The 144,179-nt window shown below is 42.6% G+C and overlaps 2 protein-coding genes across 2 annotated transcripts; one reads left to right on the plus strand and one right to left on the minus strand.

Moving 5' to 3' along the window:
• Nucleotides 1-40,564: 40,564 nt before the first annotated feature.
• On the plus strand, nt 40,565-105,619 carry RASA1 (RAS p21 protein activator 1). Its single transcript, XM_066618092.1, has 25 exons — nt 40,565-41,136; nt 54,718-54,870; nt 56,431-56,566; nt 58,297-58,367; nt 63,314-63,431; nt 64,767-64,798; nt 70,126-70,178; nt 70,895-71,045; nt 75,010-75,088; nt 76,002-76,122; nt 76,707-76,863; nt 79,681-79,768; nt 85,541-85,618; nt 87,019-87,176; nt 87,780-87,856; nt 91,801-91,973; nt 93,585-93,744; nt 93,944-94,086; nt 95,553-95,668; nt 98,792-98,878; nt 100,064-100,131; nt 100,735-100,823; nt 102,792-102,869; nt 104,309-104,443; nt 104,794-105,619. Exons 1-25 carry the CDS (start codon nt 40,775-40,777, stop codon nt 104,875-104,877), a joined length of 2,967 nt encoding a protein of 988 aa, XP_066474189.1. The 5' UTR covers nt 40,565-40,774; the 3' UTR covers nt 104,878-105,619.
• A 3,436-nt stretch (nt 105,620-109,055) lies between these two features.
• CCNH (cyclin H) lies at nt 109,056-121,736 on the minus strand. Its single transcript, XM_066618093.1, has 9 exons — nt 121,437-121,736; nt 119,619-119,741; nt 117,951-118,024; nt 117,491-117,701; nt 116,219-116,382; nt 115,607-115,677; nt 112,800-112,911; nt 111,938-111,998; nt 109,056-109,201 (listed from the first exon to the last, which is right to left on the minus strand). Exons 1-9 carry the CDS (start codon nt 121,551-121,553, stop codon nt 109,169-109,171), a joined length of 966 nt encoding a protein of 321 aa, XP_066474190.1. The 5' UTR covers nt 121,554-121,736; the 3' UTR covers nt 109,056-109,168.
• Between the last annotated feature and the right edge of the window lie 22,443 nt (nt 121,737-144,179).

The raw sequence follows: 144,179 nt of genomic DNA on the forward strand, positions 1-144,179 counted from the left end.
CTCAATCTTCAAGAACATCAATTCACGCAGCTAATTTCCTTGATAGAGAAGATCCCATTGTACTGAGGAACTCTATGTGTAGCTTGATGCACACTTCCACTGTTTCTTGGCATTCATCCTTTGATGCAGCACGTGGACACTAAGGCCACAATCCTAACCAACTTTCCAGCACTGACATAAGGACTATGCAACTCTGAGGTTAAGGAACAAACATTCACTAACTTTGAGGAGGCTTCCATGATTGCCCCCCAACTGCAGGATGTAGCACACGCCCCACTGGCACAGCTATGCCAGTGCTGGAAAGTGAGTTAGGATTGCACCCTAAAGGAGAGAAAGGAAAACAAGAATGAGGGATGAGGAAAAATATAGCAAAACTGAGTACATAGACATAAAAGTTCAGAAAAGTAGAAAACATATCTGAAAAACAAATGCGCAGGATCAACAGAGCTGGAGAAATGGTTAAAACAAATTTTTTCAAAAAGGTAAATTCAAAATCTAGGGAAAGTTGCAAAAAGCAAAAACTTGGGGTTTTACCACCACCACTACCAAAAATGAAGGCCAAACTACGTATAGTCATGCTAAATGCACCATTATGTTGTTACAGCTTAGGGTGTACTTGTGTGTAGGAGTCACATGTGTAGGAGTCACAATTCAGATTGACACTGCAGTACAGAAGTGAGGGATATTTTATTCTTTATTCTTCATGCTGCATTCTCAGTGAAAAACACCACTCTGAAGATGCAACTTAACCCTTAAAATGCCATGGTAGTTAAAAAAATTGTTATGCAGGATCGACAGAGACACTGAAACTAAAACGTAAGTTTAAGGCTTTATTTGTGAGGAATGGAAACTGAACCAAAATGATAACACCCTCGTTCGAAATTCCCTGATTGAGTGAGGACCTGAGGCAGGCACTAGGCAGGCAGGAGGCAGCAGGACTTGAGGCAAAGGCTGGCTGGTTGCTCCCTGGCTCTCAGTGGCTCTCTCAGGGGCTCCTTGCTGCAGCTCTCTCTCCTCATTCCTCCTTTGGCTTGGTCTCCATTCCTCCTTTGGCAAACTCTCAGGTTTCAGCTCCGCTCTGCAGCTCCTTCTCTCCCAGCTTGCCTGGCGATCTTTCTTCCTCTGCAGAGCTTGCTCTCCAAGGCTCCTCACAGCAGCTCTTCCTTGGAGGTCTATCAAGCTCTCCCTTGTGCAGCCCCTTTTATAGGCCTCTGTACTCAGCAGCCTCTATCTTCCCTCCACTGGTACTGCAGCCTCCTCCCCTGCAGCAGTTTTCCCTCAGGTCCTCCTCAGACTGAACCCAAGTTTTACACATAACAGGGAGAAAGAGAGCGAGAACCACTACTGCAGATTAATGGTGCAGGAAAAAAATATAACTTGCCACATCACACCTAAACCAACTCCTTTTGAGCTTTAGTCCTCTTCCGCAGAGATGTAACTAGGGTAGGGCCTGAGGGGCACCTGCTCCAGACACTACCCCAAAGGAGGGCTCATGACTGCCCCCAGGCTCCACCCTAGTTACAGAGGAGGTGCTGGCAGCTTTGTGCTGGAGGCTTTGTGCCTCCTTGAAGGGGAGCCACCATAGGAGAAAGAACAGGGAGTGCATAGCCACTGAAGCAAGTGCCCCCTTCTCTGGGGAGAACCTGGAAGTGACATCATGTGACATCATGACATCACGTGTCACTGTCCCGGGTGCCAGGACAGTGCATTATGCCTCTGCTCTTACCACACTAGGAAGGCAGCAGAAAAATTCTTCAGCTTCTACTCTTCCTGTGAACAAAACCACTCTTGTGACTTTACATGAAACTCCCAAGGGAAAAGGCCTGTACATTACTGAGTACTTTTGTTTTTACACTTAAATAATGTGCATCCTCAACAAGTGCTATTGATAACACCAAGTCATGCTTGGGAAACAGGACCACTCTAGGAATTATCCAGTACTATAAGCTGCATTGAGCATTTGGAAAGGTGAGGTATAAATGTTTTAAATACACTGTAGTGCCAAAAACACTACAAAAATATGTGGAGCTCTATGGAAATTGTAGTGTGAAAAAAGATAACTATGGGCGCAGTCCTAACCCACTTTCCAGCACTGACATAAGGGCAATGCAACTCCTAGGTAAGGAAACAAACATTCCCTTACCTTGAGGAGACCTCTGTCAGTGCCCCCCAACTGCAGGATGCAACACACATCCCATTGGCACAGCTATGCCAGTGCGTTAGGATTTGGGCCTAAGAATCCTGAGTAAGCTCTACCACCATTTAACAGAAAAATCAACATTTAAGTAAAAGGACTGGACCCTGCAATGGGGCAATCTTTGCACTGAAAATCCAGAATGACAAAAATTTGGCTTGGAACAAATACAAACCACAGTTGCATCTATGCAACACTCCAAAAATATAAAGGCTTTTCAAAGATGGTTCACCACTTCCCTTTTGCAAAGATGCAGATCTACTTTGCTTATGCGATAAAGAAGCCAAGTGTCTTCTGTTCAACAGAAAATACATGGAAGGTTCTAGCTTAGTTTGCCACAGACTGAAGAATGTAAGCATTTTCTTGCTAGACCAAATGAAAGAGACCAGTTCTCAGTCTCCGGCAGTGTATTCTGCAGATTAAACTATCCCATTCTGTTTAGCTCCAGCATCTGAAAAGCAAATGGTCTATTGCCCAGTACCTGGAAGTTCCTTTAAGCTATCACAGTTAATAACAATTGATAGAGCTAGCCTCCATGACTTTCAGCGCAATTCTCCACAGTGTGCAGGCTGGAGCAGCATGTGCTGCACCAGTGCTAGCCATAGAGAAAATGCCATAAAGCGCTTTGTGACTGCATCACAATTGTTGGCTGCTATGCATTCTAGTTGTTGGCTCAGCCTGCACCAGCTTGCATAAGCCAACAGAAGGAGCAGCATGCACTGTGGAAGGTGAATTCCATGCTGAACAGAATGGAGGTGGAACAGGGTGGCGGGAGGGGGAGGTCAGGGAGCGGGTTAACAGGGCAGTGGGAGGGCAGCGACTGGGGTTGGGGTGGGCAGATTGGGCCTAGGTGGTGGCAGGATCAGCAGCAGCCATGCATGCTGAATTCTATCCCCCTTTCTGGGCCTGATCCACCAGCATGGATCCACTCTAACTTGCACCAGCTATTTAGTTGACACAGGTCTGAGTAGAAGTTAATTGTGGCAGTGCAGCTTTTCTCATGGCAAAGGGACAAATGTCCCCTTACCTCGAGGAGATCTCCAGCCTTCCAACTTCCCCCATAGGAAGCAATGTGGCCCATGCTGACCCTGCAACATCAACGGGGGGGGGGGGAGAGATTGGATAGAACTGGTCTGCCCAACTAATCCTTTGACATACCCATGTAAAGTAGAAGTTATCACTTCATCTTGCAGTAATGAATTCCATAAGTGAAATGTGTGAAGAAGTGTCTGAAGTCTGAAGAAATCCTTCGTTTCATTTATTCTAACTTACAGTCAAGTGTCATTGGATAATTCCAGGTTCACAAAGTTTGGAAGAATTTCTCCATTCATTCTCTCCACATTTCTCACCTCCTTATTGCAGGAATGGGCAAAACCAGCATGGCTTGATTTGAATCGAGTCCCCATGACCTGATTTGAAAACGAGTTCTAATGGACTTTCTGAGTCAACCAGAGTGTTTTGGCTACTCTGAAAGACTTGAGTCACGAGTCTTTCCCTTTAAAAAACCAGACATGACTCAACAGAAAAAAACAGAGCTGCTACCAGTGTGTGTGTGTGTGTGTGTGTGTGTGTGAGAGAGAGAGAGAGAGAGAGAGAGAGAGAGAGAGAGAGAGTTCTCTTTAGCCACTCCCCTAATGTCCCCGGCCATCTTTAAACAAGGCAGGAGGGGGTGGGACAGACTGCATGAGAGTGGGGACAGAAGTGGCAAGAGGGAGGATGGTTATGCGCAACAGCTGGGAGGCTTACCAGTATGACCCAATCTTTTGCAGCTCTGCTCAGAAGTAGTTCCATTTGTGCAAATTGTTTAATGAGGTTTCCTCCTTCCAAGTAACAACAGAGCCCACAGGAGCCATGCAGTTGGAAAGTGTGATTGCTATGAACCGCCTCCCCCCCCCCCAGCTTCCCTGCCTCCTCCATCTCACTGGAATTCTGCAGCCAATTCTAAGGCAAGAACCCTCTTGGGCTCCTCCTTCTGTCCTACCTCATCCAAAGAAAAAAATCAGACCATCCAATGATCATCAGTTCTTTCAGAGACGGTAAAGAGAGCCAGTTCCCACCTTCCCCACCATCTCCTGCTCAATGCAAAAGCAAAACATTAACCGTTCCCTGCCTCCTGATTGGGACTTGCCTGCTGCTAGCCTGGTCTGATGCTCACTCAGCCCCACAAGGTCTTTCAGCCTGCAAAAAAGGTAAGCAAGTACACCCAGTCACAGACAGACTCAAGTCTGCATGCATGGGGATCAAGTGCTGAGTCAGTGGCCTCAGACTCAAGTTAGCACCCAAGTCATTGACGCAGGTGACTCAAGTCTTCATGAATCAGTGAAAAACACATGGCTTTGCAACTCGGACTCGAGTCACCTGACTTGAGTTCCCATCCCTGCCCGACTGGAGGATACAATGGCAGCATCAAAGAAAACGTGGCTCGGACAGATTGAGGAAGACCTTAGGAACGAGTGTTTGACCACTGACAAGGTGAAAAATATTGTCACAATCACAAAGAGAGGAAGTGTGTCATGAACGACACACAAATCCCAGTGGCACCTACAGCAGCATATTGGCTGAGGGACAGCCTGCTCTCCAAGCGCCAGCTAAGGACTAAAGAAGACATCTCTCATACTCACAACCCTCTACTATCCCCCCCATAAGCGTCGGTTTTCTAAACAAAAAAAGCCATAACCTCTTTTGCCTCCCTTTATTAGAAGGATGCTTCAACTCCATTTTAGTTGCCCCTCCAGCACCCTATAAAATCCCGGGTGAGAGGAAGCAATCAGAACAATATACGAGATTTAACATGTGGGTCCACCATCGAGTTCTACAATGATATGATGACTTGTCATGTTATTTTCAATCTCTTCCTAAGATTCCTGATGCTGTGTTTGTTGCAGCACTCTAGGATGACATTAGCAGTGAATGTTTTCCTCTGAGACCAAACCTCTTTCCAGAGCGGTTACATTCTAGTTAAACCCCATCATTTTAGATTTCTCTAAATGTGGTTCTCTTTGCACTTACTGCCATTTTATTGCCAAATCACCCAGGGGAGAGAAATCCCTTTAGAGCTTTTCACAAGTCTCCTATGTATGTTAGCATTCTGAATAATAAGACCATCTGCTTGAGAGTGATATTCCAGCATGAAATCATCAGATGCTTATGCATGTTTATTGGGAGAGGGGAGAAGGTCTTCATCTTTTGTTCAAGGTTATTTTTAGCTCCACACTTTTTCTTTTCCTTTACATTTATTTATGATAATAACTTTTCAATTTTCCCTTTGAGGAAGCATGCTGTCAAGGATTTTAAGCATACAAAAACTACAGGGGCTTCTCGAACATTTATTTTGCATTACAGGGCATAAAGTCCTGATTCAAGGGAATGTAAGGCTGAACCAACGGGACATCCTCATTGAATTTAAAGGAATTAAGTCCTAATCCAGATGGAATGGGGGCAGGGGAGGGCAGAACAAGGTACAGAAGGGGCAGAGGAAGATGAAATGGGGAGGTGACAGGGTGGTTGATGGGCTAATAGGGTCTGAGAAGGGCACGGGCCACCAAATACTCTTGTAATCAATAATCTCCAAAAGAGGAGGGGGGATGACAGTCAGATTGCAAAGCTGCTGCTGCTGCCACCTCCTCCTCCTCCAACACCCAGAAGTCACATGATGATGTCATGATGTCATCTCCACCCTGAGTGCTGCTCCTTCTAGTCATGCTGCTGCCCCCAGTAAAGGAACAAATGTTCCCATTTGCAACCTCTGCAACTTCTTTCCTCCCAGATGCCGTGGAAGCCAGTGGTGTAGTGAGGCCAGTACAGCCAGGGCAGCCTGCTCCAGGTGGGGTGATCTGGGGAGTGGCACCATCATTATCCAAGTCTTTGGGTCAGAGCAGTGAGCAGAAATTTGTGCTCTGATGGTCCCTGCCACCCGCCCTCACTTCCAATTGGCCCCAAATATGGCCATTTCTGAAGCAATTGGTGATAATGTGATGATTCAATGATGTCATCACCACTCTATCCTTCCTGTGCATAATTTTGTAAGTCTCAATCATGTCCCCCCTCAGGCACCTCTTTTCTAAGCTGAAGAGGCCCAGACACTGTAGGCTTTCCTCATAAGGAAAGTGCCCCTGTTGCAGTGACCCTTGGGGGAGCAACCAAGCCCCCAGGCTAGGTTGCTGAATAAGTGCAGGAAAGAATCAAGGAGCCAAGGAAGAGACGAGAGACAGACTTTTAGATTCAAAGCAGAGAGAGAGAAAAGCTGATTCTACTAGCCTCCTCCTGCGTTTTTATTGTACTTGCAACATTGACAGCTACATTCAGTTCTCAGATAAAGCCACATTAGAATCTCATACAGGGGTGAGAACAATGGGTGCTTCTTCACAGAGTGCTGTATCAGCTATTGTCACACTTCAGCCTGGAAACTAGCATTCCTTGTCGGTTTGCCAATAACAAGGGGGGTTTGCCCGCAATTGCCATACCAAGGCTTTCTGTGTGCTTCTGCTTAAGCACTTGAAAATACCACATTGTCCCCCTTTTTATTTTTATTTTTAATTTTGAGATAGCATTTGGCATTGTGGGGTCATTTGACACCATGCAAAATGGACATTGGGATTTCACCATGAATTACATTTACATTATAAGATCATGAGCTATGCAAACATTGGGAAAATTTAAAAACTTGGTTACATACTATGCACTCCCTTAAGGGGGGTGCTAAATGACTATCTTTTAACACAATTATAAAAAGCAAAAACAAACATAAGAACAACAACATTGAACTTTTTATTAGGGGTTCTTGGTTCACTGGATGTCTTCAGGAAACTTTAGTGCCACGCATCTTCACGCACTGTGCTGACACTTAAAACATTTCTGTGAAAATAAACAGAATAGCAGAATCTTGCTGCTAAGTTATTAATGAAGCTTGCCCTTTTACTCTGGGTCTGGCAATTATCTGTAAAAGCACATGGGGGTAAAAGCACATTATATTTAAGCATTGAGAGAGTGTTAGAGTTAGAAGTGAGAGTGAGTGAAGTTACATCAACATCTTAAGGGATTTATGTCTAAGCATTGAGTATGTGTGTGAGATTCAGAAGTGAGAAGAAGAGAAAAGCTTGTATGTGTGTTATTACAATGTGGGGTTCTCTCTTTGAAACACATACATTTTTTACTGGAAACAATTCTGTTTCATCTTACACATATAATTCACATACTCTCTGCAGTCAGCAAATGGCATTGCACTTTTAATCACAATGACTTCATTTTTCATAACCATTGTATGACTTACTCTGGCCTTTGAAATGCAACATAACTGTTGCTAAACTGCTATCTTTTGCACTCTCTGTGAGAATCTGAACTTTGAACTGGAAATAACCTTGTGTAAACCTTTCTGATATAATTAAACCACTACAACTAATTTAAAATATTACTATCTGCTAGTCACTTATATATGAAAACAAAAGGGCCTTAAGGGCTTGATTAGAACTATAGGATTCTGATGGAACAGGATAGAATCAGTCAAAGCTATGGGAACAGGGAGACTTTTTAAAAGCCTGAATAGCTTTGTTATTACCTTTACATAAACATCTTAATAAAAAGAGGTGTAGCTCTGACTAATGACAGAATAAGGTTTAGTTTGACTTTAAAGCTGTAATAACTGCTGCTGGTGGACAAAATGGCTGATGGTTGCCGTTCTGAAAGGTGTGTGGAATGAGAGACACTGAAAAGTTAGGGAACTACTACAAACTAAACTGAAAGGGAGGGGTGAGTTTAGCTTGTTAGTAGCAGTTTGAGGATCAGAACTGGAGCCAAGGTGTTTAAAGCTCTCTTGTACAATTTGCTCTTGTTATAAAGTGTGGTTTTTTTTTCTGACCTTCCCTTTGGTATGTAACTACCCCCCTGGTTGGAAACCCATCAGTGAACACTGTGATTGCTTTAGGGATGGGAGTTGGGCGTCTGACTGCTGCAAGGCTGCTGCAAGGAGACTAGCTTTGTGACTGTGGGTGCCTATATTCTGGCAAGTTCTAATTATGTCTGCCAGAGTTAAGTTCCGGACTGCTGATAAGGGTTGAAGTGCCTTTTTGCAGTCCTCATTGGCATTGTCTATAGCAAGTTTCATTAACAGCTCTTCTGCTGCTTCATTATTGTCCACTTGCTTGCCAATGGCTTCCTGGAGGCAGTTCACAAAATCCACGTAGGATTCTGCCGCCCCCTGCCTAATTGTTGCAAAAGACTTTCCAGGCAGCCCTGTTACAGGGACTTTATGTAAAGCCCGTAGTGCACAATTGGCTGTTTCACTTAAATACTGGTCCCCTAGTTGTACCTGCATGTCTGTAGTGCTGAATTGGCCTTCTCCTGCTAGCTGTTCCCAAATTACGTTGTTTTGTAGATTTTGTGCGCGCAGGCGTGCAGCGTGGATTTCACAAGTTTGGCGAAACTCATTAAGCCACACTGCATTTTGTGCAGGAGTTAAAACCATGCGCATGAGAGATTTCCAATCATAAGGAACTAGACGGTATGCATTGGCAATTCCTTCTAGCAACCCTCTGGAATAGGTGCTTGTGATGCCAAAATCCTTGAGTGCAACCCTTACCTCTTTCAGTGCTGAATAAGGAAGAGTTTGCCACACTCTAGTAACCTGTCCTTGTGCATCGTGACCCTGCACCACAGGACAGAGCAAGGATAGCTCGAGGGATTCTTCTGCTGTTAAATTCTCTGACTTCATGGCCTGGCGAGCCATGGCTTCCATGAAGGAGGGTTGTCTAATGTTTGGTGGTTCTTTTTGCTCTAACAGAGCTGGTGCAGAAGGGGGAGGAGGAAAAATACAAGGGCTTTTAGAAGGAGCATTGTTACTCTCCTGCCCTGGTGGCTCTGACTTTGGAGTGCAGCTTTTGACAGCATTTAAACAAAGATGCCATAAATGAAGAACTTGAATAGAAGCCCGGGGTGCTTTATGTAAAGTTTCTCCTATACGTTCCCAATCGTGTACCCTAAAAGTGCCTGCCTCCGGATACCATGGGCATTGTTCTCCAATTATGCACACTAAGTCTGTGACCTCCTGCGAGGAAACAGAATGCTGTGCTTTTCGGAGGAGGAACCGTAAGTCATTGCGATGATGCTCTTGCTCAGCCGAAAGGCTGGAACCCATACTCACCTGGGATCCCGAAGGATGATTGACGCGTCTGTAACCTGTGCAAGGCGAGGTGAGCGGGCTGTAGTCTGCGTGGCCCCTGTTTCAGGGTCAGATGAAGCAATGACTGGGAAGCAACCCGAAACAGGCTACTTGATATAGAAAAGAGCAAAGAAGCTTGTTTCCTATACTTAGCTGGCCCCACGTCTGGGCGCCTGGTATAGCTACAATAGCGTTGAGAAGCAACTTGACTTCAGAGACAGGATGCTTATAAGAACAGATGCAGTGAAAAGTCAGAGAGGCAGAATAAACCCGAATGTAGCAACGCAAGGCTGCCTGGGAGACACACAAGACTGTATCTTGTTGCCTGAGGGAGAGTGCTAAAGCAGAAGCACTCTGAGGGTTTGAAAACTGGAGCAACAGAAAGTCAAAGCAATGAATGGGAGGTAGCCAGAGGACAAGCAGCCTGTCTACTGTACCTGATTGTTGCAGAGGGTCCCTGTTCTAGGATTAGAGGTTCCTGTTCTGAGACTAGAAGTCCCTGTTCTAGGATTAGATGTCCCTGTTCGGGCGCCAGATGTTGCAGTGACCCTTGGGGGAGCAACCAAGCCCCCAGGCTAGGTTGCTGAATAAGTGCAGGAAAGAATCAAGGAGCCAAGGAAGAGACGAGAGACAGACTTTTAGATTCAAAGCAGAGAGAGAGAAAAGCTGATTCTACTAGCCTCCTCCTGCGTTTTTATTGTACTTGCAACATTGACAGCTACATTCAGTTCTCAGATAAAGCCACATTAGAATCTCATACAGGGGTGAGAACAATGGGTGCTTCTTCACAGAGTGCTGTATCAGCTATTGTCACACTTCAGCCTGGAAACTAGCATTCCTTGTCGGTTTGCCAATAACAAGGGGGGTTTGCCCGCAATTGCCATACCAAGGCTTTCTGTGTGCTTCTGCTTAAGCACTTGAAAATACCACATGCCCCAGCCCAGTAATCATCTTAGGGCACAATCCTAACCCATTTTCCAGCTCTGACATAAGGACAATACAGCTGCAAGGTAAGAGAACAAACACGGCCTTACCTTGAGGAGGCTTCCATGATTGCCCCCCAACTGCAAGATGCAGTATATGCCCCACAGGCACAGCTATGCCAGTGCTGGAAAGTTGGTTAGGATTGTGTCTTAGTCATTCTCTTTTGCACCTTTTCCATTTCCACTATGTCCTTTTTGAGATGTGGTGACCAGGACACAATACTCCAGGTGAGGCCTTACCATCGATTTGTACAATGGCATTATAATATTAGCTGTTTTGTTCTCAGTACCTTTTCTAATGATTGGGTCGACACATTCATCGAGCTGTCCACCACCACCCCAGGATCTCTCTCCTGAACTGTCTCAGACAGCTCAGAACCCATTAGCCTATATGTGAAGTTTTGACTTTTTGCCCCAATGTGCGTGACTTTACACTTACTTACATTGAAACGCATCTGCCATTTTGCTGCCCATTCTGCCAGTCTGGACAGATCCTTCTGGAGCTCCTCACAATCACTTCTGGTCTTCACCACTCAGAAATGTTTGGTGTTGTCTGCAAACTTAGCCATCTCACTGCTCAACCCTGTCTCCAGGTCATTTATGAAGAGATTGAAGAGCACCGGTCCCAGGACAGATCCTTGGGGCACACCGCTTTTCACCTCTCTCCATTGTGAAAGTTGCCCATTGACACCCACTCTCTGTTTCCTGGTCTTCAATCAGTTCTCAATCCATGAGAGGACCTGCCCTCAATTCCCTGACTGTGGAGTCTTTTCAGTAGCCTTTGGTGAGGGACCGTGTCAAACGCCTTCTGAAAGTCCAGATATATAATGTCCATGGGTTCTCCTGCACCCACATGCCTGTTGGCCTTTTCAAATAATTCTTATATTCTTATGCACCACCAACCTACTTCTGGGTGCTCCAGTTCATGCCTGTGTGCCAGGTGCCATCGACCCCAGGCCTGCTGCTCCAGCAGCACTTGCAACTCAACATCTTGAGTGTGTGTGTGTGTGTGGGGGGGGGTGACATTGTGTAGAAGGGGTGACACCCACCCTGGGTGAACCCAGTGCACTGGCAATACCACTGGTACTAGCCATTTTAGTGTCACTGAATTGGTGGTGGTGGTAATAGGATTGGGTTGTTTGTCCCAGACAAGGAATCTTTCATCTCAAATTACACAGTCCGTGTAGGAGCATTCACACCATCTGGCCACACATATAGTGCAGGGCAATCTAAGGTCTAAGGTCAACCTGGCTGTCCTGGTGAACCTGGGCAAGAACAAAAGTTGGCAGTATCATTATAAGAAACTTCAGCTGAGATTGTTCAGATCAAAGGTATAACTGAGGATATCACAGTTCAGAACTGTGGGAAAAAACACAGAATGGGGAAAACAACTTTTAAACAAGGCAAGGAATTTTGCTCCAATCTGGAGCAATCTGGAGCAATCTGGAACCCCAGATTTATGTAGTGCTTATGTACATATAGGCAAGAAAAAGAGAGGTGGCCATTTCAGACATTATTCTTTGAAACTCTTAACCTTTCTGCACATCTTTAGATTGCCATTATTGTCTACTGCCTGCACTTCTCAGAAAATACAAAATATTTGCACCTTGAAGCTGAATGTTATCACTCAATCTAGCAGCAACGATCACATTATTTTCGCCACTTTAAGTCCTGGCAGAACCAAATAAGCTATTTTCTCTCTCTCTCCTGCTGTGAAGGCTGAAGCTACTAAAAGTTCCTAAACAGCCTCAGAGTTATCTGTACTATGGTTAGATTTGAAGTGTTCATTTCTCCTAAAGACAGCATTTTAACAGTGCGATAGGATGAGCTTCCTGCATGCAAAAACGCTTTAGAGACACACATTTCCTTTCAAATGATTGCAGTTTGTTGCAGGAAGCAGAAGTGAGGCTATGAATATTTAAATGCATGGGAGAATATTCTGAAACTTGAAAACTGAATGTTTCTACATCCACTTGCTGGCTCACTTTGGTGCTTCAAAGCAAATAATTGAAGAATGTTGATTTGCCTCATTAACCTTCATGGGAGCTAAGCAGCCTTACTGACATGGTTGCAGCCAAAGTCTTAAATGGTAGCAAAACCACTTTTTGGAATGCCTGAATCTGCATTTTAATTGTTCATTTATTAAAGCATAAACCACAGGATGTTGCATAAACCACAAAAGAGCTGCATCCCCCTGTATAGAATGAACCATCCTTGATATTTTTTAAAAGTAAAAGTAGAACATATGCTAGAGGTGAGGAACTGCCTAAAGTCTCCAGATCACTGGGTTCCCAAACAGATTGCTTTGCTTGTTAACCAGAGTTAACTCAGCTTATTTTTTAAATAAGAATATTTTTATAGATGTGAGGCCTCCCTGTGGGGGGAGGGAAGGGCCCACCCAGCCTTTCCAAGGGGGACACCCTGGTGGAGGCCTCAGACAAGTTCACCAGAAGAAAGGGGGCTTGTGTCATGCAGCTTCCCCTCTTTGGGTTGGCAGCATTTGCCAGAGTCAGGCGCAGGGGCTGCTATCAGCAGACCCTCCTGCCTGCTCTTCTAACTCCCAACTGCCTTGTCATCCCTGGCCTCCAGGTTTATGTAGGGCAGACCCCTCCCCTTTGGGCCCCCCCTTCCCTCACAGGGATGGTACAAAAAGGGCGAGTCTCTGGGACTGCCCTCTCCTGGGATTACCACAACTCCTCCCCTTCCTCTCTCTGTTTCCGTCCCACCTCCTCTCACCTGGAGCTGCCAGGATTGTTCCTGAGATGTCTGGGGAGGCTCACTGCCTCTGCTCTGGTCTCTACCTTTGGGGGGTGGGCTGGCCCTGCCCACCTGGGTCCTGTAGCTCTGCAGTTGGGAGGTCCAGCTGTGGACTCCTGATGTCATAGCCAGGTGCCCTGCCTGGCAAGGCAGGTCCCGGCTGGTGAGGGAGGGGCAGCTGCCCAGCAGCCAAATGGCCTGTGTCCTGTCTCCCCCCTTCCTCCTCCAAGGCGGAGAGAGAAGCAGGGGGGGGTTCAGCACGCAGTGTTCCTCTGCTGCGCTTTGCCGCCCACAGGAGTGCCCAGGCAGCGTATGGGGAGGTGGCCCCATGTTCCACCAGCTTCCTCCCTGATCCTCTGGCCGAGAAGTCTTCACCCTGGGTAAGTTGGGGACTTGTGGGAGGAGGGGAACCCTGACAATAAGATTTTTAAAATTTTGTAAGATTTTTGTAAGAATTAATAAGAGGGCAGCAAGCTTGAATGGAGTGGTCAGCTTGATGGGTCAACTGAAGGTGTTACCTAATAGATGCATGTCTCTTTGTCAACGACTGTGAAGGCACACAACTTGCCACGTCTTAGAGGACTGGTTCTAGCTCAGTTAATGATGTACGAGAGCCATCTGGTTCTCCCTGAAAATTAATTGCATTTTGTGTGTGTGTGTGTTTATGTTTGTGTGTGCACATGTGTGCTCTAGTCAAATGCTTGAGGGTTTTCATCCTTCCCTACCAGTTCTCCCCCACCTTCCTCCCTTCAGAAAGATACACTTTGGACAATGGCAAGTGGGTAACAAGTGACAGAGGGCTCAGTGAAATGAGACAGACCTCACTGGGCATCTTTTGGAGTGTAAATGAGGCTCAGAGAGCATGTTCAGCTAGAAATCATCATGGGTCTTGAAGTCTCATAATCCCTTGCTGGAACTGGCACGCTGTATCATTTGCAGTCAAATTGTGATGCTGCAGGGCTGCTTGAGTGTCAGTGGAAACAAGGAAGCTGGGAAACAAAGTGGAAATCAAGAAGACCGCTTTGGAAATCTTACCCTAGTTTATGCAAAATCACTTACTATTATTACTAATGGGTTGGATTGGTGGGAATGAACAAGTTCTTGATTTTCAACAAGGGGGCAGACCTCAAAATTGCTTCTTGTCTGAGGAAGTTATACCATTTGGGAAGATTTTTAAGCACAACAGACCACTCCAAATCAATGCACCTTTCCAGTATCTTACATAAATCACCATCCTTTTTTTTTTTTGGCACATTTCCATTCCAATTAAGTCTACAAGTGGTGATTTAAGGCCAAAATGCTCCTACTTCTAGTCCTTGAGAGGTGGAGTTATTGTAAATCAATGTCAGTGTACTCCACTGTCCACGTCTCTTCTTAATGCTTCACTGAACAATATTAAAAAATAAAAAAAATAAGAATCAAGAGCTGTTGGAGAGCTGACAGGAATTATGCACAGCATTGTTGTTGTTCAGTGAATTCTAACCAGGCCTGTATTCCTGCATCTTAGGATGTAGAAATTCTCATCTCATGTCTACAGTGCAGAAAAGTCTTTCCACTGATGCAATAATTACAGAGCACAACATTTAAAATCTCCTTATTGTGGGGCTATCCTATAAAAGTCAGCAAGGAAGGAGACTTCAAGGAAGGGTATTTCAAGGCACTAGGGCCACAACAGAAAGCATCTTTCTTCTCATGGAGACCAACCTGGCATTCAAATGAGTAGGAATTCAAAGGAAGGCCTCCCTTGCAGATCTTACCTGCTGAGTGATGGTATGTATGTTTGGGGGTGGGGGTGGGGATGTCTCATTTATTTTGCATATCTTTACTGGCAGGAAGAGACCTTCTCTGAGATAATCAAGAACCATGCAATACCTTTTAAAAAAAAAGAAAAAAAAAAAGGTCAAAACTAGCACTTGGAACTGATTCCAAAAAAGAACTGGCAGCCAGTGCAGATATTTCAAAACAGGTGATATATAAGTACAAGAAGAAAACCAGAAAAATATATTGTGGTATTGAACAAATCCCCCAAATGAGTACATAAGAACAGCCCCACTGGATCAGGCCACAGGCCCATCTAGTCCAGCTTTCTGTATCTCACAGCAACCCACCAAATGCCCCAGAGAGCACACCTGATAACAAGAGACCTGCATCCTGGTGCCCTCCCTTACATCTGACATAGCCCATTTCTAAAATCAGGAGGTTGCACATACACATCATGGCTTGTAACCTGTAATGGATTTTTCCTCCATAAATTTGTCCAATTCCCTTTTAAAGACGCCTCTTTTCTAGGCTGAAGAGGCCCAAACGCCGTAGCCTTTCCTCATAAGAAAGGTGCCCCAGCCCAGTAATCATCTTAGTCACTCTCTTTTGCACCTTTTCCATTTCCACTATGCCTTTTTTGAGATGCGACAACCAGAATTGGATACAATACTCCAGGTGTGGTCTTACCATTGATATTGTACAAATGTGGTGTGGCCTTACAATTGATATTGTACAAATGATATTTGTACAATATCATTATAATATTAGCCTTTCTCAATACCTTTTCTAATGATCCCAAGCATAGAATTGGCCTTCTTCACTGCCACCGCACATTGGGTTCACACTTTATCGAGCTGTCTACCACCACCCCAAGATCTCTCTCCTGATCTGTCATAGACAGCTCAGAACCCATTAGCCTATATGTGACATTTTGATTTTTTGCCCCAATATGCATGACTTTACGCTTACATGATTTGTTTGCTTTTATTAACTGGATACCAAGGACAAAACTGCTGTGTTCCTTATTATTCTGTCTGTTTTTCCTTCATTTTCAGCCTATCTGACTTCCCAGACTACCAACCACCAATGCAGCACCACTACCAGAGCACACACTGCATTCCATAGGGGAGGGGCAGTCCTGGAAGGCTCTTACCCAGGGGTAAGCCTACACTGCCTCACTCAGTCTACCTGGACCTGCCCCAGTGATTTTGCTCTGCGTGGTTCTAGAGCATCTTTTGCAATGCTGTAAAGTGTGCTCTGCCAGCAGAATGCTAGTTCCAATGACAGCCTACCCCTTATAGGATTGGGCCATAAACTTAAGTATATGTTACTTAACAGAACACATGTATTGTAAACTTCTTGGGGCAGGGGCCTCTGTTTTTGTTGTTTCTCTGTAAAGTATCTATCAAGCGCATTGACGTATGTGTGAAAGGTGAAATGACAAACCAATCAAATGATGAACCAATACTGTAGATATCATCATATATGAGGGATGAAGAATAGAGGAATAGTTGAAAATATAATGCAGCATGTCAGTCGTGTGAAATAGAACGGCCATCACTTTTATTTTTAGAAGGAGAGAGAGGAAACTGAAGGAAATATGTTGTATTCCTGCAAGGGCGAGAGTCTCTCTCTCTCTCTCTCTCTCTCTCCCTCTGGCATACAGGCATTTCTGTTACTTTTTTAAAACCAAGGTCAGCCCGGTAAAGATTCAATTTGCTTCATATTTAATTTTGGATTTCCTCTAATCCACCCACCCAGTGCCACAGCAGTTCCTCTGTGAGTTACCCAGATATAATAATTAGTTAATTGTCCATAAAAGTGTCGCCTCACATCCCAAACTGTGGCCTTTTAATAACGAGGCCTTTTAATAATGTGGCCATTGTCTCACTACTAGAATATGAAGCTCCAAGATATGCAGGATCTCAAAAACATATTTTTAATACACTTTCGCCAGGCTCTCTCCATGTCTTTGGTTGCCATGTGGAGGCAGAGAAACTCCCAGTGTGATGATGCTGCATCACATGGCAGGTACTCCTGGGCTTTATGAAAAGGAGGGACAGAATTTGTCCCTCCAGAGGGAGGAACCAGGGTAGGAGGGGTGTGGAACCAGCAGGGCTCTGCTCCGCTGGATCCTGAACTCTGTGTCGAGCCAGAAGGCCCGACACTGTTTCTGAAGTCTGTGCCTGCAAAATAGCTGGTGCAGATTTGAGAAGCCAAACTGCAGGGCTTGGGGCTTTCCCTGGGGGAAAGGGACATAAGTCCCCTTCCCCCGAGGAGCTCTCTGGCGGCTGCTGTGGGGCTGCAGGATACAATGGTAGCCACTTTGGCACCGCTACACCCAGCGGCAGTGCTGCCTTTACAGTTGGGCTCTAAGAGTACAATCCTAACTGTGCAGCTGCTGTGCTGGCCAAAGTGTTCCAAGCATGCCATAAGGCATGTCACTGTTCAGTGGTGTCGCTAGGGGGGTGCATGGGGTGCGGGCCACACCGGGTGACTGGCATGGGGGTTGACGTGCATTGGGGGGTGACATGCTAAAATTGCGGTGATTAGGAGTAACCCCATCATATTTTGTACCCTTGGATGCAGGATTTCCAGCTGAATGCAATTCAAAAAACTAGAGTGAAATATCTCCTTTCTATCAAAAGTTATGGCCAAAAAACTGGAGAACAAAAAATGCATGGATCCCTATGGAAAGTGAAAGTGAGTCGTATCGCGCGTTTACTTGTGAGTAGGCGAACTTGCCTTAGTCCATCAGAAAGGGCAGGCTGAGTTTTCTCTGTAAACCGCTTTGTGAACTTTTAGTTGAAAAGCGGTATATAAATACTGTTAATAATAATAATAATAATAATAATAACAACACCAGAATGATCCTGATCCAATGAATGCAGCCCCCAAAAACACCTGAGAAGGAAGTCCCTCTCCCCAAGCAGACAAATGTATTGAGTCCTATGGAAAGCGAAACTAAGCCTCACGATTGCGTTTACTCACGAGTAAGCAAATGTGTCTTGGCTGGTGTGGAAGATCAGGTGAAGGAGAGTGCAAGGCTACCAGAATGGTCCTGATCCTATGCACCTGGAGCTAAACAAGTGCTTCAGAAGGCAGCCTCCCCCCCCCCCCACTAAAAAGGATCAAAACAGAGGCTTCAGCTGATAAGGTGAACCTTTATGACACTTGCAAAGTGAGGTGGATCCTGACAGTGATCTGGTTTAAACAGAAGTTCTTAAATTGAACTGGGCACTGGGTAGGGCTGAAAACCTTACTGGTTTTGGAGGGGGGGGTGTTATTGCAGGCAGACTACAGAGGAAATTCACTTGGTGGACAAGGGCTGGCTTCTGCTTATTTAATTATTTGTTTTACTTTAATTATTTATACTTATTTATTATAATTTGTGTGATGATGTCACTTCCACGATGACATCACTTCTGTGGGTATTGGACAGATTGTCATTCTAAAAAGTGGGTTCCAGTGCTAAAAGTTTGAGAAGTGCTGCAATAAGGTATTAGTAAGTTGACACCCGGGGGGTGTGTATGACACCACTAGTGACTAAAATCACAGTTTGGAGGAATAATACCATCATGTTATATATCAATCAATGCGTAATTTCATGCAGAATGTACTCTATCCTCGTTCTATCAAAAGGTACAGCCAAAAAACTAGTGAGGGTGGAGTCATGGTACATCACCACACACACCACCTCGGGTGTTGCCCCGCCCACTGCATGGGGGGTGACATGCTGGCATCCCGCACCGGGTGACGTGAACCCTAGTGACGCCACTGTCACTGTTACAGTATGTGCCCCATAAAGTAAGGCAATTTGGTAGCTGGATAAGGCAGGCCTACCAGACTGCTGTTGTGTGTAAGCAAAAGTAAGCATACCTGTCAGACAATGGGGCAAGGGCCAATCAGGGCAAAGTGCTGAGTCATTGCACAGAACAAGGAGAGATGGGAAAAGCTGATGCAATCCCCACCCAGGATGATGCAATGACATTCCTCAGTGATGAGGTCATGGTGTTTCCCATTGGCTGACAGGACTATAAATGTCCAACAAGCACATTCCACTGGTGTGGGTTGTAGGAGTGAGTTACTGCACAAATCTCTGCTGGACTGACACCTGATTTACTGACTACTTGGACAGTTTGCTGGACTGCCTCTGCTTGCTGATTTCTGGAACTGCCTTCTACTTGTAAATACTGCCTGTAAATAGACTTTGGTGCTGGGACTTCCCTGAGTCTTGCCTCCTTTTTTTGGCATTCTCCCCTGTGCTCTGAGCACCACACACTGCAGCTGCAGGTTTACACTTCTGCTATCTCTCTGTTTTGCCCATTATCTCTAACAGTGCCACATGAGTAAGCAGTGCTGGCAGAGTGGACTGCACCATCCTGCCAGCAATGCGTTTGGAGCTATCAGCACAAGCAGGTAAGGCACCAAGCAGTGCAAGAGCATGGGAGGGTGTGGGGAGACAGGGAGCAGGGAGGAAGTGTTTCTGGGTGGGGGGCATGGAATGGGAGCAGATCTGGCTCAAGAGGGCAGGATCAGCGAAAGCCTACTCTGCCAGATCCTAACCCGTTCCCCAGGCCTGACAGCACTACACAGGGTCACTTGGACTTTACCAGCTGGCAGAAGATCTGAGTAGCTCTATAGGGCTTGTTGGGGTGTTATTCAGGTAAGGGGAAAATATCTCCTTATGCTGAGGAGATCTCCAGCCAGCTCTCGGCTAGTGCTGGATACAATTCAGGCCAGGCAGCTTGGCTGCACCAGTACTAGTTAGGATTTGGCTGCCAAGCTGCAAATAAACATGCACAGTCCTTGTGCCATTTATACTTATTTGGGGAAATTTATATGCCATTTATACTTATTTGGGGGAAAAAATAATAATAAACCCATTTGTTTCAAAACTATTGCAATCCACCCTGAGAGTTTGGGATCAAAAGAGTTAGATCTTTAGATGAAGTTTCAAAGTAGAAATAAATGGCAGGAGATAAGAACACATTCAGAGGAAGAAATGTAAAGTAGATCTTTTGTTGTTACAGTCTTAATGGGGTTTGGTTATTGGAGGGGGTTGTCATGACAAACGCCTGCACTTTAAAATTTACCACTATCCCACTGCATGTACATTCACTATGAAATACTAACTTTATGAATGAATATTTGTCAGCGAGCAACACCAGTGCTGAGTGTACCATCTAGATGCAATGAGATGAACAGTACTGGTAATTAAAAATAACAGTAGTTCCAACGAATCTCTAAAAATCTCTAGCTCCAGATTCTTCAGCTGGGGGCACAACAGTCTGGATGTCATTTTCCATAATTCTTATGAGGATAAGGCTCTCCACCTCCCCATTCATCCCCTTTTAAGTTGCAATCACTGTTTTAAAACGCTTAAGGGGATAAACTTGAGGAGACCGGCATCATGTGTAGGAGGACTGGGTGAGCCCCACTTTTAAGCCACTGTTTAATTCATGACTTTGCTATTACTCTTGTCAACTTACATTTGCTCAGAACAACCTGTATCATTAATAATAGAAACATCTCTGCCCTTAATGTGCTTCATTTTTATGCAGCAGAGTTCTTGTGGTTTACATCCTCTGATGTCATTTACACTGTTTACATATCGCAGGCACAGAAGAAGAATGTCACAAATATAGAATGAGAGTCCATGAAAGACATACCTGACTTTTCGCTTTGTACCCTCCAAGCAATATTTGATTAGAGCGTCCTTCTCCACGGCCATAATCCTGGACACACATTCTTGGGAGAAAACCCCATTGAACCCAATGGAGCTTGCATCTTGGTAGGCATGCCTAGGACTGCACTGTGGCTACCTCTTCACTTCTCATAACTATCATTCTTATATGTATGGTTCACACTGTATGCTCCTCAAAACTGAGACTTTACAGAGGCCTGGAAAAAGACCATCACAGACTGAAAGTCTGGGAGTTTTTCATACCAATCATTTATTTACGAATATTTATATACTGCTTTTAAACAAAAACAAGTTTACAAAGCAGTTCACTTCGGAAAGTAAGTGAAAAGATGGTTCCCTGTCTCAATCCTGGCTTAAGATCTTTCATTGCACTTTCACAGTTCCATCATTTACTATTTATTCATTCATACTAAAAAAATGTCTAGCTTGTTGTTTCCCCTCCTATTAGTGAGGTGCTCAAGGTGGCTGACAACATTAAAAACAAATACCAGAAGCAAAAAAACAAAACACAAAGATAAAAATACACAGCAGCATAAAACAGCATATAAAAGTAGATAAAAGATATCCCTGGCAAAACAGAACTGCACCAGAAATCAAGGGGGAAAGAAGACCAACTGAAATTTTAAAAGTTTTCAGCCAGCACAAAAACTGCAGTAGTGCTGACTTCACCTACCGGGGGAGGGAGTTCCATAGTCTGGAGACCACCATTGAGAAGGCCCTTTTATGTATCACTACCAGCTGTATTTCAATTAGCAGAGGAACACACAAAAGGACTCTCTCTGATTATCTCAGGGAACTGACAGTATTGTGTGTGGAGGAGGTAATCCTTCGGATCATGCAATGATTCTTTCATTGCACTAGGCAAAAAACAGCACATTACAATTTTTAACTGACTCACAAAAACTTATTGTAAATGGTCATTAATATTCCCATTTTACAGATGAGGTAACTTCCTACTGTCATGCTCTGAGTCTATGACCTAACCTACAAGAATTGGAAACAAGGTATCCCAGGTCCAACTACAAGTGCTGGCCTAGGGGCAAAGCTCTGATCTGGGCACCTCATGGTGCTCTCCATCCCATCCCTCGGGCTGTGTTGCGGTTAGTCAGGTCAGGTGATTCTATTGCTGAGCTTGGGTCATTGGTCCACACAGTCATAACTAGGGCAGAGCCTGAGGGGCACCCGCTCCAGGCACTCTGCCAAGGGGGCACATGACTGCCCCAGACTCCTCCCTGGTTACGAAGGAGGAGGGCTGGGCACTTGATGCAGCTGCATTGCACACTCTTTTCCTTCATCTCTGGACGCTCCAGCAACAATGCAGTGACAACAAGTTCTGCCCTTTGATGAACGCCCAGAGGGAGTAGCACTCGTTGTGGCCAAACCACTGTCTGGGGAGAGCATGTATGTAACTGCCCAAGGCAGTCACTTCCAGGCTCTCTTTGGCCAGTGGGGCACTAATTGCGGCCACATTGTGTGCCCTTTTTCTTCTTCAGGGGAAGCTCCAAGCCTCCAGTGGAGGAGAAACTGGACATGCAGTTGGCCACAGCAAGCACCTCTCCTCCAGGGAGAGCCTGGAGGAGGGGCATGCATTGCAGCCACATCCCAGGCTCCATCCTAGGGAGATCCCAGAAGTGTCATCACGACATCATGCAACGTTGTGACATCACCATCCTGAGGGAAGTCCATTATGGCTCTGTTAGCCCATAACTGATCTGGTCAACTTCTGGAAACCACCTCTGCCATTTTCACTATTCTATCCAAGGTTCAAGAGTAAGGGCATGAGTGCACACAACAAGGCTTCCAAGCTTCTTTCTGAAGGTAGCTCTTGCTCAGTGCCTGACAAGCCATCCCCGAAGCTTGCCAGAGGAACTTGAAATGTGTAAGGAGTAGATGAATTCAGAAAACAAAAATAGGAATGCTTTAATGAGTACACACAGAAGTACAGTATATTTGAAGAGTGGCCATATTTCCTGATAAATGCATCTGATGTTCTGTTGCCTTTTGGAGCAATTGTACCAAAATGATTGCTCAAAACTCAAATAGCTTTATTAATTATTTGGACAATAAATACTAACCTTTGTAACTACTGTCTTTTTTCTTTCTAGTGCTGCTGCAAAATTAGGCCTTTCCTTGTCTAATTTTGCTTCTTTTAGCTACACGTTATTGGTGTAAGCATAAGGCATTATTTGAACAAATCGATACTCTTTTGGACTGCCACAATTGTATTAATTGCAGCTGCTGTACAGACCTGGATAGGTCCAAAAACACCATACAACAATGGTTCGCAATCTTTTTACTGTGGCAACTCACTTTGTTGACTATGTCAACTTAATCACACCCCAGAATGCTTTGCAGTTTCCAGATAGTGCTGGCGTATAACCCGTTTCATTGGCTGTGTCACGACTCAGAATGCCTTGCTGCTTCTGGGTAGCACCAGTGAGGGACCCACCAAAAATCAGGTTATCACTCACTGGTGGGTCATGACCCACAGTTTGAGAACTGCTGCCATACAGCATAAGTGGACAGCTGGCCAGATAGGGCCCAGTTACTCCATGATTGTAGTTCCACCAATACCAATTACCAATCTTTAAGCAAAGGATTCCAGTGGTCATCACCTTTTCAAAAGTGAGGACCCACTTCAAATCCCAATGCGTAACATGGGGCTCATCTTCACGAGTCTAGCACATGAGAGACGTGGCAAATGAGTGACCAAAATTTCTTTTCTTTTTCCTCCCAGTGGCACCCAACCAGCATGCTGTTCTGTTCTGTGCTGTTCTGCCCCTCTTTCTTTCCAGGCCAATTGGAAGGGCAGAGTGGCATGGCAACAGTATAAGCTCAATTTTGAAAAGTGGAAGGAGAGAAAGAGGAAGCGAAACAAGGTAAAGCAAAGATCAAGGGGAATACCACAGTAGGGAAGAGCCAGAGGATGGGTGGTAAATTGAGGGGGGCTGCTGAAAATTGAGCAGCTTGGCCAAAGCAATGCTCTACCGCCAAAGTCACTGGAGGCCTTACCCAGGAACCCTAGCCCTGGTTACTATTACCAGTCCTGGTAACAGCTATTCAAACTGTTTAGCCCCTAGGCCTCAAGACAAAATGGGAGCAGCACACTGCCACAACTCACCTGAGGTTGGTTTGCTACCCACTTCTGGGTCCCAACTCACCTGTTGAAGACCTCTTCCTTTGAGTTCCTTAAAGCACTGCTGACAGTAAGAAACAATCACAAAATGCACCTATTCAGTTAATGCTAAAGCTCTTTGAAAGAAACTATGGGGAGGGTGTAACTAGTGATGTGTTAATGGCTCTGGAGAAGGTTTAAATAGCTGTGCTTCAGGGGAGAAGTGAGACAAGTCACAGTGTTATTTTCCCCATATAATTACTGTGGCCTCAGGACTCCTACCAGTATTAATCTGGGTGGGATTTTTTGTTTGTTTCCTGAGAGCCAAAGTGCCTCAAGAATTTGCATCTGGGCCTGCAATCTAGGTCAGTGTTCCTGAACCCAGGTTACTGAAGGTCTCTCTGGTATAAAGTTCAGATTGACTATAATTGTGCTTATATTTGATAGAAAGCTTATGCACTAGGCATCTTGCGTTATGACTCATCAGCCAATTTATGCACTGATGTGGCCTCCATAGCAAAAACCAAAAGAACAGTTCTCATCCTTGGTGTTATACAGAACTTTTATTCCTTTCATGAGGGCTGTTGAAGGAGAATGTAACACCAGTGCACTCTGTGATGAGTAAATGAGTAAGAAGGAAAAGCCCAAACTGGAAATCAATGTCTTTCCACTATTCCCGGAATTCATATTTTTTATTGGCAAAAAAGCACTGAATATTTGAAATGAGTATGTAGTTAAATATTTAAAATATTGACTACTATCCCAGAGGACTCAAAAGTGCCAGCTCATTGAAAGCACTTACTCTAAACCAGACTGAAATAATGGATAGGAATCTGTAGTATGACAATAGGTTTTTATTGGCCTTTCTCCATTGTTTTGAAAAGAAATGAAAATGAACATAAATATTTGAACTGGGGATGAATGAGGAAGAATATAAAATTCCCTCACCGCACCACAGAAGCTGTAAGAGTTAATGGCTGATTTACAAGCCCATTGCTTTCCATTACGGAAGGAGTTTGGACAGTCACCCTATGGTAGATACCCATGTACAACCCCCTCTTGTGAATTTCAGTGGGCTTTTCTTATCTTCTTTGATTATCCATGAATGCTAAACCCATGGCTGGAGGATCTCAGAGGACCTGCCGGCTTCTGGTCACATCTGGGAGGTGTTCTGAGGCACAGGAGGCTGCACATGCAGAAGTCAGTGACCAAAATGTTTACTGGACTGGGGCACCTTCAATATGAGGAAAGGCTACAGCACTTGGGGCTCTTCAGTCTAGAACAGGGGTGTCCAAACTTTTTGGCAGGAGGGCCACATCATCTCCCTGACACTGTATTGGGGGCTGGTAAAAAAAATTAATTTACATTTCAAATGTGAATAAATTTACATAAATGAATATATTAGAGATTGAACTTTTATGAATGAATGAAGGTCTTGTGATAGCTCAAGGCTTATAAAAGGCCTTGCACAAAGCAAGTCTGGCCTTTCCTTCGCTGCCATTGCTCCATCACACATGTGAAACAGCAAGCAGTGGAGAGAGTCCTTATCCCACAGTTCATGAAAGAGGTCGAACAGTCACCCTCAAGCTGAGAGCAGTTGTGTCAGGCCAGTATGGGCTCCAGGAAGTCTCTGGAGGGACAGAGGCTCATTGGAGACTGGGGGCTCCCCATGGGCCAGACTAGGAGTCCCTGAGGGTCACAAGTGGCCCCCAGGCCAGGGTTCACGTACCCCTGGTTTAGAAAAAAAGATGCCCGAGGGGGGACATGATTGCGGTGCATAAAATTATGCAGGGGATGCATAGAAGGATATTATTTTCCCTCTCACACAACACCAGAACTAGAGGACATCCACTAAGCTTGAGTGTCGGGACTGTTAGAACAGCAAAAGAATTTTTTTTTTTTTACCCAGCGTGTAATTAGTCTGTGGAATACATATGATGATATGGTGATGGCAACTGGCCTAGATGTCTTTAAAGGGAGATTGACAGATTTCTAGAATAAAAGTCCATCACAGGTTACAAGCCATGATGGATATGTGCAACCTCCTGGTTTTAGAAGTAGGCTACCTCAGAATGCCAGGTGCAAGGAAGTGGCAATAGGATGCAGGTATCTTGTTCTCTTGTGTGTTCCCTGAGGCATCTGGTGGGCCACTGTGAGATGCAGAAAGTTGGACTAGATGGGTCTCTGGTCTGATCCAGCAGGGCTCTTCTTATGTTTTTATGTTACATAAGAACATAAGAACAGCCCCACTGGATCAGGCCATAGGCCCATCTAGTCCAGCTTCCTATATCTCACAGCGGCCCACCAAATGCCCCAGGGAGCACACCAGATAACAAGAGACCTCATCCTGGTGCCCTCCTCTACATCTGGCATTCTGACTTAACCCATTTCTAAAATCAGGAGGTTGCGCATACACATCATGGCTTGTACCCCATAATGGATTTTTCCTCCAGAAACTCGTCCAATCCCCTTTTAAAGGCGTCCAGGCCAATCGCCATCACCACATCCTGTGGCAAAGAGTTCCACAGACCGACCACACGCTGAGTAAAGAAATATTTTCTTTTGTCTGTTCTAACTCTCCCAACACTCAATTTTAGTGGATGTCCCCTGGTTCTGGTGTTATGTGAGAGTGTAAAGAGCATCTCCCTATCCACTCTGTCCATCCCCTGCATAATTTTGTATGTCTCAATCATGTCCCCCCTCAGGCGCCTCTTTTCTAGGCTGAAGAGGCCCAAACGCTGTAGCCTTTCCTCATAAGGAAGGTGCCCCAGCCCCGTAATCATCTTAGTCGCTCTCCTCTGCACCTTCTCCATTTCCACTATGTCTTTTTTGAGATGCGGCGACCAGAACTGGACACAATACTCCAGGTGTGGCCTTACCATAGATTTGTACAACGGCATTATAATACTAGCCGTTTTGTTCTCAATACCCTTCCTAATGATCCCAAGCATAGAATTGGCCTTCTTCACTGCCGCCGCACATTGGGTCGACACAATGTTAATACTTGTGATGTTGATAACACTTCTTAGGGCCCAATCCTATCCAGATTTCCAGCACCAATGCAGCTGTGCCAACAGGGTATGCACTGCGTCATGTGGTGAGGGCAGTCAGCGAGGCCTCCTCAAGGTAAGGGAATGTTTGTTTCCTTACCTCAGGGCTGCATTGGTGCTGGAAAGTTGGATAGGGTTGGGCTCTTAGACTAGAAATGAAAGTAGATTCAAAAATATCTTCAACAAGATTTAGCTCATAATCCTTTCTTATTTTAAGATGCCTATAACCTGCCCCAGCAGGCAAAGATGGTAAACAGTAGTTCATGTAGGTTATACAAAAAATGAGTCTAAACAGATTTTTGACTTTGGGCTCACTACAAGGCTTCTTTGGGAGTGTCAAAGCAAGATCGGTGCTTTGCGGTGCACCGCAAAGATGAGCGGTGCGTGGCCTGCACCGCTATAGGAATGTGGTTTGGCAATCCACTGCTTGGTGATAATGTCACTACTGGGCACTCTGAAGGGTTGTGGTGATAGGTTCTCAGCCTCTGTTGGACTGGGCTGGTCTGCAGGCAGAGCTTGGGGGAGAAGCGCAGGCATAAAGGGAGACTGCAGGAGCCAGAGGGGGGAAGTGTGAAGAAGGCAATGCTCTGAGCAGAAGAAGGAGCAATGAGTATGTGAAGGGAGTTGGAAAGGAAGGAGAGCAAGACTGAAAGAAAGGTGATGACAGGGGCAAAGCAGTAGAGGAGAGCGAGGGATGGTATGGAGAAAGGAATGTGAAGAGTGAGAGAGAGGCAGGAAGGAGAGTACAAGAAGTGGAGCAGGAACGAAGGAAGGTGGGAGGGGCAGAGTACAGAGCATGATGAAAGAAAAGCAGACTAATAGAGCAGAGGGTAGGGGAACAGAAAAGAGATCAACCCATGTGAGCAGTGGCAGCAGTGTATGACAAGATCCAATCCCACTTTCCTGCTCCAGGCCTGCCCCAGAGGTCTCCTTATGCCAGCAGAGCTGGCGTAAGTTCAAGGAGAACCACTGGGAGCCAAGTGGCCTATGGAGAAGTAAACAAAAGAGCTTTCTACTTACCTCTCCCAGGCTGTCTGGGTTACCACCACCACCACAGCATACAGTACATGCTGCATCGGCAATGCTGCATGCTCTGGGCTGGTGGGATAAGATTGGGCCGTTAGTTGATTAAGAAGGACAGGGTGTCAAAAATCTCCATATTTTCAGTTGCTTTATCTAGTGTATGTGATGGGGGGTAGGTATCAGATCTTCCTTTTTTTGAAAGAAAATAGGACACCACTCACTCACTCGCATGCATGCATGCATGCATGCATGAAACACAACCCCAGAAACACAAAACCACTTTTTGAATGGAATGTTTTTGACACATGTTGACAATTCTCAGGCTGAATCAATTTTACTATTCATTCCACCTTCCAGGAGAAACAAAAGATTGTGTGAATCTCTTGCGTGAATTTTATTGTGCCCTTCAAAAAAGATGTTAGAATATGAAATGTCTTCTCTTTTAACAGTATTAACAACAGTATTAACAACAGTATTTATATACTGCTTTTCAACTAAAAGTTCACAAAGTGGTTTACAGAGAAAAATCAAATAACTAAATGGCTCCCTGTCCCCAAAGGGCTCACAATCTAAAAAGATGCAAAAGAATACCAGCAGGCAGCCACTAGAACAGACACTGCTGGGGTGAGGTGGGCCAGTTACTCTCCCCCTGCTGAAAAAAGGAGCACCCACTTGAAAAAGTGCCTCTTACCCAATTAGTAGGGGTTATTTCATTTATGTGTTTTTCTCCCTTCATCCCATGAGTTGCAGTGAAATTTAAAACTGTGCAAGTGTCAAGAGCTATATGCCCATGCTCAAAACCCACATATGACACTGCCAATTGTCACCTCATTGCGTTAAAGGGACAGTGAGCGACACAGTCTGGGAATGAAATGCCCAAGGCTCCTTTCATTTTCATTTCCTTGAACAGAGAATTCATATGACTGATGCCATCCTCATGATTACTGTGCCTGGATGGTGGGGGTGGGGAGATTAGATGGCTATTTTATGAGAAGTGACATGATCTGTCAGCTAAAAACCCAGGATTGAATATAAAGATATCTCTAAGAATTTTTTCAATAATTAATATCTATCTCCTTACATATATGAAAAGGGAAGCATTTTTGCCCTGATCCAATGAACAGCGGCAAAGCACAAACTCCATATCCCACCTAAAACTGCCTTCACAGTATTTACCACCTAAATACTACCTTCAAATGTTAATACTCTTCACAGACATCTGTGAGGGTTTACCCTTCACAATATTTTTTCTGTGTCTGATGAAATAGGTTGGTTCATTTAAAACCTCATTGTTTTTGTCCAGTGGTTGCTTTACTCAAGTAGGACAAGCTTCCTCTCGAGGAAGGTTCTTCCTTTGGAAGAAGGAACTTTTGAATGCAATCCAATGCCAGGGAACATTCCAACCCTAGACAAATCAACTGAAGAATTGTCATGACTTCAATGGGATGTGGAGGGTATTCTTAGGTCCCAACCCAGGGATCTGTAATAGCACTCTACAGATAAAGGAATTTTCCACCTGTTCCTTCTAACAGAGCAGAATGAGTGAGATGGGGTTATGGATGCAGTAGCAGCCCACAGTCACAGTTGCATTTACAAATATCTGGACCTTGGAGACTTCCTACTCAGTTGTCAGCCACATGTGTGTGCAGTGGAAAAAGCATGTGGACAAACCTGTTTCCATTTGTGGGTGTCTCAAAAGGGTCAGATATTCACAGTGTTGGTGGAAGCATTCAAACAGAAACAAAACATCCTCTTTCTATTGTTTGCTTTTAAAAAATACAAAGCTGAGTTTATCTGGTGACCTCACACCCATGTGACTTTCTGAGTCAATCTTGTCTGGATGATTACCAAAACCAGTCGGATATTAAAACTAATTATTCTGGACATTAAAATTCAATTTATGTGTAAAACCCAGGTGAAAGACAATGTTGGAGGGCAAAACAGTTACAGTACCTAGCAGTAAACAATGGCTCACACTGCACTGCCTCACTGTGACTGGGTGGACTGGAATCGATTGGGAAAATGGTAATCTTTGCTGCCATCACCCAACACTAGGAAGCCAAGACAAAGTCTTAGGAAAGTCTCTCTCCCAGATTAACAGAAAGCCCCAAAATGCAGGAGGTCCACTTTAAAACTAGCCAGTAGTAGAATGTGATGATCTGTAATCATCAATGATCATAATGTGATGTGATGAAGAGATGTGGCCCAATGGAGTGATACCAGTTGGGAGAACAATAAAAACACAAAAAGGGTATTGAAACAATGGAGGGGGAAATGTGACAGAGGAAAAACAAGACAGTGAGCAACTAAGAAGAGGGAAAGAGCAGGAACAGTTGACAATGGCTGGCAAGGAGGTTAGAATACATGAAAATAAATGTAAATCCTGATGCAAAAATCTGGGTACTCTTACTATTCTAAGGGCCCAGTTTTATCCAACTTTCCAGCCACAATGCAGCTGTGCCAATGGAGCATGTGTTGCATCCTGCAGTGGGAGAGGGGGCAGTCACAGAGGCCTCCTAAAGGTAAGGAAACATTTGTTCCCTTATGTTGGGGCTGTATTGATACTGGAAAGTTGGTTAAGATTGAGCTCTAATTATTCTCATGGTTCCAGGATCCTGATCCTAACACACAGGCAGCACAATGAGCAGGGAGCATCAGATGCTTCCAATAACAAAGCAAGACATGGGGCAAGGGAGGCTTGCTTGTGCTTTATATGGCATGTGGGCATTAACTCTGCTTTACCTTTGATATTTTGGAGTCACCTGAGCTCTAGAATCTTGGAAATGCTGGGTACTTCATGGTTCTAATAAACTGGTTCAAAGACAAGTTCTTTGTTTACAAGTCAGTTGGGGAAGAAGATGTTCAACAAAAGCAAGAAAGAGACAATGGCTACTGCATCAGGATGACTCAGCCACCTTTCTAGGTTGCTGAGGCACCACAGAAGCCTCTTAAGGAGTGAAAAGGTCCAAAACAGATCCTTCTGTAAAGGGACAAGGGGCTGGACCATTTTGTCCCATAGAGCTCGCAGACGTCTGCAGTCTGCTGCACACCCCACAACTTACAATATAGTAAATGGAGACTATTGGACACCAAGAAATGGAGCGGAATTCTCTATTCCAGCTCAGCTTTATTGACACTGGATCTTGCTCAAGCTTCTGCTGCTGGCATTCGTCTTTCAACTATAAATGTAGTGAACAAAGATTATTCTGATACCACATTTGTAGTTTTAATAGGATGCATGAAATATTTAAGCAGCTGTGTTTCTAATTGCAAGAGAGTTTACCATTTGCAGGGGTATTTTCGTGAAACAGAATTCTGAAAATGAACAAAAGTGTCTAACAGGCACCAGAAAGCAAAATCTAAGTGTGTTTGGGAGTTGCAATTTAAATGTCAGATGTAATTAACATTATTTTTAAATGTGTGACAGTTGATGGTTATTAAAAGAATGTGCAGCCTGTCTGAGGTGCCAATAAATTAGGCACCATCTGAATATCTTCTGTGTCTAATCAACAGGAATGTTGGATGATACACATTCTTGGCAACAGTTTCACAACTCCAAATTCCTATGAGATCTTGCACAAGTGATAACGGCTGAAAAAAAGAAGACAAGACAAATGAAGTGGTAGATTCTGGAACTGTCTCAGTGGAACCCCTACAAGAGCAAAGATTTTTGAGCAGAGTCAATATTGATTCCTCAGAGACTCCAGGCCAGTCCTGAGAGTTGGCCACCCTACTTGACATGTGCAAAAACCTGATTTCCTGACTGATACAAAAAGTTGAATACATTTATGAAAAAGCTTTATGAAACTGCAGGATGCAGCACATATCATGTTGGCACCGCTATGCCAGTGCTGGAAAGTGGGTTAGGATCTGGGCCTCAGTTGTATAACTTGAAATCAGAAAGTTATCCTTCACTCGCCTACCCCTTGCCCCTCCCTGCAATCTTGCACAGGGACTCCCACCAAAACTATAGACAAGATGTTGCATGCTGCTCTCAATAACTTTTCCTTAGAATGACTAGGTGGGATTGTTTCACTTCCACTCAAGGAATGGCTAATCACCTAACTGGAATCAGGAAATGATTTGGAAGATATGGAATCTATTTTGGCTTTGGATGGATGAATTGTGACTACAGTTGCTGTCCAATTCCACATAAAGTGAAATCTGAGCCAGATTTAGAGATTATGTTCTTGAGGATTAAGGATGGCATAGGAAGGATGAATTCCTAATAAATTCTGACAAATTCTCCTCTGCATTATCACTGAATGCAGATTGAGAACCTGATCCAAACCTGGTCTGCTGTGCGCTGGTCTCCTGTGCACTGCCTGGGAAATGGCAGTCACAAAAAAGTCGTAAGACATTTTGTGGCAGCCAGAACAAGAGAGGCACCAGCGTGGAAGCCAGTGAAGGCAGCAGGCACAGGGCCTCCACGCCATCAGTGGTAAGTATGCCACTGAGCAGAGTGGGGCGTTCCAGGGCAGGGGACGATGGGGGATGACAGAGAGGGGGTGAAACAGGACAGGAGAGGAAGGGGAGGAGGGCTGTTTAGGCTTCAGAAAGTGTGAGGACAGCAAAGGAGGCCTCTGTTAGATTCTATCTCCCTGAAGGCCTGAAGCCCTACATGGGACTATTTGGTTCTGCGCTAGCAACTGAGCTAGTGCAGATCCGAGTAGACCCATTGTGGCTGCTGGGGTTCAACACGAGGTAAGGGAACAAATGTTCCCTTTCCTTGAGAAGACCTCTGGCTGCCTCCCTTATCTCACAGGATACAGCAGTGGCTGCTGTACTGCAGCACAGGCAACTCCATTAGGACTGGGCTTTCAGACATTCAAAACAAGGCCTCTCATTAAATAAGGGCAACTCTCTCTACTTTATGCAGCAATTGCTGGATGCATACCAGTAAACATCACTAGTTTTCTCCAGCAAATCATGGAAGATAGAAGGTGAGAGGTAGGGTATAGCAAGACCATGACAAGACACTCTTATGTGGCTACAAAAGGAAAAAGCACTGAAAACCAAGTTAGAGCCATCTTGAGTGGATGCGGGATGTGCAGGCATGTGGATGTGGGAGAACCCGTAGACATATATCTGGACTTTCAGAAGGCGTTTGACATGGTCCCTCACCAAAGGCTACTGAAAAAACTCCACAGTCATGGAATTAGAGGACAGGTCCTCTCATGGATTGAGATCCTGGGGCATTTGGTGGGCCGCTGTGAGATACAGGAAGCTGGACTAGATGGGCCTATGGCCTGATCCAGTGGGGCTGTTCTTATGTTCTTATGTTCTAACTGGTTGAAGACCAGGAAACAGAGTGGAAGGGGATTGGACAAGTTTCTGGAGGAAAAAACAATTACGGGTTACAAGCCATGGTGTGTATGTACAACCTCCTGATTTTAGAAATGGGCTATGTCAGATACCAGATGCAAGGGAGGACACCAGAATGAGTTATCTGGGGTGCTCCCTGGGGCATTTGGTGGGCCGCTGTGAGATACAGGAAGCTGGACTAGATGGGCTTACGGCCTGATCCAGTGGGGCTGTTCTTATGTTCTTGAGTAAGTCTGAGAAAAGTGATATAGAAATGATCATAATGAATAAATAATCTAAAATATTATTCTGCATTCAAATGTTGTCAGTTTTGGAACATTAAAAATGTGTTATGGTTCAAAATCCTCATTTACTTTATTTTAAATTTGCACTTCTGTCTAGAAACTATTGCGCTGAGCAAAACAGTATCAGGAGTCCAATGAAAAGAAAAAGCCATTTTGAATAATGACAAATGTTGCTTTTAGATACCCAAAATGCTCAGCCTATCTGTCAAATACAATTACAAATGCATGCATATAAATGTACATGATGATGGAAAGGAGGAGCTTTTTCCAAAAAGTATAATAAATGTCCCCACATGTCCCTTTATTTTCTGTTAATTGCTGTGATTTGACTCTCTCACAGATTTTTTCCCCCTTTAGGAAACATACACCATCTGCCTGGTTAGTCTGTTTTCTTGGTATCCTGCCCGTTTAAGCCTTCCCAGTTTCTGTCTATTTTAAGTAAAACACTCATTAAGGACAGTCACAGCTGCCACGCAGTGATATTTGAAAGGAAGCATTCTCCTTTTGCCTGTGTGCTGAGATAATAAGAATATCACCTTTGTGCCTGATAGATTCCGCAGAGAAGTGTAATTATCTACTGTCATCTATGTCATACTGCATCCTTCTGAAGGTAAGTCAACACCAGTACCTGAGAGATCTTTGCAAGCTGCAATGATGTGAAATGAAAAATGGTATGGCAGAATTATTCAAGATTGTACACTGTATGTTATTTGGTTAAAAGCAAGCAGATGAAGAAGTCCTCTTATTTCCCCCCCCCCCCAACTGGGATCCCCAAAGGTGCTCTGGGCACACTCAAATGAATTTCTGCATTTTTTTTAGAGCACCCACACCCCACTGACCATACCCCAAACTCCTTTTGAAATGGCTCTTTTTCAAAAGCAGGGGGCTTCTGTTAGAGAAACACAAGGCGACAGGAATTACATACGGTTTTTTGGATCCTGGCCAGTGTGTGATATTGTGCATCCAATGAAGCACACACTGTATTAGTACTCATGCTCAGGAAGTCGTCTGATAAGTTTCACTTTTTCAAACGATGGTATTACATACTACTCTCTCTTTTGCATGTTAGTTATACTTTTAGTAATACATTCTCTCTTGCTTCTTGCTAGGCTCTGCTTATAATGTCCACATTACAGATTTAGAAGGCCTTGACATATTGTCTTTTATAATAGCTTCTCATGAAGAATTCATTTCTTGCTATACTGTATTTTTACCCTACCTGAATAGACTATTCAGTCACTGTACGTTATATATTGGAAACCATGTGACAACAGTTAGTTTGGATCTCCAGAGAACTGTAAATGGACCATAACTTAGCTGGAACATAATTAATATCTCACAAGTGTTTGGTGCTTTAAAAATTTAATGGCACCATGGGGGCATGATTAAATGTAATGGTATGTGCATTAATATTTTACACAAAACTAAAGGAAGAAAAGAAAAATAAGCCTAAAGGCAAAGAATGCATCTTTGTAAATCAGAGTGATTATATTGTTAAAGATCAAGGCATGGCTTAACAGGCAACTCAAACATACTTTACACATTCCAAAGGCAAATCTTGGAGGAGACTGGCCAAACAAGCTTTTTGCAAAAGAAAAAAAAAATCTTTTCGGGAAAATGAGTTGGAGATGCAGCTTGAAAATTTTTAATTTATATTAAAACTGGCAGATTTCCAAAGGTTTCATAGGGTTATGGAGAAAGCCAACATGGATATTCAAGAGTGAGGCATATGGAGCATTAGATGGCAACATCATTGGCTATGCTGCTTTCTGTATGGCACTTTCTGAGAAGAGCTGGTGTTTCATCACTGAGTTGGGGGGGGGGGGACACCATGGTTGCAGACCAGGTATCTAAGAGCAACTTAAACAGATTTCCTCTCACTATGTCCCTCTATAGAATCCCTAACAGCCCAACTCCCACTGCATGCTGCATGATATTGGGGGAGACAAGGGACAACCAGAAGGCAAATGTAAGTTTCCTTTACCTCCAGGTATGCCTTCAGGCCTCCTATGGCACTCATCCGATCCACACCAACTATGGAGCTGAAGTATGTCCAAGGAGTGCCAGAGGCATTCAATGGAGGGGTTATGGGGATAGGTTTGGGTGTACTTGATTGCCACCAGATCCACCCCTTCCTTCCCCTGACATGCCCTGAGTTTCTCCCCTGAAAGACCCCATTACTCCCCCTACCCGACCATAGCCCACCCCTGCTGATAACTTACAGGCACTGGTGAGCCGTTCAGTCAAGTTTGGTGCATGCACGGTGCTGCTGGCCCTCTCTGCCAGGGGCTCCATCCATTTGCAAAAGGCTCATAGGACTGGACCGCCTGTTGTCTTTTAGACTCTATGGAGTCTGAAGGAAGAGGTGGACGGAAGAAGTGCTGCAGCTCTAGCAAAATGTCTTGACAGACGACAATGTAAGCAAAATACCTGAAAGTGCACACAAACATCTAAATTTTGCATTTGCTACAATTCTGAAAATGAAGGTTTGCTAAGCTAAGTGTGTGTGTATGTGTGAAAGAGAGAGGGGGGATTAAATATCCCCCCAAACCCCCATGGTTAGCTACCTTCTTCACCCTTGTATAGCGGAATTTCATGCTTCTCTGGGGGTTTATCATAGAGAGTTGCCCTTGTGGTCACCACACTGAACTCACAATTGTGGATCTGTAAAGCATATTCTACGTATACCAGTTCTCACTGACTATAGGCACCAGATAAATTTGCAGTTAGCTGTCCCATACATTTTATTCTGCTGAATCCTCCCTCCTGCAAAATCCACTATTGCCCTTGTCAGTTGAGAACTGCTTCATGAGCTAAGTGGGGCACCAACTAATCTAATTTGACATATGTCATAAAATGTAACACTCTTTAGGTCAGACAACAGCCATCACACCATTATAAAATTGTGTTATTGCATTCAAGTTCTTCAGTAAACCTGCATTTTCTTTTAGTGCCACTGCCTGCACATGTGAACATTGTCCCTTGCTTTCCTTTGTACTGATGCAACAGTCCTATACTCAGAATAAATTATTCAAAGTCACAATTTGCCCCTCAAAATTCTATTACAACATACAAAGTTGCAAAGACTTGCATATCAGTCAGTACAGCTACAAGCACTTGGCATGTTTGCCTGCAGCTCTGATGATACAGAATAGCATACACATGTCAATTTACAAATACACACAGCAAGACTTGGTTGTGTACAAGTCTAATCCCTACTCAACATTTTGTAAGTATACAACAATGGCTATTGGTCAGACAGGAGTCAGCAATTCCTGAAAATTCAGGTCTTGCTCACTTCAGGATTCTCTGCCAGCTGCTCTTGTCTTTGGAGAAAGTGAACTTGACCATGGTCATGCAGGTCAGCTGGACACTGTACATGCTCTGTGAGGGGCTGCCTTAGAGATTGCCTTTGGGAACCTTTAGAAGCTGCCTTGGGAACTTCAGCTAATACTATATGCTACTGTTAAAATGTAGATGGGAGCCAGTTTTTAGGAACATTATGCTCTGTTATACAAACCTCACTGGCTCATTTCTAAATACAAGAGCCCTAAACTGCTGGGGACCAGGAAATCCAAAGAACTTTCTGTTCCCAAATAGATCTGCTCATTAGGAGCACAATCCTATGCTTGTCTACTCAGAAGTAAGTCCCAAGGTCTTCGATGGGGCTTACTCCCAGGAAAGTGTGCATAGGATGGCAGCCTGAGCCAGAGAGAGCAATTTGTGCCTCTCATCACCTTCAGAGGTTAGGTTAATGGTGATGTGTGGGAGGGCAAGTCTTCATTATGGCCCAAGATGTGTCATTTCCTGTCTCCTGGCTCACAAGTCTACCTGCCTTCCAATATTTATTGAAGACTTTGTTATATTGATAAGACCATGATTAGTTTTGATTTTTTTGTCTGTGGATTGTTTTGCTTCATTTTTCTGCGGCCATGTATTTATTTTTTATTTATATCAGATTATAGTTTGACACATTTTTCTCATCTTTATATATTTAAGCCACCTTGAGATTTTTTTTAAATGCAAAGATGTGTTAGAAATTTCCTCAACAAATAAGTAACTTGTCTTCCTCAGTGACATAACATGAAAACTAAACACGAAATAAATCTGACTACAGCAAATCATCTCTTGGCACAGAGGGCAAGAGATAATGTACTAGATCAGCGTTTCTCAACATTTGTCCCCTGCCATACCACTTTGTATGGTCCACCTACTGAAAGTAACATTGGAAGAAACTGGTGATGATGTCATTGCCAGTTACTTCCAGGTTGGGAGGCCAAACACACTGCAGTAATCACTGACAAGAATTTCAGGGTATATGGGAGGGCTTTTTTGAGCACACAAAAAAGTGCACACTGGTGCATTGAATACTGAGCCAAGCCTCCTACAGCTGCTTGTTGTATTGCATTGCTGGTCTTGCTGCCAGGCTGCAGGGCTCTGGATCCTATGAGTACCTCTGGTTGAGAAACACTGTACTAGACTCTAGAACGCTTCAGAATTTGATTTCCTTTCACAAGTCTTCAGTTTTCTTAATTTATGGCCAGCTCATTGTTTTTAATCGTTAAAAAAGCATTATTTGATCACTTACCTAAAGCTTCATAAGCTGTAAGCTTCATGTCTCAATTTTCTGAGCTTTACACTATACATTTGAATGCATTTAGTTTGTACCCTGATTCCTCCTGATTACTGAGAACTGCTGTTTTCAGGATAATTCTGTGCTAGGTTCAGAAGTCCCACATACAGCACAATCCTAATGAAATTGTCCTGCACCAATGCAGTGGCGCTTAGGTTGCATCTTGTGGGGAAAACTGCTCTGTGACTGCCCCAAAACCACATGGCTGCATCAGCCCTGCAAAGTTGTATAGGATTGGGCCCTTAGGTAAGCCCCTTGGCTGGGCTTGAACCTGTCACCTGTGGTACCTAGGTTGTGCCCCTGTTCAGTGAGCTATTACCAACCTGCTGTACCTGTTTTCTGCAGAGTCTTCCTTTGTGACTTGTTCCAATTGGCAAAAGAGTTCCTTCGAGCTGTGGGACTCAAATGTTTGCCCTAGAACAGCATTTCTCAAATTGTGGGTTGGGACCCACTCAGTGGGTCACGAGCCACTTTCAGGTGGGTCCCTATTCATTTCAATATTTTGTTTTTAACACATTAGACTTGATGCTACCATGGTATGTGACTGCATTTGGGAAAATGATACAGACCTGTACTTTTAACAAGCTACTATGTATATGCTTTTAATAATGATAGTAAATGGGACTTAATCCTGGATAGGATTGCAGCCTAAGATTGTTAAAAATTTTCCTGCTTGATGTTGTCACTTCTGGTTATGACATCACTTCTGGTGGGTCCTGATAGATTCTCATTCTAAAAAGTGGGTCCCTGTGCTAAATGTTGTACAAATCAATGGTAAGGCCACACCTGGAGTATTGTGTCCAGTTCTGGTAGCCACATCTCAAAAAAGACATAGTGGAAATGGAAAAGGTACAAAAGAGAGCGACTAAGATGATTACGGGGCTGGGGCACCTTCCTTATGAGGAAAGGCTACAGCGTTTGGGCCTCTTCAGCCTAGAAAAGAGGCGCCTGAGGGGGGACATGATTGAGACATACAAAATTATGCAGGGGATGGACAGAGTGGATAGGGAGATGCTCTTTACACTCTCACATAACACCAGAACCAGGGGACATCCACTAAAATTGAGTGTTGGGAGAGTTAGGACAGACAAAAGAAAATATTTCTTTACTCAGCGTGTGGTTGGTCTGTGGAACTCTTTGCCACAGGATGTGGTGATGGCGATTGGCCTGGACGCCTTTAAAAGGGGATTGGACAAGTTTCTGGAGGAAAAGTCCATTACGGGGTACAAGCCATGATGTGTATGCGCAACCTCCTGATTTTAGAAATGGGTTATGTCAGAATGCCAGATGCAAGGGAGGGCACCAGGATGCAGGTCTCTTGTTATCTGGTGTGCTCCTTGGGGCATTTGGTGGGCCGCTGTGAGATACAGGAAGCTGGACTAGATGGGCCTATGGCCTGATCCAGTGGGGCTGTTCTTATGTTCTAATGTGTGGAACCACTGCCCTAGAGAGACTGGAGTGTTTTATTTCACACAGCTGTCAAAAAGGTATTTCTTCCAGTGTGTCTGTATGAGTGGCATAAAGGTACTTGAACCCTAGGTATTGGTATTCTTAACCTAGCAGTTTTCTGCCTTTGCTACCTATAGCACAGTATATCCAGTAGGGGATGGGGGAGGGCTGTGGCATCCTTGGGTCATGTGCCATGGCTGGCAGTGGTGACTGCCACAGTGGCATTCATTCCTAGGGGCTGTGGGGGGAGGGCTTTCTTTCTTAGCTACTCCTGTCTGGCTAACCAGAGCTAGGAACTACTCCAAATGCCACTCCCTGCACTTTTCAAAGAACCCCTTTGATGAGCAAATTTGGTTGCAATCCTATCCACAATTACCTGGAAGTAGGTCCCATTTAAGTTTTGGGACTTACGTCTGAGTAGATACACATAAGAGGGCACTGTAAAGCCTAAAACTTTTATTACAACATCCTGGTGGTCCTAAGCTTATTTTGCGGGAGGAGGAGGGAGTCACAATCCTATGCTTGTCTACTCAGCAGTAAGTCCCATTATAGTCAATGGCGCTTACTCCCATGTAAGTGTGGACAGGACTGTAGCCTGAGAGCCCAATCCTATCCATGTCTACTCAGAAGTCAGCCCCATTAGAGTCAGTGGAGCTTGCTCTCAAGAGCCCAATCCTAGGCATGTCTAGGCAGAAATGAGTGGGACCTATTCGCAGGAAAGTGGGGACAGGATGCAGCCTTTCAGCCCAATCCTATGCTGTCTGCTCAGAAGTCAGTCCCATTAGTGAATGGGAATTGCTCCCAGGAACGTCCGCGTAGGACTGCAGCCTGAGAGCCCAATCCTATGCCTGTCTACTCAGAAGTCAGTCCCATTAGAGTCAATGGGGCTTACGCCCAGGTAAGTGCAGACAGGATGGCAGCCCGAGAGCCCCATCTATGCCTGTCTACCCAGAAGTCAGTTCCATTAGAGTCAATGGGGCTTCCTCCCAGGGAAACGTGGACGGGACTGTAGCCCAGTCACCTCCCCTCTCGCAGGGGGGACGGAGCGCGCCAACTTGACACCGCCCTCGGTGGCGGTGGGAGGCGGGCAGGCGATTGCTGGACGGAGCGCATGCGCGCTTCCGGCAGGAGGCGGCGAGCGGCAGCCCAGGAGCCGGAGGCGCTGCCGCCCCTCAGAGCCGGCCTGAGCCCGGCAGCGGGACGAGCCTCGCCTCGCCTGGCGCCCATTGTTCCTCCCTGCCGGCGCTGAGCGAAGCCCTCCGTGCCTCGGCCGCCTCCTCCCGGCGGGCGGCCCCAGCAGGGGCGGGGAAGGGGCGGTGCAGCCAGCCAGCCGGGGCAGAATGATGGCGGCGGCCGAAGCTGGAGGCGAGGAGGGCGGCTCGGGAGCGGCCGGGGAGCCGGGGGGCCACTGCCCTCCCTGTGCCCGCAGCGGCGCCAAGCCCTGCGCCGCCGCGCTCCTGGGCAGCTCCGCGGCCGCCTCGCCCGCCGCCGGCTCCAGGCCCGTCCCCGCGGAAACCTCCAAGGCCCCGGAGGACGGCGGCGCCCCCTCCTCGGCCGGGGGCTTCCCCCCGCTGCCGCCGCCCCCGCAGCCTCCGCTCCCCGCCGGGGGGCTCAGCACGGTGGACGAGGGCGACTCGCTCGACGGGCCCGAGTACGAGGAGGAGGAGGTGGCCATCCCGCTGAACGCGCCCCCCACCAACCAGTGAGTACCGCCGGGGGGCTCCCCCCGCGCCCTGCCCGCTAGACGGCGACTCCCGAAACTTTCCTGGCGCCCCTCGCTCCCCTGGAAGCGGCAGCCTCGGCTCCTTCGCCCGCAGACCTTCCCACACTCACCTGGGAGTAAGGCCCAGGGACTGTAATGGACTTGCTTCTGAGGAGGCGGGCATAGGTTTGGGCTCTGAGGCTGCAATCCTCTCCACACTTACCTGGGAGTAAGGCCCATTGGCTGTAATGGAACTTCTGAGCAGACATGCATAGGATTGGGCTGCTCTTGTGTTCAATGGGGGTTGTTCCAAGAAAAGTGTGTGCAGAATTGTAGCCTCAGAGCTACAATCCTATGGCTGTCCACACCGAAGTCCCATTAGAGTCAGTGGAGTCAGCTTACTCCCATTAGAGTCAGCTTACTCACCGGATTGCAACCTCAGTCAGCTGCCTGCTTGTCTGGAGAACCTGTATTGAAAGTTTCCTTTAAAAAAGAAAAGAGCTAAACATTAAAAAAGAAATATGCTTCTTCCCAAATCTGGAGGCATTTCATTCATATCCACTGAAAGCCTTCCCAAGTGGGTGTTTCCCCAAAGCTTGGCTATTCCCCACACTTTGTAATTACCACTTTCTTAAATTAAGTAGTCTTGTTTTTTCCAGATTCAGGACTGTTCTACCAGATTCCCAATCCAAGTCTCACTTAGGGAATTTATGCCCACTGTAAGCTAATTAGCTCCCCTTTTGTCCCCCCCAACAATGGCCCCAGTTCTCTACAGCAGCACTGCTAGACTCCACCACCAGGGTAGCTTGCCTGTTTAAACTACAGGGACCCAGTTCCTAAGGCAGCAGTCCTTCCAGGTATAGCAGCACTCCTCAGCTCTCCACAGCCTGTTCAAGTAGTCCATTAGTCAGTGAGCCAGATAATCACTTTGCCAGAAGGTCAGTCCACAAGGCAGAGCCGTAAGTCAACATTCCAGTAGGTCCCTTAGCCACAAAGTCAGTCAGAGTATCCAGGCCAAAGTCAATAAGCCGAGTCACAGTCCAATGTCAGATTCCAGGGAAGTCAGTGTATCCAAGTCAATAAGCCTCCTCTCCAACCTGCCCTCCTTCTACAACCCACTTCCTGCCTCAGGTGCTCCTTATATCCCTAGGGACCTCATTGCCTCTAGTGGCTGCAGCTGTGCAGCACACCCTTTCCTGAAAGGCCAGGCCTTAACTCTTAGGGGCCACTGCAGACACCCACATGCTACCTCCTCGCCAGATCTTCTGCGGTTCCAACACAAGGACCCACTTTTCTTTTTTTAATAATAATTTTCAAACACAAAAAAATCAACAGATGCAAACTCTAAAAGTTAAAAATAAAAATGTAAATAGAAACAGGTATTGAAAGTTGTGTGGCAAGTGCAGAGTTCTAAATCTGTTTCTTTGTTCTATGGAATTGTATCACATAGTAGGTATCATATCTTAAGTAATCTGTTAGTAATCGTAAAATACATTTTTAAGGACAGAAAGAAAAGAAAAGGTTATGTGTGTATCAGTTATCTACAAATTGAATTCATAATTCATGTGACCCATTTTCCCCTTTGCGCGGGAAGTTCATGAATGGTTTCCAGTTGTCCATAAAAGTCTTTACTGACTTCTCTTTAAGGAAAATCGTAAGTTTATCCATTTCAGCAAAGTCCAATATCTTTACCCACCAATCTTCATCTGAAGGTGTCTCTGAAATCTTCTAGTACAGTGTTTCTCAAACTGTGGGTTGGGACCCACTAGGTGGGTCGTGATCCAATTTCAGGTGGGTCCCCATTCATTTCTGTTTTTTATTTTTAATATGTTAGACTTGATGCTACCATGGTATGTGACTGCATTTGGGGAAATATTACAGACCTGTACTTTTAACAAGCTACTAGGTATATTCTTTTAACAATGACAGTAAATGGGCTTACTCCTGGTAAGTGTGGGTAGGATTGCAGCCTAGGATTGTTAAAAATGTTGCTGCTTGATGATGTCACTTCTGGTCATGACATCACTTCTGGTGGGTCCTGACAGATTCTCATTCTAAAAAGTGGGTCCCGGTGCTAAATGTGCGAGAACCACTGTTCTAGTACTTAGCATACAATGTTCTTGGGGTTTCATCTTTCATCCCAAACTGTGTTACAGGTCCCACTTCCATTTTGTGTTGAATCATAAATGCCACCTTTCCTAATCTTTTTTTAAATACTGCTTTGAAAAATATAGGAACCTTGTCCTCCTTGGCATCTGATATCATGCTCAGAGAAATTTTGCAGGTTCAGCTTATCATGCAAAGCATGAAAAAGCTGCAGCTGCCAAAATGTCGTCATCTGCACCAACTGTTAGAGATAAAGCAACTCTGTCTTACATTGTATCTGATCTCTCTCTCTCTCTTTATTCAAATTGTTTTTTGTTTTTTTTTTCAAAAAAGAAAGTAATAGTAGAGGCACTGGTGTGACCCACAGTAAGTCTGGTTGAAATCTGCTTATCTTCTTGAACTACAAGTTGAAGGCCATTGTGGTAGCCTTTCCTAATGTATTACTCTCAAATCAAAGGTCTAATCTTTTACAAATAAATATTCATGTTTTATTCTTTTTCTCTCAAAAGTTGGGAATTGCAGTGACACACCTCAAGAGATTCCAAAGATAGTCACTCAAAATAAATTGACTTGAATCAGCTACCTTTGGATCCTTCAGAAGTATTCACTTCTGCCCAAATGGTCTAAAATCATGCCAGTATGTACCTATAGTTGAAGTGGGAATTTTTTTAATGTAGGTTTATCATATTTCTATCTCACCTTTCCCCCCCCCCCCCGGGGTATTACTGTACATGTGTATGTGAGAATAAGTTCCATTCAATATAGGAGGACTTAATTCTGAATAAATATGCAGAAGATCAGGCTGCACATATGATATCAAGGCATGTAAGTTTCTTTGTACAGTAGTATATAGTGCAATAGATCCAGGTTGAAGAACATAATACCTTTAACTTTTCTTGATGCTGGCGTAATCGTTTTCTCCAGAAATGTGTATGTGTAAAAAAAATGTAACGTTGGTGTGCAAAAATCATACAGATTTTTTAGGAAGTAGCCATTAGCTAGAGCAAATACAAATCTGTTCATGCATCTTTCCGGCAAAAGCCATGGTGTGTTTTCTTTTTTTTTTTTTGTATATCCTATTTTATACTGCTTCATGTTGTATCCAAAATGACTTTGGATACAAACGTTGGAGATTAGTGCAGGTCTATATAGCTGATTGTATTATGTATAGAAAGTCAATTACTGTAAACCTGCTAATTGCATTTTTTAAAAGTTCTCTTTTTATATGTTCTTTGTTATGAAGGATGGACAAAAGCTATTTTGATTAGTAAAAGTCACTTCTATTGGCATTCTGCTATGATCTGCTTGTGTTAGTCTTGGCATACTATATGTGAGGCCAGTGGATTGGGTGTGTACATCCCACTATGTTCTTGTAAGTTGTTCATGTGTGCTTTTGGTATAAGCCAGTGTTTTTCAACCTGTGGGTCGGAACCCCAAAAGGATCACAAAGCCTTATTTGGGGGGTTGCAGCAACCTTTCAGAGTCTGTGCAGGAAAGGCCTTACATCCAATCCAATAATGGTGCTGCCTTATCAAAATTGAATTCTTTCTATAATTCTACACAGCCTTTTCTCACTGTCTTGCCCCATAGCTCATAAGGCTGCTATCTCACAGGGTTATTGCAAAGACCCAAGAGATAGGACGAAATGGGGCAGGTGGGGTAGGAGATGGGTGAATCAGATCCCAGGAGGGGTCAGGATTGGTGGTGGGTCCCAAATCTCATACTTTATATATTTACTGGGATTGTAGCTCAAAAAAGGTTGAAGATCCCTGGGATAGCTATTCAGATTTAAATGCCTAAAAAACTTTGTAGGTGTGGTGGTAGAACTGGACACAGTCAACCTCAAGGCCACTGTTACTGTACCCTGAGTTATATGGGCTAAGAACAATCTCCACTTTTATTAAAAGAAGGTTCATCCGTATTGTCGTCTATATTTTCAGTATCGGATGTCCTTTAAACCTTCACAGAGGAACAGTGAACATGATTATAAGCAACCCTAAGTTTGAAAGATTTATTAGAATGGCTGCTGAAAATGTTCATGGATGACTTTTGTTGTAGTATTGTAGTATGAACTGTGGAATTCATTGCAAGTAACTTTTGGTAGAGAACAGTATATACCTACTATCATTTCTGTCTAATTTGCTTACTAAGTTCTAACAAGGTAGCTAAGATTTCTCTGGAAATAAGGTACAGGCTTCTACCGTGCTAGGGTTTAAGAATCTCTTTCTAGTAAATGCATACATTCGTTTCTTGTTTTAATGAATGAGTGGTATGTTACATTTATACAGGTATAAATACAGGCCCCTGTATTCGTGGGGGTTCTATCTTGAAACCTCCCCCCCCCCCCGCAATTAAGAGAAACTGTGGAAAAGGGTGAACGCCTCCCCCCACCCTCCGGAGCTGAGGGAAGCTCTGCTCTCTTTGCCTCTCTGACCCCAGCAGAGATAATGGATGGACATCTGTGGCCTCTGCCAGGCTCATACTGAGCCGGACAGTGAAAATAGTCACTTCTGGTTTCTCTGTGAAACTGGATAAGGCTGTGGAGGACCTTGAAGTAATAGATAAGGAATTGGTGGTGAATGCAACAGAAGCTAGGAATATGCTGTGTGTATATGCACCAAGTTTTTATAAAAATGTCAGTATAAGGTTGCAATTTTCAACCTTTTTCATCTCATGGCACACTGATATGGTGCTGAAATTGTCAAGGTACACAATCAGTTTTTTCACCTTTGACAAGGCACACCATGCTGCTGATAGGGGGCTCAAATCCCCCAATTGCCCTACTAATAAATGATCATCCCCAAACTTCCGTGGCACACCTGCAGGCCATCCACAGCACACTAGTGTGCCACGGCATAGTGGTTGAAACTCACTGGTATAAGGTCTACTGTGTACTGGAAGAATGCTTGTTGTCTCAGTCACAAGTACTGTGCCTCTTTCAACCTCAATAGTTTTTAATTTTATCTTAGTTATGTAGAAAAAAGTAGTACCTATACAGTAGTTAGATGCAAAATATGGAGACAGAAAATCAATAGTAAGGTTTGTTTTTCTGTTGAATGCTGACTGCTGCCAGTACAGATAAAATGTACACTGCTGACTAAGTATAAAGTTAGGTTAACAAATTTCATTTATTCTTTACTGGAGTGTCAAACTTGTTTCATACATTGGGCTGAACAGTATTAATGCACCTGCTAAGGGCCAGAAGTGTCATTAAGCAGGTGATGACCAAAAATAAGCATTTGTTCTCATTTAGGAACTCGATTGCAAATAATAGAAGAGAAAATATGCAAATTTTGATCATATTTTCAAGATATGGGAGAGTGCAATTATCTTGTGGGTTGCCATTTCAGCAGCACTTCTTCTGCCGAGATGTCATTTCGCAGCTCCACACCTGAGAGCTACTCTGGAAAGTGCCGCCTTAGTAGAAGTGGTACTTCTGCAAGGGCGGTCTGCTTGATAATTGGGCTCTGCCAGTGCCTCAGTAGCATCTCCCTTCTAGCCCCATTGGTCTATCCCTTACCTCGCCTTCTGTGGGCCTCCTTTCCAGTGCCTTGGCCTGCCGCTGAAAGTGCGGCCTGTATGGTGATTGTGCCCTTGCAGCATCACCCTTTCAGCAGCACCATTTCTACCCACATGTCACTTTGCAGTTCAGCAGCTGATGGTGGTGCTGGGAGAGCCTTATTCCCATATTAATTCATGCCTCCCACTTGGAGCTGTTCTTTGGAACTTTCTGTTCCAGTTATCTTGAAACACTGAATTGCACTAACAGGCTATAGTCCTAGGTACACTTTTATGTGGAAATAAGCGTCACTGATTGTGTTGGGACCACTGAGTTAAGTAGAGAATTGGGAGTGTGGTGGCCAGCTCAATGTGCAGTCTTAGGTTGCAGTGTTAGATTAGTTCAAGGCAGGGGTCTCCAAATTCCAACCTGGGGGCCAGATCTGACCCACAACAAGCCTCTATCTGACCCGTGACAAGCCTCTGGGCCTCTGCAAGCCTCTGGCCTGTTCAACTGAATGTGACCAGAGCTGTGCTCCAATTGCATCTGGAGGGTGTTCTGAGGGCCGGGGAGGCCATGTGCCTCCCCTTAGAATGCCTTCTGAAGGCTTAAAAACACTACTTCCTGGTTTTCCTGAAAAACCAGAAGTGACTTTTTGGGCTGTCTGAAGACCTTGGACTTTCTGAGGCTTTCTAATGCATTTGTTTAAATTTTATATTTAAAATTTATTTATTTTTCTGGCCCTTGGCCCTCTGGCTTAAAAGTTTAAGGAGTTGCTGGTTTTTTTTGTGATACCAAGAAACATAGGAAGATTTGAGGACTCAACAAGGAAAAACCCAACTGGCCTGTTGTAACTTAGATGTTTGGTATTCTGATTTTCTAGCTGCTGTGGAATAAGCCACTTTTATGACAGTGTACATTGCTTCTTACCTCTGCTGCTTGCCAGTAAGATCGTCATAGTTATGGAGTACCTGCCCTTGGGCAAAATGAGACAGTTGCTTGGGGTAACTCCTGAAATATTCCTGAACAAAAACTTTATACCTGGGAGTCAAATTAATAGTGGTTCTCTGTCTTTCTGGACTGTGTAAGAGATAGTAATGCAATATACGTAATATTCTTAAATGAAACACATGAGATTGCATCCAGCGAAGTCTGTGTGAAGGTTCTTACAAGGAAACTTGTTTTCTTTCTCTGCAGTAATTTTTCATGCAAGGTGTCTCCACTCAGTTCCTGTTAATCCCCCCCCCCCCCACACACACCATTCTACCTGTTTGAGGATCTTCTCATTCTTGGGAGAGGCTTTTGGGATGTACAGGCAGCTGCTGTGCTGACGAGGGAGGATAATGTCCCCTGCAGGAATATTAGCACACTCGGGCTTTTTAGAATTCAACCCACAGTTTCAATTATTTTCGAAGTAGTTATTGTTTGGGGCATTTCATATAAATTTCTTTCTCTGAGTTTTGTATGTAAAATCAATATGCTTGGGTCAGATGTTAGGATGAACCATAAATTTGTCTATCAGGTGTGAGCTGCCCTGCACTTGCACGTTCTTCCTTCTTTTCATGTCTGCTGTCTGTTTGGCTGGTTGCAAATCATAGTTAGCTGTCTTTGGATGTAACAAACTATGGCTTGTGACAAGCCAGGAAGCTGGGTAGTTTGGCTGTTGCAGAGCCTGTGTGCTCCTGTTTCTTCCATGATTTTCTGGAAGTATTTCTAGTCTGGTATTTCTTCCGAGAGTGGTGGAATCGATATGCATGAAGGGAAGAAGGATGTAAGCTGAGGCTTGAACCCAACATTCAAGCATTTTGTGATTTAGGTCCAAATTGGGCACATCTCTAATGGATTTATAAATTGATGCCATTGGGAGTGAAACTGTGGTAAATGGTTGATTATTCTGGTGAAACTTGCAGGTTGCATCTGGCCTATGGCCTACCAGGTAACCATCCATACCTTGGAGAGAAGGTTATTTTACGTAAAGAATCAACATACTTTGTCCTTATACTCAGTATCTGTTAACCCCAGTGTGCATTACTTTACACTTACTTACATAGAAATGCATCTACCATTTTTGCTACCCATTCTCCCAATTTAGAGAGATACTTTTGGAGCTCTTCGCAATCCTTCCTGGTCTTCACCACTCAGAAAAGTTTAGTGTTGTCCGCAAACCTTTTCACTTCACTTTGTCTCCAGGTCATTTATGGACAGGTTGAAAAGCTTTGGTCCCATGACCAGTTCTTGGGGCACACCGCTTTTCACCACTCTCCATTGTGAGAATTACCCATTGACACCCACCCTCTGCTTCCTGGACCTCAACCAGTTCCTAATACAGGAGAGGACCTGCCCTCTAATTCCCTGACTGTGGAGTTTTCTCAGCAGCCTTTGATGAGGGACTGTGTCAAACGCCTTCTCAAAGTCCAGATATATAATATACACAGGTTCTCCCACATCTACATGCCTGTTGACCTTTTCAAAAATTCTAAAAGGTTTATGAGGCAAGACTTGTATACACAAGTACTCAAGACTTGTCCCCAAATCAGGGAAAAAGTTAGTAATGTGTAGGAGTCCCCCTGCACAAAGAATGCCACTTGTCATAACTATTCATTTACAGTTATAAACAGAAGTTAAGTTACTTGCCACTTCTTCCTGAAGCATACAAAGTGTAAATGCAACCTATGTGCCAGACTTTCATTTTCCTGTTTTCTTTAAGAAAGAAAACAGAAAACCTCATATCCCCCCCCAGCTCTTCCTTGCAGTAGCTCCAGCTAATGTAGAATGGGTTTAATGTTTTTCTATGGAAGCTCCAATAAGTTACTCACAAATAAACAATCATCACTAGTAATTCATTATGTTAGGCTCTATATCGGCTCCTCAAATATAATAGGCAGAGCGGAATGTCTAGAGTATCTCATCTATGATGAGGGGAGTATAATATAGCACAGACAATTAAGATAGGTAGGACAGCTTTTCTCTGTGGGTCGCAAGCTAATTTCAGGTGGGCCATGTAGCTCCTAGTTCAGACACCATTAAAAACACAGCTGAAAATACAGGATATGGAGCTGTAGGCAGGGTGGGCTCCCAGTGGGAAAGAGGTATGGTGCTTTGCCCTGAACAGATGGGAAGATGGTGGGAGGGCTGCATGATGTAGTAAGGCCACACCTGGAGTATTGTGTCCCGTCCTGGTCTCCACATCTCAAAAAGGATATAGTGGAAATGGAAAAGGTGCAGAAGAGAGCAGCCAAAATGTTTACTGGGTTGGGGCACCACCCTTATGAGGAAAGGCTATAGCGTTTGGGGCTCTTCAGTCTAGAAAAGAGTTGCCTGAGGGGGAACATGATTGAGACATACAAAATTATGCAGGGGATGGATTTAGAGAGACGCTCTTTTCCCGCTCACATAACACCAGAACTAGGGGACATCCACTAAAATTGAGTGTTGGGAGAGTTAGGACAGTCAAAATAAAATATTTCTTTATCCAGTGTTTAATTTGTGGAATTCCTTGCCACAGGAAATAGTGATGGCATATTGCCTAGATGCCTTTAAGAGCATATTGGACAAATTTCTGGAGAAAAGGTTCATCGTATGTTACAAGTCGTCATAGGTCTGTGCAAGCTCCTGGTTTTAGAGGTAGACTACCTCAGATTGCCAGATGCAGGGCAGGCACCAGGATGCAGGTTGTGTTTTGTTGTCTTATGTGCTCCCTAAAGCATTTGGTGGGGCACTGTGAGATACAGGAAACTGGACTAGATGGGCCTTTGGCCTGATCCAGCAGGGCTTTTCTTTATGTTCTTATGATCCAAGTCTGTGTTCTGCTTTGACTTCTGAGCTGGATTGTTTGAATTCTGAGCTATGCAAAATAATACCATGAATGCACTGTGCAATGGGACCTTTGGCTGATCACGACTTAGGTTTGAAGCTAAATTGTTGACATCATTTCCAGCCGTGATATCATTTCCAGGTTAATGACATCACTTCCAGTGGGTCCCAGCAGATTGTCATTCTAAAAAGTGGATACCAGTGCTAAAATGTTTGAGAACCACTGAGGTGGACTTTTTAAATCTCTGTGAAATTGCCATGCCCTTGCCTAGTATCATAGGCTAACATTTGCAGAGGGCCACTGGAAAAGGCTATTTTCATTTAGAAGATCGGTATACTACTTTTCAACATAGTTCTCAAAGTGGCTTATGCAGAAAAGAATTGAGAAAATTCTGCAAAGGATGTGCTGAAATGGAGATTGTTGCTACCCCCCTGTTGAATAGTAGAGCTGTCATCTTCATGGTTAGCAGGCATTCACATCTACATTTGCAAACATGGAATTATGTGATGTCGTGGGGAAAGGATTTCTATTGAACATGTACAGGGAAATGCTTGCTGGAACACTGCTTGCGTTGTTTTAGGTGGCCAGTGTTTCGGAAAGCATCAGAAGAAATGGTTTGGTAGTGAGGGAAAACATATCACATAGTTTCTGCATTAATAGCAAGCTTGCTATTTAAGTGATGGTAAAGCTTTTGACTGGGCAGTGAGTTTTCAGTGAGAATGTTTGCTTGTGGTGATACAGCAGGAGTTGCAGAGATGATGATGATGATGATGATGATGATTATTATTATTATTATTATTATTATTATTATTATTATTAACAGTATTTATATACCGCTTTTCAACAAAATGTTCACAAAGCAGTTTACAGAGAAAAATCAAATAACTAATGGCTCCCTGTCCCAAAAGGGCTCACAATCTAAAATGATGCAAAAGAACACCAGCAGGCAGCCACTAGAAAAGACGCTACTGGGGTGAGGAGGGCCAGTTACTCTCCCCCTGCTAAATAAAAGAGGAGCACCCACTTGAAAAAGTGCCTCTTACTCAGTTAGCCGGGATTTGCAAAGATCGACCTGATAAGAGAAAGAGAACAAGAATTCCAGTGGCTTCTTTAAAACATTTTTGCTGTTTTAGTGTAGTAAGTAATAGTGTAGTAAGCAAGCTACTTAAATTTACCTTACGCTTTAAATTTGCCTTTGATAACAAATACCAGCAGTCTTGAGTTGTCTATGGCACTTCCAGTCTGTCCTTCCTCCAAAGGTCTCCTAGAGAATTTCATGGCTGTCTGGTGATTTGAACCTGTTCCTTCCTCCTTCAAATCTATTCCAACCACTACACCAACTCTGACTTTTCTCAAGTCTTTAGACTACACTTAGAATACACAACACTTTACATTTTTAATCTGTTTATTTGCTAGTTAATCAGAAAGAGAATTGGTCACTCACACTGAGCTGAAAGTGTTTAGCCCTACTCCTAAATCAGGGCTCAGCAGATCTTTGGATTTAGGAGCTAGATGAATTTTTCAGCTTTCAGGGTTTTGTTGTAAGGTTGACCAAAAAGAATTTCACGTGCCACCTATGTATGGTATAAGTTAGGTTTGTATGTGTAAACAGATACCAAGAAGCATATTTCCATTTCTTATGGTGTTTGGAAACACATGACAAAAAGATGTAAAGGCTTGTTTCAGAAGTAAAATTACATCAAGAAACATTAAAAAAAGTTAAAATTGATGATACTAAGGCTGCAAGCCCCGATATACTTATCTGGCAGTAAGTTCCATTGGGTACTCACTGCTGAGAAGATTTGTGCTATAAAGCAAGTGCTTTCCTCATTCTTCCACCTCTCTCCTTTCTGGGTTAGTGTGGGAACTGCTGCTGCAAAGGTGCAGAGAGAGTGGTGCACACACCTAGAGACGCCTTTGGAAGGAGGGGAGCATGTGCATTTGTTCTGTTTGACTTGCTGTGAGACATTTGCTCTCCAGTTCCCTCTTTTCTTCAGGTCTCCTCCTTCCTACCAGGATGGTGAAGGAGGAGTTTTCACCAGAAGGAGAATGGAACACACAAGCATGCTCTCCTCACTGGACTTTCTAGGTGTGTTTTTTCACTTCTTCCTCTTCTCTCTGCTGCTGTCTCCCTCTCCAGGCCACATTGAGGCTGACAATGAGGGGACCCAATTGCTTTTGCAGCTGCTGCGGCAGCATCTACCTGCTTTACTACAGTGGTGATTTCTTGGCCTCAAAGCCATTCCCTGGCGCCACAAGGCTATTTTGAATTGCTTTAGCAAGCTGGTGCCCAGAATTTGTTGAACCCTGATCTAAGTTAGATCAGGAGCATTCCACCTGTGTAGACTTTTTATGTGAGCAGAACGCTCCTTCCAGCTGTAGAGAGAACTTCTGACAGTGGAGCATCACCTTTAAAAGGGCTGGATGCCACCCTATGTTAGGCACTGATTACATTGCATGGTGGTTGAAGAAAAGTGTGAGAAGGAGGGAGCTTATGAACCTATATCATATTCTGACCTCTTAATTGTTAAACATTATGTCTGCAGAGACCTTTAGGAATAGTTTAATCCTTAGCTTGGAGAGTACAGCAGTTAAAGTGCATTAAGGAGTGTATTGAGATTCTGTTTAGGGAACATGATTTTAATCACAAGATGGAAGTTCCCTGCATTTATTCTGGCAATAAGAATGTAAAAAATGATAAAATTGCTTCTTGCCAACAGCTCATGTATTGGAGGTCTTTTGGGGTTTGTCTTTGTTTGAAGGTACAGCCCCTTAGTATACAATTATGAGTCTATATTATGAGTAATGTAATCTTATTCAATTTAGTAGGACTTATTTAAAAAGATAAATTGTTAGTCTTTCGTCAAAAACCTCAGGTGGTACATGTAGATTATTGTTCCACCTGTTTAGATGCTACTTCTCTACCCCCTGCCCCCAGTATATTATGGTGAGATTTCATGTAGGTTTTGACCTTTTACCTGTGTGTGGAAGGAAAACATGGTTTTTGCCTGATGTCATTGCTATCCACTATGCATGGTGAAGGAGTGTGCAAGCAATCTTTCATTGCACTACAGTTTGAGGATGGGGGATAAGAGTAGAATCAAAGGATGTTTTCAGAACTCCTGATTTTTAATAAATACTAACCACTGCTGGTTCTTATACTTTTGTAAAATACATTAATATTTGCTGTTAGAACAAATAGGTCTTAAATAAGCATATGGTTTGCTTTAATGAGTTATACTTTTGAAATTTCTGTTTAATTGCCCAAAAATGTCATCTAGGTTTGAGAAGTGGAAAGAACAATCTGCATGGCATAAAGTAGTAAATTTATTTCATGGTCCAGTTTATATTTCTTTGGAAACATGTCCCACTACTACTTCCAAGCAGTTGTTCAGGTTTATGGTGTAAAGATAACACTACAATTCTTAATTTATAAATTTTTTGCCTAGTACTATTTTCTAGTGCAACAATAAAGTTTTGCTGGATCAGCAGTGAAATTGCCTCTTTTTCCTCTGTCTGAAGGAAAATAAAGAACTGTACTTACAACAGGAGTTTTGAAGTATGGCATTTCAGTGTATCCTGTTTTCTAGAGAAGGGTATTATCTTCAGGAGTTTCCTGAGGATATTTGCTAGAATGGTTTACAGTCATGTTTGCAAAGTCTGACCTACTTGATGGTCTATCCCATTTTCCAATCAATTTTTAACCAAAATTATGTGAATGTACTAAGAAACATAATTAATGCTAAAAAAAAATTCAAATATCTAGACCTTCATTTCTTTCTGGTTCACAGTAATACAACAAGATATCGAATGGAAGTGTGTTTGTCATTTATTTTGTTTAAAAACTCTTGACTTTAAGAAGCAGAAGAACATCCTGAAACAGGTTTTTTTTTTGTCAGAAACTTAAAGTTCAGGAAAAGTAGTACTGATGGAACAGTAATGCATTATTGAATTTACTGTCTCAGTCAGCATGAATAGAGTAGCATCTTTCAACAAAAAATGTATCAATAAGAGCTTCTTGCATAAAAAATCAGTAGCCTGATCAAGCACAGGTGATTTGCTTGCGGTGACATATTTCTGCAACTGGGTTTGTTGTTGTTCACCTTGGGACTTACATCTGATTAGCTGAAGTTAACACGTGTCTTTGTGCTTTGTTTTCCAGATGGTATCATGGAAAGCTTGACAGAACAATTGCAGAAGAACGCCTTCGACAAGCAGGAAAACCTGGAAGTTACCTTATTCGAGAGAGTGATCGAAGACCTGGATCATTTGTGCTTTCATTCCTTAGTAAAACAAATGTTGTTAATCACTTTAGGTGAGTTTTGATGTGTTATAAAAAGTTATTTGTGACTGTATAGATACTACTTTGAAAATGTGTTGTTTGAAGCTTAACAGGTCTCTACAGTATATGAAAGTTGGAATTGGGGGATTCTCTTCTTTATCCTGCATAGTGCATTATAGGGAGCTCTGTAGCATTGTAAAGCTGCACTACTTTGGACAAAAGCAACAGTGGGATTAATAGTGATAAGGAAAAGCTGTGAGTGCCACAGTTGCGATAGGAAGAGGTTCGTGGCCAGCAGTGTACACTATACTTCACCCTGTGCTTTTCGGACTTCTGTTTCTACTTCCAGGAAACAGATTCTACATCAGCTGTAAATGAGGAATTTCCAGCATTTCTAGTGCATGTAGGGCACTGGCTATGTCCATGGTATCACGGTATCTCCCTGCATGAACTGAGACTGTGACCTGGATCATACCCGTATTCTTAATGATGTTAATCATATTCTTAGTGATAATGATACCCAGCTATTCAAATGAGATTGCAGGGGTTGGTTGTCCATCCTTAGCAAGAACTGCTTTCTTGAGGATGTGCTGCAGCCTGTCCTCATTTTTGATAGACTAGCAGCCATTTGAGCACCTCTTGGCTTCTGCAGCCATTCTTTTCACCTCTCTGTAGTGTGGGGAAAGGATGGTTATGGAGCCATGCAGCAAGATGCCTGAGAAGCAGCTAGCTTCTGTGTAGTGTGGTGGCTCTGTATGGGGTCTTTGTAGTGAAATAGAACTAGCCTTAACTTGGAAGTACAAAAGAGTCAGACAGGGTTGCTGCTGTTAGGAGATTAGCAGCTATTTGGGTTCTGGCTGCATGCTCAGCTGCTGCCATTTCCCTGTTTTGAATGCAACTTTGTTTAACCCAGTCTTTATTCTGGTGGTAAGGCTCAGAATTGTTTCTTTACACCTTTGAGAAAGAGAGAGGGCCTAGTGTTCAGTGTTCTAGTCTTAAAGAGCCAGTATCTCTTTAAAACTAGAGGAAAGAAAAGGACCTCCTCTTGTTGCCTGCGCCAAATTATTTACTTGCCACTTGGACCAGGAGAGTGGGTTTTTTTCCCACCACTTCCCTGCATTTGCACACTATAAAGGTTCGTAGGATTTCAAGGAACACAGCTAGAAAACAACTTTATTGCTTAATTGCTTTCTGAGAGTAGTTTATCTATGCACTAGGTGAATAAGCAATTAGCAAATTGTTGTTAGGCTCAGCTCATCAAATCTTATTGAATTGTTCAGCATGTATGTTCATGAATTGTTGTCAAGTTTGGGGATGGAGCTGAATGTCCAATTTTTCTGTGGTTTTTTAAAACATGCATTATAGACTTATTTGTACAGTAACTGCTGTATTCTTCTATATGAATATGTCTACAGCTACAGAGATGCTTCTGGGAAAGCATAGATCCTGTTAGATATATACTTTAAAAGTTTCCAAAGCTCATGTGCCTTAGGTACAGCAAATACTACCCTGGTACCCACAAATGAGCTCTTTAAATTTATGCACTAATATTAGGGTTTTTCTACTAATGTTGGTAATTATCTTTTCTAACAGGATTATTGCGATGTGTGGTGACTATTACATTGGTGGACGACGGTTTTCTTCACTTTCCGACCTAATAGGTTATTATAGCCATGTGTCTTGTTTGCTTAAGGGGGAAAAATTGTTGTTTCCTGTGGCACCTCCAGAGGTATGCAATTTTTTAAAACAGATTTGTCAGTCTTTGAATTAGAATGGTCCTTATAACAATACTTATTCTCACATGGATATGCATAATAATTTGATACTGTTGTTGAATACAGTCATGGAAGTGTTGGTGTTCAATGACAGAAGTGATTACATTTATGTAAAAATCCAAGGTTTAGTGAGAAATAGGTACCATGATATATATTTTAATAGTTGCAGAAGTGAAATTAGCTACCAGATTCAAAAATTTCTGAAAAAAATTAGTTTGTCTCCCTTCTTCCATGGATGATGGCAGGAAGCAAGGCAGGAAAGCTTCCATCCTACTAGGTCCCAAGCAGCTTGGGGGGAATCAGCTCTGCCCCCCTAACATTCCCTGTGACAGAAGACAGTTTGTAGAGAAGAGAACTGTATCCTTCAAAATCTAAAGTTGCAACTCATGTAGTTCGCCTTCTGTTTCTTTCCTGATGAGAAATGATGAAATAACCTAAAGGCCAACTCTCATTCTGCATGATCAGAGAGGAAGCCTTATGGTGCCCAGAGTCCCTGTGCTTTGGTTCTTACCTCCTTTGAGCCCATGAATTCCAGATGGAAATGTAGGAACCAAAATAGAAGTCAATGGCAGAGCTCACAGATATCAGCAATTCAATCTTCAGAATTCTCTTAGACAGTTCTGTAGTACAGTCAGACCCCAGTATCCATGGTGGTTCCATTCCGGAACTTCCTGCAGATACCGGGGTCCCGGTTTAAATGCCCTTTAAATACAAAACATGCAAAAATTGGGTTTCCTTTGCATGGCAAAACAGCACTGTTTCCAAGCCTCTTGAGGCTAAAAATAGCTCTAAAGACCCACTTCTGGGTCTCCCAGCATTGTATAGTACAGAGCTATAGTACATTCATCCTCTAGAGGGGGCTGAATGTAATATGAAGTAATGGAATGAAACATTCAGCCCTATCTAGAGGATTAATATGGTATCGCTCTATACTAGACAATGCTGGGAGATCTGGAAGTGGGTCTTTAGAGCTATTTTTTTTAGCCCTGAGAGGCTTGGAAACTGTGCAGGCTTTCCATGCAAAGGTAGGAAACCTGATTTTTGCATGCGTTGTTTGTATTTAAAGGGCATTTGAACTGGGACCTTTGTGTCCATGATGAGTTGAATCCTCAGATGCCAGGGTCGGACGTGTGTTCCATTTTGAGCAAAAGAGGCAATGATAGAAATAGGCAAACAAGGTTAAGTAAATGCAATACAGTGTGCATTTACCCTTCATGGGGCAAAACAATTTGGCCATAAGGGTAGCCCTTCTGTTAGTGACCAGTTAATTCGCACAAAACTAATTCCTGCTAGTGTTGAACTCAAATAATGACAATATTTCATCTGTTTGAGTTACAGCAGACTTAATCCAGAAAGCTGCTTAGTCTGTCCAAACCTCAAAACAATATCCACTTTTTCTTTTATTACCTTGAATGAGAGACTTCTTTCTAATCCTGTTGCATGTTCTGTACTTTTGATAGCTTAGTAAACAATTAATTTTTGTTAATTTTGACAAAATTGAGATTTTATGTTACTACAGTGGTCAGCAACTGGAAGTGCTTTTGTTTGACTATAAAACATTCACTGAATATTTGAGATCTTATGTATTGATTCTTCTGTGTGCTGTTATGTGAAAGTCATATTATTAGCACAGCAGTCCAAATTTGTACTATTGCATTATAGCAAGACATCTTTTTTTTAATAGCCAGTAGAGGACCGCAGGAGAGTCCGAGCCATTCTGCCATATACTAAAGTGCCAGAAACGGATGAAATAAGGTATAGTTTTTAAGAATTATCAATACTGCATATGGTGAAATGGATGCAACATTTAGCCACCTTTTTGTCCGTGTTAAAAAAAACACAATGAGTTATAGTGTAACTCCTGCGGTTAGAAGGAATGCCATGCAAATGCCATGCAGAGGTACCCAACCTCTTGTTGACCATAGTACCCTGAACCCCTCTAGAGAGGGCCATTGATTCTTGGGAGCTGGATGTGGGGAACTACTGGGGGAATTCTGCAAATAAAGTACAAATATCTTCTGAGTGGGTTACTCAGAACTACGGCTTTTGCCTTGGGGAAGAGGTGACAGGAAGTTTAGTTGTGAAAACCTCTGCCCATGAGAGCTCAGATATTACCCACTATGATGTAAAGCCATTTCAACAATTTCAAAGAATTTTTTTAGAATCTTGGCAGCATTAATCCATTTTTGCCTGGCCCACAGGTATACACGTTTGGTCGCTGTTGCGTATATGCAACACTGGGTAGAAATGGCTTAAGGCAATTGTAGCTTATTGGGGCGCAATGGCTAAGCTTTCCTATGCAATGGTTACTATACTTGTTCCACTTGGTGTTTAAATATAATTCTTGCTGGAAGTAGACTTTGTCCATTTGTTTTATTATTAAAATGCTAAGCATGGGCCTGGTGCTGGTTAGACAGAAAAATGTATTAATCATAAACTGGTACTAGCAGCCATGGCAAAAGAATATAGCCAGGTCTGCTGCATTTTTGAAGGATATGATGCTTTCTAGGCTATAGGAAAAGACATGATACAAGTTTGTGAAATTAAGCATGAATTGAAAGAGTGAGAGAACATTTCCTTCCTTTGTCCAGTAATAGGCATCCAGTAAAGTTGTTTGCTGGTGGGTTTAGCAAAACAAAAGCAAGAATTTCACAGAGTGTATGTATAGTTACAGAGTTGCAAGATGAGGGATAGCCACTAGTTTATACAGATTTTAAAACAACAAATTAATGAAACATAGGGTATATGTGGTATAAACCTTTGTGGACTAGAACCTACTACATCAGATGTATGATATTATCCTTAGCTGGGGGAGTGTGTGCATGGCAGATGTCAGGGATTCAGCCTTGTTGGGCAGCAGCAAAAACCTAACTGCTTCCTGAGACCACCTTTGTGGCAGTAGCCTTTGTGTCCTGGTGCCAATATCCCTGCTAACTGGAGAAAGAGGCATCTTTTAAGTGGTGTTCTCTTACACGTATTTAGCAGGGCCACTGTCCATCTTTTCCAGTGGCTGATTCCGGTGTCTCTTCTGCATCTCTTTTTAGACCAGGGGTGTCAAACTCATTTCATACAGCGGGCTGAACAACATTCATTATGCCTGCTGAGGGCCGTAAGTTATGTCATTAGGCGGGAAGTGATGTCATTAAACAGGTCAAAACCAGAAATAAGCACTCTTCTTGTGTAGGAACGCATTAGCTGCAAATGACAGAAGAGACAAATCTTCATCATATTTCAGATGAGGATGACAGAAGAGACAAATCTTCATCATATTTCATGATATGGGAGAGCCCAATTATCATGTGGGCCGTCCTTTCAGCAGTGCCACCTCAGCACTACTCAGCAGCTGAGAGCCCGAGGGCCAGATAGAAAACTTCTGTGGGCCGCATCTGGTTCCTGGGCCTTATGTTTGACACCCCTGTTTTAGACTGTGAGCCCTTAGGGGGCAGGAAACCATTTAGTGTTTTATTTTGCTGTGTAAACCACTTTGTGAACTTTTTTTGTTGAAAAGTGGCATATATGTGAATCTTAAGAGGATTCAGAGAGGTCAATTTACCAAGAGCTTCCTACAACCTCGAGTTGGCTGTGTATGTGATATAATTTATTTATGTACATGGAATATAGGTAAATGCTTTGTATTGAGCCAGACAGTTTGCATTGCATTGTTGACACTGACTTGTAGTGCATCTCCAGGGTTTCAAAGAAGAACTTTTATCTCCCCTGCTTGGAGATTATGGGAAATAAAGCTGGGACCATCTCATGTGCAATAGGTGCTCTGCTGCTGAGCTGTATCCCCTCCTTTTTTGAGGTACTGAGAAAAATAGTTTGTAAGAGAGCCCAAAAAACCTCAAAGAGGGTAGCAGTAAGCTTGTTATACATTCTTGTTGAATATGAATGCATACAATGTAAACTACGTTTGGCTCTGCAAAGAAATGTGACAGCAAACCAAAGAAGGCAGTACCATAAAACAGCAGCAACCAAATCCAAAGGATTCAGGAAACATTTTATTAAGATAAATCAAATAACAGTCCGAACACATTTTGTATTTGGGTTTTTTACAGCTAATAAGAAGGTATGGGCCCAATCCTACCCAACTTTCCAGCAGTGGTGGGGCTGCAACGTAGCCCCAAGTTAAAGGAACAAATGTTCCTTTACCTCATGGAGACTTCCACAACTACCCTCCCACCATAGGATGCAGGTACACTCCATTGGCATGGCTTCATCAGGGCTGGAATATTGGATATGATTTGGCCCTAAGTGGGGTGTGAACCAATATAAGATCTAATGACAGATCTGGCAAAAGTGCCCCGAAGCATCCCTGTGCTTGTACTCAGTTTGATGTCAGAAACTTAACTGATTGGAGAAGTGGAACTCATCTGGCCACTCCATCTCACCCCTCTGCCTAGACCAGAGGTGGGGAACTTTATTTGTGTTGGAAGGCTGCATTGTTAGCTGTAATCTAATAAGGCAGCATCCTGAAAACTTAGATACACTTCAAAACGTATTATTCTGTATAAATCTAACTGTATTCAAAAAAATAACTGTTGATTGTAAAGTTAACTAATCTTTTAATGATTTTGTTGTAACTGCTTCTCAAAGGCTGATAGTAGACTGGAGTCTCACAGGGACTCTCCCTGACCCCCCTGCCAACCAGAGTTGTGCAATAGTGGCACAGGTCAGGCGGGAAAGTTAACATACCATAGATACTTGCCTATAAGGCGAGAAATGTTTATCAGAAAATCAAGGCTGGATCACCTCCTCGTCCTATCTGAGAGTCAGGGCAGTTCAGGGTTGTTGTAGCAGCCAGGAGAAGAGCAACAAGGCTTGAATTCTGTATTTAAAAAAAGAAAAAAAAACACCTTTGCTCCGGCTGGCCATGCCTTTCTTCTCTCTCTTCCAGACTTCACAACTAGCCAGCATGTCATTCAGGTAGGCAGACTGCAGCTGGATCTTAAAAGCCTGCCATCTACAAACACAGTACTGTGCAACTGCAGTTGGAAAAAATTCCTCTCACTTGCATTCTCCCTCCCTCCCTCTGGGCTGTTCCATTACACAGAAGGGGGTGAATGGCACACAGTACTGTATAAGCACCTTGTTAATATCTTCAAAAACAGTGGTGCAGTTTAGATTATGTTCCCCCTTTCAATCACGCTCCAGGGTAGCCAGGCTCCAGGGTAAGCTGCAGCTCTTCCTCACAAGCACTGTTCCCTAAGTTTTATCCCCCTGATTTATCTGAGAGTCATGGAACATTCCATGATTTTTGTCTGAGAACCTGCCCTCGTCTTATGTGTAAGATTGCCTTATAGGCGAGTATCTACAGTACATTCTAGAATCGCATTAGAATGAAATCATGAGTGTAGAACGTTCTAAATAACTCATATGACTTATTAATGTTTTAATTGTGACCATCAGTCAGGGTTTCTTTTACTCTGTGGCATTTTAAATATGGTCATTTTAAGATTAAAATAATAAAAGATGAAGAAAACCATATTAATAAAAATAAAAGACTCGATCTGCCCCATCACTGCCCTCCCCCACTCCTCTCCTCCTCCACCCTTCCCACCTCTGCACTGCTTGGAGCAACTCTTACCTACTCCAGCTTACATTTCCTCTGGATCTGGAGCCATTGGGACAGTGCAGGCCTTTGCCACTGGAGTGGCTAAGTGCTACGTTATCACAGCATGCCTTACGGCATGTTTGTGAAAGCTTAGGATGGCACAGTGGTGCACCCGCACAGCTCCAGATTAGGGTTGTATTGATTGATTAGGGTCTAACTGATTTCATGTGGCTGCTACTGCTTATATTTCATGGCCATTAGGGCCCACTGTTCCATGAATTTTCTTCCTGTCCACTTATGTTTTGTATCATGCATTTGAAATTTGGCTGTCGTCCACAAAAGCTCATGCCACAACTAAAGGTTGTCTTCTGAGGTGCCTTAGGACAGATATCTAACTTGCTTTTGTTAGGAACAAATTCTGAATTTGGCAGTCTGCCATTTTATCTTGCCTGATATATTCTTATTTTCAGTTTTACTGATGCTTATTGATAGAAGAATCTAAAATGCTTGTGTTCCTTGTTTCTGTTCTTACGAATGTCTTTTTTAAGAAAGTTCTCATATCCTAGAGTGTATAATTTGAACTTGTTAGATATAACAATAAAAAAAACACTACAATTTGCTGTTTCAGATGAACGTTTTTAGAAATGCCAAATTAGCCCTCAGTATTATTAATGACCTTTTCCTTTGTGCTCCTCTGAGAGACATAGTAAAGCAGTAGACAAAAGAGCCTCCCATTATAGAACCACCTCTTCATTTTACTGTACTTCCTTGCTTTTTCCTGTAGTTTTAGAAATGTAATTGTCTTTTCTAGAATAGGGGGAGAATGAGCCCTCAAACGATCCTTCAGAGGTTTTTGAGCCAATTAACAATTTTTGTTTTTAGGAGTTCATTTCTGGTTTGGGCTGAAGGCAACTGAGAGATTCTGGTTCAGTGGAAAGAGCCTGTCTGAAGCTGTTTGAATTAGGCAGTTTGAGTCCCTTGTTAAGTGTGTGATGATGTGTTCTTGTGGTTCCACTAAAGATTTTTAAAAAGTGCATTTGACTTCTAGGGATGTATAATATGCATAATCAGATTAATGTGAGACAAATATAAGTTACCTTGCTAAATTGTTGGTTTACTAAGAATATGTTTTCATAATCACCTATAGCTTCCTTAAAGGAGACATGTTCATTGTTCACAATGAATTAGAAGATGGATGGATGTGGGTAACAAATCTACGTACAGATGAACAGGGCCTTATAGTTGAAGACCTGGTGGCAGAAGTGGTAAGTTACTTTAAGCAAATAGTATTTGATGATAATTAGCGTATAAAATAGGAATCTGACTTCTCCAAGTATGGAACAAATGCAGTTGAAATTCCAGTTATGTGTTAGCCCTGTATCTTGGAAATGAGATTACTGTATATAACTTCTGATAAAATTATTTGTTTCCTGTTGTAATTTATTAGGTTATAAACACTAATGTTTAAAGCTAACCTTCTAAACTGAACTGTGTAGTTTACCAGAGACAGTAACAGTCAGGCTGTGTGTAACACCAAACCATAGTTTGGCATGACATGCATTGATTTGGATTTGCATGCTCCCTTTACCTTGATTGCTTCTTATCCAGTGACAAACCATGTTTTGCCATTATATCTAAATGGGAAGCTATGGTTTGTGTCTGCCCTTCAAACCAGAATTGCAAACTGCAGTTGCAGTAAGCAAATCACTGTTTGTTGGTCTGAATGTAAACCATGACTTTCCACGAACCCAGGAAGTAACTAAGCAGAATACATGATGAAAGGGAAGTGTGCACAAGCAGGATTTGCTTTCATAGCACCAAACTATGGTTTGGCATTGCTTGTGAGCTAAGTTCATGAATTATATCTGTGTAATCAAAGCAGTGACTACTGTTTAAATTGTTTCTGGTATGATTTTTGTAAAGTAATATTGTTGCAGCTGTGAGAGGAGAACTGAAAATTTGATGTTAGTTTATATGCCATAGGCAAGCAATCTTAAAACTCTTATTAAGGGCACTCATCAGTGGCATTTGGGGTATAAGAAAAAAAGGATCCTTGTGTAGACGAAAGTTCCAGAGTGAAGTAGTTTTCTAGAGCTGCTATAAAAATGGAGGCAGAAACAGAGGGCCTGTTCTGGGTGATAACAAATTGAGTTTGTTATCCCAGTATCTTATCAGTTTTAAATTGAAAAATTTTCACCCGAGTTTTATTTTCCAGCACAGGTGCACTTCTGTGCATCATAGAATTTGGTATGCTGTTAGTGAGTATAGAAAAATTGGGTTATACTCTTGTCTTGCTATCTGTGATGACTCAGACTTGTTCTTTATTTCTATTTAAATTGTATGGTTTGTTTTCTGGGGCATACCTAAAATTATTTCTGAGTGTGGGTCATATCCAACGCTTCCCTGCCTTCAGAGTAAGGAGTCCTTGTTTTGGAGGAAAGGAAACTGGATGATACTCACTGTCTTTAATCTGAGATCTCAAATGGTTCACGTTTCAGAATATTTAATGTTTAATAAAATGTTCTGTAAACTTTTGGAAGTGAATCGATTGCTTGTGTGGCTTTGTTATGTTACTAAAGCATGTGGAATGTTTTCTTTAGGGACGAGAAGAAGATCCACATGAAGGAAAAATGTAAGTGTTTTGGAGATAAATGGAAGGATGTTTTGTGAAATAGACCTATACTTTGTGTCTGAAGAAGTGTGTTTTTTTAAGAATTATTTAGTTCTCAATATGTAAAGGACAGAACCAGTTTACTAGACATGCAGAAGATTGACAGAAAGGGCCTTCAACCTTGAACTTCTGAGCTGTTCCTTGTCTCATCCTTGGCCAGGGCTTTAAGCTTGGTGCATTCTATGCATGCATTGTCTGTCTCTTCCTATTTGAGATGGCTCAGATGTAGCTTCCTGTTGCTCCAGTGAAAGTGGCTGTGTGGCTGTAATTAACACAATGCTGAGGTGACTGTCCTGGTGCAGTATCTGTTGCTAGTTGTTTCCTGTCTCCCAGGGCTAATGTTACCTCACCTGGAACAGGTTGACCAGATGGGCTGTCCTGCGTTTGCTAGTGATCCTGGACAGTGATATACATAGGAAGTAAGCCACTGTGACTTGTTGTAAAAGGAGAGTGCTACTTTAGATTGCAAATGGGATGATTGTTTTCAAGACTCTGGAAGTACTGTTCTGAACTGAACTGGTGAGTCTTATCTAGATTGCTTTGCTTAGTTCTGGCCACAGAAATAAACAAATTTGAAGGAACTTATAATAACAATAAGGCTGATAAAAGGTCTAGGGCAGGGGTAGTGAATCTTTTGAGAGTATGTGCTCAAATTGGCAATATTTTTCTTAAAAAATTATCTTGTGTGCCCATGGTAATTTTGAGCAGCAGGTTATTATTATTTGTATGTTACACACTTTTTTATGGAGAAAAAAAGGCTTGAAAGTATTCTTAAAGAAGCCAGTAACTCTTCTTAATTCTTTTAAATGGATGTATTTGGTACATATTATGAAACATGAAAAAGCAAAGGAAAACATAAGCATATTTTACTTTCAGTGAGACTTTTGCCGCTGCACCAACCATGACAGATATTTTATATCAGGCTTGTATTTCTTTTGAAAACTAGACATGTAGCACTAGTTTCATCAGTAAGTCGATTCCTATCATTAGACTAGGCCAGGGGTCGGCAACCTTAAACACTCAAAGAGCCATTTGGACCCGTTTTCCGGAGAAAAGAAAACCTCGGGAGCCACAAAAGCCTCTTGACATCTAAAATGAAGATAACACTGCATATATAGGTTTTTTTTACCTTTATGCTATGTATAAAAAAACTATAGTGTGTTAAAATCAATGGGATTTCACTTGACTCCAAAGTGGAGTCAGGGGAGGGGAAAAAAATCCGACAGATGCTGCTTTGCTCTGAATCGAAGCAATGGGAAGACTTATGCAAGCTTACTCAGAAGTAAGCGCCTCTCTGATTTCCATGGGGCTTCCTCCTTAGTCAGTGTGTGTAGTATTAGGATCACATCCTCCACTCTCAGACTTCTTTTGGGAAGTCTGCCCTGTCGGTTTCAGAGGGACTGACTTCCATGCTTAGGCAAACTGACCAGGAGAGAAATCGCACAAAGGCCAGAGGGGCTGATTCCGGAGTCGGCTCCCAATCCTAAGCTTGCCTACTCAGAAGTAAGTCCCATTCAGTTCAATGGGGTTTACTCCCAGGAAAGTGTGCACTCCCTGCAGGCGCACTCCAGGGAGCTCCAGGGTCGGTCACCCCATCTCTTCTGCAGTGGGGGGGGGCAACATTAAGGCAAAGGGCATAACGAAGCCTGCCAGACTCAGAGGGATGGAGCTGAAGGATCCCCCTGCCTGCTTTGTGCAGGGGAACGGCGCCAGGGTGAGAAGAGCCCAGCCTGGGCGGTCAGAGGAGGCTTCGGAATGCAGCTTATCTGCCTCAGAAATGCCTTTGTATTTTTACATAGTAATTAGTTTAGCAAAGGGGGTGACAGAGAGGTGCTCAGTCACCCTCTTTGCTACTTTCACCCACTTTCACCCGCCCTTCCCCGCTGAGCCCATGCGCCACCAGCTCTTCCTGCCCGGCCACAGGGGTCCCTGCAAAGCGCCCCCCGCGCCTGCCACCAGTGGCCCTGTCCCGCGGTTCAGCCCCCTGCCGCTGCAGGGAGAAGGAAGGAAGGGCGCAGGGAAGAGGTGCCTGGCTGCCCCCCGCGCCTGCTTGCAGTGGGGCACCTGCGGGCGCCTGCTTGCAGTGGGGCGCGGAGAGCAGATGCGGGAGAACGCCACTGCCCCTTCCTTTGATGCCCTTCCCCGCTGAGCCCATGCACAGCCGCGCCAGCACTGCCAGCTCTCCCTGCCCGGCCACAGGGGTCCCTGCAAAGCGCCCCCCATGCCCGCCACCAGCGGCCCTGTCCCGCAGCGCCTGCTCGCAGTGGGGCGCAGAGAGCAGGTGCAGGAGAGCGCCGCTGCCCCTGCCTGCCGAAGGAGCTGTTGTGAGCGAGGGCGGCGCCCCGACCCCGCACTCACCAGCAGCCAGCGCCCGGAGCACATCGCTGGGCGGCTGCTGCGGGGAAGGTGCCCCACTTCTAGCCCCCACTTGGGAGCCGCAGCAGACCACTGAAAGAGCTGCATGCGGCTCTAAAAACACAGGTTGCAGACCCCAGGACTAGGCACTGTTCATCACTAAAAACAATGACTTGCATGAATGTCAATAAAAATGCAGTTGTTAATACTGCTGTTGCAAGATTTTTCAGATTAGTTTTAGACTCTCGTTTTCTGTTATTAATCTTGTCCTTAACCTAGTCAGTGTGCTTAGGGCTGTAGCCTGAAAGGCAGTTGAGCCCTGTCTCATACTGGAGCTGTATCGTAAAATGAACATTTGCATCCACAGAAGATAAAGACTGCAAACCAATGCATACTACCCAGGTGTACAGCCCACTGAACACAGTTGGCTTACTTCAGAGTAAATATGCTGTGAAAGAAAAAATTGGCGACAAGGTGGGTAGGAGCCCAATTCCATTGGTGAGAAGCAGCACCCCCTCACACTAGTCTGAAAATCTTTCCTGAAGAACATAAGAACAGCCCCACTGGATCAGGCCATAGGCCCATCTAGTCCAGCTTCCTGTATCTCACAGCAGCCCACCAAATGCCCCAGGGAGCACACCAGATAACAAGAGACCTCATCCTGGTGTCCTCCCTTGCATCTGGCATTCTGACATAACCCATTTCTAAAATTAGGAGGTTGCGCATACACATCATGGCTTGTACCCCATAATGGATTTTTCCTCCAGAAACTTGTCCAATCAAGTGACATTCTTGAAGGCACAAGTGACATTCCCTGAATGTTCACCAAGAGGCCTCCCGCTGTGCCAGTAGCCACTCTTTTCCCAGTCATCCTCCCTATTCTCTTCTAGCATCTTTCAGATGTTCCTTGCTTTGACGTGTGTATTTCTGAAGGCTGCTCATACCATTCCCTTCACGGAGAGCTTGTTGCACCCATCCTGCCTGCTTCCAGCTCTTCACAAAGCCTCTGGCTATTTGCTGTTCTCCTTTCCCTACATTGTTCATCAAGTAGGGAGGAAGCAGCAACCACCATCAAGTGATGGCTGAGTGACAGGGAAGTACCAACACACGCCTTATGCACACTGGCAATAGCCCCTCCTTTGGTAGCTGCTTCTTTAGGTTATATGATCCTCATTGTCCCTCTAACAGAGGACCCACTGGCCATTTTTCTTTGTTGAAGGATGGTGGGGCCTCACTTTCTGCCCACAGCTGGCTTTTTTGGTGCTCCTTCTGCTGCTCAGTGGCACACTGCCCAAAGCCCCAGCCTCCATAGTCTTTCTAGACAATGAGCCTGGCTTCTTCTCACTGTCTTCCCTGCTGTTTTAAGGAGTCTGTATTGCTTAGAAGGTAATGGAGCCTGAGCTTACCAGGTTTCCATGCATGTTAAGCACCCTCTCAATAGTGCCTGTTTGTAGAGTATACTTACCCAGAAATCTTCCCAAAACTACTTATCCCAGCAGCAGATAAAGAATCAAGGAGTGGCACTGCATGTCCACAATGCTTTCATGTGCCACCTTCAGCACACGTGCCTTAGGATCACCACCCCTGATCTAGGGAATACAAGAATGGGGTATGTTCTTCTAGATCAGGGGTGCCCAAACCCCGGCTCAGAGACCACTTGTGGCCCACAGGGACTCCCAATCCAGCCCACGGAGCCCACAATCTCCAATGAGCCTGGCTCTCCAGAGACTTGCTGGAGCCAGAGCTGGCCCGACACAACTGCTCTCAGTGTGAGGGCAACTGTTCAACCTCTCGCGTGAGCTGTGGAATGAGGGCTCCCTCCATTGCTTGCTGTTTCATGTCTGTGATGCTGCAGCAGTAGTGAAGGAAAGGCCAGCCTTGTTTGTGCAAGGTCTTTTATAGGCCTTGAGCTATTGCAAGACTTTCATTCATTCTTATAAGTTCCATCTCTAATATATTCATTTTTGTAAATTTATTCAAATTTTAAACGTAAATTAATTCCTTTATTCCTGGCTCCCGACACAGTGTCTCAGAGATGATGTGGCCCTCCTGCCAAAAAGTTTGGACACCCCTGTTCTAGATAAGAGCATTGAAGTTATGTGATGGTCAGGTGAAGGGACCCCTGTACCCAACACTCCTTCCTCTTAATTCATCCCTATTCTGGAATAAAGTAATGGTAATTGCTGCTACCATCTCAACTAAAAACAAGCAGAAAGCAGCCTTGTTCTCAGGATTGGAGCCCCTGGAGAGGGCAGTGGATAGACGGGCTGGGGTCTTGAGCATTCACCACCTCCAAGAGTGCCATTCCATATGACTGTTTCAGGTAGCTTCATGGCAAGGCTGCCAAGCAGGAAACGAAACAGAAACCTGACACAACTTCTTCAGCTTAGTTCTTGACCTTACTCTGCACTATGGACCCTGTCTGCCATGATCCCTCTCTCCTCAGAAAGTAGGCACTATGCTTAACCTTCTGTACTTGTTATTTGATTTGGCTTCCTTGGTCAAACTGTTAATGTAGGCATCCTTACCTGTCTGCAGACTGGGCAGGAGTAGCTGTCCTGGGCTCATGCTGGCTCTAGTAGGAGGTGGTGTGCTAAACTGATGCCTTCTACAGTGTAGGAGATTAAACCCTAAGCAGTTGAGCAGTTGTGGCAATCCTGAAGTATTTAATAGCCCAGTTTGAGCCAAAGAAGAGGAAAATCTGGGGATTTTTGCCATTGGATATCTGTGGTTTGAAATACTTCCTGAACAGTTTAGCAATACAGCAAGCTGATGTTTTCAAGCATGCCTCCACAATAATCAATGTATCATTGAATCTCTAATTGAGGTGCTTTAATATTGCCTCTCTCTAAAGAGTTATTGAGAATTGTGTGGTGTCATCTAAACAAAGTAAAATGTGCTTCTAATATTTCTAATTTATCCTATTTTTCAAGATGGTTCCATGGGAAGATCTCCAAACAAGAAGCTTATACCTTGTTGATGACAGGTACTTGTATTGTGTTCTATTGTAATATAAAAAGTACATGTTGCATATTACTGCATGACATGATTGGAAACCTTTTTTATTTTTATGACAATGCGATAATTGCATAAAGACAAATGCAAACAAAGCCATTTATTTTAGTATTTGCATAGACAATGTGCTGTAAGGATGTGTTCTTAGGTTTTATTTTTTAGTTACAGTATCCTTCAGGTCATGGAAGGGTCATTTTCAATACAACAAATCATGCAACTTGTGTTTTTAGGATAGATTCTTATAATGGCTTTGGAGCAGCCATTTTCAACCACTGTGCCATGGCACACTGGTGTGCCGCAAGTGGTCCACAGGTGTGCCACAGGAATTTGGGGGCAGGTCATTTATTAATAGGGCCAATGGGAGATGTGAATCCCCACCAGCAGCATGGTGTGCCTTGTCAATTGTCAAAAACCTCGTGGTGTGCCTTGACCATTTTAGTGCCTTTTCAGTGTGCCATGAGATATAAAAGGTTGAAAATCACTGCTTTGGAGTTATAGGAAAAACTTTAGGAAACTGAACGTTGTGATAGCAACTGACACTGTTCTTTTATGTCTTGGGGATGTTGAATTTTTTTGCAAGTGACTGCATTTCCCAGTATGCATGACAAATTACAGATAAGTTAAATAACTCTGTTAGATGAAATTGTTGTTGATGAGCTAAATGTTTTTGTTTTGTTTTTGTGTTAGTTGGTCAGGTGTCAAGTTTTCTTGTGAGACCCTCTGATAATACACCTGGAGATTACTCTCTCTACTTTCGAACCAGTGAAAATATACAACGTTTTAAGATATGTCCGACGCCTAACAACCAGTTTATGATGGGGGGCAGGTACTATAACAGGTAAGCTGTAAACAGGCTAAAATATTTTACAAATTGTGTGCTACTGTATGTTCTACTACATGTTATTGATTTGATACAAATGTTTCTTCTGACTTTTTCCTTTTATATTACAAACCTTGGATTACATATGGTTCTTAATCACATTTTCAAGGGATCTTGTGTTCGACAAGTATGGAGCAAACGAAATAGGAATAGCGTGTTCGTGTGTTTTTGTGTGTCTATGTATAAAAATAAATCAATATTAGGGTATATGTTAGTTCTGAGATCTTTAGGGATTAACTTATAAATAACACTTATCCATTGTAAGCGCAGATATACTAGGAAAAAGTAACCATTGGATTGTCTTATTGGATAACTTATGTACTACCTGGTTATTAATCTTAGGAGGGAGAGTTTTTTTGCGCTGATATGTCTATATTTACATCTTATTGTCAAGTTCTAAAATCTAAGAGCTTAATGTATTAACCACCTCTTAGTAGTGATGAGTTTAGTCCCTTTCCAAAGGAGATGGGTATTGCCTCATGCAGAGATGATGGAATTTGCCAAACCTGATCGTGCAGAACCAGGGAGTTCTTATCCATCCCAACCGAGAATTTCTGTCGCTTCCAGCTTGGCTTCTGAGTGGTTAGAGATCCTGCAGCTGGTGTGACTGAGAAAGTATCAAGTTCTCCTAGCTGAGAAGTTCATTGGACTGTCATAGGACTTCAAGTGGAAGATGGTATGAGGCTAAACAATTGGATCCTTTTGCATTCCCCACATACGAGCTACTTGAGTTCCTTCTTCATTAAATCTGTCTGGCCTCCAGACATCCTCATTGAAAATCCAGCTAGCAGCAGTTTCAGCCTTTCTGAAGGTAAACCATCTTTTCCCCGTTGTCTAGTATTCTAGTTTGTTAGGGGTATGATAGAAGCCTCCCATTTTAAAAACTTTCACATGATTCTAAAGTTTTTGTTCCTGATTCAGTAAAAGAAATCCCATTTCCATGAAATTGGATTTGTTTAACAACATATCGACAGAAGGCTTAAAAAGTACTTAAGCTGGAGCCATCTTAAATTATGCTGTATAGATTTTTAGGAATATTCAAATTAATAAGTCTGAAGGGGTTCTTATTGGGATTGACAATTCAAACATTACTTTATTGCCTGTTAAAAGATAGTGTCTTGTTAGGTGTTGAAGTTGGAAACATTGTGTTTGATTTTTCCATCTTTCAAGTAAGACACCCTTTGTTTTTAGTCATTTTTGGTAGAATCAACTTTTGGTGTGTGTGCATGTGTGTGGTTTTCTTTTTTAAATGTATAACCTGTCTTTTTGACCATTGGAGGTGGTGGGGGAAGACTTGGGGCAGTTCAAAGTATAAAGTACAGTTGGACTGTTTCAGGATTTTCTTCCATTTTGCTTATCACTGATAAGTGTTCTTGTAAGTAGGGCAAATTTACATAATAGGTTCTGTAGGATAAAACCAGTGCCCCAAATGAACATAATATATTAATGCTTCCACCATGAGGTATGCAAGAGTGTCTTCAGTATAGTGACTTGTGTCATGTGTTGTATTTCTCTTGGAAGAAACTACGTCAAAAAGGCTGACTTGGTTACAAGAGAACAGTGCCTTGGAGTTCTAGTGAAGTATGTTCTCTTTGTTTGGTGGTGAAGATGGTGGAATGCCAAATAGGAGGAAATTATTTAATAAACTGTTTTGATATGAATAGGGACATTTGACTTTGAGATACAACTTGCAAGAATTACAAGTGTTAAATAAATGAGCCTAAAGTATAAATTGAGGAAGATCTCTCTTCCAGTGGTGAAATAATATTGTAATAATTCAGCTTTTATTATAGGATATATTGCAATTGCTATGAAATATCCATATAGATTTATTTGATTAGCATTGGCATATACTCACATTACAAATGGATACATCTAAAGTTGAAGGCCAGGCTCTAATTTGGCTTTGAGCTTAAATTTCTGGAGCAGTTCTTTTATACACCATACAGTAAACTGCTTTTGAAACAGGTAGGAGTTTAAAAAGGAGTTTGTGGGGAGGCATGGAAATCTTTTTTGAAAATACTGTTGGATTCCAAATGTAATAATTTCTACATACCATTTTTAAAAAAATAAAGATTAGTTTCTTGTTAACTTCTTGATTTGATTTTCACTTGATTCAAATGAGAAAGGAACAATTTCATTCAACATCTGGTTACGTTTTTTAGAGTAATCATTTTGTCAGCTTTGAAGTCATCAATCTATGGTAGATCCAAACATGCACACAGTATTTAGCTAATGGTAGAGCCAATCATTTTCAAATTTTCCTGATAGCAGCATATTCTTGTTTACAAGTAGGAGGTCTTTGTTATTCCAGTGAATTCCCTATGAAAGACTAGAAGTACCTTTCTGAGCTGTGTTGGAAAAGAAACATCATATTAGTTCAAATACCCAAGATTCTTAACATTCTAGCAGTCATGCCTTGAATTACTGCAAACTCTCCATCTCAGAAAGTGTATAGTAAATTATTTGGGAACTAGTCAGGATCTCTAGGTTGTGCATAAAGTTTTAAAACATATCACAATACATTAGAATAATTAAAGAAGATGAGCTTATATACAGTGTAATCCTCACTGGATAGAACAGTACATTTACTTTATTTACAATTAAAAAAACCATTTAAATTCCTCACATTTATTTGTCCACCATCTTACAGATTATATAAATTGTGAGAATTATGATTCTTCCAGCCTTTGTTTTTCCATGTTCATCAATGTTCCTGTTGTTGGAAGTATCTTGGAGATATTTTTTTCTATCTTCACACTTTCTTATTTTTCTGCTTCAGAGATGTCTATAATCTTGATGGTCTGGCAAAGTGGTGTTGACAAGCATACTTAAAAATAAATTTTCCATTCCATTAGAAATGGAAGTAGCTGTAGGTGCTGTTCTGTTTTTAACATGGATATTCATTGACATATCTATTTATGCTGCTGCTTTGTCTGGGGGTTTTATGTGCTGTGGCTTATTTGGTTACACTATGTACTGATGTTTTGCCTATTTTAGTGTTTTTATTTGCTTTTTTGTGGTATTTGTGTTCTGCCAAAATAATATTCTTCCTATTGTATCTGGGTAACAAATTTTGAGAAAGGTGTAACTTGACCTATAAGACTCATAGTACATGCTTTGTTGATCAAACCATACTTCTGTTTCACACGCATTTCATACTGAATTGTGTTGTTTCACTTCTGTTACATGGGTTACATTTTTAGATTAGTTCTTAAAATGCAAAGAGCTGAATTTAACTTTGCTCACCAACTTTATTCAGGTGTGTAGAAATATACCTGTGTGGAATGTCAGGTTTTTCAGTCAAGTTCCTACTCTGTGGTGTTCAAAATATGATTTAAACTTGAACCATGTGATAATTGGAATGCATGTTTTTCAGTGAAGTAGCTTTACTGAGAGTACTTACGTTCACATGATAGTTTATTGATTTCAGAGTCTAGTCTGCATAATCTGTGTTAGAAATTTTTTCTGTTTTGCAGTCTTGCTTTCCTGTAAATAAATTGACTTATGTGCTAAAGTGCCATAATTCTTCCCTAGTTAAAAAGAAACTTGCTAATTGCTAATTTACAATTTTCTGCCTGTTTTGAATATTGGTAAACTTGATGTTGTTGCCTCTTGTAAATATTTGCATGAATTCAGAATTCATAGTACTGAATTTTGATACATTGAATAGTACTGAATAGTACTGAATTTTGATACATTGGGACAAATGGTTTTTGAATTTGATGGTTTTTGCAAAAATGTGTTTGGTTTACATTTTCATCCTAAATGCACATTTTTCAAAACAAATCTCAATTGCATTTTTCAACTGAACATATTTCCAAATAACCCTTTGTTAGTAAGGATTGTCATATCATGTTAAGTAGTACTAATTTTTTAAAAACTTCCTGTTCTTGTTCTGTTTTTGTGTTTTGTTTAACAGTATTGCTGATATCATTGAGCACTATAGAAAAGAACAAATTGTTGAAGGATACTATCTTAAAGATCCTGTTCCAATGCAGGTAAGCAATAAAGATGATTTTACTTTTTAGACTACTTGTGCCCTAATCCTATCCCTGCCGGTCCATAGCATTCAGCCGAGCCAACAGAGCGCATGTTGCATACTTAGGTGGGAGAGCAATAAGATGGCCAGAGAGAGGTATGTAAAAACATCTTTTACTTACCTCTTGGCAGGCCATACAGTCACGGGTCTCCTTGGACCCAGCCAGCTATTTTGCTGGCATAAGTCCAAGAAGAGGAAGCGGTTAGGTCTGGGCCAAGAAAGAGGAATAGGATCCAGTGTGCATCACTGCTGCTGCTGATAATCCTCTCCCTTTCACCTTCAAACCGCTCCCCTGGTTCAGCCTTCTCCCTACCACCAACTGCCCCCTCTGCCACCTTACCAGCACTGGTGGAGAGTCCAGGCAATTCTGGCATGCCCATGTAGCCTCTTGCGCCATGAGCATCATAGTGTACAGTGGCAGTGCAATGTTTTGCACTGTTGTAAAGTCACTTAGGGCAGCAGATCACTAGGTCCTCTGCCATAACTGGTCTAAAAGATTTGGCTATTTAAAATATTTTTTGTAACTGATTTGATAACTTTTACTTGGTTCCATCCCATTCTGATCTCTTATTATTTTGTTCCTCTTTCATTTTATTGGCTTTGAGGAGAGTAGGGGGAGAAAAGAAATGAAAAGTTATATTTGCTGAGTTAAAGGGGAAAATATAGAGAGACACTTACTGCACTGTAGATCTGTCAGTTTATCCTGAGTCTAGTTGATATGTGTAATAATTACAGATTATCTTACCATAACACGAAATATTTAAAGAACTACCATAGGCTTTGGGAAAATGTTCTGTACCTTTGTAGTGACATAGTTAAATTGTACAATTCTTACTGTTCAGATTTGAAAATTGATGGCTCTGTGTTTCCAGGATCAAGGACAAGTACTTAATGACACAGTGGATGGAAAAGAAATTTACAATACAATTCGACGAAAAACAAAGGACGCATTTTATAAAAATATTGTTAAAAAAGGATACCTTCTTAAAAAAAGTAAGTATGGCTTGCAGCTGCATGGACTATCTCACAACTTGCATAGGCTCTGCTATCCATAAGATGCTATGGCAAGGAGATCCAGTGGCAATGGGCAAATCTAGATTCTCTCTTTGTCTCTTCCATAGTCCTTTTGTCTTTTGTTCTACCCCTGTTTCTAAAGCTGAAGTTTTACATTTCACACTCAGAACCGCCACTGTATACCAAGTTCCAGGAAGACACAGGCATTCCCCAGCCTAAACTATGAGGGATCTCTGAGACTTAAACCTCTTGGTTGGCTTTACCTATGATCGGATTTTGAAACTGACTAAATGCTTGTATTATGGAATGCTTATATATAGTTCATATTAATTTTTTTGAATGCTAAAAGTTCATTTAATGTCTTTCTAAATTAAACAGGAGCAGAATAGATATCAAAATACTTATTATTGTGTTTAGTATTATTCAAACTAATTTTTCTTGTATTCATTTGTGTTGGGGTTCATCAAACAAAGTAAATTTTATTTCAAAACCTGAAGAATCAGAATGCTAGGAATATGAAATATTCACTCCATTCATAATTGAATATTTTTGTTTATTTACAGGTAAAGGAAAGCGGTGGAAGAACTTGTACTTTATTTTAGAGGGAAATGATGCCCAGCTTATTTATTTTGAAAGTGAAAAGCGAGCCACTAAACCCAAAGGACTGATAGATCTTAGTGTGTGTTCTGTCTATGGCGTTCATGATAGTCTGTTTGGCAGGTAAGACAATAGCTACTATTTCACAATCTGAAAAGTGTCATCTGTATAACACACCTTTCATATATAGTCGGTTCTTGTTCTCCGCTAGGGTTAGGTTCCTGGAAAGCCTAATGGATACCAAATTAGTGGATACTGAATCATTGAACCTCTGGGAAAAATGCGGTTAGGTTCTAGGGACCCTTTTCACTATACATTCTTTGAACTTTATGAACCTGAATTTTAACTTGAAGTCTGTGTGACTGGATGATAGTGAGGGCTCATCAACATCTCCAACATCTTATTTTTTCTCCTCCATGCTGGATATCCCTCAGTGTGTTGAAGGTTGTGGTGATAATCATTTCTCCGTGCAGGATATCCTTCAACTAGTTGAAAGTTGCTGGTCCAACAACGAAATCTTAAGAATTCAGCAGTGGGGAGGGCATTGCTTCACCCTTCCTCCTTCTCCTCCACCTGTCTCTTGGCTCCTTTTCTGGGCTTGCCCCGGCCCCAGATCAGTCCTCAGGTAGCCTTACAGAGGCCTAGCATCATCGGCCTCTCATCATCACCAGGATTGTGGAGGTTCAGCTGGAATTTCCAAGATGGTGCCCAAGATGGTGGGGCAAGTCTAGAAGTGGACACAAATGTGTCTGACAATTGTCCATGAGCCAATGTATTTTTGCCAGGATGCCAAAACCCCTCTCTTGTTGGCCATATACTGTATAGGCAGTATATTTCCTCTCCCCCCTGCATGGCGCTGGCACTGCCTTCTGCTAGTGAAGAGACCACCGTCTCTCCTCCTTCTCTTCCCACTTGCCTACTCATAGCTGCACTGAGCCTCACCCCCACCCCAAGTGCACTGGCACAATATTTGTGGATAACAAGAACAGAGGCACAGATAACGAGAGGTAGATGGCGATTTTGCCCATCACAGATAAGTGAATTTGTAGATAAAGAAAATGACTGCATGTGTGCGTGCTTGCATGCACAGATGGAAGTAATATTGGTTTATCCTTTTGAATAGGCTTTTTTCAAGACATTTCTGTCATTCTTTGCAGAGTTGTGTTTCTTACAAACATTTGTATGTGTAGTGTAGTGCCTATCACTTGCAGGTTAACAGAGATGCGATTTGCTGCTTTTATAAGGAACGTTAAGGGTTTATGCATGAAAAACTCTCTTGACTTAGGAAAGAATAAATGTGACAACCTGCCTTTCCCGGGCTCTAATTCTCAGTTGGGCCAAGCAGGCTGGTTCCTGCTCCCTGTATCTGAACATCTCAACATTCTGTGATTTCTGGGGACCACTGTGCACTCAATCTGCATCTGATTGGTGTCTTGGAGTATCTTTTTTTCTTAAGTGTACAGACTTAGCTACTTCTGTGTACTTAAGGAGTCTCGTAAAACCACTACTTTGTGGATAATGGTTTAACATACCTATTTCACATAAGTTCATCAATACACTGGTTAAAACTGAAATCATTTTTCTCTCAGTAAGCAAATGTGCTCCATCAGTGTTGCAAGTTATAAGAGAAATGTATTTTGCTGACTTCTTAAAAATATGTTTTAAGTGGTCTGTTCTTCAAGAATAGATTACTTACGGTTCAGCAACCCAGGATACTGAAAATAGCAATTGCAAAATTTGAGTTAGAATGTGTTTGAATGTTTTTAAAGCAATCTCCTTTTTGCTTTTGTATTAAGATTATTTCTTTGAAATATTTATTGAAACAATAAGATGAAGTGGAATGCTATCAGTGATTTTATGTTCTCTGAAACTTGAAAGTATTGTGCTGTGCATCTAATTGGCTTTCTTTCGGTCAGCATATTGTGGCCATTCATAGCAATGATATGCATATTGAGATTAATGTGAGCTGAATGGAGAATATGCATAAAGATTGGCTACTGTGTATTTGCACAAAGAATGTGGACATTGGAAGGATGAATAATAATAAATAATAATAATAATAAAACTTTATTTTTATCCCGCCCTTCTCCCTAACGGGACCCAGGGCGGCTATGAATATGAGATTGTGTACAAGGGGATCCCTGTATCCGCGGATTCACTTATTCATAGATTGGGTCTGTGCCCCCCCCCCCACATATTGCCTCTGGAGCTGAGGGGAGCTCCACTGGCCTCCAGAGGGTCCTCTGAGCCCAGCAGAGGCCACTGACATCTGTCCATGACCTGTCCAGCCCAGATTGAGCTCGACAATGGAAAAAAGTAACTTCTGGTTTATCTGTAAACAAACTTGGAAATAGTGTTCTAAAACAGAGGAATAATATTCAGAATTCATTATTCAAGTGAACTGAATGACTGAATATTCAAGTCATTATTCAGAATTTGTATACAACAGCTGAATAGTCACAATCCCTTCTCAATGCTGTTCATTTTTGTATATCTCCCAATCATGGTTAGCCTTTATATCACATTGGTCATTCAAATTTGTTATCTAAAAAGAAAAAACAGAGATCCTTGATGTAAGTATACACATCCTGCAAGTAGACTAGTTGAATTACCTTAGTAAATGTCAATTTACAAAAGCTGTGCTGGGAAACAATTTATTTTAGTACACAAAATATCCCAGTCCTATGCATGTTTACTAGGAAGTTCTACATTACTTCTGTAGTGCTCACTCCCAAATAACTGTGCCTAGGCTTTCAGGTAGCAAACATTGATGACAAATGTAAGGTTGGATCCTAAAGTTATTTTCCTCCTGTGGAAGGGAACCTTTGAATCCAACCAGTGTGAATTTGGATGATGACCCAATGTATGTCATAAGATTGGGTGGCACTGTTGCCATTCTGTTAATAGTATTTTGTTGTGTTTTTTTTTCCCTTTAAATAGGCCAAACTGTTTTCAGATAGTAGTTCAGCACTTTAGTGAAGAGCATTACATCTTTTACTTTGCAGGAGAAACTCCAGAACAAGCACAGGTAAGATTCTTTTTCTTTAACCTGCAAAGACATCAATAGTTATTCTCCTAAAGAAAATGAGTGTAATATACAGGTCGGCCCTCATCCATTGATTCAGTACCTGCGAATTTAATAATCCATGGGTTCTGAACTCTCAGAGAAGTATCATTCATAGGTTTTTAAGGGGAAGTTGATTCAGTTATCTGTGGATTTCGACATTTGCAGGGATTCAAGGAACAAAACTCCCGCAGATACCAAGGGCCAACCTGTACTGTACAGTTTTCCAATTGATATGTAGTATAATGACATATTCTTGCACCAGACACAAGGACTTAGATCCTAACTTTAGTGAACAGACTTCAAATTAAAGAATAGAACTTTAATGCCCCCCAAATAATCCAGTTTCTAGAGCAGTGGTTCTCACACATTTAGCACCAGGACCCACTTTTTAGAATGTGAATCTGTCAGGACCCACCGGAAGTGATGTCATGACCGGAAGTGACATCATGGAGCAGGAACATATTTAACAATCCTAGGCTGCAATCCTACCCACACTTACCCAGGAGTAAGTCCCATTGACTAGCATTGTTAAAAGAATATACATAGTAACTTGTTAAAAGTACAGGTCTGTAACATTTCCCCAAATGCAGTCTCATCACATGGCAGCAAAAAGTCTAATATATTAAAAACAAAATATTGAAATGAATGGGGACCCACCTGAAATGGGCTCGCGATGCACCTAGTGGGCCCTGACCCACAGTTTGAGAAACACTGTTCTAGAGGGATGCTGCAGAATGTCATATGTCATGGGTGCTGCATTAGGAAAGGACAATTTGCAAAAATTGTCACACTTCCCATCTTCCCTGCCCATATAGATGTGCTTTCTGCTTATACATTGGCACTTTGGATATACAGTACATCTATATGTGCTATGTGGATTCTTCATATATAATTAATTGCTTAAGGGTGCAAACCTATCCTGCAGTGGAACAGGCAAGCCAGGAGGCTTCACTGTATCCAGCGCAGGATTGTGGCCAGAAGCGGCTTAGCCAAAGGCAAGGGGAAACTTTTCCCCTTACTCCTGGGTAAGGCCTGCTGGCCCATATGGGTCTCTTCGGACTTGCACTACCTCTGGAGGTGGCCCAAATCTGAGGAGAGTGAAGCGGCTTCAAGCTGCTCTATTCTCCCCGGGAAAGGGGTTGGGATCTGGCATAATTGCCGGATCCCAGCCCCTCCTCACTCTCCCTGCCCGCCTGCCCCTGGAGCCACCAACTGCCTGCCCTCCCCCCACCCAGTAACGCCTCCCTCACGCCTACCAAGACTCGGTGGGGAAGCCGCCACGGAGGCTGGATTTGACCTCCGTGTGTCGGTGCATCTCCTTGCGCTGATGTGGCTTCCTTGTAAGGAGGTGCAAACGTGCTTTACGGCATATTTGTCACCCTCCCGGGCCAACGAAAGGGACTTGTGTCGGCCCAAGGCGCAGTTAGGATTGTGCTCGTAAGTTATGTGTATGCTTGGATTTCTCTTGCCCAGCAAGACCCTAGCCATCACCATACTGTGATCGGGTCTTGCAGACAGGACAATCTCACGGAGAAGTCTGAGCATCCTCAGAAAGGTACTGGTCTTTGTGGTACCATGTAGTGTGACCTAAATCTACATCATATGATAGGTTTGCTGCCCATTCATTTCACAGAAACTACATGAGAGCTATCTGATTGGAGATAATACATTTAACCAAGGATGCTTTTATGCAATATTTTTTGAATGTGATGATGTCAGAAAACTTTACCAAACATTCAGAGATGTGAAAGACCATGTAATATCTGTAGTACGAACTACCGTATCTGCATGCGCTCTCTCTCTCTCTCTCCCCCCTCCCCGAACAGAGTAGTGTTTCAAATAGAAATGATAAGAGTGTGGGGATTTTTGATTTCACATGTCTGAACAAGAGGGCTAATAAGGATTTGAAAGTAGATGGTGAAGTCTGTCTTGGAAGATGCATAGGAACATGCATGTTTAAATTTTTAGAGAGAAAACTTTACATGAACTCCACCTATTGGCAATTCTTTTATTACTAATATCCAATTTTTCTGTAAAAAGTTATACCCAAAGTGCCTTGGTAGCATAAAACCAAAAATTGGTGAAAATATGAACATTAAATTCCTTTATTTTGACTTAGTCTGTGCCAAATAAATCAGATTCTACCTTCTCCCCAGTCTTGAGTCTTGTAATGACTCAATGATATGTTCCTAATGATAATATTTCTGTCCTCCAAAAAGGATGATTGTTTCCTGAACAAAATCATTTGCACATTCATGCCAATTGACACTTTAGCATAGCGATTGTCAACCTTTGTCATCTCACAGCACACTGACTAGGCACAAAAATTCATCATTTTTTGGACGATTCACACCATGTTGCTGGTGGGGGGGCTCATATCCCCCAATGTCCCTACTAATAAATGAGCCTCTCTAAAACTCTTGTGGCACACCTGTGAACCATTCGCAGCACACCAATATGCTGTGGCTCACTGAAAATTGCTGCTTTAGCAGATCTTATCACCAGGATCCAAAGGCTGTGTATGCCCTGGGGCTTTTGTAGCTCTTCTTTCTGCTGCTGCTCTTCTTGCTTCCCTCCCCTTAAGCACCGGTGGTATTGGCACCCTGTCTTGTCCCTGTGTGTGTAGTAATTTGGATTCTGACAATTAATTCAGTTTCCCATGTTACTGTGGGCATAAAGACTTAAATATAAGCTTCTGTGCTCATTCAGGGAAATTGTTGCAGCATTCACAGAGGTAACTTGGGATATATATCTTAGTACACCCAAACCCCCCCCCTCTCTCTCTCTGTGTGTGTGTGTGTGTGTGTGTGTAAGGTTGTTAAAGAGTTTTTTCCACTCATCAATTCAATACTTGCTTGTTGATTCTAATGGCTTCAGAGATTTATGAATAAGGAAACAGTGGGAGAAGATTATTCCAAAGTACCTGAGTACATCACATCTTTTATGTGATATTCTGTCAGTCTGATTGGTGTTTATTTCACTTGGGCATTATTTGGAAATGTTACTTTGAATTTGGTACTTTCTAAGAGCTAAATTGAAAGAAAAAGCATAGTGCAGATAAGAACTCAGTCTGCTGCTTTTAAATAATCACAAAGACAGCAACTCACACGTTTTTACAGATTTTATATTGACTCTGCCCCAGAGGGATGTGGTTTTAGTCTGACACCAGTGCAAGGTCAACAATTACTTTCATCCACTCCATTCCTTCCCCAGTTCCAGCCTCAGAAGGGCTTTCTAAAGTGCACATAAATCTAATCATTTACTTTCTCTCCTTTTTTATATACCTTTTGGTGTCAAGCCATACTCAGTGCATGAGCTGCCACTACCTTCCACCTGTGAGTTCCTTTTCCTCTGGCTGAGCTGATTGGGCTTAAATGCACATGGTGGACAGAAATGGCAGCTTCTTATGTGCTGAGTAGTTTCTAAAATTGAGAGGTGCTGTATTTGTCATTGTTATACACAGGGTATCTCAGGAAAATATAGTATACTAAATTCAACATTATAGTGTATGTACAATTCACACATATTGCATATGGTATACACAGAAGCAGTTGCTTTATCCAAATAATTAAATAATTAGTTAACCCATTTCTGCCCAGTTCACAGGTGTACAAATTTGATCTCTGTTGCGTATATGCAACTTTGGGCAGAAACGGCTTAATGAATTAGGCCAAGTGCATGACATGCTCCCCATTGGTATCTATACATCGCTGACATAATTGACTAAGGAATCTGTAGATATCCAGTAATGTGTGCTCGGACGGTTCCACACATCTCTTCAGTTGCTTCCCTTACATTTTCAAGTGTTGCAGATTTTCTGTAATGTCCTATGTATGAATTAGAGCTCATTAAAATGCTTGTGCATTTTTTTCTTTATGAGACACCCTGTATATACAGCAGTTGTTTGCTGGGAACAGTTTTTAGTTTCCAAAGAACTAAGAAGCTAAGAGCATGACAGAAGGAGCAGAGAGAACAATTGGCAGGAGGAGCTAGTGTTACTAAGCCAGTGTTGTGTATCACATGCTGTTTTCTATCTTCCAGCCCTGGTCAGAGCAAATCCTATTATATACTACAGGGACAAAAATCCCTGCTAACCATGGATTGCTAATAGAGTCAATTTTTCTACACTAGAATAATGAGGACCCCCTGTATTGACCTATATAAATACTGAAAACTGTATTACTGTAGTAGATAATTGCCTTCTGAGGAAAAAAAGCAAGCCAGGGCTCAAAACTTCCATTTAAATCAAGCAAGCCTCCTTCTCTTTAGGAGACTCTTCTGCAGCGTCCTTCCATTTTGCAAATCTTTGACAGAGGTCTGGTTTTTTAAACACCAGGATGTAATCTTCGTTTCCATTTGAAAGAAAGTCTAAGGCTACAATTCAGTGCACCCTTACTTAAGAATAACACCCATGAAAAGCAGTGGTGTCTACTTCTGAGTAAATAGGATTGCAGCAAGGTGTAGCTGCACTTGCTCTTGCTCACTCCTTGTTGCTTATCTCTCCAGTGTGGATTGAATTGCACACTCTCAGTTATGTGTTATATGTAGTGCCTCTGGCTTAATACTTCAGGCACGTTAAAGAAGGATTTGATTAATGGTTCTGCTGGTATGTAGTTTTCAGTGCACTTACTCTGGTAGTGTTTACAGAAAGGTTGTGAGGACCAGAATTTTAAAAGTCAATAAATAAAAATGTATCTTACGATCTACAATCTTTTACTATATTCTTAATAGTTTAAAGACTGTGAAGTTCTTAGACAAAAATTACTGGTAGGTTTTTTCAGGATCTGGCCTCAGATAAAATCAGACAAAACTAGTCAGACACCCCCCTAAGTTTAACCCCCGACTTATCCGATGGTCATAGAAAATTCCATGATTTTTGGCTCAAAACCTGCCCTTGACTTATCTGTGAGACCAGCTTTTATTCGAGTATGTACAGTGACTTGTTTGGGAGCAAAGTAATCATTTTGGAATATTTGATTCCGTCTATGCATTTTAAACGAGAAGGGTACATGGGCCTGAGGTGGGGTGGGGAAAGAATCTGCGAGGTAGGCAGAGAAGAATAGCCAGAAACTTGGAAACAAAATAATGGATGTATTTGAAGCTTTTCTCAAATTTTGCTCCTAGAAGCCCAGGGCCTCCATGAGCATACCATAAGTGGCCACCTTCTGCCTGGTTTGCTCTTTTGTTCCTCTAACCCAGGGGTGCCCAAACCCCGGCCCGGGGGCCACTTGTGGCCCTCAAGGCCTCTCAATGCGGCCCTCAGGGAGCCCCCAGTCTCCAATGAGCCGCTGGCCCTCCGGAGATTTGTTGAAGCCCACACTGGCCCAACGCAACTTCTCTCAGTGTGAGGGCGACTGTTTGACCTCTTGTGTGAGCTGTGGGATGAGAGCTCCCTCCACTGCTTGCTCTTTCACATCTGTGACACAGCAGCGGCAGCTAAGGAAAGGTCAGCCTTGCTTTTTGCAAGGCCTCTTATAGGCATTGAGCTATTGCAAGACCTTGATTCCTGGCTCTCGTTGCCTTCCTATTCCTGCTCTTTGCCAATATTCAGCCTTGGACTTTGTGCTGCACTATTCCACACATGCACTAGTACTCAGGCTCTCCAAGACTTCTTTTAGGAGAGTAAAGGGCTTTGGAGACCTAACTGTTTGAGAACCACTCGGTTAGACATAGTTAGAGTAACTTCAATATGAATATCAAACCTTATTGATCAAAGATGCTTGTATTTTGTAGGACTGGATGAAAGCTTTGCAAACATTCTGCAATTTACGAAAAACTAGTCCAGGGACATCAAATAAACGTCTACGCCAGGTAAAATTACAATGTAACACAAAAATGGTTTATGTTGTATTTTTAATGCATCTTATGCAATTCAGAGGCACCAATTCCAATGATGATCTTAGTTTTTTTTGGATCATCAAAATCTTTTTGGTTATCTTAAATTTCTGTCTTTATCCTATTGCCTAATTCTTTATAATACAGTCATATTAATAAACTGCATAGTGTTAATTGTGGCTAATCTATTTATGCTATACCAAAAATAGTTGCATTTTGAAATTTTTGCACCAAAATTAATGAAGAAACATTCAGATGAACACAAAATTGTTCAAATTTTGTTGCACAGTTATGCATTCGTTGAAATGGGGGGGGGGAAGATTTGAAAAAATTATTCCACAGCTATGCCAGTCAGTAAGTACGATTCTTAGCAGAATCACAATCAAATGTTCTAGCACAAATGTGTAAAATCAAGGTATAAAGACAGAAGAAACGGAAGGTGTAGTTATAATTAAGATGCACATTAAGTGGATACCACACAGTGGGTCTATTTAATGTTGTCTTGAAAATGATTAGATTGGATATTATTTTTATGAAGATAATGAACATGAAAATAAAAAATAAAATACTACAGAATAAAGAGAATGAGAAAATACAGGGTGGCCCTCATTATTCATGGGGGTTCTGATCATGGAACTTCCGTGGATACAGAATCTACAGTTGTTTGAATTGTCACATTTGGGGGCCCTCAAAGTCTCTGAATCCTTTCTGGTCTGGAGGCCCTTTTGAGGACCCAAAACCACAACTTCCAGTTTTTGGCAGAAGCATAGTTCTGATTAGGTCTGGAAGGCTACAGTTGGCCCACCTCATGCATTAGAAACCCTTGGATACTCAAATCCTTGAGTACTAAACCCGCAGATACCGGGGGGGACGGGGACGGGCGGGTTGCATATTAAAAAGAAAAGTGAATTGCACTAACAGATAAATAATTGGAAATGACTTCGTAAACACTTGACAACTGAACCTTGTTTAGAATGGTAAGATTTTTAAAAATACTAAATAGATAATGATTTCAGTGGAACCCAGAGAGACAGATTATAACTTTTTAAAATGAAATAGAACTATAGCTATTTATATGAACCAATGACTTCATTATAGACCTAGTAGTACTTGAGGTGGTAAACCTGTGTCTGGGATATAGCTCTGTAAGTGTAGATTCATGTAATTGAATGTTTTTCTCTCCCCCCTGTCTCCCACTTAGGCATCATAGGCTCACCACTGGCCTCAGTACAGCTTGGCTGGCTTCCTTGCAAGGCCTACTGGGACACTCCTGAGTGGCACAGCTGCTGAAGAGTTCTGTTTGGGCTTGGGGTCTTTGTTGCAAAAAAAAAAAAAAAAAAAAAGCTTTTAAAAATCTGTTTGTATCATCTCTTTAGGTCAGCAGTCTTATATTGCATGTTGAAGAAGCCCATACACTTCCAGCAAAGCATTTTACTAATCCTTACTGTAATATCTACCTGAATAGTGTACAGGTAGCAAAAACACATGTACGAGAAGGACAGAACCCTGTGTGGTCAGAAGAATTTGTGTTTGAGTAAGTTTTGTGCTGTTCAAATTATTACATTTTAAACTTAATAGAAACTGTTTTAGGGATAATGCATCTATTTTTGTAGTGTGTGTGTGAGAATTATTTTGTCTCAGGTGTGCCACAGTACAGTTTTTAGTAGCAAATAACTGCCTGCTGATTGTGGCTCTAAATCAGTGGTCTCCAAATTAGGGACAGATGTGCACCAGGAAAGGTTTCCCTGGCGCGAACAGTGCTTGCTGTTCCTCAGGGGAGCCTCGTGGTTGCGGCCTCCCTCTTCCCCTAACTGAGCCCCAGATTTCCGCTTCCAGAGTCTTTTGATCCAGCAGCCATGGCACCCGGATTTCTGGGCACATGCAACAAGCCGGGGTGCAGTTCAGGAGAAACCGGTGCCACAACTATAAGGCTCCTCTGTAGAACAGTAAGCGCTGTTCATACGGAGGAGGGGTTAGGCAGGGTGGTGCTGGATCCAACGCATGTGCTGGTGTTTGGAGAACCCTACTCTAAATCAAGAACCTAAATTTGTTAGTATTTATTTTAATCTTGTAATGCTTTAATTTAGAATGGCAATGTAGAAATATAACGGGAATCAATATTGTCTGTTTTTTCTAGTGATCTTTCATCTGATATCAATAGATTTGAAATAAGTCTTAGTAACAAAACAAAGAAGAGTAAAGATCCAGATATATGTAAGTGATTTTTTTTGTTATTTCTGAAAGGAAGATGTCACAAAAGTAGCATGTTTTTGTTTTTCAGATTCATCAAACTAGTCACAGTATGCATTTTTGAAGTGTTCAGGGGCATGTTTTCAGTAAATATTTTATCATGAGAGAAGGTATGATAGCACTCTTCAAATACCTGAAGGGTTGTCATATGGGAGAAATTCGTTCTCGACTACCTCTGAAAGTAGAACTAGATTCAGTGAGTACAAACTGCAAGAGAAGAGATTCTGGTTGGACGTCAGAAAGAAATTCTGATGGTAAGGGTTGTTTGGCAGTGGAACAGGTTACCGAGGGAGGTGGTGGGTTCTCCATCACTGAAGATCTTCAAGCAGGTGCTGGATAGGCACCTGTTGGAGATGCTGTAGGAGGATTTCCTGCTACCAGCAGGGAGTTGGATTGGATGACCTTGTAGAACACTTCAAATCTTATGATTCTGTTTCCTGGAAGTTCTCTGGTCTTTGACATCAGTTTTCATACAAATATGAGAGGTCTGTGTACTGCATTATCCACTGTGCTCCTTTTAATGTGCATGAGCCATCCTTTTTTTAAAACAATATATACATTGCTTCTTCCAAAGAACCACTTTGGATACACAGATGCACACATGTACCCATTGTTCATATAGCATGAAAAATGCCCCTCCTATACTCTGTTTTTCCCAAGCGTGAAAATTGCCAGGTTCATTGTTTATGGAATAAAATTCCTTTCAGTGTTTTGCTCTTAGGAAGACAGACTTTTTTGTGTCATCAGTCATTTTTCTTACGATTTGAGTTGTGTATGGTTTTTGGCCATTTCCCTTTTATTTTTTTCCCATCTTTTAGACAGATGGTTGAATTGCTTGCTGAAAGTCACACAACTGTGAAATGTTGTTAATTAGAATTGGATCTTGTGCATATTCTTCCACAATATTTTCCACATTGCCTCTTGTGTTCTGCCTATATTGAATAACCATTCTTAAATAATTAGTTCGACACATTATACAATTTAGCAAAAGTTGTTAAATTTAACATTTTATCCTGACTTTAAGATGTATTTTAACTTTTGTTTAAGCATGGAGTGTGGATAGAAGGAAATGAAAGTTTACTGTGATAGTATTACTTGTTTCAACTACAAGCAGCTCTCAATTTACTTGAGGATTAGGTTCCTGCAAATTCCATGTATATCAAAAATGTGTAAACAAAATCTAACTTTCCCCTTATAAAACAATGAGATTGGCATGGGTTAAGGCAGGGGTGGTCAGCCTGCGGCACATGTGCCACTAGTGGCACGTGGACACTTCCTAAGTGGCACAGACAAAGTCACCATATATTTTTGGAAAACACTGAAATAATAACGAAGCACCAGTTTGTTTGTGGTTCCTTACACAACACGCCCCTCAAGTTTCTAATTCTTCAATGGGCATTCTTAGGGTGGCCACAGCTACTTTGCTTGATTTGCTCTGGTTGGAAAAATTGGAGAAAGTCATGAAAAGAATGATGGACAGGACAGAGAGCCAACAGGACAGATGCTAGTGAGCTGCATTCCACTAACTGGTGGGTCACTCACTTACCTGAAAAGGCTGGTATTGGTGAAGTGCTGGAGAAGTGGGGGATGATCTGTAGAAGACCAAGCAGGGTAGCACAGAGATGGCCAATGAGATAAGCAAAGCCCAGGTGGGCCAACCAGGCGGAAATATCATCTTCAAGAAAATCATCTGCAAAGTGATTTTGGCTAAGATAACCTTTTAGTTTGAGAAGGTGGACAAACAGAGGCGCTCTGGGCAGGACAGAAGGGCAATGGACACAATTTATATGGACTTTGGAACAAGACTTTTTCGACCAGACTAAAGGTCCATGCAGGTCACCTTTCTGGCCTTGTCAGCAGTCAGTCAGGTGTCTTTGGAAAACCCCAAATTGGCAACATCACTTCCATGTTTCTTGCTATGTACGTGCCCTTGAACTCAGAGGCTTTGTTCAGCTATTGTGGTAATTGCTACAAGTGACATTAAGGTGTAATGGCACGTTCAAGATTCTCTACATTTAGACATGCTTTGGGTTGGTTTCATTCATTCATTCATTCATTCATTCATTCATTTACCTTTATTGTCATATGAGACATACAGACAAAAAAGTAGCAATAAATAGTACAAAAAGTTACATGAGCATTACACCCATTTTAACACTAGAGGTCAGAAGGTCAAAGAATAAAATTTTTATAATTGACAGAGGAATTATCATAAGTTTGTATTATCTATGTTAATAGCTCTTACAACACTGGACTTACATTTATACAAACTGATTAAATGGCGGGAGAGCTCTGCGGGGCTGTATTACCAGTTTTATAAAGGTTGCTAATTGGGTAATAAGCGATTCATCAATTCCATTCAGCAAATGTTGTAGAATAAATTTATCAGAATGTCCTGGAAATTTTGAGAGAATCGGGTCTAAGTGGAATAAACCAATATCCTTATATAGATTGCAATACAATAATATGTGGGTCAGGCACTCTACTGTCTTGCAGTTATATGGGCAAAGTCGTGCTTCGTCCGGGACGCACTGTCCAATTGCACTGAATCTTCCAATTAAGACGTTAGAGGGGAGCGTGTACCACCTTGCTAGGGTGAGGGCACGTCGATCCTGTGGATTCTTAAGGAAAGTAAAATAGCTAGCCATTCTCAGCACAGTTGGTAATATACCAATGTATAAAGGAGAACAGGTTTTTTGTGCTGCATCATGTAATATTTTGTTGCTCAATATCTAGCAGTCTTCCTTTGAGGAGCACCCCTGGATTAGGGGAACAGTCTGAACACTCACATTGATAAAGGATGATTGTGGAAGCAGGCTACTGGGATTTTTTTTTAACTCTATTATTTGTGGGCGTGTCAGATCTCTGCAAAAGGCCAGGCTACTTTGTCTGGCTACTTAGCAACCCTACCACCATGCCCCAGCTCCAAATCCTCCCCCCCAGCTGCCAGTGATGTGCCCAAGCAAACACATGTAGTACAGCGACCAGCAAACTTTACCTAATGCATGCTTGAAGCCTACTGAGTTCTAGAAGAACAGGATATTTTAAAAAAGCTTATGGATTTCTGTGTCTTTTGTTTCATTGGTATACCAAAATTATGAAGTTACAGTTTTCTTTTTCTCCCCTTCTCCAGCGCTAAACTTACTGCAAAGTTTCTGAGCAAATTACTTTCCAAGCTGAACCCCCGCCCCAAACTGTTGTTGTCTTCTTCTAGTCTCCAGCAGCAACTTTTCTTAGCCTAGCTGGCTCTCAAGAAAGGGACACCAGTTGTAGGAGGCGGCCACTGCCTTTCTCACAAAGTAACCAAGAATCTTTGCAGTTGCTCCTCTGCTCCTTGCTCCTGCTAAGCCAGCAGCAGAAGTTCTTTTGATGGCAACTTTATGCCTTCCATTCCCCTTCCCCCATCTCAGCTGGGTTGGGACAGAAACTGCTGCTCAACAGGCCAAATGAAGTCTCATAACTGGTGATCCCAAACTGTCTTAACTTCTGAGCTTTCCCCCAATGAGACTGGTTAAGACCTTTCTGAGAAGGCAGGATATTCAACAAAGACCGTGAGCTCCCAAGCCACAGTTGTCCTTGGGTGTTCACATTGATACCTGTGGGTAACACAAATACTGTTTATTGAAGCGATGATCCAACTTCTGCCAGTGACAGGTGATTTCAGCACAACTCTCTTGGATGTTTTGCCCAGGCAAGCATGCGCTATTGGAAAACGAGCCACGGAAATGGCACTTCTGGTTTCATTAGCAAATTGTGCTATTTCAAGAATGGGCAAATTAAGACAGTGCAAGTCAAGAGCTACTAGCATTAGTGAATTCTTATCAAGTGGATAGAGAGTGTAGATGTGTGCTCGTTTTGTTGCAATTCTGTGAGAAAATTAACTTGGACCTGAACCGTTTTCTTTCAAGTGTTTATGCGTTGCCAGCTAAGCCGACTACAGAAAGGACAGGCAACAGACGAATGGTTTCAGCTCAGTTCACACATACCTCTGAAAGGTATTGAACCAGGCTCTTTGCGTGTCCGAGCACGGTATTCAATGGAGAAAATAATGCCAGAAGAGGAGTACAATGAATTTAAAGAGGTATTGAATTATTTTATTAGCATCTTCACAGTGATTTAAAATAAATATTAACACTTGAAGGAATTGCCCATCAGCACTTTGTATGATATCTGGTCTTTCAAGGCATCCGTGCTCCCACTAATTTCAATATGATGTGTTCATGAGATTGTAAAGGTGGATTTGTCATTCAATTAATTTTATGTTTTTTACAAAAACACTCTTTAAAGATATTTCAGGAAACAGTGGGTTGAGTCATGCGTATTTGTAAGTCGTGGCCAAGGCCCAAACCAAATGTGCAGCTTTTCTGTGGGGAAAACCATGAGACATATTGTGAGTTTTGTGTCACATGGAATTTGTGACCACATGTTCACTTCAGTCCAGGACTTTTTTTGATGCGAAAGCTGTGCTAGTTTCCTCCTCCAGTGCTTCCAGTAATCCTTCAGCAGCCTTTTGGTGTTTGCCTGTAACCCAGCAGCTCTTGCCATCTGTGACAGGGTAGGAGCTTCCCTTGGAAGTTTGCCCTCCCAAGAGAGTAAATGTCCTGCACTTGACAGAGCAGCAGTATTAACATGTTTTCTCTCTGTACCAGCATGCCCAGGGCTGACCCGCTTGCCAGGAGCAAGCTGCTAGCCATTCCTTGAAGCTTCCAAGCAAGTAGGGATAGGGTTGTGTCCCAAAGCAGGCACCTTCCATCCCCTCACACCAACGCTCAGATGGCAAACAAAGCTACTTCAGTGTCATCTTCCCCTACCTAACTCTTATTTGCATGCTTCCACTAAGTAACTTGAGCTGCAGTTCTGTACATATTTTCCTGGAAGTAAGTTCTGTTGAACACAGTGAGACTTCCTTCTGAGTAGGCATATATTGAATGGTCATTATAGGATTGACTCATTAATGAAAGTCATCCTTCCTTTGCTGGAATAGGGGGAGGAGATAAGAGGAGAGGGAAAGCGAATGGAGCGAAAGGGGGAGCAGGAAAGGTGCCTGGCCTGCCATCATACTTCCTTGGGAGTAAGCCCTATTGAATATAATTAGACTTACTTTTGAGTAGGCATACATGGGATAATATAAGCAGATGGCTCTTCCCCTACCAGTGGGAAGAGGGCTGAAATGCTGTTGGCTTGCCCCTCCTTTTCTCCCCCACCCCAGATCACCCCACAAGCAAGGGTGTGATGGCTGCTCTTTAAAGCCAAAAACAAGGAGAGCAGAAGCTGTGGCAAAGAGCCTTTTCTGGTAGCCAGTCTAGGATCCTGTCTCACCTACCAAACTCACCAATATTGAGAACCATGTGGATTTTGCAACTGCATGTTCTATAAGCATGGAAGAATCCAAACTGGTATGTTGGGAGCACGATAAGTGGAAAAGAGAAACTTGGATATTCTGTGGCATAGAACTGATGGGAACCCACACTTGCATCCTAATCTGTTCTTGTTTTGTGGAAAATGCTCATTACCTTATAGATTTCTGCACGTGTGGTTTGGGCCGGAGTCTCATTGTTTTTAGAAGGGCTTAGCCGTGACAAACGTCCTTAGTCATGACTATACAGTGCAGTTGCTCTTTAATTTTTGGCAAGTCCTTGGAGCCCTTATGGAATGCTTTGTCAATTTAAGACTAACTATGACTCTTCTTCAGTTGGTACTACAGAAAGAGCTGCATGTGGTCTATGCCTTATCCCATGTATGTGGACAGGATCGAACCCTGCTGGCTAGCATTTTACTGAAGATTTTTCTCCATGAAAAACTGGAGGCATTATTGTTGCGGACGCTAAATGACAGGGAAATAAGCGTGGAAGGTACAGTATGAACTCATTTATTTACGTAGATTACAGAAAGTAATTTTCTAGACTATTCTGCATTTCTGTTTCTGCCCCTTTACGTTCCTAAAAAAGTTTACGTTCCCCCCCCATTATCCATACTTGCATTTAAAAAATAATTATGCAAGCAACTGCAATAAGATTTGCATACCAGTTTATAAATATGTCTTTTGTTCAGATGAAGCTACAACCTTATTCCGTGCCACCACACTGGCAAGTACACTTATGGAGCAGTATATGAAAGCTACAGCCACACGTTTTGTTCACCATGCTCTGAAGGACTCTATTTTAAAGATAATGGAAAGCAAGCAGTCTTGCGAGGTGAGAAATGATATCCAAGTATGTCATGAACAATATCATCTTGATGAAGAAAAGGCAGAATGTTGTTGGGTATATCTGGTGCTTCCTTTAAAGCAGTGCTTCTTAAGCTATCTAAAGTGGCAGCCTGGCAATTTTATTTTCACATAGGCATGTAGCATGTCAGTTCTCTCCTTCTGACCAGTCTTGTCTAATTCTGTCTTCAGTTCACCCTTTCTGTAAGTTTTCTTCTCTTGCTCTTGCTTGTTCTCCACTGCGCTTACCTCTTATTTTCCTTCATCTTGTGCCTTGCTGCCTCAGAGCCTCTTACTAGACTTGGCTTGCCAAAACTGGGAGGCAACACCTAGGTCCCACAGCAAGCTTCAGGAAGATTTCATGGCTCCTTTCTCTCCAGATGCCCTCAGCCCATTGGAGAAATCGGAAACCACAGGAGCTGAGCCACGGACTGGCAGCTGAGAGCTCATGAACCAGCACCAGTCCATGGACCACACTTGGAGAAGCACTGCTCTAAAGGACTACAGCATTTTAGCCAGAGCATTGCTAGTTGGTACATTAGGCTTGTTTAGTCAGCTTTATGACAAAGAAAGGCTTTAAATCTGGGATTCCTCTTCCAAACCCAACACCTTAGTTGCTGAACTTAGTCTGATTCTGAACCAAATGCTTATGAAATTGTTATAGAGGGAGTGGAGCATATTCTTAATCAGTAGTCTGCTAAAAAAGATTTCACTGAAATTGTGAAAGAGGCATCAAGCTGTTTCAGGTCTTGCTAGACCTGGTAGACTTCCCAGGTTTCATTCTAGAGGATTTCAATAGGCCAGGCTGTGTAATAACATAAAAACCTCTTGGGTTGTGCAACCATGAGCTGATTGCAGCACATGTGCTGGGCAGGAGGTCTGGTCTAGAGGGTAGAGCCTCCGTTAGGCCAAAGATAACATCAGAAGGTCGCCAGTTCGAGGACACCGGCAGCTCCCTGAACGGCTGAGAATGGCGAAACCTTGAAGCAGCTGACAAAGCCTAGCTGAGTGATTCCACCTGCTCTTGGTGTGAGCAAGAAGTGTCTTGGCTGCCCTCCATGTGAGAGATGGAGCTGCTTGTCAGCCTGTGTGGGAGAACTGGAGGCCAGAAGTGAGACCAAACCAGGAAGATACATTCTGATATGTTGTTGGTTCTTGTAAGAGAGAACCTCTATGATAGTAAAAATCCCCTTGAGGGATTTAGAAATGCCTGCTTATGTAAACCACCTTGAATAAAGTCAGAGGAGTAATCCAATGACCAGAAAGGCAGTACATAAATACCTTGTTGTTGTTGTTGTTGTTGTTGTTGTTATTGCTGAAACTAGGAGTCCAGTGTGCTGCTAATCACTCTAACCTTAACAGAAATGTGTTTTACTTTGAAGAAATATGACTGATTATATTTTGAACATACTAGTTTTTCATTTTAGCTACTAATACATGTAATTTCTTTTTCAGTTAAATCCTTCAAAATTAGAAAAAAATGAAGATGTGAATACTAATTTAGCACATTTGCTGAGCATCCTTTCAGAACTGGTGGAGAAAATATTCATGGCTGCAGAAATATTGCCTCCGTAAGTTCATAAATAGGTGTTCAGAAGCTGTTCAGAATATTCTGCTTGTTTCTCGTTCAGTCATAGTAGTCTGTCTGTTATTCATCTTTTGCTCCGATAAATTGCTTCAGATAGAATTTTATTGTTCAGCTAAATCCATTGAGGTATTTTGCACACAGTTAAAAGCATATATCAACAGAACAGTAATAAAATAAACTCACCTGTGTAAAATCAACCCACTCTGTCACCTTTGCAGTTGAACAGGTTAAAATCTACAAAAGCTCTCCTAATCCTAGCAGTTTGTATAGCAGATTTGTGCAACCCTAAAAACAATATGTCTTTCTCCCACTGAATAAAAAAAACACCAGTATTTGATGAAATGCCTTCCCCTTCCTTACAGCCTGTCAAGGACGGGGCTTAACAATTCCCTTCCAGAGGGAATTGTTTGTACTGGGGAATGTAACGTGGTAGGTCTCTAACTGTCCATAGAAGTTTTTTTTTAAGAATGTGTGACATGATTACAGCCACTTCACATAGGCACTGTTAACTGAAGGTAAATAAATACTTGCTTTCCACTAGCTACTATATGTGTAGTTGCATAAGCATTACACTCCATGGGGGAGAAATCAAATCTAAGTGAATTGAAAGTTCCATTTTTTGTTAGACCATGCATAGATTAAGTACCTCTTTGATTAACTTTTGTTTTCATAATTATAAAAAGGGGTGAATAACTAAATTAGCTTATGTATCTCTCATAAGGTGTTTTTGGGAGTCTCAGTTACTGGTGACACAGAAAATCAGTCCTTGTAACAATTGAATTGAACACCTATTCCTTTGCCTGTCTTACTTGATTTTGAGATTGCACTATGCCATCATGTTATCTCAACTTGGGCTGCTCTTAGATTAAATTTTGCCCAGGGAAACCTGAGGCAGCATGTTATCGGTTTAAAGGGTGATTGACTTCTGTTTCTTGGAGAAAAGCATCTTTGTGTAGTGGCTTGCCTTTAGCTTCTTCCTGTGCATCCCTTTCTATGCAGCTATATTGCAAGCAAATAGGAACTCCTCCACTCAATAAGAGATCGGAATCCCTTGGTTCTCCATTGTTTCTTAGGTGGGGCAGTCTTAATGTGAGAAGGCAGCTCTTCTTGGTTGTAGGCAAGATGAGCTTACAGATAACCTAAGAGGAGCAGCTTCTCCGCAGACTGGTCTGATTAGCAGCTGATTGAGCCTCATTGCCGCTCCTTACTGAGTTCAGTGGCATTTCATTAAGTTTGGGATGTTTCCCTTTTCTCTTTCCTTCCTGACTCCATCTTAGTTAAAGAATGGGCCAGAGGATAGCTTGGCTCAGAAAGAACAGTTCCCACACCTAGTGTGAGGAAACCTCTAAGCAGCATACACTGCTATGTGGTGACAGGATCAGAATAAAATATTATGGAGTGAGTTAGTCCTGGCATAGTTAATTCCCAAAGAAACACAATGCATAGTATCTCTGGGAAGTGTGCCAAACTGCACACTTACAATGCCATTCCTTCGATGATGACATGTTCCTTGATTTCTAGAGACCTGGATGTGAATGTTAGGGCAGCTGGGAGTTTTGACTTGCAGAGTGAATTGCAGGCTGCCATTTACTCACAAGGAGGAGGAGAAAGGGGATCCTAAGGTCATGTAAAATCTCCTGATCTGAGGTCCCACAACTGCTGAATGAAGCACTGGTCCTCTCTGCTGCTGGGTGGGAGTGGTTCCAGTAGCCAGCCCTCTAGCCTTTCCTTTTCCCAACCTGGTATTGCAAAGAAGTGTTTGATTCTGATACTGTTGAGGACAAACATTTTGAGACCTCTGCCCCGTTTCTCATGCATTTTTAATCTCACAATGCTGAGAACTTCATCTTCCTTCAGAAAGAGGAGTCAGAATAAATCTCCTTCCTTGTTGACCTAGTGATTAAGTGCATTGTGACAGAATTTGTGAATTTGTTTTTGAAATTTCTACGGCTTTCTGTTAAGAAAGTCACCAAAGCAACTTTCAGCCAGTAATTTAAATTGTGATCACCAGGGGGGGGGGGGGAACTGATTTTGGAAATAGTTGGTTTAAAATCAACATTTTCATTTATCATTTGTTCTTTCCTAAATAAAAGTGGATACTAATCTGCTGCTGTAACTATAAAAACATTGATTTAATGTTACTTCATTTTTACAGCCTGCCCTTTTATCACATCTGTCACACTTTCCTTGATTGCTCCACAAGGGATTTCAGTCAAAATATTCCCAGTTAGGGTCTATTTTATGACCTTCAACCATGACAGTTTTTTGTAGATACATGTTGGTTGGAATTAACACAGAAAGGTGCTTCTTTCCAGTGTTCATTCTATTTTTTTGTCTTCCCGTCTACTGTGTTACAATGTCTTTGCTCCATCTCTACCCAAAAGAAATTACTTGGCAGATCTGTGTTCTTTATGAGATATATATCTTATGACCTTATAAGGTAGTCTCATAAATGCTCCTAACTAGAATATGACTTTGAGCCAGTTGCCAAGATCGGTTGCTTGGTGAATGACTCCTGTGGTAACTTGCCACTCCTGGCTCTCATAATATAATACAGTATAGTTACAGGAACTATTGTGTTGTGTGATGATTGACAAAGATATAACTTCACAGGTTTCTCTTTACAAACACAGGTTTCTATAAGTTCATAAAAAGGTCATAAGTTCATTTTTAAGATACAATGTTTGCATTAAGGTTGAATTTCATTTTAAACTCCATTATTTTAAAAGGACTTTTATTATAATCCGTACTTTTAAAAAATCTAGTTTTCTATTTCTTTTTTTATTTTTCAGTTGATAATTTTTATCTGCCTAGCTTTTGGTTATTGTGTTGCCAGATGAAACACGACTTGTTTGCAAAGCTCTAAGCTTTACTCTCACCTTTGGCATGTTTATGTAGTCAAATATATTCAAAATTTGTCTTTTCTTGACAGTCCTTTGTGACTGAAGCTCTTTTTAACCCAATTGCATTTTAATTCTAATGGTGTGATGTGGGAGGTGGGATATGAAACCAAAACTTCTTTTAGCCTGTGATGTCATATTTGTCTAAACAGAAGAGGAGGCCTTTCCTTGAACTACTGAGGTTTCTAATTTTGGTTTTTTGACAGGACACTGAGGTATATTTATGGTTGTTTACAAAAATCTGTTCAGAACAAGTGGCCAGCCAACACAACCATGAGAACAAGAGTGGTTAGGTAAGGGGTGTGTGTGGGGGGTGGGGAGAGAGATAATGGGTTGTTTCAACATAATGCTAAACCATGGTTAGCAAATGTGCAGGCACAATCCTCAGCTTTCTATATTCTTATGCTCTTTCCCTTTGCTCCCATGTAAGGTTTAGAACTTACCGTTTTGGCTTGTGGCAACTCATAGCTTGCGATTTCATCTAAAACTGGTAAATTATGGTTTGTGCAAACCATGCTTTACTGAGTTGGAGGCTTCTAATCTCTGAGTATGAAGGAGTGCATGACCCTGAGGCTTTTACTCAGTCTTGTAATGCTACACCATGGCTCAGTGTTATGCAGTAATTGTGTTCAGTTATATTGGAACTTTCAGCTGGTGAATCTGTTTTTAAAACAGATTTACCCAATTCACAACTAAATACTTTATTCTTAATTTCTTCATCATTCATAATGAACAAATTAAGCACAGATGCCTGGCAGATGATGCGATGGCTGCTTTTTTAGTAATGTTTTTTAAAACATAGATGATTTTAAATGGTTTTTATTGCTACTGCTATTTGGCTTTTATTGTCTATTTTATAGTTTTATTTGTATTTTATAGTTTTACATATAATTTTTTTATGTATTTTAATTGTTAACTGCCTTGGGTGCCCTCCAGGAAGAAAGAAGGAGGATAGATTGAATAAGTAAACAATGAATATTTTTTCTTAATCACAAAAGATTGTGGATGAGTATATGTGACCAGTGGTCACTTACTGCTGAGTTCTTTAAACTACCTGATTATACTGAGTAGATATAGTTGACTGTCTTTCTACCTATTTGAACCTAATGTATGGGAAAATCCTTACCCTGACAGGGTAATGGCAATAACAAAGTTACTCTGGCTTGGCTTGTATTCATCATTGGCTTTTTATATCATTCTGTCAAGTGGTAAATAGAATTTTACAGCACATTTGGTGCAGGTGGTATAGTAAAATGTTAATCTGTAGATTAATCTTGGTATAGAAAATTAGATATTGTGAGCTTTCGCTATCATACAGAGATAGTCATATGACCAGTATGGAGGTTTTTTTTGAAATAATGGTCTAAACAAGTATTTTCAAGAACGCTTTTGTTATATTTCAGATATATTGCTTTCAGTGTAATGTACTTCTAGATCAGAAACTCATTAAAGACTTCTTTTCTTCCCTCTGTTCCCAGTGGTTTTGTTTTCCTTCGGTTGATTTGCCCTGCCATTTTGAATCCAAGGATGTTTAACATCATCTCAGGTAAGTACTTTAGATAGTGGGGAGGGGAAGTAATGGCCAGTAAGGCCAGGATCAGTGGCAGCAGCTCTACTGATATCCTATCCCCCTTCCAACTTTGATCCAGCTGCCTGGGTCCTCTTGGACTTGTGCCAGCAAAATAGCTGGTGCAGGTTTGAGTAGACCTAGCAGGGCAGCAAAGACTTACCCAGGGCAAGGGAACAATGTCGCTTTTCCTCAAGGAGGCCACAGCTCAAAACTCCCCCATGGGATGCAGTGCACACCACATTGGTGTGGCTGCATCAGTTCTGGGGGAGTTGCCCTGGATTGGGCTGCCTGACATTCTTTTTGCTGTAGCTAAGTTCTCCAGGAGGAGGGAGAAGCTGCCACAAGTTCACACACTGCTCCATCTGCATGTTTGCTGTTTGTTGTCTTCCCTTCTCCTACAGGGAAGGGAAGTGTTCTGGTTGGGGATTCTACTTCAGTCAGCTGTGTATAGACTGTGGGAGGGGGTGGCTTAAGAGGGGAGGGAGGAAGCAATTTGGCTGCTTACATCTGTCCCAAGTTGGCTTGCCAGTCAATGTAGTTAAGGCATGTTACATTGTAATCTTGGTTGGTCTATCTCAGATTCTCCTTCTCCTACTGCTGCAAGAACACTGACGCTGGTCGCCAAGTCTGTGCAGAATTTAGCAAATCTAGTTGAGTTTGGAGCTAAGGTAAATATAAATATTTAAACAGAACAAGTGAAATATTTTCCACATGTGTTATGAGTTGTGACTAATTTACGCTCTCAGTAAGGGGACGTGTGTAATGAAGCCTCCCTCTGCATGTAGTAATCTCTGAAAGGGGGCTAGGGATCATAACTCAGTAGTAGAACATATGCCTTGCGTGCAGAAAGTCCCAAATGAATCCCTGTCAAACTTAAAATAAAAAAATTAAATAGCTGGGTAGTGATAAGCTTTTGCCTAATTGTGGGCTTTCCAGGGTGTAGGCTAAAGTAAATACTACTGGGCTGAGTGGATGAATAGTCTTAACAGCATAAGACAGTTTCATATATTCCACGTAGAAGAGGCATCCTCCCACTGGTGGTTAGTACAGAAAATGGTAACTGGACTCTGCTTGAGCCCTCTCTTTACTCCAGGGAAGGAGAATAAGAATATAGTTTTTTCTCTCCACTTTAATTTGAGCTTTTTGCTAGAACTTAGATGAGAACATACGTTTACTACAAGGGACTGGCCCAAGATCATGTGAAGCAACCGTTTTTGAACATTAAGTAAAGTATCATTTACTTGCTCTTAACCATAAGCAGCCTTTTATTACTCCATACAAAACCAGTTTCCAGGCTATTAGCAGCTATTACAAATACAAATACAGTCCAGCCTGTTTATACACGGATTTTTTATACACGGATTTGACTCAACACGAATGACCACTGCAGATGAGAAGGAATGTGCTGATACCTGGAGAAGGGAAAAATGCACCCCTTTAAAATCAGTTTAAAAAACTGAACAGTCCTTTAACAATAGCCTCATTAATGAGGGGGGGGGGGGCAGCTGGCTGACAATCCATCAATCCTTCTCTCTCCAGCGAACCCCTCCCTTCCCCCTGAGCATGTGAAAGAAAGGTGATCATTTTGCACCGGTGAAGGGGGGGCTGAGTGAAGCGCCTTTCTAAGCTCTTGGAGGAGATCTTATTGATGATTGTCGTCTTAATGACTCTTATCTTGCATCACAAAGGTCAGCAAGGCTGTTTTTAAATCACCAGAGCAAAGAAACTTTGTTTTTTTAAATTGATTTGCTATAGTTTGTTTTTTGCCATCCACGTGAGTGCTTGGAACGGAACCCATGTGAATAATGAGGCTCAACCTGTAATTTTTGTTTTTTGCTGTGTTGGCATTTTTGGAGAAAGAAAGAACGAGATTTAGGAAACTGCTCCTTTTAGTTCCATCTCATTCATAGGCCTGAATAATCAGAGGCTTCAATACTCTTGCAGATAAGGCCCACATACAAGTTTGCCATCCTTTATATATCTGTTAGTTATTGATGGAACATCAACAGCATAAAATAGAACCAGTTCTTCCAGGCTGCAAATTCAGTATCCACAGGGGGTCCAGGAATGGATCCCCCACAAATACGAAGAGCCCACTGCCCACTATTGTTGCACAGCATGCAACAGACTAGTTGCTTGTGTATCCTTGTATTATATCAGGGTACATGTGCCTTTTTATCCCTATACATAACAAAGAAGTTTGGGCTTCAGGTTGTTGCTAGTATTGGAAGTGGTACCAAATTGGAAGCTTGTATGTTATTGTTCTTGTGCACTAAGTCCAAATTTTCTGTGCTTTGTGCTTAGGCAAAAGTGCAGGAAGCAGTAGTACCTCTTGAGTTGTAGCCTGCGTGCTTTGTCATTTGAAAACCCTGTGATTTTCTTGAATAGGAATGCATGCTGCCATGCAGGATCTCTGGGTGGTGTATATGAGACCTTAATCAAACTGTTTGCCTGTATGCTCTTAAAATAGGAAACTTATTAATTTGCATAAATATACTTTCATATACATAAATGTGGACTTTCTCACTGTATAAGCAGCTCTAGCGCTTCCTGTACAGAATCCGGAAACCTTCACATACTTCATTAGACATCTATAGGATGACTAAGCTAATATCAACTCATTATTTTAATTTTAGGAGCCTTACATGGAAGGTGTAAATCCTTTTATTAAGAGTAACAAACACCGGATGATTATGTTTTTAGATGAACTTGGGGTAAGAATTATTTCTACTGCCTATCTTTTGTCTGTGTCTTCATAAATTACTAAAATTGTGAAAGAGGCCTTTAACTGTATCCAGGACATATTGATGATGGTGGTCAGAATTTTGGTGCATGTATCTGATGCATGTAACCTAAATGGTGCATGTAACCTAAATGATAGGTTTAGGTGTTCCTAAACCGATCATTAGGTTGTAGGCATTGTTTTTGGTTATTTCTTTTTATGGTAGTACTTTATGCTGATATTGTCTTATGGAAGTATATTGTTGTATGTTTACTGTAAAACTACAGGTAGGTAGGAGAGGAGGTGTAGTAATGCAGAGTACAGGAGTGGACCTGGTTGTCACTTGCTCTCTTGGCCCAACCCTTTCCATTTGCCATCAACTCCTAACTGCTGCAGCAAGACCAGAAGAGGGATTTTTTAAATTAAATTTTACAGGTATTTATATACCGCCTTTCTTGGTTGTCAGATTTCTCCTCAGACTTTAATCCAAGGCGGTTTACATAGGCAGGCTATTCTAAACCCCCGTAGGGATTTTTACAATTGAATAGTTCTAGTCTTTCATAGAACTCCTCATTCCAGCTGGATTCCTTCCCGGTCTGGCCTCTCTCTGGGATGGGAACCTTGCTTTCAGGAGATGCGGGACTGAGAATGTAATAGCTTCTCTAACTCAGAAAGGATAATAGCTTCTCTAACTCAGAAAGTGGGATAATCGCCACTTTCTTTGCCTTCTGGGAGAAATAGGGGATATCTAGTGATCAAGGAACAAGTAATAGGATTGTGCATATGTACATTTGCAAGTGGAAAAGGACTTGCCTACCTTCTCAGCAACGTGTGGAATACTTCTGCCAAATCATCTGATGGTCTCCATTCAAATGTTTTTTATCTACTGTATTTTTAATTATGTTGTATACCACTTTGAACACTGGAAAAGTGGTAAATTTTTTTAAATAAGGAAGGTATTCAGCCTAGTGTGCTGAGCAGCTAGCTCAGCCCTTTTCCACTTTCAGAAAATATGCCCATTCGGCTGAGTGGGAGACTAGCTGCTTGGGAGGGTTGTCATGGTAATTGCACTCAAGCTCTGGAATGCCTGCCCTAAGCGGGCTAATTTTGTTCCCCCTGGGCTTTCTGCCACTAGTAGGTTTCATGCATTAAAAATTGGTCACTGTGATGTCTTTGTTGGGGCGTGTGGGGGTAAATAGAATGCCAGATGCAGGCAAGTGGTGGCAAGATGAAAGTATCTTGTGGTCTTGTTTACCCTGAGGCATCTGGTGGGTTGCTGGTGGGATACAGGAAGCTGGACTAGATGGGCCCTGGGCCTGATCCAGCAGGGCTCTTCTTATATTCTTATGGCTTGTGAGAGTAAAATTGAGGCATAATTTCCTTTGTATTGTGAAAGATGATTCTTAATAGCTTTTATCATTCTTGTTCAAGAATATCCCTGAACTTCCAGACACTACAGAGCCTTCTAGAACTGACTTGTCCCGTGATCTAGCAGCCCTGCATGAAATTTGTGTGGCACATTCAGATGAGCTTCGAACACTTAGTAATGAACGAGGGGCAATGCAGGTAAGAGCAAGTTTTCCTTTTAAGTATGTAGTTCTCAGGGTTAAGTACTAACTGCTATCCTTTTAAACTGCATCTAAATGCATACAGTGATGATGCAAAGAAGGCAGAACCAGAAGAGCTATTGCGAAGTAGTGTACTAAAAAAAGTATTCTTCATGTGTTTCAAATATCATTCTGCCTCAAGCAATTACGTGGATGGAGGGGGGAGAGAGAGAGATGCAGCTGTTATGTTGCCTGATCTACTTCCTTAAATGTTTATGTAATAAATTGCTTAGTTACTTAATGGTGCAGAATGAAATGTATTTTGGTGATTTACTTTAAAATAACAATGTACCCTTTTTCCTCCAACAGCATGTGTTAAAAAAGCTGCTGGCTATTACAGAACTGCTTCAACAAAAGCAAAATCAGTATTCAGTGTCTAACAATATCAGGTAGCAGTTTTCTACATAGATCCAGCATGTCCTACCTGATGTCTTTCACCAATCACTTAATACTTGCTCTTGCCAAAAATAGCATACACATTTCACTTTCTCAGTGATGTGTGAACTATGCAAAAAACAAAGATCCTGTTGGTGACTGTGACCATACCAGCAGCTTTAAGCTATCTGTGCAGGACACTTGCACTTTCTTCCACTTGGAATTAATTTTCACAACCTCTGAGCCTTGGTGTACAGATCACCTTTCACAAAGAAAATGCTGTGACTGTCTCTTGAACTTTAAAGTTATTTCAACATCTTCAGTTGCCAAAGTCTTGCTGTCTTTTGGAAAAAAAACAAATGCATATAATAGACTTGCCAAGGAAATCTTTTGACAGCAAAGTATAACTGGATTGAAAACACATTTACTGTAATTTGACTTGTTTCAACTGTTAGGACTGCTTGATCATTAATTTGTATTTACAGCTTCCAGAGTTTGATAGGAAATCTTTTGCTGTACACTTTTTATACCATGCTACTTTTCTTGTTTAGCATTGTGCTGAAAGAAATATGCAGACTGGGTTTTGTCAGCTTTGTGTTCTTAATGTGCCACTGATTTTGTTTTGAATAATTTTTCCATCAAAGATTGTATATCCAGGTAAATCACAATGCTTTTTGTAAAATGTTTACAACAGTAAATAATTTGAATCCAGTAAATTTATTATTGTATCAGACATGCATGCATTCATTAAACCATTTTATAGCATAATGTGGATTTGTTTTTTCTACATAAATAACCAGCTTTTCTTTTTTAACAAAGCTGTGATCTGTAACAAAAACGGGGGTAGTGGTGGAAGAGTGGTTTTACTTATGAGTTCTCATTTAAGCAGCAATCTAGAATAGATTGTACGAGGGTTTCTCAAGCTGGGTCACAACCTTTGTGGGTGGGTTGCAAAGCTGCAACTGACAAGCTAATAGCAAACAAGCAAAATGCATTGAGCCCTATGGAAAGTGAAACTGAGCAATACTGCACATTTGCTCACATGTAGATGACTGTGCTTTGGTCCATTGTAATGGACAGGCTGAGAAGAATCCAATGCCACTATATGGTCGGAATCCGATGAACGCAGCTCCCAAAAAACACCTAAGAAGGAAATCCTTTCCTTCAAGCTGTTGAATGTGTTGAGCTCTATGGAAAGTGAAAACAAGCCACACAGTTGTGCTTACTCACAAGTAAGTAAATGTGCCTTGACTTGTGTGGAAGGTCAGGCAAAGGGGAGTGCAAGGCTACCAGAATGGTCCTTTTCCTATGCACATGGAGCTCAACCAGTGCTCCAGAAGGCAGCTCCCCCATAGTGCAGTAAAAAGAGGCTTGAGCTAGTAAGACTTGAAACTTTTTTAGTCTTGTAAAAGTTGGGGCCTGGTGATGTGGTAATTTTAAAAAGTGGGCTCCAGTGCAAAAAAGTTTTGAACCACTGCTTGATTGGAAAGTGTTGTTGTCTCTTAGACTCTTCACCCCCCACCCAATAGTGAAGCCTCATTTTCTTTCCTTATTGCTCTGGGGTTTTAATGCTGTTTAGAGGGAAGCTTTAAATCTCAGCCCAGCTCAGCCAAAAAGCATGTTGGATTTAAATTTAGTTTGTCCCAAATCACATTGAACTGGTTTAGAGATAAGAACTTAAATTGAACTGGCACGAGGTAGGGCTGGAAAATCTTACTGATGGAAAGGGGGGGTTTTTGCGGGCGGGCAGGCAGGCTAATGAAAGAATTCACTTGGTGGAACAGGGCTTGCTTCCCCATCTCATCTCCCCTTATTTATGTATTTTACTTAAATTGAATAATTAGAAATTATAGCCTGCCTATCTAGGGAAAATGGCACAATTCAGTGTTTGCCATGAGCAACTTCAGTGCTTGTTGCATTTTCAGGAAAGCATTTCCTGCTTGATGAGGTCACTTCTGGTGGGTGCTGGACAGGTTATCCTAAAAAGTGGTTTCAGTGCTGAAAGTTTGTGAACCACTGGATTATTCAGCCACTTGGCAAAAAAGAGCAATAGGTAGAAGGCTGGACTGAAAAGCAGTACCTCGCATTTCTGTTCAAATAGAAGTAGCTAAATCATAGATTATGATCTAAGAATGAGTTCTGTACCACTGTCTCTCAGAAAGCAACAGCAGTAAAAGAGAAAAGAAGACAGACAAGTTGACTATATTGCTGGCTACCATATCCTCCTGCCTCTCAAGTCTGATTATGGCCAGATGAGTCTCAGCACAGCATTAATATGGAAACCTGAGCCTAGTCCAGACAATTCTCAGTAATGCCAAATCCACTGTCTTGTTCAGGAAATTTTGACAGCTGTTTTCAGGGTGGGTCCTGGATTTAAAAGTTTGAGAAGCAGTGCCCCATGGGATACAAGGAAGTTGAGCCAGAGTGAAATGGAACTATCTGGACTCCTCATTTGTCTGCCTTGACCAACACATCTAAACATGTTCTCACCAGCCTTAGCAGTTGATCTCGCAGGACCACTCCTCCCAGTAACCTAATTCAGTTTTTAAAGCCCCTTTTAAAGGAAAGCTTAAACATCTAGGTGCTAATCTGCCATCAGTTGCCTGTCTGCAAGGGAGGCTGGTCCAATCCCCTAACCAAACTCCTTTATTCTTAGATTCATGCAGTTACTGGGGTCTTGCTACATAGCTGGATACTGTTTAAACAAAACAGTACTTGTGAGTAACAGCTCCACATTATACCAAACCTCTTCCCTGAAGCTTCTGGCACTACTCCAGCTACTTTACTACAACTAAGCCTACAAATATATATGAGAAATTATACTGTTGTCTCATTTACCTTACCCCTATTCTCACCCCTTGTCTATTTCTAGACGGTGAGCCCCTTGGGGAAAGGAGTCTGTTGCAAGTTGCATGAACACTGTGCTTATATTTAAAAAATCATTTGGAATCTGCTCCACTCTACTGGCATAGTGAGGGATCCATAGTTAGCAATGTGATCATCTTATCTTAACAGTGGAGAAAAGAAGCTTGTCATGGATGTTGCAAGACATTAATGGCTATGTATGAATGTTTGGATTAATGTGTCCAAAATCATTTGGTAAATTGAATGAAATACCATCACTGATTTTTAAAAAACCTGTTCCTTTAAGTCAGGGGTGTCCAAAGTTTTTGGCAGGAGGGCCACATCATCTCTCTGACATTGTGTGTGTGTGTGGGGATTAATTTACATTTAAAATTTGAATAAATTTACATAAATGAATATATTAGAGATGGAACTTTATATGAATGACTGAAGGTCTTGCAATAGCTCAAGGCCTATAAAAGGCTTGGCACAAAGCAAGGCTGGCCTTTCCTTTGCTGCTGCTGCTGCATCACAGGCGTGAAACTGCAAGCAGTGGCAGGAACCCTCATCCCACAGCTCACGCAAGAGGTCAAACAGTTGCCCTCACGCTAAGAGCAGCTGTGTCGGGCCAGTGCGGGCTCCAACAAATCTCTGGAGGGCCAGAGGCTCATTGGAGACTGGGGTCTCCCTGAGGGCCGCATTGAGAGTCCTCGAGGGCTGCAAGTGGCCCCAGGGCCGGGGTTTGGGCACCCCTGCTTTAAGTTATAGCAAGTGAACAAGATCAAAATACTTGACACTGTGTACCTCCTGAGTTTTACATAAACGAGTTGTAAGACAAATACAGAAAACACTTATCCTAAATTTAACATGTGTATAAATCTGGTTATTTATCATAAATGCTGCTAGTGCTAGTTAAGCACAAGAAGCTACACAGGACACCAAAGCTCATGGGCCCAGAACATCTACTCAGTGTACACACACAATCCCGAAACTGCATGGGGTGACACTAAGATCTTTCTAAAAATTTACCCGGACTGTTGAACCTAATTTGCAAGTTAAGAAGTAGCTATTTGCCTTCTCACAATACCACTTCTAGAAGACAATGCCACATACTATCAGTGTATGGCATACTTAAAGTTCACATTCCAAAGTGTACTTCACGTGTTTTTGAGAAGATTCCAAGTAGCTACTGTGTTCAAGATGTTAAACTATAGCTATGTTCATATCTTGTTTTGGGCATGAAGGTGACATCCAAGGCAAGATTGTTATTCATTTAGAATCAAAATCAGTGGTAATCTTCCAAAACACTGCCCACTATAGCTATGCCATTTAAGTAGAATCACTTAGTCTAGTCACTTTGTAAAGTTATTTATTACATTAACAATATATGTAAAGGAGGGTGCTGTGCAACACATTCAAGCTCTAAACTTCATAGTGTCAAATTCCAAACTAAGTAGATTCCTGGTCAATCTATGAAATCATCATCTGTCCATTCATCCTAAATAGAGGAAAAAAAGGACAACAGTCATATAGGGCTGACAAAACAGATCTAACCCATACACAATTGTCTACATATTCAAATAGCATATTTGCTTTTGCTGCATAAACATGTTCTTCAGTAAACATCGAAGCACCAAGTCACCAGGAAAAGGAAAGGATTAGTAAACTATTTCTTGCTCTAATTGTTGCTCTAAACAAGATATACAGTTTAGAAACTTATTTTTTAACAGTTCTATACATGTAATTGTTTACAGGTGTGCACCACTTAAAGACAGGGATACATTCTCAGATCTCCACTGTTATACAATTAGGTCGTTAAGTCAATATTCATCCCAATCTAGTGCATTTATTATGTAAACCAGGGGTGCCCAAACCCCGGCCTGGGGGCCACTTGTGGCCCTCGGGCAGCCCCCAGTCTCCAATGAGCCTCTGGCCCTCCAGAGACTTGCTGGAGCCCATGCTGGCGCGATGCAACTGCTCTCAGCATGAGGTTGACTGTTCAACCTTTCACCTGAGCTGTGGGACAAGGGCTCCCTCCACTACTTGCTGTTTCACATCTTGTGATGCAGCAGTTGCAGATAAGGAAAGGCTGGCCTTGCTTTGTGCAAGACCTTTTATAGACCTTGAGCTACTGCAAGATCTTCATTCATTCATATAAGTTCCATCTCTAATAAATTCATTTATGTAAATTTATTCAAATTTTAAATGTAAATTAATCCCCCCCCCCCACACACACACAATGTCAGAGAGATGATGTGGCCCTCCTGCCAAAATGTTTGGACACTCCTGGTGTAAATGGACATTCCCTGCCAGACATTAGCTGATTGCACAGGCTACTGGAGATAGATTGCCTCTTTGCATTAAGAGCCTCTTTGTCGTGCTTTGATCATCATATATATGGTCCATTAAGCAGGACGTGCCTGTACATGCAAACAGAACTATTAACCATTTCAGTCAAGGAATGACTAGAATCCAAAAAATGGAACTTCAATGGACAAAATACATGGAGAAATGCCAGAAGGTAGGTGAAGAGCACATGTTTTGCATGCAGATGATCTCTAGTTCAACGCCTGCAGCTTTCTAAAAGATAAAGTAGCAGGGGCAGGAAAGACCTCCACTTGAGACATTGGAAATTTGCTGCCAGTTGAAGCACACAATTCTGGACTCATCAGTAGAAAGAATCACTGTAAGACTTCCTACTGTAATCACTTCCTATTCTCCAGTGGTGTCATGGCAAGGTCAGTCCTACAAATGGAGAGCTCCTCCTTTCAGGCAGGCAGGTCAGTTGAGGGGCAGGGGCTCCCATATTCCCTGGCCTGTGGAAAAGCCTCAAAAGGCCCCTCTCCACTGTCATACATAGTTCATGATGAGCAGTTCCCCGGAACGGAAGATGTTGTCCATCCACCTCAACACACAGATATCACCTGTTGGCACTGGAAAACATAGGCCTACAGTGAGCAGGGCTCACTGAGGTAAGGATAGAGCCGCTGAGAGATATCTCCTCACCCTTAAGGACGACCCTATTGTCCCCTTTCTTTTTGCAGTGACTTGGGCGAGGGGGGGGTGGCAGATTGATTCTGCCATGGCATCACTGCGAAGGTGAGTTCACAGGTAGGCTGAAACCCTGTTTTCATACAGTAAAACACTTTGTCCTCAGCGCTTGAAATGAGTGAATTAGCAGCATCATTTCACTATTTTGAGTAGTCCATATTTTGCTTTCCTTTCAGTCCTTCAATATTTGACACATCATCTATTGTATGGATGCATGTAATAAATGCAAAAAGTACAAATAAACATCCTACTGAATTTATATTAAACAAGCCACTAATAAAATTTCAGCTTCATTCTCTGAATGAGATAACAAATGAGCTTTAATACTTAAGCACAAAATGAAGCTCATTGAGGCTCTGAATTAAAGGCAGAAACTAAATATGAATGGAGGATTTGCTACACTAAATAGAACCATTCCAGTTCAGTATATTTAGTTGCTTGTCATACAAGAATGTGATGCCACCATTCAAATAAACTTCCTTAAAAATACAAAACATGCCTCAGCTCAATCCTACATGTAATTCTACCAGCCATGATGGAAGCAGAGCCTCCAACAGGATAAAACTAACCCCTGACCCTTTGCCTAATCAGAAGGTCAGGGCTGGTTAAGTAAAACATGTTTGCACTGATCTCTATGGCTCCTGTGAGCCAAAGAAGTCCAACAGGCTGCTATGTAAGCAGTCTGGAAAATGATGCTGCTCCTTATCCTGCAATACGTGACAGTATCGTGTAGATGCTGTGGGGTGGGGGGGGGAAGAGTACTAGTGCAGCAAAGACCACTTTTCAATTTCAGTGTCAATGTTCTGGCTGTTGTGACGTACTTGATTATAAGATTTGGCCAGGAGTAAAAAGGGGAAAAAAGGAGGGCTGCGAAATTATTTAAGTCAAAAATTCCAAACACATTTACTGTCAATTGAAAATGCGCTCCCACTTAACTGGACAGGTATTTTGTTTTTAATTTTTTTTTAGAATTGCTACACTTCTGAAAACCAGCAATGGCAAGCACACTCTTAGAAGAGGCATTCCTTCTTCCAAGAGGATAGTCAAAACATAAAAACGATGCTTTTAAAATTTAGAACTGTTTTAATATGCAAATTAACCAACTAAAATCCCATGTGATTAATGAATTAAAATTTGTTCTTAAGGCGCTAGTCCTAAAAGAAGAGTATAAAAATCTACTAACCTCATCCATTTTGGATCTTTTTGTAATGCATCCGTCATCTTCATAACCCTTCCTCTTCTTTCTAATACCCATAACACAAAATAGTTAGACATAATCTTAGCACCCAATTGTTTGACTCCATTCTATATTTAGTACTGTTGGCACAGAATTCAATTAAGTAACAAGAGTTTCACTGGCATTTGGAGTGAATGGACTTTTCAACCACAACACCAGAGGCCATTTATAGCTATTGATAAATACACTGTTTATACAGGAGGCTTTTCGGGTGCACACAACACTTGTCCTGTTTCAGAGTAAAGTTACTGACTAGGAGCAGACTCTGACTTCAAGCCTCTGATGAATTAGTACAGTGGTTCCTACACAATTAGCACTGGGACCCACTTTTTAGAATGAGAATCTGTCAGGACCCACCAGAAGTGATGTCATGACCAGATGTGACATCAAGCAGGAACATTTTTAACAATCCTAGGCTGCAATCCTACCCACACTTACCCAGGAGTAAGTCCCATTTACTGTCATTGTTAAAAGAATATACATAGTAACTTGTTACACGTACAGGCGTATAACATTTCCCCAAATGCAGTCACATCCCATGGTAGCATCAAGTCTCATCTATTAGAAATAAAATATTGAAATGAATAGGGACCTACCTGAAATTGGCTCATGACCTACCTAGTGGGTCCTGACCCACATTTTGAGAAACACTGAATTAGTAAAAGACCAGACCATAATACTTTGCACAGCATTTCCAAGAGACTATTTGAAAGGCTACTGAGATATTCATAGGTTCTCATACACCAGCCACAAATTATATTATGCAAGTGACTAGACAGTTTTCATGCAACTTGAAATATATACTTACACATTTGTATTAAGTGCAAGTTCTGAGCTGTGACATTTCTCTAACTTTTGCTTTAGAACAGCAATGGCTTCTGGGTGTGGTGGCTCATATTTCTTCACCAGATTCTTCATACCTATATTGGAGCATAATATAATAATGTTAATTTTAATTCCAACCTCTAAACCCCTATGGGAAATGTTAGTTACCAAAGATACAGCAGATTCAAGAAGAGAACTTGAGTAATACAGGTACCCTAGTCTCAGACCCAACCTCAAACTCAAGCCCTTTCAGTGGATTACATATGACATAGCATTTAAATTCCAGTTTTGAGTCTGCAGACCTGACCCAAAGTTTGGGAAGTTTATGATACACCAGACTGAATGCTCATCCGAATCAGACCCAATCTGAAGAATGGAAAACAACTTCAAGAGGCAGTTGTTATTTTTTTAAAATGAATTAAGGAGGCTGAAAGCAGAGTAATGCCTTATCTAGAGTTATCACACAGAGAATTAGACTTGCAAAGATGGCAGTGCCTCTCTTAACATAGCTCTGCAACCTTATCAGCAAAATGATCTGCTCATAATGCACAACATGCTGCTGTCAGAGTAACAGTGAGAAGAGACAATTCTGGCCTAGCAAAGAGAGCCCTTCCCTTAAGTCAGTTGCAAGCATGGGGTGGGCAAACATGCTCCATCATTGTCTTTCACTTTATCCATCAAAAATCTACACACTACAGCATGTAGACCACAGAACAGTGCAGATATTTAGAAAGCTTTCTATCAGATTAAAAGTCAGTCACTGTGTCAAAGTAAGTGTTAAGGCAAATGAAAAAGCTCCACATTTCTTTCAAATGCTTCCATAGTCTTGGTTTACACTTGCCACATAAGACTCTTACCCCTTTGACAGAAGCCAAAATTACATGCGTAAAACTCTTAGCTGTCATCTTACATCAGAGGATTTATTCTCCGTTGTGTCAAGACATAGTGTAAGCACAAAGTGAAAAACTACACTGAATTGGTAGTTCATGTTAGGATTTTAGATTTCTTTGAGGTTAATGGATAATGGAGAGTTAGCAGCACTGTCCCAGGGAAACTGTCAGAAATTCAGGCACATTTGACATATCAAGCCTTCAAAATATAAACCACTGAAATGATCAGAAGTCATTCTCTTCATAGGTTCAGATAATGCTGACCTGAAAACAGGGTAGAGTGTCATAAGTGTTTGTGCACATTTTTGCTCCTTCTAGAGAATGCCCACACATACACCATTTAGGGTGATTCCCTAGGGCAGGGGTGTCCAAACATTTTGGCATGAGGGCCACATCATCTCTGACACTGTGTTGGGGCAGGGGAAAAAAAGAATTTACATTTAATTTGAATAAATTTACATAAATGAATTTATTAGAGATGGAATTTATATGAATGAATGAAGGTCTTGCAGTAGCTCAAGGCCTATAAAAGGTCTTGCACAAAGCAAGGCCAGTCTTTCCTTCTCTGCCACTGCTACATCACAGATGTGAAATAGCAAGTAGTGCAGGGAGCCCTTGTCCCACAGGTCAGATGAGAAGTCATACAGTTGTCCTCATGCTGAGAGCAGTTGCATCGGGCTAGCATGGGCTCCAGCAAGTTTCTGGAGGACCAGAGGTTCATTGGAGACTGAGGGCTCCCCAAGGCCCTGATTAGGAGCCCCTGATGGCCACAAGTGGCCCCTGGGCCAGGGTTTGGGCATCCCTGCCCTAGGATAAAAGGCCATTTGCAAGAGAGTCAATGTTCTCTCACCCCAATCCAATCACATGGACTTAACCAACCTGGGTAGAATACAGATGGGGATGAATGGCCCCTGAAACCGATGATACTTAATTATAAGCATCTAGAGCTGAACTGGGGCAAAGCCATGCTATACAGAACTGGCAGGCAATGAAACTGCTGACCTAAAGACAGAATTGGTACAGTTATCTGGGCAACAGGGATGCATTCCCCCTCTAACTCATAGCAATGACAATGAGAGGCTTGGTTTGCCCTCAGTGAAATAACACAGCCAAATCCAATTGGTTGCATGGTGCTGTGAAGGAGCCTCATGAGAGTTCAGCATGCTAGTGACAGGTATTCACACAAAATGAAAACATTCAGCAAAATGCTTGCTGCATCTTTTTGCAGACTGTCATACCTTGAGGCAGTTTCAGTTTTTTCTCCAATGGAAAAACTAGTGGTCTACAGGTTGATGATGAGATTGAATGAAGAACCACAAGTGCGTATGAACCTTTCTTGAGTTAGACAACTACTGACCTGAACCACCTGGATTCCCCACTTGGCCCCACCACTCTGCTCTTTTTGTGTTGTATACTGAATGGGATTTTCATGGGAGGGGAGAGGTCCATGGATGGCTCTTGCTGACAAGGGATGAACTTGTCAGTTCCTTCTCACCATCTCTTAAATTTCCATAAATTGGAAGCACACAGTACAAACCATCTCAACACAAAAATTCTTATTTTTCAGACTAAGAGAGCGTAAAAATATTCCAGTTGTGATATCGTTGCACTAAGACATCCTGCTGCACTCTTGTCATGTTATGCCTATATAGAGAAATGGGGGAAGAAGAGACAGGACACCCACTCAGGATTCTTTTATCATCAGCTTGGTACATGTTTGCTTCAACATACGTCCTACTGATCGTTTAGAAACATCAAGTACCGCAGCTGTGGAAAAAACCTGCAGTCTTTCAAATGGCTATCAAGTCTTCTTTTTTTTTTTAAGTCTCTTCCCTTTTGTAATATGCAGCATACTTTAAAATAAATCAGTATACACAACCTCCTCAACACCTTTACTTACATTTCATTCCATCCAGTAACTGGGAGAGGGAAGCTTTGTTCTCTTTCAACATTAGACTTTCTGACAAGTAACTGTCAAAAGATTGTGAAAATGAGATCCCAATACCACTGTTTGGATGCAAAGAGAAGCGAACAGCAGCTATGAAGAACATTTAAATTAACATACAATCCATAAAGGGAATCATGTTTTAGCTAATGTTTCACAGTAGGCGATGGAAAGGATTTTTTCCCCAGCAGCATCTTAAAAGGTTTCACACTCTCTAAAAAAGTAACCTTACAAGATAAAAACCAATTGTCAAAAAATGTGAAGGTTAAGCTAATAATGACTGAACTCTCTGATACTTCTTACTTTAAAAAAATGTTTACCCCTCGGGGAATCAAGCATAACCTTCCCAAAGCAGAACAATGACATTTACATACAATCATTATCTGAAACATTAACTCCTTTTGACACTGTAAAGCAGAGATTAAAAAGTCTGCAAAACAATCTTTTACAGATGGCTAAGATATGATAAAATGAAGGAACAGACATTTTAGTATTTGCAAGAGTCCCTACACCCAGTTATTCCTAAATACTACTAATTGTATCATATATGTTCAGAATATTATCTACCTTTCCATACTAATTCCTGTCCTAGATGCACTAGACAAGATGGCTGTGAGAGCTATTTGAGAAGGTGTGTATAGAAGACAGGCATCAGTCAAAGCTACCCGATTAAGAAAGTCGTCTGCTGTTTTCCTCAGTATCTCGGGATTCTCAAGCGATGGATAACGAGTCTAGAAAATAAACATCCAGATGTTAGTGTTTTAGCTTCATATGCTGGAATGTCTTCCATAATTCCTGTATTCAGAAAAACATTCATATGAATATTGTATTTTTGTTTAGAAAAGCAAGCCAAATGCCATCTTATTTTCATGGAGACAGATCAATCAAATAAAGATGATTTGTCTACAACCCAATTCACACTGGTATTGTAGTTTTATGAACTGATGTGAAATAGGTGCACAAAAGCTACTGAACTGAAACCACCAACCACAGATGTTTTTCCTCCCTATACAGCATTTATTACAGCAGTAAATCAAAAGATATGAAACTCAATCTTATGCCAAGCAGCAGTTCTCAAACTGTGTGTCTGTGGCAATTTTTGGTGGTTTACAAAACTGACAGGGTGGATTAGACTATGTGCATCAGGTTAAACAACCTGATATTTGGGGAGGACACTGCTGCCCAATCACCATTACAGACTGCCAATCTCAAGCCAATCACAGAAGTTTGACAGATAAAGCAAAACTCTTTTTAGGTGGGTTCCAATGCTAAAAATTTTGGGAACCATAAGTTTAAAGCATGGTAAGTACATTCACCTGACTGTCTGCTACATACAAAGCTTAGGACCATCAACTTGAGGGTCAGAGTTTCTACAACACACATCTGCAACAGCTTCGTTCCTTCCTTCATACCATCCACCACCTTTCCTTCATTCATCCTCTTCACAAATAAAGATAGTGCTGGAAATAGGGTTTTGTGAAATCGGTATGTCCATTTGGGCAATTGCTTAATTGTTCAAAATAATTAAGCAAGCCCCAAAAAGTGCTTTGTCACTTGCCATCACCTGGCAACTTTTACTGTATACTGAACACTATTAAGTCAAAAAGTAGATCTAAAAGCTTATAAAATTCAAGCAAATTTTAGATAGTAACACTAACTCACTAGAGCAGCCTTCTAGTATCATAGTATGATATTTGACCACCACCACCACCCCCCCAAATTAGCCCAGAAACTGGTATTTTATCATGGTATAATCTTGTCTACATCATTCTTATTTCCACACTTTTACCACAGTGTTTGCAACTTATGGTGCATTTTTAAAATAAAAATATAAATTACCTTCATGTCAATTAAGAAGCCTTCAAATGGTCTATACGGGTTATGCACTACAAGGTGGAAGTTCAGTTGCTGAATAAGTAGCAATTCATATTCTAGGATCTGTTCCAGAGCCTTTTCCTGTCCTAGTGGGCTTTCGCGAAGGTTACCAACAAACTGTGCACTGGACACATTGAATTCATCTACTTTACATGCCAAAAATGCACATGTTAACCTTAAAAACAAAATAAAAAGACATAATTGGTTCTGTAGAAGGCAGCTTGTACAAGAATACACACTTTTTTTTTAAAGACCAGAAGCATTCCAAATACACTAACCTAAATCTTAAATGGAAAGAGAGGAAAAACTTGCCCTTCTAATTCAAAGCTCAGTCCTGAAACTTTAGGTTCCGGTAGCTTTCAAAACACACAAATTATGACAGCATCAGCAAACATTTAAAGTCCAAAGAACATCAGTTACTCACATAATTATGCGAGGATGATATTCCATCACTGAGTTATTGAGGTAAAAACGTTTGAAGTACATACAGGCAGTTCCCTGAAAGGAAACTAAAGTCAGAAAGTTCATTTCTGAATGATAGCAAAGCAAACATATGCCATAGGCATCCAGAGTGTATAAAAGTACAGCAAAAGCAGGACATTTGGGTAATTCTATGGAGAACTAAGTAATGTCTAGCCTAACCATAGATGTGCATACTCAGAAGTCATTCCCATTAGATTGGATCCAAACTTTGTCTTCTGTGAGTGGGGGCTTTCACTTGCACAGGCGAGGGAGAAGGATGCAATTTTTGAAGATTCCCCCATTCCTTCTCCAGCCCCGTGTCACAAGCTACCTTGTTCCATGGGTCCCCAAGCTCCCTGGTGCAGATTTTCAGGGATGGAATGCAAAACAGTCAAAAGTCATGCCCCTCTTGCACAAGCAGGAGACTGCATTCATGCAAGACAGGGTTTAGATTCAACCCACCAAGTTCAATGCAGCTTACTCCCAAGTAAGGGCTGCAGCGACAACAGAAATAGTTGCACGAGGGCCATGCAATTGGAGCATGTAACTCCAATTTTACTGTCTTTGTTCAACCAATGTGGACCTATTCCATACCAAGTCACCTGTCTCATGTGTTTTATAGGAAGATACCTGGGCAATACTCCTTCCATTGATGGAGGAAGCTTCTGACGGCAGAAGCACTAGTCAGGTGCCACCCAAAGGGTATTTTTTTAGGGGGAAGAGTGCCATAGATATCATGTCAAAAGTATTTTGATGGTCTTTGATATTAATACTTGTGATATGTGAAAGATGTCTGAACAAACATTTACCCATAGGCATTTATATTTTGATAAAATGATTTTAGTTGTTAATTACATATTTGTAAAGCAAATTTCTGGTGGGGTGTGTGTTTATTTTACCTGTATGTCAGCCATGCTACCTGCCCTCAAATCCTTTCCCCCTTCTCTTATCTGCATACATGTAGGGACAGGCAAGTAAAGGGAACTCCACAAATACTCAGAGTTTTCTTTATAATTACATAACAAATTCCAGGACTTTGTCCCAAAGAGTCTGGGCATAAATTAAGCCCAGAGAGAGATGCAAGCTGTGTGTAGAACAAGGGATATAAATTGTAAAACAAACTTTTTTGCTGAAGATGGTCTAGAAGGGAGGAGAAGGGTAATAATGGAGTGGATTTTGTTGAAGGGGAAAATGGAGTGGATTCTTCTGGTATAAGCAATGTAATGTGTTTAAACTGCACAGAACACCAGTAAAGAAAAAATAAAATAAAAGATGAGAAGTTGTGCAGCTCAGACTTTGAGGGGGCAAGGCCTACTGCCCTGGAACTCTTGTCCTTGCCCATGTGTTGCATCTGGCAGCTGCCACTCATTTTTGAAAGAGGCACTCCAAACATGCTCAAAAATACTCTTATCCTGTGTGGTGAAATCAGGAAAAGATAATGATCAGCTAGTGAAACTGAAATTCTTAAATTTCACACCTAAAGGATTCTGTACGTGTCTCAAATGGCAGAGCAAAGTTAGAAAAGAGTAGGGGTAAACATTGCTGTGCTTTAATAATTTTCTAACAGGAACAGAAAAATGCCCAACTATTGCTCTCCCCAACACAGAAGCAAGAGATATAAGCAACTCACCACTACAGATTTGGGCATTGCTGGCTTGAATACAGAGCAGAAATCCAACAACCGTTTTTCATAATATTTACAAATTGTCAATTCTTCAAATGGCTCAAGAAGAAATGAGTCTGTCTGCTTAACCTTTTAGAAGAAGAGATATTACAACTGTCATCAAAACCACTCACTATGCACAGATTAGAATTCCAAAGTGAAGCCATTTAAAATATTCATGTAGAAACAGGATCTGTGAACACACAAACAGATTTAAGGAGCCCTTGGATAAAACATACAGTATTCAGCTATCAAAGTAGGCAAAGCACCACACAAAAAGAACACTATAATGAATATTTAAAATAATTTGTTTCACATCCTGTTTCTTATATATCTATGTAAAAGAGTTTCTTTTTAATTACTGGCAACAAAGAAGCTCACAAATCAATACAAATATACAAGAAATGTACCAAGAGAAGTAACTTCTTCTCAATAGGTGGAGGTGTTTGTTTCCTGTAAGCAAGATAGTATTACAGCCGAAATGCTGCTGAACACAATGGGCTTACTTCCAAGTAAAATAAATAACACTGTTTTCAAATACCTCCATCAATTGGCAATCTTAGCTTTTGACCTTGGAAGAACATTATCCCTCAATACTGGAAAAAAAACTGCTCCTGTGATTGTTTTCCATACAACATTGGTTTTTGCATCATAGGTCAAAACCTACAACTTGTCACACACTTGTAGATCAGTTGTAATCAAAAGTGATTACACCAGTGGCATGACTACTGTTTCTATGTGCAAAAGGGGGCACTTTTTAAAAAGTGGTGCTCCTCTAGTACAACTGTCCCTCTTCACCTCAGCACAATGTCTTTCTAGTGGCTGGTGTTTCCTCTGCATCTTTTTAGATTGTTAGCCCTTTGGGGAGATGCTAGAGGAGCCACTAGCTTAGCTTGCTAGAGGAGCCACTTGGTTGAAAAGTAGTGTATAAACATTCTTTAACAAAAATAATAAAAAGGAGGGGGAGAGAAGGGGGAAGCAGACAGGGTGATCTTCAAACAAAGGTGTCTTCAAAAACGCAAGACAAACAAAGCAGACAAAGGTGTCTTCAAAAATGCAAGATGAGCCAGGCTGCAACAAACCAAGGTCCACCATGGTCAGCATCCTACTTTGGATGGGACACATCTGCAGGGCTACAGCTGATGCAGAAGGATGTTTTGGTGCACATGGGACACTTGCCATTCTAGTGTGAGCCTAAATATGATGATGCTAATTTGCCAATTTTCTGCAGTGATTTTTTTATATATTTAAAAGATTTTAGGGAGACTTGGGAGTAGGTTGGTTTCCTATATTACTATATCTAGCTGCTGTAGACCTGGGCTCTGCACTGGGAAGCCCAGCAGACCAGAGCTCCAGAGACTATTTAAAAAGAGAAAGGAGTGTGTATAGTGTTCCATTATACTGTATCTAGCTGATGATGCCATGGAGGCAGGTAGACCTGGGCTCTGCAATGGGAAGCATGGTGGACCTGGGCCCCAAAGACTATTCAAGCTGTCACACTCTCCCACACCCCGTACTGCACGCTGTATTGCATGCCCACCTCATCACCCCCTGCTCTTTCACCCCTCCCCGATCAGCCCCTGCTCTTTTACCCTTCCCCCATTACCGCTCCTTCTCCACCCCTCCCCCCTGATCACCCCCCTGCTTTCTCGCCCCTCCCCCAAAGAAACGGAAGCCCCGATAAGCTTCCCCTCAGAGGCCCTGGGGGCCCTCGCAGCCGCCCCCAGCACCGCCCCGCAGGCCTCGGGCGGCCCGGGCGTCCGCATTGTCGCGAGCCCGCCGCACCTTCCCGTCGGCCACCGCTTTGCAGCGACACTTGCGATTGGCGTCGGCGCGGCGCCTGCTCAGCTCCTCCTCGGTGCGGAAGGTCCAGTGCCGCCTCTGCGTGCTGCTGTGGAACATGCCGGCGCCGCGGGCACCCCGGAGCAGCGGCCGGCCCTCCGACGCCACCCCCGCGCAGCGACAAGCGCCGCTCAGGAACTCTCCGGCATGCGCCTGCGCGGCATCGTCTCCGGCGGCCGGAGGCGCCCCGCCTCCCAAGAGGCACAAGAGCGCCGCAATCACTTCCGGCTAGGGAACGCAGCACCGCGCGCGGAACTGACACGCGGCCGCGCCTGCGCCGTGAAGCCTTTGCAGAGGTGCAGGGAAAGCCTTTCGGCAGGGACGTCACTCATCACTCTTCCGCCCGTCTCACGGAAGGCGTCTGGGCGCGCGGAGCAGCGGCAGGCCTGCTCTCTGCAGAGCGTTCTCCAGTCACTCAGGAGCGGCCCGCAGGCTTCAGTCTCCACAAGCGGGGCCGCATCGCGCATGTCTGGGGTGGCCGGATGCAGGGGGTCAAGAGCTTTTCCCTGGCTGAAGGCGCAGGCACTCTGGCTCGCAGGCGCAGTCCTGCTCTGTTCAGACCTCCCCATCCCATCAGCTAGTTAGTTGAGCACAATCCCAGCCAGGTCTACTCAGAAGTAAGTCCCACTTTGTTCAACGGGCTTACTCTCAGGCAAGTGTGGGCAGCATTGCAGCCTTAGGGCCCAGTCCTATCCAATGTTCCGGTGCTGGTGCAGTCGTGCCACTGGGGTGTGCTCTGCATCCTGTGCTGGAGGGACAGTCACTGGGGCCTCCTCAAGGCATGGGAACGCTTGTTCCCTTCTCATGGGGTTGCATTGCAGCTACACCAGAGCTGGGAAGTTGGATAGGGCTGGCCTCTTACAGCCCAAGCCTATCCACACTTTCCTGGGAGTAAGTCCCATTGACTCTAATGGGTTTTCTGAGTAGACATGCTGAGTAGATTGGGCTCTTAGGGCACAATCCTAACAGGGTCTACTCAGAAGTAAGTCCTATTTTGTTCAACAGGGCTTACTCTCAGGAAAGTGTGGTTAGGATTGCAGCCACTGGCTGGCTGTATAGTCACTCTGTCACTTTGTATAGTCACTTTGCATCTGGTCACCCTAGATATATGTGATATAATCCCACTTGTGGAGACTAAAATATGTAGGTAATTAATACTTCAGCCTTTGTATAGAAGGGGGAATTTTGGCAGGTGCAGCTCAGCAGGGGAGTGTTTAAAAAGCTGCACGTGCTCAAATTCCCTCTTCTATACAGTGGTTAAAGGCATCTGCCTGCCAGACTATCTGTCTGTCTGGCTGTCAGACTGTCTCTCAGGCTGTCAAGACAGCCTATCCACCCAGGCACAGGCATGCTGTCCCTCCCTTTGTATCTGGTAGCCCTAGTTCAACATGCAACCTGAAGTGTTTCTCCAGTGGCACAGAGACTGTGACTCCTTGAGCTTGATGGGGGGGTGTAATAAGCACACTGGGAATTGTAGTTCAATGACACAGACCTATTAGCGTTGCCATCGCCCCTCCCCCAGAAACCCTTACAGACAGCGCCTGAACCTCCTCCAGCAATTGCAACGCCGCTGCCTTGGCCGTGCTGTGTACGGGCGGGCAGTGGCTTGTTCTGTCACATCCTATAGTATAGATGAGGTCTGTGCAGCACATCATGCATTTGCAGGAGAAGGCGGAGCGGAAGCCAGTTCGATTTGAAGCAGAAGTGCCCCTGAAAGTGTGCAGAGGTGCGCGAGCGACTCTAGGGATGCAGGCAACCCGAGGCACATTTGTTTCGGAGGAAGCCTATTGGAGTCAGTGGGGCTTGCTTCTGAGAAAGCAAGAAGCTGGGCTTCCAGAGGGCAAGCGGTGTAAGGACACAATCCAATGCATGTAGTCAATGGGGCTTACTCCCAGTGAAGTGCGCCTGCAATTCTAGCCAAACTTACAAGGGAGGATGCTGCATTGACTGGAATGGGACTTATTTCTGAGCAGGCATGCGTGTCTACTCAGAAGTAAGCCCCATTACAGTCAATTGAGCTTACTTCCTGGAAAGTGTAGATAGGATTGCAGCTTAAATCTCTTGCAGGCAGAAAACAACGAAGAAGCTTGTAAACAAAAAAATAACAGTGCAGAATAGGCCGGGACATACTAAAGAAAGGGGAACAACAACACAACAGAGTCTGGTGGTACCTTAAAGCCTGTATTTCAGCCTACGAGGCAGTAGCCTTTTGCTACCGCCTCTGAATGTGAAGGCGCTGGAGAGGGAGGATCCGGAGAACATCCCCAGCTATGATCCCCAATAGAATCCCTTCCTCCTCCTTCCCCGGCAAGGCGCGCCTGGAGAGTCTCTCGCAGTTCTCACGGTGCGCGCAAGCCTCGTCTCCAGCATCGCCCGGGTGGTTCCCCTTTGTGAAGGCGGCAGGAGTGCTGCAGATCCTGCCTGCTCTCAGTCGCAGTCCTGGATTCAGTGCATTCCCTTTGCCTTGCACACACCGAGAACGCATTGCCCAGAAGCCTTCTGTCCTCATGGTCAGGTTGGAAGGAGGAGGAGGGATGGCACTGTGCTCATAGCTGTACTTACAGTGGACAGATATTATTTTTAAGAGCCATTTTTACCCTGCCTTTCTGCCTCTGGGGGGACCCTCAGGGTGGCTTACTACAAAATACACTGTCATTAATCAAGCATCAGAGAGAACATACACATAATCAAGCATCAGAGAGAACACACACAGAAGAATGCAATTTCTTACCTTGCTCCTTCCCATACAATCCTTTTTTTGACAAAACATGAAATATGGGGTCATGTTGGGAGTTGCCAGGGTGTCTCACACTTCCTATTGTATGTAAAGGGTCTGTAAGGAAGGAGCCAGGTGAGTGGATAGGGATTTATTTATTTAGCATATGGCATGGACTTATATATCAGTTAGACTAGATCAAATGTCAATGTCCAGTTCATGCAGCCATTCAAGGACAGAGTTACCTTCATGGAAAAAGTCAGACCATGGGCCAGTATATGCCCTCAGTTTGCAGCCAGACACAATGTGGTACATGGGAGAACCCGCAGTCACACTGAGGGGTAGATACTGGCCCCCATTTAAATACTGAGCCATGACTCAGTGGATAGGGAAAAGGATTATTACTGCCTGCATGGCTGTTTTGTTGGGGGAGGGGGGTACAGGCAGCAATGATTCATTCCCTACCCACCCACCTTCCTCACACAGTTGTTTTAAACAAATCAGGAAGTACACTTCCTGGGAGTAGGAAAGCACATTATCTACTTCCTGCTCACATTTAGCAAGTGGGAATGCAATGCAACTCCATTCATGGTGGGCTGGGAATAGATAGCAGGAGACTCGGGATGAAGGGTACCCTGAATCTGTCACTCCCCGAATAACTTGCTGCTCAATGCAAGCTGCATTGTCCACTTCATGAATGGGCTGGCCCTGAACTGGAGGGCCAAACATGAAATAGGCCTCAACATGAAAGGAATTCCATAGGCTGGGGAGTGCAACTGAAAAAGTCCTGTCACATGGAGAAGAAGAAACATGGAGTACGGCAAACTGGGTGCACAAATTCATGTGGGGAAAGACAATCCCTCAAATACTTTGCCTCCAGCCATTAAGGGCTTTAAAGATTATAACCAACATCTTGAACTGAGCTCAGGAACACTAGGGCCACCAATAGGAATGGTACAAAATGGGAACCATATGCTCTCAAGCACAGGCCTCAACTAGAACCCGTATATATGTGTTCTATACTAGCCACAGCTTCCAAATGCTCTTCACAGGTTGCCTCACACAAAGTGTGTTATAGCAGTTCAGTTTAGCTGTGTAACTAGGATATGTGTTACACTGGTCAGGTTTGTATTCCTTAGAAATGGATACAGTTGGCACAGCAACCAAACATTTGCAAAGCAATCTCTGACAATGGCCACCACCAAGTCTTCCAGGAGTAAGGCCAGATTCAATTCACCAAACTGTGAACCTGATAGTTCAGAAGTACTTCCTGTATAGAAAAGTCTGTACATTCAGATCTGAGCTTGCTCTCCTATTGTTTATCATCCATCTCTGACTTAGGGCATAATTGTAACCAGGTCTGCTCAGAAGTAAGTCCTATTTTGTTCAGTGGTGCTTACTCTCAGGAAAGTGTGGTTAGGATTGCAGCCTTAGTTATTGATTTAGAACTTCCACTGCCTCCCCAGGATCAGATGAAAAGGAGATGTGGAGTTGGGTGTTATTAGTATACGGATATATACTGATGACTCTTCAGCCCAAATCTTTGGGCAACTCTTCTCAACAGTTTCACGTTGTTAAACAGTATAAGAGATTAGATGGACCCCTGACGGACCCCATAGACCAGAGGTCAAGGTGTTGAACAGCCATCTTCCAAACATCTTCTCTGAGAGAGCAGAGAAGTGCAGCCCCCACATGATGCACATCTGATAATCTGTGCTGTCATCTCCCTAGGCAGAGGTTTTAGTACTGGGGTGACTGGCTGCAAAATGTAGTCTGTATGCTATCATGGGTGAGTGGGCAGGGTATGAGGATGGCATGAGCTGCCATTTTCTGCTGTTTTCCTCTTCCCTATAGTTTCTTATGGGATTACTCCTACCTACACCTACTCTGGCATTGGAGCAGCATTTTTCTGACATTGGGAGTGTGAGAGTTGCTTGAAGAGGAGTTAGGACAGTGAGCTGTGACTAGCAGCTCCCTTGACCTACTGGGCCATTGTCCACAGCTCCCTATAAGGGTTACAATCCCTACATTGTATAGAGCAGCTAGTTTTTCTGCAAAGATTCAGCAGCTGCCCTGGCTGGTTTCTACAGCTCCCCTGGATTGCCACAGCTCACAGTTTTGGAACTACTGAGTTACAATATCATACAATTCTTACCCAGCCAGTGTAGAGGGCATCATTATTCTGCCTCTTCCTCTGTTACAGCCATATGGAAACGGTTACAGAAAGGCACAGTTCTTGGAAGGATGGAGTCAAACAGCAATTGGTTTCTTCCAGGCCAATGGAGTGGGACCTTGCTGTCCTACCTCTCCCTCTGTTCCTGGTGGAAATGGCCAATATGATGAGCCATAGAACATCATCAGGATCTAAAAGTAGCCTTGTAATACCATGGCAGAAATTACAAACTTATCAAGGGTGTTGTAAAAACCAATCATGATTTGCTTCTTATTTTTAGAAGCACCAGCAGAATTTATTTTAAAAATGGTGTCAAACCATTAAAGGAAAAAATAATAATAATACAAATAAATAAAATTTCAGTGTAATGGTACAGCTTTAATGTATGAATCAGAAAAAATGCACCAGTGGAAATTAAACTGGAAACTGAAATGTGCTAGTTAATTATGAATGGCTGAATTGCTTGTTGTGCAAATTGTCCACAGGCAGGAGAATTAGAAATGCAGTGTTAATTTTACAAGTATTGTAATCTCATTTTCATAACTAGCTGTAAAAGTTATTAATCAATTGCTCTGGCCAATCATGTGTAAAAGTTCTTAGTCTATGAAGATGTTTTATTTTGTCATTAAGCATTACATGTGCTAGAAGATTTGGCCAGAATTATGAGAAGAGTGGAACAGCAAAGCAAACTTGGGAAGATAATGAAAATTACCCAATTACTTATTCCTTGAAAATGTGCTACCTGAGTTATTTCCATATCTGACAGAAAATAAGAATTTTGCTCAGCTATTTCCTCAAAAATGCACAGGGATTTCTGATTTAGTGCTTTCCTATCAAAGCAGATGTACAGAAGACGTTCTTTCCTTGCACCACAAAAAATACAGTGTGATGATGGAGAACTCTACACCCTACACCACTGATTTTCAAAGTGCCGCAAATGGTCTTCAGCTGTACTTTGGGAGTATGGGGGAAGGTCATAGTAGGACCATGTGAGGGGATGTGAGCCCCTGGCTGGCAGTATGGTGTGCCTTGTCAATTGTCAAAAAATGGACCATATGCCTTGACAATTTTAGCGCCTTCTCAGTGTGCCATGAGATGAAAAAGGCTGAAAATTACTACCCTACACCAACATTAAGATAGCACAGGATCAAAACGACAATTGCAGCCCTTAAACAGGCAGCCCAATCGCTGACACAGAGGGACTGCATGGCCTCTGATATATCCAACACAACTTTTGAAGCATGCTAGAGGTCCTTCCCTGATCCACCCTCTCCTCGCACAGAAATGTCACCTCCCCATCTCCAATCCAACCTCCTGCTGCCCCTCTCCCACCTGGAGTGTCTCTCACCTCCACTGGTGGCCATCTGTCTGGATGCACCATCAGCAAGGTGGTGCAGGCCTCCCCGCCAGTGCTGCTTACTCTCCAGATGCACACGTATGCCTTTTGGCATATTTTTGACACTCTCCACTGGTGCATGGATGGTTGCCCCAGTAGATCCTCAGGTCTGGATTGTGGTTTGATTAGATTACAGTCAGTTCAGAGGATCCTTACCCCATCTGACTCACCCCACATGAATGCTCACATCATGTGCATACCTTGGCCCCTCTCTTTGCTTGTTCTGATTTTCTAATTGTATGGGGGAATGATTTGTCTGAACCACTCCCTTACACAAGCTGCTAAACCTATTTTTAAAGCAGATTTAGCAGCATGTCTAGGAGGGCAGTTTGTGTGAACCGAACCCCCCTCGTGCAGTTAGGAAAATTTGTGGGGGAAGTGAAGGGAGAGGACAGGACATGCATGCAGAGTGAAGCACACATGTCAGCAAACATGAGGGGTCAGTTGAAAGAGGTAAGGATGATCTGAACTGGCCCTGATCAATTTGTCTAAGAAGGCATCCTTGATTAATTGGACAATGTATTTTTTTTAATAAAGGGTATTGTACATATATTTAGTATATATAGTTATGAACCACCTTTATAGTTATAGTTATATATATATAACCAGAACCACCTTTCAGAGCGCGATACCATAGTCTTTCGAGACTGAAGGTTGCCAATACAAGTTATGAAAACTGTAAATGGCAGGCATCATCTTAGGAGGATTCCCCCTTCATTCTGACACAGGAGGATATGCCTCTTCTGAAATAGCTCCTACCTTGACATATATATGCAGCACCTAAAAGCAACTATTCTTCCCTTTTAAAATTATTTTTAGTCAGATGCAAATCTATGCAGATTTAATTGGCTAAATAATCACTTACACCAATTAAAACTCATTCAATTAATCAACTAAGGTTTATTTAATCAGCAACAGCCTTAATCAAAATACATTGTACTATCTCCATATCTGTGTAACTCCACACTTGAAACAAGTCAAAATTCTATGGCAACTCAAATGCTGCACCGAATAAATTGTGCAACTTGGGTCAGATGATGACATTTTTATAAACTTGTTTCTTTTGTATAATTTATTCTGCCTCTGTGAAGGGAGAGGAGTGAGGTAACAAAGGCCCATCTTCCACATGGGAATAATATTCTGCCTCACTTTCTCCCTACTACTGAAGCTTCAGGGATGAAAACTGAGATTCTTATTAGCGAGGTTCTCGCTTCTACATCTCTACATTTTACTTCTAATGCCAAATTGTCTTCCTACTGACCTCACTCCCCAACCTTTACAGGTTCAATCAGGTGGTAGTCTGAAAGTGGGTGGGTGTGTGTGCATGTACAATTCTCCAAGGACTTTAGAACCCCAACCGTGCAAGGATTTGGTATATACCCGGGGCGGCCAAACTTACTTAAGGTAAAAGCCACACATAAAACTTCACATGTTTGAGTTCTGTAAGAGAGATGTTGGAGAGTGGCAATATTTAAGAAGCATATAAATTCTTAAATATATTTACTTACCAGAAACATTAAACTTATGTTTTCATCCAGTGGACTCTCAGTTTATATTCAGTAAAGAATGATAAAGCTTGGGAATTTCTTATTACCTTTTATATTAATTGCTGTGCAAAAAGAAGCTCAGCAAACATACTTCCGAGAGTCGCACATTGTATGTCAAAGGGCAGCATGTGGCTCGTGAGCAATGGTTTGGCTACCCCTTGTATATGCAAAGCAGTGGCACACAATTTTTTTTTAAATATGTGAGGGAGATGAATGAATGAATGAATGATTCTTATAGTTTGACTCTCTTAAAAAAAACAATAGAGGGAGAAGTGCATTTGAAGCACGGAGGAAAAGGTTTACATTTGTGGACTATGCTGAGGACAGGATAGAAAGCAGAATTGAGTCCCAGGCTGTCAGTTATGAAACCATACTCAAGGCCAATATGTGTGCTGCTGAACCACATGTTACACTGGGGGCTTTGCTAAGGTTGCCAACCGTCCAGGATTGGCCTAGAGTCCACAGGACTCAACATCAATGGGTGGCCAGTGGCATAGCTAGGGTGGGGCTGGAGGTACATGCTCCATGGTGGAATGTTGGTTTACCTGCCATTTCCACTGGGGGGGGGGGTGACAGTGCCCACCATAGTCATGTGGCAAAAGCCACAAAATTGGCCCTCCCACTTGCCCCTGGCTGTGTAAGTCTCCAAAAGGAGCCATTTTCAGAGGCAAGGGCCTTGTGTGCGCTGGGGAGGAGGGTGACTTTGTAGGCTTGGTGGTGTGCCACACTGTTTTGTGATGTCACTTAGCCCTGGGTGCCACTGGGGCCTGGCAACGCAACTTCAGGTGACTACCGAAAGCAATTTCAAAGATTTTGACAGGGTCTCCTTGGCTTAAAGACAGTGTGTCATGCTGAAGGGGAGAAAATCCAGTAATAGCTTCAGTCAGAGAACAGCTGTAAGCCTTGCAGTTGCCTTAGAGAGTATGTTGCACGTCCACCCCAGCATGTACTTTGCTCCACATGTGGCTTGCCCCCTTAGTGCTTTGCATGAGGCAGCAAGGACTTTGTGACAAGCAATATTATCCTTTTTCAAAGTAAAGTTTGCACTTTAATTTTCTGCCACTGGCTTGGAAGTATTCCCTTAGTATATATTAGGAACGAGCAAATTGCCCCATTTTTCAGATTTGGAATAAAAAGACTTCAGCGAGAGCCAGAATTGGCTGTCTTAACAATAACGGTTTCCCCAGTCCTCCTTCTGAAGAACCTTGCTCTCCTGAAAACAGTTCTGTTCATCCCCCCCCCCACCGCCTTCATTACAATGAGATTCACGTGTAACCGGGCCGTCACTAGTGCTGTTGTTGTTGCCATGGTTATGTCCTCAACTTGTTTTCTCAACAGGGATCTCCCTCTGCCCGCTTGCCTGCCTAATGCATAAGTACGCATAAGATGGGTTTTGTTCAAGAGATTGTACAGGAAGAAGGGAAATGGCATGAAGGGAGATATTGTTAAGTGCTCCTCACTACCCTCAGTGGTGAAAAGTCCACAGGCAGTGCTCTACACCGTTTTGTTTCCTTTGAATGAGAGAGAGAGAGCACTGAATATTTATGGAGTCTTTTGTAATCTGTTTGTTTTTTACAGATGCTCAAGCAAGCCTGTTGGAAGAAAACAGACTCCTATGGTCAGCATCTCCTGCATCAGAAACCCAGACAACAACCATGAGGAATGAATCCCCATAGCCCCACAGGCTGATTCTAATCCAAGGTAAAAATGATTAGCTCTGCCTACCGTTGTCTCAAGCGTTCTCTCTCCCTTTCCCAGTTCTGATGGGTGCCACATTCCCAGTGCGGACCCTTAAGGATGTTTAACACCCTTCCTTTATGTCCTTGAACACCCATCAGGTTTGTCAGGCAAAATCACAAGGCAGTCCTGTTCATACTAATCAAGGTAGCCAAACTTACAGCACTATTATGTGGTTTCTTCCCATCCCTTGTCTGTAGACTATACGGAATGAAAAGGATAGGTGGTGATTTGAGCTTCTCAGTTTAAATATTTACTTCCGTTGTTCCTATTACCACAACATTTGCACCAAGTACCGAGTCATAATCATTTTAGGTGAACTGGTCACCTAACCTTACATGCAGCCAAAAAATTGGTATTCCACAGACATAGAACTTAAAACTCCTGCTATGTACTTGTTGCATGAAATTGGCTTTATCCCTTTTTCCCTACAGATTCTTCATTTGTAGGATAGAAAAAAAAAAATCAGGTTCTCAATTGTCTTTGTAATCTGCACTGAAATATATGGATCCGTGTGCTGTATGAGATCCTAGAATTATTGAAACTGTAGTGAACCCCATGCAAGGAATGAGTTCCTCAACCAAATCTTAAGCATTTGTCTCCTGATCAACTTGAGCAATTTGATGTCAATGTTGAGTGCATAAAATTGCAGAGTCCAATTTCAGTGAGAATCAAGCATGTGTAATTGTGTGCTGGATTACAGCCTGTGACTTGTTAAATGTGACTGGTTTGGTTTTGTGATTCAAGACTGTTGATGTTTTTATAGATGGTTTACCTGACAACTGCAATTGTATTCTAAAAATATTTTGGCCCCAATTGAAATAAACTACGTAGATGAGACGTTGAAGATCTCCCATCACTTAAAAACCAGCCATGTGTGGTGGTGAGGTCACATCAAGACAACGGTGCTGGAGAAGCTTAACGCTTTACCCCCATGCCATATTCCCAATGTAAATCAGCCCCTCCAGCTGCCATTTCCCCCACAAAGAAAACAAACATATACTAGTATGTTTTTCCTAAGGAGTCAAATGGTAGCTTTAGGGGGATGCACGGGGGAAAGCCTCTCTCCCATTTGCTGCAATTCTGATGCAACTTGGGGAAGTGTGCACAACAAGGATGATTTTTAAAGAAATTTAGATTCAATCACAGATCTCCAAATTGCATATAATTTCCTATAATTTTATTCTCAGGTTGGCTCCTAATTGAGGAAGCAGCACAAGTTATTTGGGGAATATTTTAAACAATCTAGATCAGGTGTTCTTAACCTGGATCAATGGACAGGCTTCAGGAACACATTTGTGTGTCTGTGTGCGAGCTTATGTGCATTTTTTTTTTTTTGGGGGGGGGGGGTCCAAAGTTTCATCAGATTCCCAAAGAGGTCTGTGATCCAAAAAAGATTATGAACCACTGATCTTGATATTGTCTGTTATTAGCTTGAGTTAAGGATGGAATCTTCCTTTAGTCTAAAGATTTAGAATATAGGACCTTATGAACAATTCTTTCCTACACCTTGCTTATTTATCTAGATTTTGTGCCTACTTTGTTCCGAGGATTGATGAATAATTCTATGTTTTCATTCCAATTTTTCCCTCACTGAGAGAGAGATTTACAGCCCAATCCAACAGAAATCCCCACGAGGTGATGCAGTGGTGCCGGAGCACGCTACACTGCATCTCATGGAGGATTTTTAGCTGCTGGAGGTCTCCACAGGCAAGGGTTCATGTGTCCCTTGCTCCAGGACAAGACTCAGCAGCCGCAATGGGTCAATGCATTATTTGTAAGGGAACAAGCATTTCCCTATCCAGAAGAGAACTCAGAATCTGCTCACCTTCACAGGATGTTTCACAAGCCATTTTGGCACAACTGCATCAGTGGGGTGGGGGGAAGGATAGGATTGGGCTGTTGGTTTATTAGCCGTCATCTAGCCCATTGCAGACTGCAGGCACTTGCTTGAGACATCCACTGCTGCACCTGAACTGAATAAAAAGGAGAAACAAAGTTTGATTGTCATCAGCTTACAATTGACATTTCATTCCAAATCTTCAGGCAACCTTTCCCAGTGACTTTATGAAGATATAAAAGAGACTAGAGGACAAGACAGAACCTTGTCAAGCATAAACGGTGCAGGACTGAGCAGAAGTGCACCACCTTATTAAATGAACCTGCCAACTTAAAGTGGAACCACTGAAGCATTTTCCACCTGCCCTGACTCCTAAGCTAGACAGATGGTTCAGAAGGATACCATGCTCAGTGATATCCAAAGTCACCTACTTGTATCTTTCTCCCTTTCTTTTAGCTCTTTACTCCTTTTTTCCCCCTTGGATAAGGATGGGTGGAAGTTCTAACAGTGAGTGACTGGACTAATATATGGTGGATTCCTAACCTTGAGCCCAATCCTATACTTACTGGCTGTCAACACATCTGGCGCTCTGTTGGCACTCACTGCCATAAAGCAGTCAACACTAGTCACAAAAGGCGCTCTGACAGTGCACTCCTTAGGGTGCTGCAGGGAGTGTCAGTGGGAAGGCCTGCACCTTCCTGCCCATGCCTCCACATCTCCTGTTCCCCAGAGCAGGTAAGTCAGCAGGAGAGACAGAAGAGGTGAAAGGGGGCAGGGATGGGCGGATTAGGCCTGGGAGGGGGGCAGCATTGGCAGCGGGGCCTAGGAGAGGGGGGTAAAGGGGGTAATTTGTACCCGGGCCCAGGGTTCAAAAGAGGGCCCAGGAGCCAAAGAAGGCGGCCCAGAAATTTCCTGGGATCTCGTATTTTCTTATCTCTCGTGGACTTGCTGCCTGCATGGGATGCTGGGTGCACAGCTGCTGCTACCGAAAGCCGTATCTGCTGGGCCAAGGACTGCATACATGACACTCCTTAACACAGTGTCAGAACAGGGAGGAAGCTGACCTGCTACAGTAGCTCTTTGGCTTGTGAATCTTCTTGCCATAAAGGAGTGTGTAAGAGCTGTGAGGCTACAGTTGTTGCAGAAGTGTTTTGGTACACACAGCACACTTTCCATTCTAGTGTGAGCCTAAATATGATGATGCTAATTTTCTACATGATTTTCTATATTTAAAAGATTTTAGAGAGGAGTGTGTTTAATTTTCTGTATTACTGTATCTAGCTGCCGATGCCACATCGGTGGGTAGACCTGGACTCCAAAGACTTTTCCAGCTGTCTCCACCCACCCTGTTTTGCCCCTCCCTGCCCCCATTCTGCTCGCCTGTCACTACCCTCCCCCACTCATTTTCACCCCTCCCCTTTGGAAAGAAACTTTGTACCCCCTGATAAAATTCCTCTCAGAGGCCCTGATTGGCTGTGCTGCTGTCACCAATATCCAACCCCCCCTTCCCTGATCCAATTTTGCAGCACACCAGCTATTCAGATAGTGCAGGTTTAAGTAGACATACCCCCCCACCGGTACTGCAGTGGCTTACTTCCAGGTAAAGCAACATTTGTTCCCTTACCCAGAGGAGACCAATGCAATTGCCCCCCCCAGTTGCAGCAGACCATTTTGGCACTGTTGTATCTGTAGGGGTGGGGGAAATTGATAGGATTGGGCTGTTATAGTGCAACTCTACATGTCTATTCAATAGTAAGCTCTAGTGAATTTAATTGGACTTATTCCCAAGACAGTGTATATAGGATTGCAGCCTCAGACAAGAACTGAAGGGGGTTGGGGGAAAGGGATGTTGTCACTGTTGAACCTATTGTTGATTATTTTGCTTTGTTATTTTTTGTAACAAAAAAGAAGACTACAATGATTCAAGAGGACTGACAGAGTCACACTCTCTGCTTCTCTCCTAATGGAGATCATTTACCATTATCAAGGCAGCCAAGGCATCCTTCCATCCTAAAATCAAACCAGAAGCCAGACTGAAATAGATCCAGATAATCAGTGTCCTTGATGAATGTTTAATGTTGACCTCATTAAGCATCCTGCCCATAAAGGGAATTATTGTTACCTGTGGATAGTTGGCAACATCCTTTTGACCCATGAATGGTTTTTTCAGGAATGGGCACAACTACCTTCTTCAAAGGACTATCCATATTTTCTACCATGAATGACCTAATAATGAATAAGAGATACACTTCCCACTCCCTGAGAGACAGGTATGCCTTTGTGATATGAAAGCCACATGAAGACACAGATTGTTACCCTTGAGCTTATATGATCATTTTTGCAAGAAACAGTAAATAAAGAGAGCTTCATCTGTTTTCATCTAAATTTGTTTGAGTCTCAGAGTCACCAGAAGATATTTTTTTGTGTAAACAGGAATAGAGGAAAAGAAATATTTGGTGACTTGTCATTGTTGAAATTGATGAAAAGATCTACCTTTAAAAAAAAAGAATTATATGTACTGATGTTCTTCCAATGACAGCAGGATCTGAGGCCACTAAGTATATCACCAATTATCAATGTCTGAAAAAAAATGTATGCCATCTGAAAACCACTGACCTATGCAGTTTGTTTAGTTAGCAAGACAGAAAGCATTACAATTTCTGTAATTGGTTCTGATGAGTTTTTGAATATTTTGCTGACTAATATGTTTGTCTTCAGTTTTTGCATGAATTACTTTCAATGGTATTTTCTTTCAGGGCAAGAAGTAAATGAGGCTTTGCATCTCATTGCTGGCAGTTTAAACAATATACTACAATTAATATCAATAAATTTGAAAAAAGGTATACAGTGGCACCAACTGTATATACTTCCTAAATTTTGTCACTTATTTAGTTATTGGCATTGTCATAGAAATGATCTGAGTTAAATTTAAGACAGTTTGCTGAACCGTGAAAGCACACCTTGTGGGTTCTTAAAAGTCTGATATATAATGGAGATGGGGGCACAAGAATGGTGTTTTGTGCTTGTGATAGCCCAAACAGAGGAAACAAAAAATAAGATGAAAACAGAAAAGGGACAAGGCAGAGAACATCTTTGCTATACAGCTGAACTGTCCATCTTGTTCTTGAACTATATGCAGTTTTCATCCTTTTTACTGTATTTTGGTATTAAAACTGCATCTGGTATTCAATAGGAATTCATTAGTTTGGAATTAGGGAAAGTTGCCCATTGTTTCAAGTCTGGGCACCCTCCCAGATCCATCTCCTTTCATTATGCTATCTTGTGAATATAGTTATTCTGGGGAGTGTAAGCACAGCTTGACTTAAGTCATGAGTCTGCCCACTTGCTCAACTCAAAAACAAGTCCCAACGGGCAGACTTTCTGAGTCTCCCAGAGTGTTTTGGCGACTCTAAAAGCCTTGAGTCCTGAGTCTTTTCTGTTAAAAAAGGGCAGGAGGTCTGGTCTAGAGGGTAGAGCCTCCGTCTGCCTGAAGATAACATCCACAAGGTCGCCAGTTCGAGGCCACCGGCACCGTGCGACCTTGGAGCAGCTGACAAGCTGAAGCCAAGCAATTCCATCTGCTCTGAGCGTGGGAGGATGGAGGCCAGAATGTGAAGCCAGATCGGATTGAAACACCTTGAATGTAGTAGTTCTTGAAAGAAAGAACCTTCTTTGAAATTGTAAAAATCCCTATTTAAATAGGGATTTAGATAAAGCCTGCCTATGTAAACCGCCTTGAATAAAGTCTTGAATAAAGACCAAGAAAGGCGGTATATAAATACCTGTTATTATTATTATTATTAAAAAGTCAGCCGTGGCTCTGCAGAAAATAAACGGAGCTGCTGCTGGGGTGTGTGTGTGTGTAGGAATTCTCTTTAAACACTTCCCTGATGTCCCCATGCATCCTATCAGTAAACAAAAGTCTACAGGGAGGAAGGGAGGATGCATCCCAGCTTGGCCAGGGGAGAGGTGACAGGGGACAGTATGAGCAAGCAAGGGGACAGAAACTACAGCAGGCAGATGGAATGTGTCGCTCAGCTGCAGCATCTGAGAAGCTAGGTTATGATCCACCCGCTTCTGCAACTAGTTACTCCTGCAACCCAATACCCTTAACCCCTCTGCCAAATTAACCATTTTCTTCCACCCCCAACCCCTGTCTCTGTCTCCTGACTGAATATAGAGTTGCTGGTTGCTGCTGCTTGAGCAGATCCAAATGCCTGGCATGAGATTTTTCGGGCAACATGGAAGTGGCACAACATCAGAATTCACAAGCAGCGCCCCCAAGCCATGTCGGGGCAGCTTGAGTCATCCAAATCCATGGCAAATCCAGTCAGACTCGAAGGTTTGCCTGAGTCCTTGACATGCATGACATGAGTCCACACAAGTCAGCGAAAAACACTTGCTTTTGCAACTCTGAGTCTCTTCACTTGATTTCCCATCCCTGTTGAAAGGGGAGGGCTGGCTGAAAAATAAGGGATCCAGTATGCACATTTACCACAGAGATTCTCCTCTCCAGCCTTATCCCCTCTCCTTCCCCTTCTCCATCACAAAATGCCCCTGAACCTCCTCCTCCCTTCTGCCACCGACTTACCAGTGCCCGCAGAGCTTCCCAGAGCCACTAATGCATAGCTGCATCTCTCACCATTTGCTGCAGCAGCAGCAGCAGCCCAGAAGCATCCAACAGCAGCCCAACTTTTGCATCGCCATAAAAGACCTTGTGCTGCAGGAATGCTGTATATTTCTCGTAGGTTCTGGGAGTGCAAGGCCCCGACAGAATTGGAACCTAAGGGTGCAGTCCTAACCAATATTCCATCACTGACCTAGCTGCAATGCAGGCCCAAGGTAAGGTAACAAACATGCTCTTTCCTCGAGGAGGCCCCCCTTGACTAACTCACACTGCAAAATGCAGTGCATGCCGCATTTGCACAGCCATGTCAATGCAGGAAAGTTGGTTAGGATTGTGCTCTAAGTCTTATTCAACTCAATGAGACGGATTTTTGAGTAAACATGCATGGACGTGCTATAGATGCCCAGTAAACATCTCTGTGAGCCCAGTTCTATTCATTCCCTGATGAACCCCCGCCAAGGCAGCTGCGCCAAATAGGTATGCACTGTATCCAGCAGGTCGGGGGCAGGGGGCGGTGAGGAATCAGGCAGCTTTGGAGGGAAAGGGGAATTATGTCCCCTTAGCCTCTCTACAAGCTTCTTGCTCTTCAGTGGGTCTCATCAGACCTGTGCCAGCTCTTTAGTCTTTAGCTGGCACATGTCCAAGGAGAAGAAAGTGGTGCAGAGGCTGTTAAAAGAGTGGATAGGTAACAGCATCATGTCATGTCATTGTGGCATTTCTATGCACCTAACTAGCATTCATCCAGTGACTGAAAAGAAAATGTTTCATCCCTATTTTCTTGTCCATACAGAATAGCTAAGAATAAGTGTTTGTGTATTACACTTCACAGGGGGCCATTGAACTATGTTTACATCTCTCTCAACATTCATTTAATCCAAGATTTTGATTTATCATGTTTTCTCCATTTTGGCAGTCATGTAGCATGCTACTTGGCCAGCTGTCGACAAATGTGACATGATGGAACCTGAGCTGTGTGTAATGATACCAGATGTTAGGCTGTTGAAACATCTGGTAGTACATTCAGAGACTCCTGTTCTGCAGTATCAAAACAGTTTTTTTCATGTTCACTCTACATGGAAAGGATGTCATAAAGGTGAGTGATATTTAAGGAACAGCAGAAAGTCAATTTACAAATTATGTTTACATGATATCAGCTTCCAAGAACCTTAATTCTTCCTAAATCACATTTGCAGAACTTTAGAAACTTGTTGAAAACAGTGGCTGCTTGTCTCCATGTTAACTGCAGTGGGATAATCTATCCACTGTTTTCGACTGCAGTGTACTCTCTTCTGGTTTTCAATATATAATCCCACATAATGGTACAGAAGCAAAGTTATTTAAACTTCAAATGTGAAAAAGCTTACTGGGTGCTCCTCCCCCACTAATTGCTGCCTGAGGTGACTAGTTACTGGCCCTGGGTAAACCCCCCCTTTTCTGTTCCTCTCAGTTTCTGTGACCAAACATAAGACTCTCTCTCTCTCTCTCTCTCTCTCCAAACTACTAACCATTTGCCCGTAGTTATGCCAATTAGAAATTTGGAAGGATTTTGAACCAATTGGAAGTAGTCACCACCTGTCACCTAAACCAGTGGTTCTCACACATTTAGCACCGGGGCCCACTTTTTAGAATGAGAATCTGTCAGGACCCAATGGAAGTGATGTCATGAAGCAGGAAAATTTTTAACAATCCTAGGCTGTAATCCTGCTCACACTTCCCAGGTGTAAGTCCCATGGACTATCATTGTTAAAAGAATATATATAGTAGCTTGTTAAAAGTACAGGTCTGTAACATTTCCCCAAATGCAGTCACATACCATAGTAGCATCAAGTTTAATATATTAAAAATAAACTATTGAAATGAAAAGGGACCCACCTGAAATTGGCTCACAACCCACCTAGTGGGTCCTGATTCACAGTTTCAGAAACACTGACCTAATCAGAATTGCAGATTTATGATGCCTTCTGGACCATCTAGCTCAGGGGTGTCAAACATAAGGCCCGGGGACCAAATGCGGCCTGTGGAAGCTTTTTATCTGCCCCTCAGGCTCTCAGCTGCTGAGCAGTGCTGAGGCGTCACTGCTAAATGTCTGATGTCAAAACTGGAATGTCTGGTGACAAGGGAAAACATTGACATAGTGGGCACAACGGAAACCTGGTGGAATGCGGAGAATCAGTGGGATACCGCAATCCCAGGCTATAAACTCTACAGGAGGTACAGGGAGGAGTGTGTTGGAGGTAGGGTGGCCATTTATGTTAAGGAAGGGATAGAATTCAGCAAAGTAGGGATTGAAGGTGGGTCCGACTCCATAGAATCTCTATGGGTTAAATTACCAGGCCTGAGGAGTGATGTAATACTGGGGGCGTACTATCGTCCTCCAAACCAGAAACCAGAAGGGGACCTTGAAATGAGGAAACAGATCAGGGAGGTGTCAAGGAGGGACAGGGTTGTAATCATGGGGGACTTCAATTATCCTCATATTGACTGGGTCAATTTGTGTTCTGGTCACGAAAAGGAGACCAGATTCCTTGACATGCTAAATGACTGTGCCTTAGGGCAGCTAGTCATGGAGCCCACCAGAGGACAGGTGACTCTTGATTTAATATTGTGCGGTACTCAGAACCTGGTTAGAGATGATGTAAATGTTACTGAGTCACTGGGGAACAGTGATCATGCTGCGATCCGTTTTGACATGCACGTCGGGGGAAGAATATCAGGCAAATCTCTCACAAAAAGCCTTGACGTCCGACGAGCGGATTTCCCTCAAATGAGGAGGCTGGTTAGAAGGAGGTTGAAAGGGAAGGTAAAAAGAGTCCAGTCTCTACAGAGTGCATGGAGGTTGCTCAAATCAACAGTAATAGAGGCCCAGCGGAATTGTATACCGCAAAGCAAGAAGGGCTCGACTAAGTCCAGGAGGGTGCCTGCATGGCTAACCAGCCAAGTTAGAGAGGCCATAAAGGGTAAGGAAGCTTTCTTCTATAAATGGAAGTCTTGCCCTAATGCGGAGAATAAAAAGGAACATAAACTGTGGCAAAAGAAATGTAAAAAGGTGATACAGGAGGCCAAGAGAGACTATGAGGAATACATGGCCAGCAGCATTAAGGGGAATAATAAAAGCTTCTTCAAATATGTTAGAAGCAGGAAACACGCCAGAGAAGCGGTTGGCCCTCTGGATGATGAAGGAGAGAAAGGGGAAATAAAAGGAAACTTAGAGATGGCAGAGAAATTGAATGAGTTCTTTGCATCTGTCATCATGGCAGAAGACCTCAGGCAGATACTGCTGCCCAAATGGCCCCTCCTGACCAAGGAATTAAGTCAGATAGAGGTTAAAAGAGAAGATGTTTCAGACCTCATTGATAAATTAAAGATCAATAAGTCACCGGGCCCTGATGGCATCCACCCAAGAGTTATTAAGGAATTGAGGAATGAAGTTGCTGATCTCTTGACTAAAATATGCAACTTGTCCCTCAAAACGGCCAGTCAGCCTAACATCTATACCAGGTAAGATGGTGGAATGCCTCATCAAAGATAGAATCTCAAAACACATAGACAAACAAGCCTTGCTGAGGAAGAATCAGCATGGCTTCTGTAAGGGTAAGTCTTGCCTCACAAAACTTTTAGAATTCTTTGAAAAGGTCAACAGGCATGTGGATGCGGGAGAACCCGTGGACATTATATATCTGGACTTTCAGAAGGCGTTTGACACGGTCCCTCACCAAAGGCTACTGAAAAAACTCCACAGTCAGGGAATTAGAGGGCAGGTCCTCTCATGGATTGAGAACTGGTTGAAGACCAGGAAACAGAGAGTGGGTGTCAGTGGGCAATTTTCACAATGGAGAGAGGTGAAAAGTGGTATGCCTCAAGGAGCTGTCCTGGGACCGGTGCTTTTCAACCTCTTCATAAATGACCTGGAGACAGGGTTGAGCAGTGAGGTTGCAAAGTTTGCAGATGACACCAAACTTTTCCGAGTGGTGAAGACCAGAAGTGATTGTAAGGCGCTCCAGAAGGATCTTTCTAAACTGCCAGAATGGGCAGCAAAATGGCAGATGCATTTCAATGTCAGTAAGTGTAAAGTCATGCACATTGGGGCAAAAAATCAAAACTTCACATATAGGCTAATGCGTTCTGAGCTGTCTGTGACAGATCAGGAGAGAGATCTTGGGGTGGTGGTGGACAGGACGATGAAAGTGTTGACCCAACGTGTGGCAGTGGAAAAGAAGGCCAATTCTATGCTGGGATAGTTAGAAAAGGTATTGAGAACAAAACAGCTAATATTATAATGCCGTTGTACAAATCGATGGTAAGGCCACACCTGGAGTATTATGTTCAGTTCTGGTCGCCACATCTCAAAAAGGATATATATGGAAAAGGTGCAAAAGAGAGCAACTAAGATGATTACTGGGCTGGGGCACCTTCCTTATGAGGAAAGACTATGGCGTTTGGGCCTCTTTAGCCTAGAAAAGAGACGCCTGAGGGGGGACATGATTGAGACATACAAAATTATGCATGGGAAGGATATAACACCAGAACCAGGGGACATCCACTAAAATTGAGCGTTGGGAGAGTTAGGACAGACAAAAGAAAATTTCTTTACTCAGTGTGTGGTTGGTCTGTGGAACTCCTTTTCACAGGATGTGGTGACGGCATCTGGCCTGGATGCCTTTAAAAGGGGATTGGACAAGTTTCTGGAGGAAAAATCCATTACGGGTTACAAGCCATGATGTGTATGTGCAACCTCCTGATTTTAGGAATGGGCTATGTCAGATGCAAGGGAGGGCACCAGGATGCAGGTCTCTTGATACCTGGTGTGCTCCCTGGGGTATTTGTTGGGCTGCTGTGAGATACAGGAAGCTGGACTAGATGGGCCTATGGCCTGATCCAGTGGTGCTGTTCTTATGTTCTAAAAGGGCAGCCCCCATGAAAATTGGGCTCTCCCATATCTTGAAATATGATAAAGATGTGCATGTTTTCTGTCATTTGAAGTTAATGAATTCCTAAATGAGAAAAAGTGCTAATTTTGGGTTATGAGTTGTTTAATGACATCACTTCCTGCCTAATGACATCACTTCCGGCCCTCAGCAGAATACCATTTGGCCCTCGGTATGAAACCAGTTTGACACCCCTGATCTAGATAGTCCTAGCACACTCAAACCTCTACAATCCTGTCATCTTGCAGTAGTCAGTGGCAGGGTTGGCCCATCCATGAGATAATGAAATTTCTGCCTCAGGTTACAGATTGGTAGAGGATCGCCCATCTCTGCCCACGTACTTGCTTCTGTAGCTCCTCCATCTTCTTCTTATGTGCAGATCAAAATACAAACAGCAGTTGGATTGCTTTCAGTATGGGACAGTCTTTACACTCTCACATAACGCTAGAACCAGGGGACTGATGCTGACTGAAAATGTGAGAAAATATATATAATTTGTTAGTGGACTGAAAGGCAGAGAGGGAGTCTGGGAAATATATTTCTATTAGTAAAAATAAAATTATTATCTAAATCTGGGTTTCTGAGCTGGATTCAAAGAACTGCGAGCAGAAGGAAAATAGCAGTAGACGCATGCATTCGTTTTTGGAACAAATGGACATTGACTGATTGATTTAAAAATATTCCACATTTCTTGACCAGGTAGAAAAGCTCAGAGAGGTTTACAAAATTACAAACGGCCTATACTCATATTCATTTCCACTTGTTCCAGAATGAATGCAACACTGAATGGAAGCCCAATTCATTATTGGAAGCCCAATCGTTGCCATTTGGTTTTTTTTAAAATTTTAAAATTAAGTTGAACAGTGTTTTTTTCTTGTAACATGTAGATCCCAGCTGGAACTTCACTGAATAGCCACCTCCTCGTGGTGCCCAGGTTTTATCTTTGATGTCCTGTGATATCATTGCATTATGAGGTATATAGGTTTAAACAAACAAACAAACAAACAAACAAACAAACAAACAAATACATAAATAAATAAAACCTGCTACAAGGAGGTGGCTGCATTGTGGAATTCCATCCTGGAGTTACTTATCCCATGTAAGAAACACTATTTTAGTTTCAAAACAACAACAAAAATGAAGGGAAAAACCAAAACACATGAAAATTAGAATAAAATTTTAAAAAAATTGAAGTGGTTAAAAAATGAATAAAAGTTACAATTAAAATGGAAGCAATAAAAACCATTTCTTTTTGTGCATCCCAAAACAGCAACTAGTGCTTTTCTACAAAGTTCTTCTGTAAAGACATTGCTCAGGCAGTGCTATAGCAGAGAGGCTCTATAGCAACTTCCGCTTCTGCTTCTGCAAGAGGTTGTAGAAACTCTTCTGCAAGTCGAAGATTACTGCTTAGAGGCCACCCCTGAGCTCACTACACAGCCCTCTGCTGGCACTGAGTGTTGCAAACATGCCATTAAGCATGCCCATGACACTCAGTACCAGGTCAGCACTGGCTCAGCGCCAGTCTGTGCTAAGTCAGCGCCAGCCCACTGCATGCCTCCCGGAGCAAGGGATGTGCTCAAGATTAGTTGGGGGCAGGGCCAAGGAGAGGGGGGGTAAAGGGGGTAATTTGTACCTGGGCCCAGGGTCAGGAAGGGGGCCCAGGAGCCAAAGGAGGGGGCCCAGAAATTTCCTGGGATCTGACATTCTCCATCTCACTGCCCATGC

The sequence above is a fragment of the Tiliqua scincoides genome, chromosome 2 (genome assembly GCF_035046505.1).
Source record: "Tiliqua scincoides isolate rTilSci1 chromosome 2, rTilSci1.hap2, whole genome shotgun sequence".
Classification (NCBI taxonomy): Eukaryota; Metazoa; Chordata; class Lepidosauria; order Squamata; family Scincidae; genus Tiliqua; species Tiliqua scincoides.

Bases quoted from the DNA above. Each gene is read 5' to 3' on its own strand.
- RASA1 (XM_066618092.1), top strand. From the start codon at position 40,775: ATGATGGCGGCGGCCGAAGCTGGAGGCGAGGAGGGCGGCTCGGGAGCG. The intron at 71,046-75,009 runs GTAAGCTGTAAA...TTTGTTTAACAG, and splicing joins GGGGGCAGGTACTATAACAG to TATTGCTGATATCATTGAGC. The intron at 94,087-95,552 runs GTGAGAAATGAT...TTTCTTTTTCAG, and splicing joins AAAGCAAGCAGTCTTGCGAG to TTAAATCCTTCAAAATTAGA.
- CCNH (XM_066618093.1), bottom strand. From the start codon at position 121,553: ATGTTCCACAGCAGCACGCAGAGGCGGCACTGGACCTTCCGCACCGAG. The intron at 115,678-116,218 runs GTAGATAATATT...ATCTTTTGACAG, and splicing joins ACAGGAATTAGTATGGAAAG to TTACTTGTCAGAAAGTCTAA. The intron at 112,912-115,606 runs GTAAGTAAAGGT...GCTCCAATATAG, and splicing joins GTTACTGGATGGAATGAAAT to GTATGAAGAATCTGGTGAAG.